Source organism: Vespula vulgaris, chromosome 13 (assembly GCF_905475345.1).
Source record: "Vespula vulgaris chromosome 13, iyVesVulg1.1, whole genome shotgun sequence".
Classification (NCBI taxonomy): domain Eukaryota; kingdom Metazoa; phylum Arthropoda; class Insecta; order Hymenoptera; family Vespidae; genus Vespula; species Vespula vulgaris.
The window spans coordinates 2,970,659-3,114,837 of record NC_066598.1 but is presented as its reverse complement, the minus strand read 5'-3'; the positions used below and the strand labels follow the sequence as shown (position 1 = coordinate 3,114,837).

Here is a 144,179-nt window from a genome sequence, read left to right as displayed (position 1 = left end):
AATTAAACTAATTCATAATTTACCGTCATAACTCTCGGCGTTGGCGGTTTCACATCACGTTTTGAATTAGTTCCACTGTTACGTCTCTCTTTTCGTTCTTCTTCTTCTTCTTCTTCCTGTTCTTCTTCTTACCTTACGTCGTTCCTTATTTTAATCGCGATAATGGCGGCTCCTTCCGTTCTGAATATCTTACGGAAAATCTCATCGTTATACTCACCGAGAAAACTTATTCCCCCCATCCCCTATCTTTCCTACACTCCCATGACTAGCTCCGAAACGCTTTTCCACAAATTGCGAATCGTCACAGCATGAAGGAATCAAATAATAGAATAAAGAAGAGAAAGAGAAAAAAAAAGGAAAGAGGAAGGCGAGTCGAGGATCTAACTCGATCTAGTTTAACTTTGTAGACTCAACGTCGAACTATCCTCTCATCATCGAAATCGTTTCTACACGCGTATAGACACGTACCCCACACGCGAAACGCACTATTACCGTTCATATAAGCTTCGAGTGTCATTAAACCAAGTATAAACTAGAAATATATACTACCTCCAAAGCATCAGCTGCACCGCTAATAATTCCGACGCATATGGACGATGCACTTAATCGCTAACCGATCGTCATTAGTCATAGAGGAAGCCGTGCCAATGATCGTTTGGAATTTACGTATAAAGTAGCTCATTCTACGCTTCGATAATCCATTTCAATGATTACCCGTCCTTTTCTATTTGATTTGCGCGATTAAAAAATTCTCCAATAACGGACCGACCAATATTAATCGTGAAAACCGAATATGTAAACGATTACTAATAACTCTGATCGAAAGAAAAATATTAATTAATTTAACTTTATCGGAGGAATGGAGGAAACGAACGTCGTACTTTCTGTCACGAATAGTTAAAAAAATATACGAGAAATCTCATCGAACGGTAAATCGTATTCGTATCGCATTGTCGGACTCGAAATTGATTCAGAGAGGCAGCACAGCAGGAACATTGCTTACTACCCACTTACACTAGCTATAAATCATCTTCCAGCGCGTAACAGACGCGTGCGATCATACGTGACAGACTTGTACAATGCGCTTGCCAGATTGCTTTGCTTCTATAACTGTAACAGAATGTGTCAGTGTGAACGCGGTTATTATACTATGTCTCTTCCTTTGTTGCATAGTCCTCCGAACATGTACCTATCACTCGAACTGAGATAGATAGAGAGAGAAAGGATTTCGTTAGAGTGTGCAGTCATTCAATCCCAGATAGACGATTAGTATCGATTTGCAATAAAGTGCAACAAAGCGCATAAATACAAAGCGCGTATCGGCTTTATTATGCGGGATATTCTCTGCTGGATGATTTTGCATTAAATGTTAAATAACGCTAGGATGTTGATAGTACAGTGTTTTCGTTATTATTGTTGTTGGTTATTGTTATCATCATCATCATCATCATTATTATTGCTACTATTATTATTATTATTATTATTATTATTATTATTATTATTATTATAATTATTACCATTATTATTTTAAGTTTGGATAAATTCGATATTGGTAAAAGATTCGTGGAATATTTCCTTTTGGTGAGATCCCTTTCGTCACGGTGGGCAAGCCCACCCTACTTATCCGACTCTTCGAAATTAGTTTCGTACTTTTTAATTAAACTTCATGACGTGAGAGAAGGAATTACAGGCAGAGAGATCGTCGCTCCATTCTCGGTTCCATGTTTATGTATACGTCTACGGTTCGTTACTCGTGTTTAAATAAACGTTGCCTGTTACTCGTGGAATTCCTCTCTCTCTCTCTCTCTCTCTCTCTCTCTCTCTCTCTTTCTCGATCTCTTTGTATTTAAAAAAAGAGAAAAAAATAGAAATAAAAAATGGTGCAATCATCTAGAGAGCACAGTAGAAAGAGAAAGAGAGAGAAAGGGAAACAGAGACGCTTTCCGAACGAATTCGATCAGACGTAGATCTCAAATACACTCGAGATCGACTTGCTTTGTGAGCATTTACAAAGGTGCCACTCCATAACACATTGAAATATTCGAGTCAACAAGAAAATGAAATACTAATCGTCTAAGTGCTCTACTTCTGAAGTATACTTAGTGCTAATATTATTATTTTTCCTGCTACTATGCGATAGTGGTGCTACTATAAAGTTGCTCCGCAATACTATGATTTATTGTTATAATGAGTGACTGAGTGTGTGTCTGTGTATATACATACATAGATATACTATATATATATATATATATATTATATAGATGTGTACACAAACACACATAATATAATATACATATATATATATATAGTAATATATATAATCATAGTATTTTATTATAGCAATATTAGTTAAGTGTACACATACCTGTGTTTACATCTCTCGTTAAATCCTCACTCTCTTTTCTCGAGATTTTCTGTTATTCTTTGCTTCCTTCCAAATGTTGACCACCTCTCTCTCTCTCTCTCTCTCTCTCTCTCTCTCTCTCTCTCTCTCTCTCTCTCTCTTGTTCTCGTTCCCTCTCTCTCTATTTTTCTCCTTTTGAAGCTTTTAACTTGTGAAGCGTGCGAACAACGTTGCACATCGTTACGTTCTATACTGCACGCGTGCTCATAAGCACGTTTTCATAAGCAGAACGATCACGTGATTCTGGATCGAGAGCTTACTTCGTAACGTGCCTATAACGAAATACGCGCACGTCACCGACGGCGTACGTGTGTAAACAAAAATATTTGCTCGTACGACGTAAAGCTCGGTCCAGAAAATGTCCTCCATCTCTTTCTCCTTCCCTCTCTATTTCTCTCTCTCTCTCTCTCTCTCTCTCTCTCCCTGTCTGCCTCTTTCTTTCTCTCTCTTTCTCTCTCTTGATAAACTTTGATATTTGCTCGTTGACAAGCAATGTTCGTCTCGCCGGAATTAATTTTCTACAAACAACCAGGGAAAAAAAGAAGAGAGAGAAAGAGAGAGAGGAGGGGGGAGAAAGAGAGAGATGAGAAAGGAAAAACCTGTCTTAAGATAAACATAGGTTTTAATTTATCCTCGAATTCCGTACATCACGTAATTCCAAAGTCACTAACACGTGCAAATATATAATATACACGTTACAAGCATTGGTGTAATCTTTCCAACGAAATGTGTCGTTAAATAATGAAAGAATCGTTATATTCCCGCAATATTCCCACGGCACCGTTCTCTACTACCGTCCGAAACAATTTTTTCCATCTCCATTATTCAGAGAAATATCCCCTTGATATTTTTCCATTAACTCATCCGTGTTTTAAACTTTTCACGATGAAGCTGTCGGTATTCGTTCATTCGTTCGCTCGTTCGTTCGTTCATTCGCAAGAAATCGTTCTATTTTCAATCGAAATTGCATATATATATATATATATACACACACACACACACACACACACACACACACACACACACACACACTACTTCTATATAACGTAACAATTCGATTATAATAATTTTTAATCGTACCAGTTCCGTTTTATTACCAAAAGGAGGATTACTGAAAAATCCGATTTCATGTCGATTAATAAAATCGACATACATATAAGAAAAACTCAGCGACGATCTTGTGATACTCGGTTGTGAATCGTTTTCGAGGAAAACTATAATAAAAGAAAAGCTGAGGCTATCCAGTGCAGAACCACTAGGAGATCGTTGGGACTTTGGAGGAAAGGGTTGTAAAGAGTGTACGGGGGAGGAGAGCAGGGGTTGAAAACGTATGACTCGTCTAACCAACCACCTCTCTCTCTCTCTCTCTCTCTCTCTCTCTCATTCTTTCTCGTTTTTGTTTCACGAGAAATGGGAAGCGATTTCGGTCGAACGAGGAGCACCGCGATGTCACTCTGTAATGGAGTTAATATTTTAACTCGGAGAATGGTGTGAGACAGTGTACGCTAACGGGCTCGATTCCTACCCCACATCCTTCCCCCACCCTATCTTTTTCTCTTTCTTTCTCTCGTTCAAACGAAGTGACGAAGGAACTCTCTCTCTCTCTCTCTCTCTCTCTCTCTCTCTCTCTTTGGAAAGATCACCCTCTCTCGGTAAGAGGGGTGAACGGAGAAGGCGCATACATTTCACGCCTGTTTTCGTGACAAACATTACGCGGCGTTCCACGACACGTCGAGAGAACGAGCTCCTGGAAGAACAAAGTACTCTCTTTCCGGCTTTCTTCTTCTCATTCGCTGACGCCAACGACGCCGACGACGACGACGACGACGACGACGACGACGACAACGACGACGTTCGCAGATGTCCGCCCACCTCTTCACTCCGTTTAGGAGGACGCTTCTCCTGACATGGAACCGCCCAAGTGACCCTTTCCTAGTACATATCAACGTGTATCAGTGTGTACGTGTCTCGCAGTGTGTATGGACGGGAACACGGACTTTGATCAAAGAGAATTCAACAACCTAAAGCTTGGTGAAACTGTTAACTCGTAAGGGCAACGTGTTAATTTACCAACAAATTTTCCTCATTAGTTTTAAAATTTAAATGACCGTGGCAAATATCATCGAAGGAATCTTCTCCTTTAGATTTTATTGATTTCTCTTCTTTATATTCTCCTTCATTTTCTTTTCTTTTCTTTTTTTTCTTTCTTTCTTTTTTGTTTAGTTAACAGATCGAAATAATCTCAATCGATAAGTAACGTCGTTCTCGTTGTTGAGATCAAGGTTTTCGAAAGTCGAGTCAGGTCGATCCGTTCTCGTCCGTGCATCGAAGCGGGATAAATCAGCGTCGGATTAAGGTCAACCGATAGACACGGATATCGTTTCGTCTTCTTACTCGGTGTGTGCACACGGGACAATCCGACTTCTTTCCGTTTCTTTCTGTCGTGCGAGAACCGACCTAAGCTAAGAATAATCCCGAGGTATTCTCGTTTCTTTCCGATAGCTCGTTAACGGTTCTTTGCTCTTACGGAATCGACAGAGCGTAAGATTTCCAGTTGTACTCATGTTTAATTAAATACATTACTCCGTTCGTTACCTTTTAATACGATATTTTTTTTTTATCAAATTCGTATACGTTCTTTTTCTTCTTCTTCTTTTCCTTTTTTTTTTTTTTTTGTTACCCACTGATTACCCTTTTCAACTAATTACGCTTAATGAAAATTCATTGAAAAATTATAGGATAACGATTATTAGCTCTCGTACGAGAAGTATCATTAAGTGTAATCAAATGTTCGATCGAGTAATTGAGATTAAATTATAGTTTCGCCGTGCGAAACGGTGCGAGAGAAGAGGGAAGATTGAGAGACAGAGACAGAGACATAGAGAGAGAGAGAGAGAGAGAGAGAGAGAGAGAGAGAGAAAACGACAGCATGTTGTAACAGCACAAGAGTGACTCGTATCTGCAACCTCACGTTGCTACTCTAAAGTTTAACAATTCCCTTTACTCACGAGACTTCCCGGCATCCATCTTCAAACTGAATTGGTTCCACAAGCTAAGCAAAAGTGCAATGAATCAGCGACACGAGAACGATTATCACTAAACGCGTAGGCCATTACACTTTTGTATAGCTTAACTTTCCTCCGACATGGCGCATATTTTTATCTTCTTCCCGGTTCAATAAATCGCTCTCCTTCTCTCTCTCTCTCTCTCTTTACATCCGATCCTCTAGCACACAAATGAATCCTCGGCTTTGCAAATACGTGACGTTCCCGGGCGCACCATAGTTACGTTTGATTTACTGAACTTTCATCGGTGCTCGTTTGTTCGGAAAGGTTTACCTATCTATCTCTGATAACGACGATAAAAGTAACGAAAAGAATCGAGGATAATAGCCTGTGACTATGTAAATACGATCGAACAGGAAACTAAGGATCATCGATACAACGAAATAAAAAGAAACGAACAAGATGAAGCATATTCGTATATTATGAAAAGGAAAATAAATTCAAGAGAGATTCACTCGTAAGAAAATAAGATTTATGATGGTAGTGTGTGACGGTTATGACGTCGTTACACAAATTCACTCTAATTTTGTATGCCAACGAAATCTCTTTCCTTCCATCCTCTCTCTCTCTCTCTCTGTAAGTTTTGAATAGAATATGTTAAAGTTCTTAAAGAGAGAGAGAGAGAGAGAAAGAGAGAGAGAAAGAGAGAGAGAGAGAGCCTGTCAACGAATTCCACGGTATCACTAAAGCTACGTCGAGCGAGCTAAATACAGGAAGGAAGAAGGATTACGTCTAGCACATTCAACTGTGCTTCGTGGAATCTAACTGGCTTGAGAATGAAGAAGAAGCTTCCTAGGCTAGTCGACTTGCTTTCGTGACGACTGATTTCCGAGCGTTAGCTCGGACTATTCTGAGGAGTGTGGGAGGGGGAGGAGGACATCGTTGAAGACAGCTCTTGCTCTCTTCTCCTCGTTCCCCATCTTCTTCCTTGTCCACAACGCTGTCACTCGGTCAGCTCGAACTTCCAACCGATCTACATTGTGCAAATAGTTGTCCGGCACTCTTGGTATTCGATCACTGTTTATTGCATACCGATAGGAACCATCCTTAAATAAGCGACATGTTTGGAGATAGACGATCTATGGCGTTCACAGAGGAAAAAAAATAATCTCCGATCGTATAACGTCATTTGAGGAATGTCAAAAGTTATATGGGGCTAGAGTGAATAGAGGGTGTTGAGAAAAAGGAGATTTTCATGTTTTAGCAGGAGATTCTCGACGGTGGAATTTTCGAAAGGATCCAGTCAAAACATAGATGACCCGAGGGAGAACTCGTTCCTCTCTTCTTCTTTGTCCTCGCAGATATCTCACTTTCGTAATTCAAATACGCGAGTCGCCGTTGCTGCTGTTGGTGCTGCTGTTACTGTCCGGGGGCGTGCAAAAAAGAAGGCAACATCGCTGCATTTTAATTTACTTAATTGAAGAGCGACCTTTCCTTCTCCTTCTCGCTCTCTCTCTCTCTCTCTCTCTCTCTCTCTCTCTCTCTCTATATATATATATATATATATATATATTTCTCTCTCTTTTTCTCTCTTTCTTTCTTTCTCTCTATTTCACATTCCTTCTCACTCCCTCACTTGTTTCTTCGCTCTGCCGCCTCTACCGAAGCAACCCCTGTATAGTTTTATACCCCCTAAGCCGCAGGGTATAAAAGCTAAGCGGATCGTTCTGTTATTTCACGAATTTCTCTTTTGTTACGTACTGTCTCGTATCAGCAAGTGGGGGTGGCATGCAAATCCGAATCTACAACGAATCATTTTTTTCTCCTTCTTTCTTCTTTTTTCTTTTCCGTCTCTTTCTCTCTTTTTTTTTTTTTCTTTCTTTTTCTTTTTTGTCACAAAGATTATGAGACAAGGTACCGGGAATAAATCTTTTACAGGTTGTAAAAAGATGAACTTTCGTCAAACAAAATTGTTTTTTCTTTTTTTTTTCTTCTCCTTCTTTTGATAGAATTAAAAAAGAAAAGAAAATAAAAGAAAAAAAAAGGAAGAAGAGAGAAAGAAAAGAGAAAGGAAGGAAAAAAGAAATTGTTATTATTTCTTCTCTTTATTCCCTTGGCTCGTATTTTTTTTCATCAACGAGATTCATTACTCTTAAATGCAAACGGCAAGTTGTGTATGCGTTTAAGAGGTAGAGAGATTTAAAAGGAAGAACACGTGGTCCATCCTTAAAAGGATCCTTCCCCTTCTTTTCCTTTTTCTTCTTCTTCTTTTCTCATTTCTTTTGCTTTCTTTTCGTGGCTTACGAGCATAGCAACTCGCCTAGCGCCTATATAAACTCGTATGTATATCGCGAATTCGCACGCCAGCAGAAAAGAAGGACAGAGTGAGAAAGAAAGATAGATAAAGAGAGAGAGAGAGAGAGAGAGAATTTTTGCGAGGATTTTTTAGAAATTCCGCTTACGCTCATACCTGCTTACATTTTTAAAGAATTTAATATTAAAGAAGGAAACACTACGTTTTTGTTATTAAGTCGCCGGAGAAAGTCGACGTCTCGTTTCAAAGAGCTTTATTTGGCCTCAAGTTCTTTATGAATAAGTAACTAAAATAAGATTCTTCGACTTTCGTTCTTTCGAGTTTTCATCTTCAAAAACAAAAAAAAAAAAAAGAAAAGAAAAGAAAATGAAAATAAATGCCCCGTTCGATTATTAAATGTAAAGGAGAAAATATTTTTAAGCTCATTCTCGACGTTCGATCGCTTATCGATAATTCTATGAAAAAAAAAAAAAAGAAAAAGAAAAAAGAAAGAAAATAATAAAAATAAAAGAGAGAGAGAGAGAGAGAGAGAGAGAGAGAGAAGAGAGAAGAGAGAAAAAGTTGGACAAAAAAATTTTTTAATCTAGATGAAAATTCGTAAAAGAGGGGAAATGGAAAGAACGGGGAGGAAATTTTTAAATGTAAAAACGATTAGCTAGGAAAATTGCGATATAAATTAAGTAAAGTAACTATAGTATAATAGTCACCGTTAACGAGTTGCATCGCTCAGGCGAAGCTTAAACGATCGTTAGAAGGCTAACAACCAGCCATGTGTCTTATAAATCGCCGATACAAGAGGAACGGAATAACGTACCTGCCGGCCAGGCAAATCTACGGATTTATTCGAGAGCTGCCGCTGCCGTTGAATCCAATGGCAACGATCACTCGAGAAAACCCCCGACGAGATTCGTCGAGGCCCCAGATCGAAAGTTCCGACACAACTCGCTCGCGATTTCGTCCTCACATAGAAATGTCCTTTCGCTATGTGGTCTAACATATATATCGTCCTGACGATTTCTACTTCTCTCTAACCCTTCCTCTTTCTCCTTTCTCTTTTTACTCTCTCTCTCTCTCTCTCTCTCTCTTTCTCGCTATCGTACGTTACGTTGCCCCTGTCAAACTTTATCCTTCGGTTACACGAAACGCTTTGCTCCTCTTCGTCGTCCCAGACGAATTTTATCTTTCCGTTTCCGCTGACGATTTTCACTTTTCGAGTATTTTACGATTATATATATATATATATGTGTGTATATATATATGTATGTACGTATGTATGTATATATATATTTGAAATAGTTAGTGCAATTTGGACTATCTGGTTCTTTCTCTCTTTCTTTTTTTTTTTTTGTTTTATGGAAATTTCTTTTCTTCTTTATATATATATTTTCTTTTTATCTTTTTGAAGACTTCAACAATTTCTCAGTTTCTTTTACATCCTTTTAAAGAAGATCCACATTTTTATCATCAGGTTGTAAAGGTAAAACGATACGTCGATTCATAGGACGAAAGATTCGCCTTTCTCGTTACCTTTCTAGTCGTACATCGACAAGAGTAACGTTTGTCAAGCGTTCGATAACGCTGGTAAAACGACAAGTCGTAATCTCATTTATCGTAGACCTTTTCGTTGATATCGGACATAGCTGTGAACGTGCAAGTAAAAGTTTTACTCTACCTCGGGATCGTCGGTATAAGCTTGTCATAAAAAAGAAAGAAAGAAGAAAACGGAAAAAGAGAAAATCAAAAAGAAAATAGAAGAAAGAGAAAGGGAAAAAAATGAGAAAGAAAAGGGTAAGAGAAATCATACTCGTACGAGATCGGTCTTTCACGGCATATCCAAACTCTCCAAGAAAACGTCGTTTCTATGCACCTTGCGTGGAAGATGCTACGTCAACTAATTCGTGACTGAAATTCGAAGTAACGTGGACCTTCAAAAATTTGTCCGATCCTTTTCCGATCATATCCTTCGTTCAAAAATTACGTTCATCTCGTGCTCACTTCGTATCAAGTTTTTGCTCGAGTAAGAGCGAGAAAGAGAGAAAGACATAAAGATACACACACATAGAGAAGAAGAGAAAAAGAGAGAGAGAGAGAGAGAGAAACTTTATAATCCCTATCGAATTTTTTTTTTTTTTAAATTGGAAAGGAAGGTTTTCGAGACGTGAAAATAGATGAAATAGGAAAGGGAATCTCGATAAAATCCAGTTAAATTTAACGAAGGGATCGTCTAACAATCTTCGTTGTAACGTCGTCCATGTCACGATGGTTACGCTGCGTTTATTTCAATCGCGTTGAAATATGTTGTGTTGATTGATTTGCTACAAAATTCCGATACTTTCCATCGTTCGGCTTTTCATTCCCATACGTTTCAAATCCCAGGATTTATTTCCGCGGTTAGCTCCGTCGGCAGTTCGATGCGACGTGTTCGTTAAAATTTGCTAATAATTTCAAATATTTCTGTTTTTATTATTAAATTCATCTTCTCGTTCGACGTTCCATTTCCTTTAAAAATTATTTGATATAAATCACACACACACACACATATATATATATATATATATGTGTGTGTGTGTGTGTGTGTGTGTGTGTGTGTACACATTACACACACAAACACATACACACACACACATATATATATAGGATATATCGATTATCGATTACTCGATTTAATTCAACCGAGTGAATGTACAAAAAAAAAGCATTGACATTTACAACAAAATATTTCCCATCGTGTGCCCCAAGATTATTTTTCATCTAATAAGTTCCATTTCAGAAAATACAATGGGATATATATATATACCCACACACCCATAAATATATAAACTCGAATGAAAAACGTAAAACGTTTCTGGTACATAAAAGAAGAGTTTAGAAAGACAGTTATCAAAGAAGTTAGACGAGTATTAACGAAAAGAAAGCTCGTGGTTGATCCTGCAAATAAGATCAGTTCGGTTCCTATGTAGCCGGTTTCTTTAAAGAGGAAATGGATAAAAACGTTTCGATATAGATGTAACTAGGCTCGAATTAGTTTGTAAATACGTTCTATCGGTTAAAACAGCCGGCACGCTTCCACACTTATGCACTTCCTTATCGTGGAAAAGCTCGAACAGCTTTGGCAACGGCAGAGAGAAGCTGGGTAGCAAGCTTTGCGGGAACGACATTTCTTTCAACGTACTTCTCCCAGAGAATTCAGAGTCCGTGTAAAGCCTGTAGCACATTACGCGTTGGAGTAAGCGGCTTGTAGGAAAGGCGGTACGCCCGCAGCATCTACGTTCAGAGACTATTCCTATGTGTTTCTCTATGTCCGTGTATGTGTTACCCTTGTGTATCCGCAGTGCACCTTCCACCATAGACAAATTCCACGAGCCCTTTATACGTCCTCGCCACGGCCTTGCGCGCCTTTAGTCGAGTACCTGCTCCGATATCGATCGAAAACTCTGGGACCTCTAACGTCGACGTCATCGACATGAGAGATGAACGAAATCGCGGTTAAAAGGGTGTGCGCAAGCCCAGAGAAAAGGATTTCCCAGTGAAAGACCAGGTTTCACGTTAAATTGCTCATTCTTCGAAACGAATCAACGAACGAGCTAGCGAGTCATACATTCACCTTCCTATAGAATGTAGATAAATTTCGACTCTTTTATATCGTATGTTACGAGCTAGGTTCCTCAATCGATATCGATCTACGGTGATTTTCAATCTCTTCGTATTGAACAAAACAAAAAATTAAATTGAAACGACGCGAGTTTTTATTCGAACGGTATTGAAATAAATAAATAAATAAATAAATAAATAAATAAACGAAGGTCGGGTTCTTTGTTCCGTGGAAAAGAAAAGAAATGCGAGATTAAACCACGAGAGGAAGGAAATTAATTTCGACAAGTGATAAACTCGAAATAACTATCTGATCGCGCGTCTAACCGACACTGTCAATAGTGAAAAATACGAGATAGACAGACGCACGGTTAAAAGTCGTTATTGTAAGATATCGAGGATACAGACTGGACAGTTGACCAAAGAGTCGACCCTCGTCCCTGTTTCTACTCTTTCTCTCTCTCTCTCTCTCTCTCTCTCTCTCTCTCTCTCTCTCTCTCTCTCTTGCCACTTTCTTCTTTGGTTTCTCTTTTGGAACAATAGGTTGATGCGGAAGTCTTGTCGTTTACTCTGAAACGAGGGTAAGAACATTTCTATCGGTTCCGAAGTCTTATCCAACCACCTAGTCAATAAATTTGTTGGATACTTCGCAAGTGGAATCGATCCTTGTCCTTTCGTTTTCCTTTATTTTTCATCCGCCATTAAAGTCTAAGGCTCCCTTAATAAAATCTCTTTCTTTTAAATCATACATCGCAATATATTTCGTATCGATGTTTCAACAAATTTTCTATATCGCGCGATACAGCGAATTTTCCCGAGGGGTTAAAAGCTCGTCGTTGATTTCAAACGATACAAAAAAAAAAAAAAAAAAATAGAAAAAAGTAGAAAAAAAAAAGAACCGAGGTTTTGAATCGCGTCAACATGTTTCGTAATGCATAGCCTCCACGATCCTACAACCTTCGCATATATATATATATATGTGTGTGTGTGTGTGTGTGTGTATGTACTTAAATACAAGTGAACCAAACGCAAAACGCGAAAGCGTGTTTTTCACGAAACTTTCATAGGGCTCGCTTATTTGATCTCCGTTTGTCGGTTACGTGACTACTCAGTGAGATCGACGGTTTGCGTGATAGTCTGCAAGGAGTAATTAAAAGACCTTTGGAAACCGCGTTGCGATTATTTCCTTGGGTCCTTCGACACGCGATCTTTTTCTTCGTGCTCGCGTACATTTTTTATTAATTCAAGAATTTTTAATTCATATACCGACGACGTCAATTATGACTATACTAACAATATCCCGTGGAACGTATGCCGCTTTTGTTAAAACATGTAGCAACGTGATCAATGCGAGCCCTTTCTTCTTTTTTTGTTGTTATTGTTAAATAAAATATAAAACGAAACGAAAAGAAATAAAAAAAATAACGTATCACGTAAATATGATCGGCAAAGAATTTCGTCGAGCTTGAAAATTTATTCTCGTAATAGATGAGTGGCGAATTCGTCGCATAATTAATTCAATGATAAATTGCACAATTAGTATGCAAATACGAGGTATAAATATAAGCGAACGCGTTTGAATGTTTCATACATTTATACATATATATATATACATACGTATATATATATATAAATATAGGCATATATATATATTATATATAGATATATACATATATGAACGTACTACGTCGTTCATCGTCGACGTTACGAGAGAAAATAAATTGTTATAACGTTTTATTGGAATATTTTTCGTGAAAATAAAAAAAGAAAAAGAAGAGAGAGAGAGGGGGGGAGGGAGGGAAAGAGATGGAGATGAAACCGGAATGCACAGTTTTCGTGCACGTTTTATCGAGAATCGAGCACGAAGGGTACATAACAATCGTTATGCTTGCTCTCGCTTTGATCAGAAAGGCTCGGTTATGTGCGACCGATGTTTTTCAATATCGATACATTATAATATACCTAAGTCAAACAATTTATAATCGAGCCGTTATTATATATATTGGAATATGGGTGGACGTATAATATCGAAAATTCCCATTTATATAATCTGTTTGCTGTGTACAGTCTTCTCCATGAAAATCAGAATACGATATCTCCTGGCAACTTTCCTAGTAGAAACAGGAAAAAAGAAAGAAAGATATATATATATATATATAGAGAGAGAGGGGGGGGGGGGTTAAAAAACGTATTTTAAAAACGATAGAATAGTATATCCGATTTAGGCAATCGAGACAAGTATTACGAGAGCGTATTTATCCGATTTCGAATGAAAGAGCTAGACGATAAATTTTTTTTGAAATATGCCACCACGGGACAATTCTTGTTTGCTCGCCAAAAAATAGTTTTAAGCGAACGAACGAACGAACATACGATCGAACGAACGAACGCACGAACGAACGAACGAACGAACGAACGAACGAACGAACGAACGAACGAACGAACGAACGAACGAACGAACGAACGAGCGAGCGAATGGACGAACGAACGAAGTTTCTCAAATGACCGATTGAAATAAATCTGCGGTTTGCCCTGTTGCTGGTTGGAAACTGGCCGGCACGCGGCCTTACGCGCGATCACCACGAACATAACTAACGAGAAATTTCCATGTTTTAGTATCCACGGTAACTCGATTAGCGGCACGTTCCACGCGGGATTCAACAAGTATCGAAATCCCGAAATTCTATTCGTCGCTCGTTCGTCGCCAGAAACTTCGCTTGGACCGATCTATGACGGGTATGTACCTGCCTGTCTAGCTACCTACCTAGCTACCTAGCTACCTACCTACCTACCTACTCTCTATCGGAAACGTGCGACGAGAAAAATGGAAAAATGGTCGACAGCTGAAAAAAGAAAAAAAAAAGAGAAAAAAAGAAAAAGGAAAAGAGAGATGAAAAAGGTAAAAGAATAGATTTCTCGTTCGTGTTAAAAGTTCGATTAGATTCGTGTCACATTTGAAATTTTAATAGCCTTGCCTATTAACTTCGAAGACTTATTTCTTTTGAAAATATAATTTAAATTTCTTTCTATTCTCTTTTTAGTTTACTATTTGTATATTTCCCTCTTATCACTTCTTTATATTCTTTTTCTTTTGTAATTGTCGACTGTATCGTGACGGTGGCTATAAGAAGAAGACTTTGTATTTGCATTCACCGTCGTAGTTAATATCGTGCCGGAGTACGGAGAAAAGAGAATAAGACAAGAAGAAGAAGAAGAAGAAGAAGAAGAAGAAGAAGGAGAAGAAGAAGAAGGAGAAAGAAAAAGAGGAAGACGAAGTAAAAGAAGAGGAAGAGAATAAGAAGTAGAAAAATAGATCGAGCCTCGTTCCTTTCAGCAAAAGATCTACTCGAGACTCGTTGCAGTAGTAGGATCGACGTAATACCTGAACTTTTTGTCGCTTTAAATGTTCCAAGGATCTTCTTCTTTTCTCATCCATTTTCTTCGTTCTCGCTGTCCCTCGCTAAAATAGTATCTCAGCGTAAAGGATAAATGAAATTCACTAAGTACTCGCTTCCTTATCGATTTTGCCAATCGTGCTTGCTAAATTCGAACGTTCCTTCGCAGGGTTAATGTTTGCTTCTTCGATATCCGGTAGCTTGAAATCCGCTTGAATTCGTAAAGCGAATAAAAGCAAGCAAGCAAGCACGAACGAACGAACGAACGAACGAACGAATGAACGAAAGAAAAAACGAAGTGGGGGAAACGAAGGGCTGGCAAGAGATTCCCTTCGACTTTGCACTCGTTCTTTGCGTTTCAATCGATTTCTAGATAGGTCCGGACGCGTTTTAGAATCCGCGGAGATCTTTCTCATAGCCTGCGGTTAAAACTCGCTTCTTTTCATTTTTTTGTTCCTTTTTTCTCTCTTTTTTTTTTTCTATTCTTTTTTTTTGCGGGCATAGGTGAGACTCGTTCGAACGTTCCTGTTCGTGGGAGTTTCACACGCCATGTTATCGGTCACTATTTTCTTTTTTAGGAAAGAAATTTTTTTATAGCTCTTCCAACGTGCGTCAGAATTCATAGATGTATTAACCTATTTTTCGTTATTTTTATTTTTGTTTTCCTTTTTTACCGGCTATATAAGGCACAGTAATTTCTTTAGTAAATATCGGACGAAATCGATTTTTATTCGAACGGAAACTGTCGAGATTCGATAATAATCGCTTTCCGAGCTTCGTTAAATATGCTCCTAGAGTTTCACGCCTCTTAAATGGATAACCATCAAACGAAATTAGTAGACCCTCACTGTACCATAATCCTGGCTCGTTTATCAGAATTAGCTCGATAGCGTGACGAGAAAAGTAAGCGACTCCGAATTGGTATTTCCTCTTTTCTCCCTTCTCTCTCGTCCGAGAGAAAATCGTGGAATTTATCCTGGCGTTCCAGTTTATTAGCGGTCAATCCTTTCCCTTCCAGATACTCATTCGATTTGAAAAGAACCGATTGCTTCGATATTTTACTTCGTTGAAACTGGAAGCTGAATTTTTTTTCGAATCTCCCAGCAAATTGATGGACAATAAACTCGGTTAAAGCGCACTTATCCTATTAAAGTCTCGACCGGGGGAAAAAAACTTTTAACTAGGTACGTTCCGAAAGGCAGATTGAGAATGCTTTTTTAGAAAGATCGTTCATTCAAATTCTTAGAAAAAATTTTCGATCGCGATCAGACGCAATATAAATATTATATCAAGGAAAAAGGATAATTGGCTGGAAGATAAAAAAAGAAAGAGAGAGACAGAAAACTATAGGAGACACCCGATCGAGTCGTTAAACGATTAAAACGTATCACGGGAACATTAGATGGTGTTATTTAAGAAACGATTAGCCTTTATTATTATTTCATGATGAAAAAGGAGGGAAAAAAGGGGGAAATAAAAGCTTGGAACTTGATAGTGAAACCAAGCAGCCAGACGTTTTAAGTTTACGTTCTCCGGTACGATAATTAACAACTGTACGTTAAGCATCAGACTCGTGTCTTTGTACTCTATGCTCGTATAAGACGGTACGTATAATACCCTTAGCGTAAGGAGGTTCTTGCGAAGTGTCACGAGCCCGGGCGAGTTTTGAATGGCTTTTTCACACTCTGCCACCCGGCGTGACGCGCTTGCACACTACCAACACTACTGCCACTTCTACCACTACGCTCTCTCTCTCTCTCTCTCTCTCTGTCTCTTTCTCTCTCTCTCTCTCTCTCTCTCTCTCTCTATATCACGTTAGTTACTAACGAGGGACCAAGCGTTCAGTAATTGCCTTAAGCTGCGGTATGAGGTCGGGCTAGCTCGCACGCTCGCTCTGGATAATACTCCGTGATCCACTTCTACGTTTAGAGTCACGTCACACTTTGTATTTCTTATTTACGACCAGTTACCATTTGGATTTCTTCGTTGTATAACGTTTATCAATTTCGATTTAGGAATATTAAATTACGCGTTAGCTCTATTCTCTTCTCACCCTCTCTCTCTCTCTCTCTCTCTCTCTCTTTCTCTCTTTCTTTGTCTACACTTGAAAAATAGACATACCTTTTACAAAGAAATTTCATTCTTTCGTATTCAATGGAATGTTTGAAAAATATTTCACCGACGAATCATTTTTCGCAATATTCGTTAAATTAAAAAATGTTCAAAAGGTGTCCTAGATAGCACGAAAATAAACAGATCATCCACGAGACTCTAGAATGGCGATTCTTTTACAATCTCCCTTTCTCTCTCTCTCTCTCTCTCTCTCTCTCTCTTTCTTTCTTCCTATCAACCCTCCTTCGTCGCAAGGGTAAGAAACTAGAATTAATCGCGATATGCACGCACTCTGTTTCGTTCTACGGGCGCTCGCAAACGGCCGATCTATTCTTATACCTGACACAGAGTGTAAACAATTTAGATGCGACGTCTCTCCTATTAAATTATTGCCAACGTTTATACTTGGATTCTCCGATCGATTCAGAAGTAATTCAGAACTGGGTGAATCAAAGTGCTGCCTCGAAATGTATATATATATATATATATATATATATATACACATATATATATATATTCAATGTATATGTACATAAATAGATTGATAAATAGATAGACAGATAGATAAATTTTTTTCTATTCCTAAATGCTATACGCTACAAGAGGAAAAAAAATAAGAATCGATATTTATATCATTATTACAAATTTATAGATTGGTATTACTTCCCGACGGATTTTAACGATTATATTCCATAAAAAACATTATCGAAAGAACAGTTACATTTATGGATATATTATTAAGATGTCTGGAAACCGGATATTTCGAATCACTTGATTTCCAATTAATCTTATCCTTGTTCTTTATATAGAAAATTATATTATTATAATATGATAAGATTTAGTTATTCTTGCGATTAGATTCATTAAGATACAATTAAATCGTATCACGAGCTATTTTACATCGTCCGTGGCGTAATCTATATCAGAGGAATAAATTAACGTTTGTCTTCGGATGTTTCGACCTCGGGCGTGGTCCGTTAAGTGAAACGATCGATATTTAGCTTCCACCCGTCGTGATACTGACGGTTCATTGAACATCTTGACAATTGCCGTATGGATTTCAGAATTCGATTAGTCACATGTGACTAATTACAAAATTCAAAGACAAATTATAGGAATCCACGACTTTATTAACCATACTGATTCAATATTCTCGATTAACCAACTTATTATTATTTCTACGTAGGATTATCGAAGAGAGAAAAGAAAAAATTTGGCAAAGCGTTTTTAAAAAAATGAATGATGATAAAAACATTAATATTCTTATCCCTTTTTTTATTTTGTTTTGATCAATCATAATACAAACTAGTTGGTGTTGATAATTCCTACTCCTATTATAAGGAATAATAGCAAATAATAGTTAAGCTAATTGATATACGAGTTTGAGGAAAAGCATTGATTCTGCATTAACGCGGATACTTGGCAAAGTCCTCGAACGCTAATGTCCATAGTTTCCTTCATCCTTTCATCAATGCGCTGCAACCAAATTCGAGGTTTAGAAGCGAACTGTAAACAGTAATGCAGAAAGGAATCGTGGCTACTTGGTATATAGGTATATTATAGTTTCTCGTAACTCGAGCGCTTGTGGCACGTCGAATGGTAGAACCGAAGTAAATACTTGTCATAGTTGTGGCTCAAACTAATCGTCCAACTAAATCTCTATTTTTATCGTTTGAGAAACAGTAAGCGTCCTCCGTTTGACAATTAATAAAAATTACTTAATAAAAAAGGAAAAATGATTACTCTGGTAATGTGCATGCTTAATATAAGAAAAAAAAAAAAGAAGAAGAAGAAGAAATTATACGTTATTACAATTATACGTGTCTATCTGCTCGGCCTGATGAAACTTTTAAATTGCAACAGAAATTATGCAAAAACTTAGTACGTTAGCACTTCAAGTACGTGAACTTCTGGTAGGTATATTGAAACTAAGTATTTAATTGAATGAAAAGAGCATCCAATTAAAAGGGAGGGCAAAAGGAAAGAAAGAAAGAAAAAAAAAAGAGAAAAAGAAAAAAATGTTCTTTTAAAATTACTTTATAACTATAATCGTAAGTGAACACGCGGGTGCCCTCGAACGTCGTCCTCTTAAAATAAGGGAAAGATACGCGCATTTGGTATAGCACGCAATTAACATAAATCCATCCGCCCGGAGTAATTACTGTCGCGCGCAATTAGTATTTTTCACGTCTCTCCACAGTTTCTTATAACGTCCGTCGCGTGTTACGCAGCTAAGAAGAGAAAGTTTCGTCGGCGAGGCGAGCTTAAAAATGTTCTTAACGATAATTACTACATTTTTCGGTCGACGTACTTACACGCAATACTAACTTACAACATTTCCATGCCAGAAAGGAGAGAGACTGAGATCAAACGTAGGACATAGCGATGAATTTTATGCAACGAGACGTGCACTGGCACAATAACCATTACTCCTTGCTTTCTATCTCTCTCATTCTCACTCTCTCTCTCTCTCTCTCTCTCTCTCTCTTTCTCTTTGTTTGTCTCTCTCTCTCTCTCTTTCTCTCTCTTGTTCTCACGCCCTTTAACTGTCTCCTTATAGTCCTTTGCAATTTATTTCAACTGCCTGAATGAAACAGTATAAATTAACGAGGAATCTACTAACAATTAACTGCTAAAATATATTACTTTCAAACGCAATATCACTTATAAAACGGCTCGAAAAGCTATCTGTAAACATTTCTATTAGAGAGAAACAATTAAATACATTTTAATCGATATCATTTAAATTATTATAATTAAATACACTCAAAGAGGAGATGAAAGAAGAAGAAACAGAAGAAGAAGCAGAAGAACAAGAAGAAGGAGTGAAAGAAGAATCGTATAAAGGAAGATATCTTAATTTCACTTTTCACGTCCGGACAGACACGTAAAAGAAAGAAGAAAACTTGAAAGAGAGAAGAGAGAGAGAGAAAGAAATTGACTTAAAAAAATAAGACGGGCACTCTACTTAAGAAGATAAGAAGGACGCCGGTATTATTGCACTTTCAAGCGTGTTTGCAGATCGCTCTGCTGCCGCAGCTCTGGTAATTCGCGGTTAGGAGAGAAATTTGTGAGATGCTGTTATCTCCGTTGAATGAGAATGAGAGAGAGAGAGAGAGAGAGAGAGAGAAGGAGAGAGACACGCTCATTACAGGCGTACTGCGGTGAAGCGTTTAAAGGCTTTCATGATTACCTCCTCGGTAGTCGTAAATGAATAATTTAGGAGCAATTTTTCCAGTTTCCTCTCTAAGCCGGAGTCGCTTGACGAATATAAGAAGGGGATGGTAGAAAGATTCGATTAAGCTAACTCAGGAAAATACTCATTATCTCAACACGGCTGATCAGTCTCTTCCTTCATATTCAACGCCGAAGCAAAATATATACACACACATGCTCACACAGATACATGTATCCACTATACATACCTTACTCGACTATGATTATTAATTACCGTGGCACTTGGCGGCCGAATTTAGAGCAAACCGCGCGAATAATACGCACGTTCGTACATTTACATATTCATGTGTCGAGAGTTTGGTACATGACGTGGCGATTATGCGACGAATCGTACCCCATACGTTGCACGAACAAGCTGCTTCGATACACGTGTGCACGTTGCTAATTTCTTCAGGCAATTTCTTTAATGAATGAGATATAAGGGTATCTTTTAGATAGATTACAATTCAATATCAATTTAATATTTTATTCATTATTCAAGATTTAAAGGTACAGATAATAGATTTTGATCTTTCCTTTTTTTTTGCGAACGTCTATATAAAAAAAAAGAAAGAAAGAAAGAAAAGAAAAAGCAGAAAATCTATGTAATCTGATGATCCGATTCGAGAAATCTCCGAATCGATAGGTAATCGTAGATAGGCTATCTAGATCGTGACTTATATTCCGTATACGTCTCATTTTAAATCCGTTCCATTCACGAACGAAAATCGGGAGTAAATCGAGCGGCAGGTATTGTGCCTCCGAGGAAAATTAAACGTCAGTGTGGACTCGAGCGTACCGGAAGCTTTCACGCGACAGGATAGCTTTTATGTCAAGCACCGTGGTACGCATGTACGTTGATACGTCGATGACCGGTACGGTATGGCTTGACAGATGAAAAGAGCTGGGCACAGCTCGGTTTCTCTGTAACTCGTGAATGAGAAACGGCGTTGTCGAGTTCAAAATAATGCTTTCGTTGTTATTATTGTTACCTAGAAAATTCTGACCATTGTTGAAATATCAGAGAAAGAAAATGTACGTTCGTATGGAAGAACAGATGGCTTTAAGTACGATTCTCGAAATGCTAGTAACTAAGAGATTACCTTTCTATGTATAATTACGAACGTTAGATAAAAAGTTCATCATCGAATAATATTTAATCTTGTTAAAGAGATTCGTATGACTTGGACACGAAGTAGATCGAGATTAAGAATGATTAATAAAAATTCTCTTAAATCGACTCTCTTTTATTTCTTCAATCAAATCGCTTTCGATCGATTGAAGAAACTGATTAGATGGTCGACGGGAAAAAAAATCAAGCTCCACCATCGTAACCGACTAGTCTAAGTAAGATGTCAAGGAAAATGGAGTTACGTCCTAATTTCCGTTCCAGGGGGAACGAATTTTTGCAGTGTGTATGACGCAGTGCGATGATAGATACTAAATGTCAACGTTGCGGTACCATCGAGATGCGGGTCGCTCTCTCTCTCTCTCTCTCTCTCTCTCTCTCTATGTGCACATCGTGTATCAAACTTGCTCTCGGATATATGCCAACAGAGGCGTCACGCTCTCGCCAGGCTATATTTATAATTTATGACTATTTCTTTTCATAAATCTTTTGCCGAAAGTTCTCGGTTCGTGTACTTCGTGGATAATGTTCGACAACGTCCTATACTTTTTCAGCTTACGTTTGAAATGCGAGAGAAAATGTGCTATTGATTATTTTTCACTCATATTAATATATATAATATATAGATAAAACCTTTGCGAGATTATTACCATTCGATAATCGTTGTTACTCGTGTAACTCGTTATCAATCAGTTGGCCGATTTATTTTTCATATTTAAATGTAAAACGCGAAAGTGAGTATCTATATATAATATATATACATATATATAATTTTTTTTTTTTTGTTAATTACCTTGACTCCAACTTTAAATTATATTTATTCTCGTAATTGAATTATTCGGAAAATGGATAGCACGTATCAATAAAGATATATTGGACAATACACGCAATGCAATATGCTCTCGGCAAGCTCTCAATGTCCAACACTCGACAATGCGTATTGTCTTGGCCAAACTTGAATTGTACCATAGCTAATGCAGATTAAACGGCTGCCTTTGTGCATCTAAGGCGAAACGTGTAAGGCACACCGTTGATACGGGTAGCATTATATGGATAATCTTCTTTGGCTTCATTAAATTTGATAACATCTATTTTAATCGGCCATTAAACTTTCCCTTTGTATCTTCGACGTAAACCATCTCTCCTCCTCCTCTTTCTAGTCTTATTCTTCTTATACTTAGATAATATCTACCTTACCGTACATTAAATGTCTAAAAAAAAAAAACCATATTAATATATTATTATATTAATATTATCTCCGAGTTTACTTTAGATATTTTCATTTAAATAATAAACGATAAATTATTTATGAAATCGAAACTTGACGTATCGACGTTTATATCGAAAATAAATATTCATTTCGTTAACACTCGTATATGTCATTTCATATTAGTACAAGAAGAAATAAAAAACAAAAATAGCTATCGATTTAATTATATTTCGTTCGTTATATTCCTATGTTCTCTTCTGTTTTTTATCTTTCTTGTTTTTTCTTTTTCCTTCTTTTTTTTCTGAGTTTACACGAATATTATTTATAAAATCGAAAGATTACAGATGGAATTTTATATTCAAAGAAAATACGCATTTAATTGGCACTCTTATTAATTTCTATGATATTCTAAAAAAAAAAGACAAGGAATAAAAAAAAAACGTATCGTAAAAAGCGATATAGATGATTCGTTCTCGTATTTGTTTTTTATACGATTTCCTGACTTTACACGGATCTCGACATGGCCGTTTCGCTCGATGGAAGCTCTGCTTAAAACCACGTTAATCCGATTAATGTCTACCAGGAGTCATACTATTAAAGCCGATCTCTGCACGATAAGATAAAGCCAGTATATACGTGGTATGTATATATACATATATATGTATATATATATGATACATTATATATATATATATATATATATATATATATTATATATATATACATACATACATACATACATACATACATATATATATATATATATATATATATATATATGGGCTTAATGCCATGGAAATGTTTACAAGGGACCAACTCGTCGATCCGTCTAGAGTTTTGAAGAGTTAATAAATTAAACGAGAAAACTAATCTCCAACGATATTACAAGCTCAGTAATATTTTTTTAATTTTGCAACACGCGATCTCTGGCACATTGTCTTTATTAAGAAATATCTCGTATATTAAGATTCATGGGCAGGAAACTCACAACGGGAGGCCTTTCCTATTGCCTCGAGCATTTTGTATTCTAACTTCACACCCACGACGTATTAAGCTTTGCAGGATGCAACGAGCGAACGCCGTTTAATATTCGTATGCGGTTTCGAATAAGTGCGGTAGTGTTCTCGCCATCCCGCATATAGATAGATAGATACATACCTATGAAATTTGGAGTTTCAATTCGAAACATTAGCATCATTACTTACATTCTGGCAATCGATAAATCTATCATTCATATATCAGACAGCCTGAATATTACAACCGTGAAATAATGATTATTATTGAAACTTAATCTACTCGATAATTAAAATTAATTGCTCCATGCATATTCCGTGGTTTCGTTCGTTCGTGATCACTCTGAAGACCATTCGAATATTTAGGAATGATCGAGAAGTTATTAAGCAACTTTCATCCCGAATAATAGTATTATTGATTCAAAGCTTAATATATAGAGAACTTTGGGAAAACATTTAAATGCTATGCGTGTGTGTACACATTGCCAATAGATAAAATGGTATAACTAAAGGTAATGGATCATTATCGCAATAGGGAAAGTTAAGATTCGTGATTATTGAATGTTTTTACATTTTTATTAAATGTCAAATGTAAATTACATTTGCAAATCTAACGAGGGTAATAGCTTTTATTTCAGTCTCTTATTAAAAAAAAGTTTCGTTACGTTATATCGTGGTAAAATGTATAATCATTTTTCTTTCTTTCTATACAAATCTTTGTTAAGTTTCTCTGGAGGTGGAAAAAAAAACATTGTGAAAGAGAAACGTGTATGTGCGAATTAACAAAGAAAATACCTGTACCTAATGGTGTACCAACGTTCTATTCTTACAACCTTACGAATCGCTTTGAATAGCACAATGAGAATTCGTTACAAAAGGTACGAATGCAATGAACGAAATTGTCATATATTATTTTTATCTTCGTTATGACACAAAAAAACGCGTACGCACGGTCGTTAAATCATCCGATGACGAACAAATAAACATTTCTTTGTGCAAATGAATATTTCATCGAATCATTCGGGAATTAAACATTCCACGGCGTTCTTTCAAATCAATTTATTTCAATGATAATATTGAAGCTATAGAAAAGTTATAATAGGCAGGCTAATAGAAAATTACCAACCAACGTTGATAACATTAAGCTCTTATTTTACAGTTCCTTCAGAATTATGATTTCATTTAAATTAAATTGATTTTCTTTTTCTTCCTTTTTATTTATTTAAATTAAATTGACTTTTTGTTTATTTTCAATGTAGACACACATTCGAGTTTACTAGAGGGAAATGAAACGATATTCGAATTTCTAATTTTAAATCAATTATCAAAATTCATTTCAACGATGGAAGAATTGCTCTGCATTTACATAGTTTTGCTCTATCATTTAAAACATGATTCTCGTGATTCGAACGCAAACTTGTAATATTCCTAGCTACCCTAAAGTGGAAACTAGAGAGAAAAATAGTTTTCCCGTGGAGTCCTACGTATCGCTAGCTATCGTATTATCGACATCTTCGATTCGATTTCACGAAGCGATCTCGAAAATGCGGCGTGACCGTAAAAGCGATGGGTGGCAGAGCCCGTTTCTGAAAATATCCAAGTACGGTGGTGACCTCGACTATCGTAGGGGTTGGACTATCTCCCTCTCTCTCTCTCTCCCTCTCTCCCTCTCTCTTTCTCTCTTTCTCAGGGTTAGGATGAGGTTGGCAACCTGCTGTTGCTCCTCGTTGAAGAGGGTAAGAGACCGAGCTACGATGAAATTGCAGATTTATGCGCGGAAGTTCTTCGATCCGCGAGAAATGCGGACTAACAAGAGACGAAAAGCAAAAATATTCGAGTAAGAGGAAGAGAGAAAGAGGATGAGACGGCTCACCGCGAGGCGGTTAGACGAATTTCGCTTATATTTTGATTTCCATTGGCGAGCGAATGAATCAGAGAAACGGAGAAAGAAGAGGGAATGATAAAGGGAAAGAGAAAGAAAGGCAACGTCCACAGGGAATATACGGACGCATTATGAAATGCGGCCGCGAGAATACGGCGGCACTGCTCTCCGGGGCAAATAAGTTTTCGAGGTCCTAGAATACATCAGGCAACACGTGTCTCGCAAAAAGCCAGGAGTTTCGCGACCAGGCAATAAGTTCATGGAAATATATAGTGTGCCACGGGGGAGGTCGGGGGTAGTATTAAAACTTTTTTATCCCTTAACATATGAGAAAGAGAGAGAGAGAAAGACTCCCATCGGCAACCCTAGAAAGCCTTTCTTCTCTCCATTCCAGTACTTTCCTTAATTGCACATAACGTAGTTCTCTCTGGCCGACCATAGCTGATGGTCGATGCCTGTTCCATTGATATTTATAACGTGCCGCGTGTACAAAGGGAACAACGTTGAAAGTCACGCTGAATCGATGCGTTCCCTGTTACTCAAAGACACTGGAAGATGAAATATTCTAAATGTATCCACGTTGCAAATGAATTACTCTTCAAAAAGTTTCGTTGAAAGCTTCCTTTACGATTTCTTTTCTTAAATTTTAATGCACACGTATGTGTGTATATATATATATATATATATATATATATATATATTTAAATTAATTAAATTCTTACGTACGGTATGCTATTATTTCTCGCATTTCTCATTTTACCGAGAAATTAACTGAGAAACTAGAAAAGAGTTATTATGGCAAATAGCTATGAAGAAAAATAAATAAAATGAAAAGAAGGAAAGAAAGAATGAAAGAATGAGAGAAAGAAAGAAAAATGAAAGGAGAAAAAAGAGAGAGAAAATAGAACTACCGATCGAGATGCGATCGTAAGGGCAATGTTGCTAGTAACACCGAATGAAGAATTACGATATCGCGTGATGGAGGTACTCGCTCGAGCTGTCATTCGACTTAACAACGGAACTACCAACTAACTCCCTCTTGCCTGAGAATATTTTGTCATGCCAGACGCACCTGGCAAAAACGAAGGAATAATTCGCCAACCGACGGCGGGTTGAGCCAACCGTCTACCGTTTACATCGACGATTGCGTTAGAACGATCTTTCTTTTCCTTTTCTTTCTACCCTTTCATAAAGTATAAATATCTCCCACGTTCTCGATCGTAACATACATATATAAAAAGAAAATCGAGAGTTTCGAAAGAAAAACGAGTGAAAGGCGAGAACGTTTTGGATAAGGAGGGAGAGAGAGAAAAAAGAAGAAGAAAAAAAAACTTAAAAAAAGAAAAAGAAGGAAAGAGAGGGGAAAAAAGTAATAGCAGGTAAAAAAGTAATATTTGCGGAAACGAACTTATTCCTTAACCCTGCGTGACCCCTCTGACTCCACCCCGTAAGTTCAGGGTCCTTCATCGTAGCCTTCGAGCTACTCTACCTTCGTTCTTTCTACGCTCGCGTCAGCTTCAGAATTATATCAAGACGACGATTTATCGTCGCTCGCTTAATCGTCCTCGCTTATCCGCGACGCTATTACGAGCATCCGCCTTCGTCACCCACCCCTCCACCCACACCCATCTTACCCCCTCCAACCATCTTTCCTGTCAAGACTCTAGGTAGCTCGTGTCAGCCGTATTTATATCGGCTGCTTAGTTCTCCATGTTCGTAATGAATAGCGATATTGTAGGAGAAAATGACAAGGATGAAGGGATGAAGGGGGTGTGGTGTGACGAGGCGAGGCAAGAGTTGGGAGGGGGTGAGAAAAGAAGGATGAAAGATTTAAGAAGGAGAACCGTAGACGAATTTTCGTTGTATACGAAGGGGGATATCCGTCTCTTTTACTCTCCTTCTATTTCTTCTTCTTCTTCTTCTACTTCTTCTTCTTCTTCTTCTTCTTCTTCTACTTCTTCTTCTTCTTCGTCTTCGTCTTCTTCTACTACTACTTCTCCTCCTACTTCTTCGTCTTCCAAGCGTCACGTCGACGGAAGGAGCCGAGAAAAGTGAACCACTTAACCTCAAGAGGGTATAGGCAATCGACAGAAGTAGAATGACGAGCGAGCTCTTTGAAATATTCATTGCTTTGCATCTTTAAAGACGATTAAGCGAACAAGCCGAGAGATTCCTGAATACGTATTGTCTGTTTACTTTTCCTCTCATTCTCTCTCTCTTTCTCTATCTATCTATCTTTCTGTCTATCTATCTTTTCGTCTATCTATCTGTCTGTTTGTCTATCTCTCTCGAGCTTTTTTGTATGCTTTATATATATATATATACATATATACATATATTTCTTTTTTCTATGTAAATCTAGACGTGCAATATATTATCCAAAAAGAGTATGATAATTCTTTTTCCATTGAAAGGATACGGATATGCGTAGAAGAGAGAAAGAGAGAAATACTTTTGAACGTTCAACGCCTGTTGCACGTTACAAATGTTCTTTCATTTTTCGATGCATTACTTGTTAAGAGAGTATTACCAAAGGAGAATCGTTGCTGTTGAACAACGAAGATCGTGGTGCAAACAGGTCGATTAGATTCGACGAATTTGCATAATCCACGGTGACCTGTGAAGAAGAGAGGATAGAATGTAGTTACAGGAAAGAGCACGCGTTCGAGCGATTAACTTTTGTAGCACTTAGCATACCCGATAATCTCTCGTCTATCTTTCTTCCCTTCTAACAGAGAGAGAGAGAGAGAGAGAAACAGAGAGAGAAACAGAGAAAGAGACAGAGTAAGAGAAAAGAGAGAGCGGGGGTAAATCTTTAGGAAGATTCGTTAAGAACACGAAAGAAGAAACTCTCCCACTTCTTTCCTAAAGACTTCGAAAAGGGTAAAAACTTTCCCAACTGCATTTCGTTAAATTCGTTTGTGCTATACCTAGATAGATACAAATTGAATAGAATCGACGAATGGTATTAAAAAACGGCGGGTAATGAAAGTCAGGTAATTAGTCGACGATGTCTCTTTCGAAGCGAGTGTGCTTGAAAGATTAAATGGAAGATTAATTTCAGAGACGAGTAATTAATGAACGACGAATGGGAGATCGATCGACAACGACGATGCATCAGTTCGTAGTCTAGGAAAATTCATATTTTCTGCCGAGTTAGTTTCTCGTCTCGATGGTTACATTCTATATATATATATACAGTTAAATAAATCGCACCAGGTAGGTAGGTAGATAGGTAGGTAGGTAGGTAGGTAGGTGCCTATTAGTTGGTTACACTAATACTAATGGAAAGTTGAGGTAGAAACACGCAAACGCAAGAGGGAAAACGAAGTAAAGACGCTAACGCAAGTATCGTACATCGTACCTAATCCCCGGTAGAGCCTACGATCTACCGAGTAGCAATACGACCTCCTATGCATCATTAATAACGAGCCTCTTGCTCCGGCATCGTGGTAGCTAAGGGTATATAAGAAAAAGTAATTATCGATATACAAACGACGGGCTGACTGCTTGCCGGTGCTCGAGAGAGAAAGAGCCCCCACCGTCTAGGGTGCTTTCGTTCTCGTAAAAAAACATTTTATCCTCTGCGTTACCTCTTACCAACCGGCAAAGCTTCTCTTCCACATCTCGATGGCTAATTAAGCAGAAGCCAACGTAAGAAGTTGAAAAAGTGGAAAAACAAAAAAGAAAGGAGGAAAAAAATACAAAAAATAAGAGTAAGAGAGACTAACCGATGTCCTTTCACGGTATCGTCGGTCTTCTTTTTCGACTACCACGTTTCGTTCTACCATCGACTTTAAGTCGTAAGACATTGACTTTACCGGTTTCACCGCGAACCAGTCGGCGATCTTAAGTGCCTGCCGGAGCTCCTACCGAGTTCAACCTCTATATACGGTCCTCGAGAGAGCCTCTCGAACGTCCTCCGAGCAGGAAATTAATTTCTTGGAAACGAGCGTTGGTATATACGTTCGTGGTACTGCTGCTAGTGCTGCTGCTAGTGCTGCTGTTGCTGCTGGTGCTGATGCTGGTGGTGGTCCTAATGCTGATGGTGGTAGTGATGGTGGTGGTGGTCGAATCTCTCTACCTAGTACATGTCCGTGTACCTCCGACGATTCTGTCTTACCAATAGAAAGCAGTCGTGTACCTTCGCCCTAGGCGATCCCTTCGCTGGAACCAACTAACCAACGTAGTAGGGAAAAAGCTCCAAAACTTTTGGATTCTAAACGTTTCTTACATTTCTCTTTCTCTTTCTTCCTCTCGTAGAAACCTGTATTACACTTGCAATGTGCAAAGAGTACGTGACGTTGAATCCTCGGACGTCTCTACCTTACAATCTTAAGTTTCGATAAGTTCCTTTCGATAAGACAACTTCCGCACGCTCTAAATCGTATGTATATATATATATATATATGTATGTACGTATGTATGTGTGCGCGCGCGTGTGTGTGTATGTCTATGGTTGTTCTAACTAAGAGGTAACTTTGTAAGATGAATTACGAGGACGTGGTACACAGATCGTGCAATGGATTCCATTCCTATCTGAAGTTAGATACTCTTTTCATCATGTACCTACATCGATTTACTATTATTCTCCAAAATTTTCGTTTAAATCAAAAAAGAAAAGAGAAATCACTTTTCAAGTAGTAACGAAGTGTACTTTGTCGGGACAAAGACGCATCGAAGAGTCCGTACTTCCAATAAATTCACTTGGGAGACGAAGCTTTTGTTTCGAGTAAGACGACGATAGTGGAGAGTGCTCGTTCTCGAGAGTAGAGTTGCATGGACCTAGCATAGAAAGGACAGAGACACAGGGAAAACCACAGAAAACGTCGCGATCGTTGCTAAAGATAAACGACACGTTCTAGGCGACAGCGTGAAAGAATTTGTCAGTTCCAGCCGCTTCCACGACTGGAAAGAGAGAAAGAGAACAATATATCCACGGTTAATTCACCCTGGCAATAATGCCTGGAATCATAAGCCCCAGGTGTTACGCCGCGAATCTTCGACCCTCATAAACACACTGAGCTGCGAGGCCACGCGACAGAGATGGTAGAAATACGAGGGAAGTAGATGTAGAAGAAGAAAAAGGAGATGAAGAAGAAGAAGAAGAAGAAGAAGAAGAAGAAGAAGATAGAAGGTAGAAGGTAGAAGATAGAAGAAGAGGGGTAGAAAATGTTGGATAAATATAGAGAGCGAAAGAGGAAAACAGTGAAACGAAGAGAGTAGGATGAAGTGTTGCATTGAGTGAGATAGAGAGAGAGAGAGAAGGATGGAGGTGAAAGAGGGTGGAAAGCTCGAGATACCCACGACTCTACTACGCGTTACAATATCAGTAGGTAGTTGGATGGGAAGCTGGACGAACAAGCTTTGTGAGTGTGCGTTTGCGCGCGCGCGCCTGTGTTTGTGTGCGAGAGAAAGAGAGAGACAGAAAGAGAGCGAGAGAGAGCGAGAGAGAGAGAGGGAGATAAAATGAGAGCTAGAAGACGAAGCAAGCACGAAGCAGAGGATGGTTGAACCGGAAGAGGGATGCGGAGGTAAAACCGTTAGCTGTATGGCAATTTCCCTGCGCGCCTCCCTCAATTCCCAAGACTAGTTTCCATCCAACTCCATGCAACGCGCCAGTAATTTGTACCTGACCGTCGCGCCCATTTTCCCTTATCATTTTTTATAACCGGCCGACGCGCTAAAGCAATTCAAAGTGAATAAGAAGATACGAGGGAGCAACGAGCTTGGACAACTTCCTATATGTAGGTGGATAGGTAGGGAAGAAAGTAGACAAAAAAAAACAATGAAAAAAGAAAGGGGGGAAAAAAGAGAAAACTCGGAGTGACGATGTGAGCAACGAAAGGTTAAACTTGGGGACGATCTTGAAAGTGGTTTTGAAAATTGTTGGATTTTCTTTTTCTTTTTTATTTTCTTTTTTTCTTTTTTGGTTTTTTTTTTTTTTTTTTGTTTCCTTTTCATCTTCTTCTACTTCTTCTTCTTCTTCTTCTTCTTCTTCTTTCTGTGTTTGCACTTTCTCATTTTTTTTTCTTCTTTTTCTATATCTGCTTTTGTAATTTCTTTTGATCTAAATATTGAGCACGATGTTTACTGAATCTAAGTGTTTCACGAGACTACACTGCAAAATCATTTTACGGTTACCTGCTTTACCCGTCATCTTCCTACCGTTGAATTTTTCAAAAGCGTGCAAATGGTATACCTTTTCCGAGGGCACGCAGATACGAGCTTTTTTCTCTGTAACTCGGATACTATGTGCATATATATATATATATATATATATATATATATATATATATATATATACACTCGACGATTGCCAATCGAGAAACGATTCCGATATTTGGAAATATGATCAAGGCAAAAGGTATTACGATCTGCAATAATAATCTAGGTAAAAAGTCGTTGGACCGTACTGATGCTGAACGTGCATCTGGATGTCTGAAACGCGTACTCTTTTTGGCTTAACGAAAAGAGAATACTCATGGGATAATAGAGAGAGAGAGAGAAGGAGAGAGAAAAAAGAAACGATAATATTTGCGTTATCGTATTTTTGTTTCATGTCTGAAACGTAGAAAACGCTGACGCTAGGAATTTTCTCTGGCCTATGTTTGTGAAATAAATTAAAATACGTTTTGGTTAGATATTCGTTAAAAAAAAGAAAAAAAGAAAAATAGAGAGAGAGAGAAAGAAAAAGAAAGATTATCGTAATCATTATTTAATCCACATTAGGATAACGTTACCTGATAGAGAAACGTTAAAGCTCTTAAAAAAAAAAAAAAAGAAAAAAGAAAAAATAAAAAAAAAGAACCGAGAGAAAAAAGCGAGGAAAATAAAAAAATAAAAAGTGAAAATGAAAAAATGATGCAATTGTTATTGTTACCACGACACGTTTTATACATACACTGTACTTTTTCTATCTTTCTTTCTTTCTTTCTTTCTTTCTTTCTTTCTCAAATTGGTCCTTCCATTTCTCCCACTTTGTTTCTACTTTATCATGATGAGAACAACGAAATGAGAGATATAAAAGAAAGTAGAAGTTCGCTCGATATGTCTGCCCCTTCTTCGTTCGGTCTACCGAACAGACCATTTCTCTCTCTCTCTCTCTCTCTCTCTCTCTCTCTTTCTCTCTGTCTCTCTCTTTCTTTCTTTCTTTCTTTCTCTCACTCTCTCTTTTTCTCTCTCCCTATCTCGTCGAAAGGTTAATTGATCTGTTATGTGCGTATATCGTATACCGTAGCTCCTTTCATGGAGTATCTTTATCGAAGCGTACGGAACACGGTGGTCGATAAATTTACAGCTGCGTGCGCCCGAGCAAGTATGCAGTGCGACCTCAATGAAAGGATTCTTCAAAACGACGGTGAAAAAAAAAAATAAAGGAAAAAAGGAAAAGAAAAAAGAAAGGAAAAACCTCACGTGAAAAGCCGGCCAAACCAAACCAAACGTGAAGCCAGAATTGCTCGATTAAATTTCACGTGTCTTTATTGAACTTTCATCGATTTTTCCCCCATACGCGAGTGAGAGAGAGAGAGAGAGAGAGAGAGAGAGAGAGAGAGAGAGAGAGAGAGAGCATTTGTACTTGCTACAATTTTTCTCGATCATCGGAAAACTGAAAAAGGAAAAAGTATCCTATTAGATAATCTATTGAAAAACATAAGTACATTTTATATTTAATCGGATTAAAGAAAAAAAAAGAAAGAAGAAAAAAGAGATAATGAAACAAAAAAAGAACAAAAAAAAAAAGGAAAAGATTGATACAATTTTATGCGCTATTATACGAGAATACTCGATGTAATGAATGATACGTATATATATCTACTTATGTCTATGTATATACATATATATATATAAAACACACACATATAAATATATATATATACGAATTAACAATCCGTCGGAGGTTATTACAAATGGATCGAACTTTAAAGCTCTTTGGCGTAGGTACCCACATAATACTTCCCACGAATATCACATGGGCCAGATTTCGAAACGGAAACGTTAACGTTCTCGCATGCGGATTTTCCAAGCGTTATAGGGACATTACCGTGTGAACCTCGTTTCGTTACGTTTATGAATGTTACACGCAATACGACTCGACCGAGCTTAACGCAATTTTACTTAACGCCATATAGGTAGCTATGTGGCTTAGGTATATCGATAACGAATTTCACTGGACGTTTCCATGACTTTTGCTACTTCGTGTTCTTCCCTTCTGCCTCTTCTCCTCCTACATATCTCTCTCTCTCTCTCTCTCTCTCTCTCTCTCTCTCTATCTCTATTTCGAATTCTACACGTAGAGCTAGTAATGGAAAGTGTAATTATCAGATATCGAACATGGCTGCCGAGTGCGCGAGTGCGTTCGACTCGAAGCATTCCGATAAAATTATTTATGTCCTTTCCCGTCCCCTCCTCCACCTCTTTCTCCTTTCTTTTCTTTGTTTTTTTCTCTCTTTCTTTCTTTCTTTCTTTCGTTCGTTTTCTTTTCTTCCTTTACATTTTATTTTCTAACGAAGAGAACGATTTAACGTTCGAAGGAATAACGGGTAGGGTAGATAGGTCGATAGGAATGCAAACGGAAAAAGTGCTAGGGTATTTTAAGAGACATTTTACATTGTCTGAAATGGGAACAATGTGGTTTCCTATATCGCAACCTTCCCAAGTCTAGGTACACCGTAGACTACGATAGGAAAAATTTTCATGAAGACTTAGACCCTGACAGGGTAACCGTACACCGACACTTTACAGAGGACGAGTAATGTGAGGTATATTCGCGGGATATCGCGATTCCCGCGGGAAGAAATTCTACCGTAGAATTCAAACGGGAAGTCTCGGTGCTACTGATAGACTGACAGCTGCTAGCAGGAAAGAAAGAAAGAAAGAAAGAAAGAAAGAAAGAAAAAGAGGGTGAAGGTTCGTATAAAAGAACGGAAGCCGAATAGAAATGCGTTCGACTATGTGTAGGCCAATAACATTAGGAACTTTAACAACCATAAAAATATAGAAATTCTTTTCTCTAAAACATCAATTTATCGAAATTATGGAATAGAACATTTTGATGAGAACGTAACGTTACCTCGATCGGTCTATATCCTTTGATTATTCATGATAAAGTCTGTCTCTATTCCATTATAATCCCAGCCTCACTTAAAACATATTCAAAGAGTATGGATTTAACGAGCTTCTGCAAAAGACCAAATACACGTCTTTGTTACTCCCTTTGTTTCCTAATGATACGAGTAAACTAGCCCTTTGTTTGTACAAGCAGATTTTCTTCTCTCTAGGCAGGCGGGGATGGGAGTGAGGGGTGGTAGGTTGGGTGGAGAAGGGTATGGGAAGAGTATGGTTGGGTAAATCGATAAAACTACATTAAATATCGAATACATGAAATTTTAAAAAGACTATGACTCCCGTTAAAACGTAAGATGAAGCTTTAAAAATGTATACTCTATAAAAAATATATATATAAAGTATATATATATATATATAAAATAATATAAATGTATGTATATTATATAGAAAGCGTATTTTATTTTTGGGAGAAAATTCAAAGCGTTTCCACACATAGCGACGTTCTATATCCAAAGCAGAGGCGGTCAACCAACCCTTGTTGCACTGAAGAATCGAGAAATACGGTGTTCTATAGTATCTACCTATCTACGAACGAATGACACGAACGCGTTCTCCTTCGTAACCATCGTACAAAGGGACACCACAACGGAATAGGAAGTACGACGAAGGAACGAAAGGACACCAACGTTCATTCTCTTCCTTCTAGTTCAACCTTCTATATATCCAAGGGGCAGTAAGCAGTGACCCGTTACCATCTTGGATGTACCTACTTCGTATCACTCTGCATAGCAACTCCCACGTCATGTTCTACCTACTTCCTTGCACAGACTTTGTTCTCTCGATGTTCAACGGCATAAAGATTCAGTCACCAAGACTCTTTTCTCCTTTCCTCTTCTGTCCTTTATATTTCCCATCTCTTCTCCTTTCTTCGCTGACAACAGGAAGAGACCGAAGGAATCCAATAGCCGTACGCCAACGCCTTGGGATACGTTCAGGTTGACGGTGAACGCTCTGAAAGTAACTAAAATTCGAGTCGGCTCTTCCTCATGCTAAAAAGAACCACAGGTTTGCTTTTTCTTCTACCTGTCTGTCTTGTGCAGAAAAAAAAGAGAAAAGATAAAAATAAAGAGAGAGAGAGAGAGAGATGGAAAGAAAGAAAAGAGATTGCATTTAAAGTTTATTATTGAAATATTTTGATATCTAAAGTTTATTACTTAAATATTCGATATATCTAATTAATAATAAAAGAGAGATAGAGAGAGAGAGAGAGAGAAATTGATAACATTTACTATTTAAACACGTTTTGTTATTCATCCAGTTTAATTTCGATCGTCAACACATCACACATCTTGTCTGGTTTCTATATTATTATACCAACCGCCGCAACAATTTCGTCGTCGATGGAGTTAACATGCATCAAACGCAATTAGATTTCCTACACGCTAATGAATATGATTACCTCGGGGAAGAACTTCTAATAAATGTATCAAGCGTAGGCGAGAGTATAACATGATAATTTGGCGAGCTGTTACGTGCTAGGTAATACGCACGTCGAATAGAAACCGGGATAGTCACTTCCTTCTCGTATTCAGACATACCTTCCTATAAGATATGCGATTCTCTTCCCTCATATCCGCGATATATCACATTCTAATTTCCAAAAGCTGTCGCTCCGTCATCTATCTTCTTCGTTTAAGACAAGTCTTTCGATCTAAGCGTAACGGGTGAAGGGATCGGGCTTATTAGATACATGTAAAATCTACACCTAATTAATTAGATATATGAAATACATTTATTTCATCAAGATATGTCAAATTTATCAAACCTCAAAATATATATTATTTGTATGTATATATGTATATTGTTATAAAATATATATATGTATATATTATTTGAAATTTAAAGGATAAAAAATAATATCGAATGAGGAAAACAGATTGAAGTGAGAATCTAAACCGAGTTTGAACCGAAGAGGAAGAACAAAGAGAAGAAAATGGTGTGAGAGTTGCCGTATAGAATGGTAGTCTGAAATCCGTTTAAAACAGAAGATAATCTTGCGTAGGTATACGCTCGACAAATATTTGACGACACGAATATTCGCAGAAGAACCATTGAGAAACGTAGAATTTCTTTGTGTACACTGTGCTCAAGTTATTTTGAACCCAGGGATACGTTAATCATGTTCAGGATTGAGTTCCCGCTAAGAGTTGTTATCAGTTTTGAGTATATCTCTCTTACACAGACAGACAGACAGACACACAGAGGATTGTAAATCACTGAGAGGAACCATTTCCTTTAACAAGGAGTTCGTTGGTAATAGTAAATCGAATTTATTTTGTATTAATTACACAAAAACATTAGCTCCAACTACGAATAAGATCGGATAAGATCGAAGATAGTCTCTATGATCGATAAATCCTATTTCCAAGTTAATCAATAGTTCCTCTCTCCATATAATTTAATGCGATCGACGTGTTCTAATTCGTAACGTTTCGAGCTTTGAAGTTCTCTCAAATAAATATAAATCCTAGACGAAGGCAACTCCCCGAGCTATTAAATCTCTCAAATTGCATAACTTCCGTCTGGAGTTCTCAGGGAATCGCATACTTCGTGCTTTAGTTAGACACGTATCTCGCTTGTCTTCCATTGCTATAAATTGTAGCGCGTGCATTACGAAACGCGAAACAGTGAATCTCTTCTACTCGTCGCGTCGGGGGAGACGAGAAACAAAGTCGGGGATGTTGGAAATGCTTAACGGTAGTGAGATTCAAGGGGACCCAAGCTGAAGTATATCTGACTATGTTCGACAAGCGAAGAAAACAAGGAAGGAAGGAAGGAAGGAAGGAAGGAAGGAAGGGTGAAAGGTTAAGGAAGATTCCGAAACTCGTAGGGATCGAACGCTAAGTATACTCAGGATGTGGTCTACCGAGCCTAGCCAACTTCAAAATCGTCCTAGCTTACCGTGACCAATGATGAGAATTTCGAATTACTTTTCTCTCCGGAACCTTCATGCATATGCACCATGCTTCCAAGGATAAATGATTATTCCGAACGTTCCTGCTGTGACATTTAACGAGAGAAAATTCACATAACCTTCGTGTTTTTTGGGAAGGAGGGTAGGGTTGAAGTAGAGACATGGAGAACGAGAGACAATCACCTTTTGCTCCATTTATTTCTCCTCTGCTCTGTTCACCTTCCTTTCTCTCTCTCTCTCTCTCTCTCTCTCTCTCTCTCTCTCTCTTTCTCAACCATACACAACTTTCTATCTCTAGCAGCACATACCATTTAACTCGTACTGCATCTTGCCGCGATCGATTGCGTCGACGTGTCATACAAAGTCGTCAAATCGGATTTCTGAGGAGTCACCTGAAATTCTAATTTAAGATACGGAGACCACACATCCTCCTATTCCCCACCACTATTTCCTAGAGAGAAAGAGAGAGAGAGAGAGAGAGAATTCTACTCGTTTGCTCCTACAAATATCATCTATACGTGCTCCGTTGAGCTCGACGAATCGTTCGGTTTAATTGAGGGCTCACCGACTAACGTCGAGCTTCTATCAGAAATTCCTTCGAACTATCTGCCTAGAATATCGTCTCTCTCTCTCTCTCTCTCTCTCCCTCTCTCTCTCTCTGTTTCTTCTTTTCTTTCTTTTGGTTCCACTTCTTCTTAACCACGATCTTTATCCTGACCGAAAATAACTACTGTGCCATTCTTGATTACTGATCCTATTTTTTGCGAAAGTTATATGAGAACGCTGGAGGAACGAAACGTGAGAGTATTTTAGTACAGTATCCTTTCTTGATCAATACACGATATCGTATAATGACCGAGATAACGAATCGATCTTTTTCTTTTATTTCTCTCGTCGAACGATCGATCTCTATCGTTAATGCGTAAACCATTCCGTTTCGGGATTTCAACCATAAATCACGTTGGAATTAATAAGACAACGATTTATCCACGCCTCGTTTATTCCGGCAAAATCAGATAAAGGGTTCGCGAAAACGATAGAGAGATAACCATGCAATTAGAATCATATTAACGAGTTCCTGGAAAATTACGTGTTATATATACAAGTATATTCTCATCCCTTCTCTCTCTCTCTCTCTCTCTCTCTCTCTCTCTCTTTCTCCGTATAGAACGATCCCACTTGAAACATGAAGATAATTATGCGAATTCAATGAATCGTATCTGCTTGAAATTTCTCTACTTCGGAAGTAACTTTGAAGTGAACAGGAGCACAAACCCAACGAAGGTTTCGATCTTATCCAGAATTAAGATGATACCTTGACCGTTTCGTCTCCTAATCAAAGTAGAAATGGGAGGTATTAGAATGAGAGTTACTCGAAGGCTAAAGGTGCTAAAGGCTCTCTCTCTCTCTCTCTCTCTCTCTCTCTCTCTCTCTCTCTCTTTCTCTCTCTCTCTCTCTCTGTCTCTGTCTCTGTCTGTCTGTCTGTCTGTCTATCTGTCTCACTTACAAACTTCACGAAATCGGTTTGCTTCGAATAGCAAGGTACAAACTCTTAGGATGGGTGGACTTGTATAGCGACTAGGTGGATGAAGTAGTAGGGAAGAAAGAGGACTGGGACGAGTACAAAGAGGAAAAGGAGGAGGAGAAGAAGGAGGAGGAGGAGAAGTAGGAGGGGAGGACGGTTGCCCGAGGTTACGGAACTCCAAACGAGTGCAAGAGACCGAAAGGAGTACTTCTGCTAAAGAACACGTGGCTCGAGCGTGACTCCGGGCCATCTGGAATCGGGCTAATTTGACGATTGACCCGATGCCAGAATAACGCTGGCTCGCTTACCACAGGAAGATAAAAAACGTATACACACGTGGTTTTCACCTATTCCCTATTCTTTATTTACCTGAACAATTTTCAAATCAACGATAACCTTGTTGGATAACTAAATTTGACATAAAACTGACCGACTCGATATTCTTCCTTTCTATTTTCCTTTTCTATTTTCTTCTTCTTTTTTTTTCGTTTCTCTTTTGATTCCATTAGGATGTCATCCTTCTTTCCTCGACTTTTTAAAAATATTTTTATTATCCTTGGGCATCCAGTAATACCGATTCGTTTAACTTACGTTCACTTGTCGGAATATACCTCATTTACTATAAAATATATATATATATATATATATATATATATATATATATATATGTATATTCTCTCAAACGTATAGTCTCGTCTCTCTGACAGTTTTAGGTAACAATATAGAATACAAAGGTATGTTGGTTTACCTATCGTGTTCCACTAGCAAACATTTTGACAGGTTTAAAGGGAGACTTGGAATGGAACGCATTACGTCGGCAACAACGTTTTATCGGTTTCGAGCCAAAAGGGCTTACGCGCGTAAAGGGACGAGACGGTTGGTGCTGCCAATTCAGGTGACCCGTTTTGTTTCAAGGAAATGCCTCCAAGCATGCTACCTCTACCGTCCCTTTCTCTTCGTTTACTCTCTGTCTCTCTTTATCCTTTTCCCTCGCTCTCTCTCTCTCTCTCTCTCTCTCTCTCTCTCTCTCTCTCTCTCTCTCTCTATCTATCTATCTCTCTCTCTTTCTCTCTCTCTCACTCACACACAAAACCAGCAGATTATACAAGGCGCATACGTGATGCACGGGTACTCGAGAAAGCAACTGTGCGGTTCTCGTAATTTTCCGCAGTCACCGCATTCGCCGACGTTCTCGATTATAATACCGGTGGTCTGTAAGATGTAGGTATCATGGTTACCGAAGCACTGACCTTCTCTTACGGCACGGAATTTCCTCGTAAAGCCGCTTAAAATCATTAAACGTTGAACAGTGAAAACGAATTTCGATGGGAACGCTGCTCGAATAAAAACGATCTCCAACCTACCATTTATAACATTTTTCGTGAAAAATAGGAAACACTTTCGATGTTCGAAACGTCGATAATTTTATAAAATATTATCCTCTCTATTGGAGGCTCCATAAAAGAAAACTTGTGCGATATGAGTTCGAATGAATTTCAATATAATCGAATGCTTGAAATATTTTTTTGGTGGATGGTTATTAAAAAAAAAAAAAAAAAATAGAAAAGAGAAAAGAGAAAAATATGAACAAGAAAGGAAGAACAGAGAACATAATAACAATGACAAATCTGAAACGTGTCTGAATAGACACTAATACGTGATACGGAGTATTGAACAAAACGATCGATCGAAATTTCTTTATTCTTTTTCTTTCGATTTCATTTTATCGTGAAAATTCTGTGCCAACAATGCACAGGATCCATAACTTATCACCTTCGTAACCTTTCATGAAGGATCTTAACGCATCGTTTGACCGGAAATTATGAATATACGATTCGAATACTCGATAGAAGTTGGACATAGTACAATTCATCGTAACGATCCTTCTCTACGAGCTTATCGAGCCAGATTTATGTTCGTTGGAGCAACGACTTACGGAAATTCGAGTGCATGACGCACATGCAAACGTAACTTTCGAAATACATACGTATGATTAGGATCAGTATACTCCTTTGTCTTGCTCGATTTCCATAACATTCTTTCAAACTGATCAATCGTGTTAGCGTCATTCTCGATAAAATTAAATCATTTCAATTCGAAAATCGAACCTTGTATTTTACACTTTGTCAGAAAACTTGTCAACAACGGGTTGTTGGGCATCTCGAAAGAATAATCAAAAGAAAGAAATAAAATAAAAAGAAAAGAAAAAATATATATATACATATACAATTTAGAAACGGAGACAAGCGTATTCGTGCACGTAAAATAAGATTATACTTTACAAGGAACGTCTTTTTCATTTTACTTTTCTTTTATATACATTATCGTTTCCATAATCAAGCATCCGTCCATAAAACGTTTTTCCATTTCTCGTCGTAGGAGGAATGGGTGATGGGAATGGATGGAGTGGGAGTGGGGAGGAGGGGAAGAGAGGTGGGTGGCCATAGTTGGCGAGGGGAAGAAGGCATCAAGCATGGCATGGAAAACGACGATAAATTTAGATGAAGCGCATCGAGCGATTGTATTATCTTTCGAGATCCCCTTTACCCTCTCTTCCCCTTCCCATCCTTCGATTCCTCCCACTCTACCCCTGTATAACAGCAACCCAACCTCTCAACCTCCCAACCTCCCAACCTCCCAATCACCCAATCTCCCAACCTCCCATTTTTCCTTTACCTTCGGGACTGGTCTCTCTTTCAACGGAGCACATCTTAACATAGCCTCTCGTGTTCATCGGACGACGAGGAGAGCAGCGGCCAAGGAGAGAAAATTTATTTCTATTACTCTCGTATTTTGTGGCAAACGAAAAAGTTCGGTATAAGATTTATGGCGGTGCTTTGTCCGCCATTTGAAAAACGTCGTTTTGCGACGTTTGGCCTTTCTTAGTTAAAACGTGGCGGAGAAGTATAAAGAAGAAGAAGAAGAAGAAGGAAAAGAAGAAAGAAAGAAAGAAAGGAAGGAAGGAAGGAAGAAAGATAAAAGGGGAAAAAGAAAAAAAGGAAAAAAAATGAAACGGAGAAATCTGTGAAAGAAAAGATGAAAAAGAGGGGAAGGGAGAGGGTGGAGGAAGTACAGAGAGACAGAGAGAGAAAGAGATATATATATATATATATATATATATATATATATATATATATATAGATACAAGGAGAGAGAAATAATAATAAAAAAAGAAGAAAAAAGAGAAAGAAAAAGAAAGAAATAGGTCAGAAGAAGGAGAAAGAAGCGGCACGAAGACATTGTCCCGTCATTCTTTCGGTATCGCACAAAGTAATTATTCCGACGAATGCGCGCGGACCCTTTACCACGACTCGCGCGGTCTGACTTTTAGATTGTTCGAGGGTGGTGTCGAGGGTGGTGAGGGAGAAGGGAGAAACGAGGCGACAGAAAGGGATGGAGGGAGAAAGAAGGAAAGGAAGCCGGCTCGCGCTCCGTTGAATTCTCTTTTCTTCTCTACGTCGGCATTCACGTATCGCGAGTCTCGAGCTTCTAAGCTTTAACACTTTGATCCCTCTCTTTCTCGTTACGACATCTTACCACCACCTTAGATCTCTCTTTCTCGGTCTGGATCGCCAGAGTTTTCTTCACGAATGTGTCGAGTGGAAGGATCCGTTGTCGTCTTTGTTAAACTTTGAAATATCTTTTATATAATGATATCTTGGAAAAAGAGGATGGTTAGAGGGAGGGTGATGGATTGGTGGGGGTAAGGAGTTGCTTTAAATAAATTTTGCTTAACAACGGGAAGATAAACTTTTGTTAGGAGTTCGCTATCGTTTTTCACCTAAGTAGAAACCAAGTGGATATAAGTCGACGACGTTTCGTCGTCGTCATCTTCGTCGTCGTTTTCCTCCTTCTCGTGAAGTAGAAAAGAAGATAGGTGGAAAGGAAGGAAGCGAGGAAAGAAAGAAAGAAAGAAAAGATGGGCTGAGAGGAGAGGGAAAAACTCGATTGCGAAACTTGGAGAATATACGAGAGAAAGACGTGCCTACTTGGCGAACCACGAAACGTTTGTGCCACGTTCGTTTGTATCTTCGGTTGTCGAGGCTTCGAGATCGGCAGAAAATCAGTCTTCCGGAAGATAGATGTGCTCGATCGGACGCGAAACGACGACGGAAACGTCGTCGACTTTCTTCTCGTAGGTCGGCCTCGTCGTTTTCGTCGTTGTCGTCTTCGTCGACGTTGTCGTCGTCGTCGACGTCATCGTCGTCGTCGTCGTCGTCGTTGTCGTCGTCGTCAGAATATGAGACGCATACGTATGCGAACACGCATCCTCTTCTTACGGCTTTTCTCTTTTCGCAAAGATACACGTTGGATTCTGTGCGAAGAGCCCCCGGGAGTTTCCTACCAACGAACGAGTCATTTTTATCGGCCTCTACACGCCTCTTCCTACTTCCAACTCTGCGTTTCGCACCGTTGAAAACGAGACGTTCCGGAAAATCGCATCTTTTCTTTTCCCCGGTTCCGTCGAGAATCGTAAAAGTAAAATTGCTGAAAGATCCTATCGAAAGTGATCTTCGTATCGTATCGTATTGTATCGTATCGTATGGTATCGTATCGTATAGTATCGTATCGCGCATTGAAAATATGTTTGGTTAGCTATATAACTTCGTTAGAATCCTTTCGTCGTTTCTACTCGATCGTTAATTTAACTTGCTCGGCTTACACGCAACGAGAGTGTTACATAAGCAAAGTCCTTTCAATTGAAATTTCTGCAGATGACAGCTCTGTGGATCGTATCTAATTGACTTGTATAACGTAACATATCTGATTTCGAAAAGAAATTAATTGCAATTGGATATGCATATGTTCCTAGAGAGTAGAAATGAATGGAAACAGAAACTAGTTCGAAACAAAATCTGTTGATTTTATACAGTTTCCCTCTCTCTCTCTCTCTCTCTCTCTCTCTTTTTTCTGTCTCTGTTGTTTTTTTTCTTTCTTTATTTTTTTGTTCTTTTTTTAATACCGACAAGAATATCGCAGTAATTACTCTTTCGATTAATTAAGCTTCCATTGGACTTTGAAGAAAGATTCAATTTCTTGTCGATAATTTTTCGTTTATGATTCCTATCGACATCCATTTCGTCCAGACTCACACAAAACAACAATGCAAGTTTTATCGATGCATTCTCCCAACGATCGCGCACGAAACCTTCCGTAAGATTGCACCGTGATATCGCTCCAACTGTCGAAGCTATAAAGCCCGTTCTATTAGCAAAGCATAAAGTTATCGAGCAATACTAAACGAGAACGGATGTGGCGTACGACAAAGTCCAAAAGCGATCTTCCATATTCCCTTATATTCGAGACGAATTTCTGTCAGAAACTATAGTAACCACGTTACTTCCGGCTCGTACCATTCTACAACCGATTTGTTCCCCTCTCCTATTTTCCATATGCATATCTAAATTCGAACAATCTGTCTACTCTATATAGTTGCCAGAAAATTTAATTTAAATATAATACTTACGAATATCCTAATTATTATATTTAAATTAAATTTAATATGATACAATCAAATTTATATATATATATATATATATATATATATATAATACAAATGATTGAAATAAATTTATATAACGTATCCATTAAACATACATCAAACTTAAAAACAAAAAAGAAACAAGGAAAGAAAAATAAAAACTCTTAATCGTCATGGACGACGATTAAAGAGCACTATCCACGATCTTTATCCATATCGTTTAAGAAAGTAAATTATTTTTTTACACCCTCTTCGCTTTATTATATCTGATAGATAATAAATCAATCTTCTTTATCTATTCCCTTTTTTTTTTTTTTTAACAAAAGAAAGATATGCTCTTTATCGTAAAAGAGAGACGATCCTATGAAAATGCCGTGTAAAAGCACCAAACTTCCGGTCGATATACGCCTCGTGGCAATCCTCGAATGCATATACGCCGAGAGTACGCCAAGCACACGATCGCCATCGCTGTAACATTTAGCTGGAATTACGTGCACAAGATTACGCCGGTGATTTTCTGGCAAAGGGACAATCGTGGGATCCTTGTATTACCGCAAATCGCGTTACTTTTTATAGTCGAGCCAAGAAAATTCTGAAAACGTTTCCCGGTTATACTAATTTATTCTCTAATAACCCGAGAGCTGACTGTTTATGAATCCTAAGTATCGCGATAAAGGAATACAAATATTTATTATTACGATCGTAAATTCATACGTAATTTGGAATTAATCTAAATTTCAATAACCGTTCGTATTATCAACAAAGCCCAAGCGAGGATGGTTTCTTTAATGAACGAAATTAAAAAAAGAAAAAAGAAAGAAGAAAAAAAAGAAAAAAGGACAATTCGCTACTTAATACGTTCAGTTACCGACTAATTTCTTTCGTGAGCACAGATAGAAGAAGAGAAAGATATATATATGTGTGTGTGTGTGTGTACACATACACACACATATATATATATATATATATGTTCTAACAAAAGAAAGTAGAAAGAAAGCACAAAACTATCATGCTAAGGAGAGAAAATGTAAGCTGTTAACTCGAAAAAGATAACGTGCCTCGAGGTAAAGCTCTATGTAGATGTTATTAACCGATAACGTCTTAGTCGTTCAAATAATGCCTACGAGGACTTCCTTCTAACTAGTTTTAGATAACGCTCTAAGAAATACTGACGTATTCCCACACTTGCTATCGTTCCCTCAATTTTTCTTTTTTCTTTCTTTTTTTTTCTTCTCATTTCAACTTTTTTTATTTTTGTTTTCTTTTCTTTTCTTTTTTGAAACGTATCAACCTCTATACTCTTTCTCTCTCTCTCTCTCTCTCTTTCTAGTCATTCAAAAGACTACTCCAACAATAATTTTTGTTGAACTTCAGGTAGGATTACAGTAAACGATTAGAGAACGAGTATAAAGCGTTCTCCGGTCTAAAAATAAAAATAAAAGGAGTCTGATATTAAAAGTGAGGGAAAGAGAAAGAAAAAGAGAGGAAGAAAGAAAGAGAAGAAAGAGAAAGAGAGAAAAAGAGAGAGAGGAGTGTGTATGCTCGTGCCCGTAAGGGCGTCCAGGGACGGGAAAGCACGTCGTTATACGACTCGCAGTGATTACGGGCGGAAGGTCTGTGCAGCCTTGTATAACGAGCAATGACGATTCTCGGCTCCCGAAAGTTCAAGCTGCGTCGCGTTTCTAGTCTGGCTTTACTCGCTGGAAAAAATTGCAGCACGTACGATTAAATAATTAACGAGTTTCCAAGTGGGACCAAGTCTCTCTCTCTCTCTCTCTCTCTCTCTCTTTCTCTTTTTTTTTCCCTCTTTCCAAGCTGGCGGGTTCACCTCACTCACTTCAACACTCATCGTCGGATCTTTGCACGACCGACGGCGAGAGTTTCTAGAGCGGGTACCGCGCAAGAGTTTCCCATAAAAATTTCATTCCCTTCCGTTGACCGAGCCGCGTAAGCGGTGTGTCGTTTCTGATGGCGATCCTGATGCTCTCTATTACTACTACACTATACTACTACTACTACTACTACTACTACTACTACTACTACACTGCTGCTGCTGTTATTACTGCTGCTACTACTGCTGCTGCTGCTGGCAATGTCGATGATACCACATGTTGATGTTGTCACTTCATTCTCCCTTCCTCCCCCCCAACCCTCTCCCCCACGTCACCTCTACTTTTATCTACTGTCCCTTTAACACCGGCCAACTCGAACCGCTTGATTAAAAATGCTATATGGCCAATTCATAAAAATGTAAGCGTAATATCGTTTTAAAAGAATTCCGTTGCTCCCTTTTTATCTAACTCTCTAACGACGGTAGCTAACTAAACAGCCTTTCTAGATACTCCACGGTCACCTTCGTCAGACTTTTTCTCTCTTTAATTAACGAAGTGTAATTATACGCTCGTAATTGTACGACTTTCTTTCGTTTTTAACGAAATTAAATCCACGTCGGAACAATAGCTCGAGAAATTCTCCCGAACGACGACGGCGTACATGTAAAACCTATTCCACGGACTAACTTTCCTTGTATTTAAAATGCTACAAGCCGACGCACTGTAACCGCAATGATGAAATAAAAGTCTTACGAGGAGTCTACTACGGAATATAATTCGTTATCTCAAATGCATCAACACGAAAAAGTAAGAGAGAAAGAGAAAGAGACGAGAGAGAATTTAAAGAACTTTTTGATGCCTTCAATTAAATAATGATTAACTTATCTCTCAATAATTCTTGATAAAATTTTTAAGCTATTACAATATTATCTATCTGTTAATTCAATATGTTTCCTATTAGTATCAATGTTCGACGCAATCGTATAAATTGTATTCACTTATCGAAGAATATTTAATTAGTAGTTTAATTTAAATTGAATCCGTTCAAGTTATCGAACGTCGAACGATTTTCAAAGAACGTTCAATACGCGTTAGCAAATTTTAAACGTATTATTCATTCTATCGACAGGAATCGTGATAAAATCTGAAATAATCTAATGGTTCCCCCTCCCCCTATCCCTTCTCCCCTTCTCCCACCAACCTGTTTTCGTTCTCTTTTTTTTCTCTTTTTTTTTGTCTTTTCTTTTTTTTTTTTTTGCTTTTTTTATTACTTTTCTTTCCCGTTTCTTTCTTCTATCCTTGTTTGTTACCAAGGACTAAAGGAAATCAAATTTCGAGAATCAAGATAATATTCAAATGAAAAATAATTGTTTATGCGGGGAGTTAAGTTCACAAGAAGATTATAAGACGATTATCTCGAATTTTCAACTTTCCTCGCTTTGTTCGATAACAATCTCATTGAATTATATACTTCTCCGATTCTTCTTTCGCTTTATTATTGATCGAAGATAAGAAATTAAAGACTTTAATACCCGATCAAAAGTCTTACTATTTCTCTTAAGGAAAGAATTCCCAATAATTTCTTTCTTTCTTTCTTTCTTTCTTTTTTTTTTTTTTTTTTTTATAGATAAGGATTAAAATATATAAAATTTATATCACACGAGCTTTCATTCCTACTTAAAATTCGAGCTTCTAAAAGGGCAAGCTAATTTAAGAATTCCACGTCTTAACAGAAGCTTGGTGGGAGCCGTTTCCAGATGAATAGCAAATCGGTGTAAGAAAGAGCTATTTTCAAGGAACGTATTTTCATTGGATTGCTAACGAGTGAACGATCGAGGGTACTCGTGCGAGCTAAGGATCGCGACGAATTACTTCGCTTTTTACCAAGCCGCCAACTTAACTCGGTGCTTACGTAATTCAGTGAGATGAGCGTGTACCTACTTACGAGAAGAATTTAAAAAGGGTCCTTGCCGTTTTGTTACTCGATTAAATTCGATAACACGTGCTTAAGATAAAAATGATGGGAAAAGATTAAAAAAATAAAAGAAAAATATATACACACGTATTTCACGATGAAACGATAATAAGTCGAGTACGATTTAGTTCGATTAAAAAAAAGAAAAAGAAAAATGATCGTCATCGTCGATCCAATATTTCGATAAGAGTTAGGATAAGCTGTATTAGTTAGATCCTTAACTTCGCTAATACCCTTCTGTAAATATTCAAAGGTTCATTCGATCGGTATATTCCAGTTTTAACCGCGAGCAACTAGCATCATATTACTTGCACCTGATGCGAATCCAAACAAAAGTGCGACATGCCTTTGCCTTGAATATTCATGAAAAGACCGTAAAATGGCGACTGTCAAGAGGGGAAGAGATACGTTCCTGTCGAGTACTGCGTGATTTACAAAGGCGTTCTCACTCGAATATTCGCGTTTGTTTGTTTGTTGGAAATTTCGAATGAACAATGAAGAAAAGCAATAAGTTTTAAAAATTGCAAATTCAAAAGTCACTGTGATACGAGGCTTCTCTGATACTCTTGACAATCTTAGAAAAAGGAATTTCACAAAGTTCCAAAGAAAAAGTGTGATATTCGGAAATGCTGACGACTTGTTTTTGCGTTTATCAAACTCCTTTTCTGAAAGTTAGATAACAGGAATTCCTCTGGGGAGATGAATCCTTAAGGAACTCAAAGGAAGATTAACAAGAACTGTTATTATAAGAACGCTTCGAACGATTATTTGCGATGCAACGGAATTCAAGGAAAAATAAACGCCTCGATAAAGAAGTTGAACGCTTTGGTGTTAATATAGAAATCTATGGGGGTAACTCTGTAGAGTGTTGATACCGCAACACAGCGGAAGAGATTCTCTGTTAGAATTCTCTTTTTTTTTCCTTTTTCCTTTCTATTTCCTTTTTTTTTGCCAGTAAATATTTACAGTTCCAGCGCAGTAAATATTATTTCGCTGGGCGTCGCGAAACGCTCACTTCCCTCCCCAACCTGTACTCCTCTTTCATTGTCCGCGGTTAAGTGATACTGCTAAATATGTATAAGCCGCATACACATAGGACATTATATGCGTGTGTTTCTATCTAATATATATGTGTGCACGCTTATGCCGGAGAAGGATATCCTAAACTTAGTCGACGGTTCCCATAGGAGTTTAGTATTCCGGATAAATAAAGACTCCTACGGTTCTTTTTTCGTTTTAAACTCGAGTCGAGTGTACTCTCTCTGAGCTTTAAAAGAAAATTATTACCATGCGTAAATAGATATTGTTGGTATTATATGACGGAAAATATATGATTAATTTAATTGGAAGCCGTTGTATGTATTTGGATAATTCCAAGTTTAATTATTTCAATTATATTAAGAAATGAATATTTATTCCGATGGGCGATTGATAAATTTATCAAATAATCTACTAGTCGACACGTACGTGTGTGTGTGTCACCGTAGTAAAGTTCCTTGAAACTGCAGAGTGTCTCGTGTAAATGGTATCGTCGATGCTAAGGGTCGATACTTGTCAGGCAGTCTGACCGTAAGACCCCCAGACTACTTAATATTCATGACGAGTATCGCTATATATAATGTGTCAATTCTGAGATACCCTCTACATAAACTATCAATATACATTTGCACGAACATAGGTATTCACGCTTGGGGATTGCATTGGCATAGTCCTCTCTCTCTGTAAACTGATCCTTTGTTGTATTTCTAGAACAAAGAGAAAATCACAGACAGACAGAGAGAGAACAAATAGAGAGAGAGAGAGAGAGAGAGAGAGAGAGAGAGATGAAATACGAAGGAAAGTTATTCGGTATTGTAGATAGATAGATGATTATGCGGTGGAAAAGTTATTTTTTCTACTTATTACGGAATAAAGTATCCATGATATTTTCAACAAAATTCAAGACAAAAATACATTTGAATTCCTTCTTGAACTTCCTCAGATATTTTCTCGAATGATACAACTCTCTCTTCTTTTTCTATTTTCACCCCAGCTTTTATTCTCCATTTCTTTATTTTCCTTTCTTCCTTTCTCCCTCATTTTCCTTAGGGACTTGTCTTTCTCTCTCTCTCTCTCTCTCCCTCTCTCTTTTTCTTTCTATACAATCGTCTTGCTCAAAAAAAGGAAAAAAAGAAAAATAAAAGGCCGCGTACCTTCATGTCAGTATATTCTCTATTGCCCTTGTTTCTCCTATTCGTATCTCGATAAAAGGTAGGCTAAGCGAAGCCACACTAAAGGGAACGTTTACAACGCTCGTATAAGCCGTCCTAGGAACGTGCACTCCTACCAGATGATTGCCGTTTAAAACGAAAGTGACCTGAAATACAGAGGGTCTAGGAAATCTTCCTATACCTATGTGGCGTTAGGTTAAAAGCCGTAATCATAGCTTCCTCGACTAGTTCGTGAAAGTCGTAACGTGGTAATGAAATATTCGATAGGATATACATATACATATACATACATATATATATATATAAAGAGAGAGAGAGAAGAGAAGTATGTATCAGGAAGAAAATCGTTCAAAGAGAAAGCAAAAAAAAAAAGAAGAAAAAATAAATTAAAAAACAGTAATAAACGTTCGATAAAACTCGGTTTGCGAATAAAAAGGTAGACGAATTTTGCTAATATTTTTCTTAGACATTTTTTGCTTCCTTTTTTGTCTTCATTGAACGCCTTTACTTTCTCCGATACCAGTATACTTTCAAAAGGAAAAGAGAGAGAGAGAGAGAGCAAAGTATCTACGAAAATAAAATGCACTTTATATGTGTGTAGGTTATGTATTTATGTATGTACCGGGAAAGTCTTCTATAAAGTTGCATCGCTCTTCGGACATGCTCTCACTCACATAGGTCTCCTCTATACACGCGTATCCAAGCCGCGTGACCACCTTTCGAAAGCACGTCGAATTCGATTATAGAACGGAGTTTGCTCTACGCCACCGACACTCTTTCCCTCGTGTCTCGAGGAATCGATAGTGAACGATAGCCTTTTTTTCTCTTCTCCATCGATTCCCTTCTTTTTATTCTAACGCCACAGCCTGAAATTCTGCCCTCCGTAAAGTTACTAGACTTGACAGACATTCCGTGATCTTTTATTTTTCAAGAGGAAGGAAAATGGAGAAAAAGAAATAAAATAAAAAGGAAGAAAATCTTAACAATTGCTAGGTCGAAGATCACTGCTATAAAAATACACTGATATTCCTATATTTTTGCAGAATATATTTTTCTCTCTTCGGAATAGGGAGAAGCCTTATTCCGTGTAAAAAAAAGGGTCACGTCGATAATACAGTCTAACTTATCTCATTTAAAACACCGCGTATATAATCTCGATCAATAAGCATATATATATATATATATATATATATATATATATATATATATATATATTATTTATACAATCTTTAGAAATTAATACAACGTCTAATAATATCATATAACATGAATGCTAAAAAATGAGAAAGAAAGAGAAGGAGAGAAAATACGTGAGATAACCTTCAATAGTAAAATTATTTATCTTTTATCCAATTACCATCGAGCTTCTTTCACTTAAATTAAAATATTAAAATTCTTTCGTGTATTCCAAGAGCAAAGGAAACAAACGAAATAATTAATTTGTTCGATAATATTTCACTATAATCGTTCCATCCTAAATTATTTCATTTCCATTATTATATTATCTCGTAAGACATTACATAAGAGATTCAACATCGAACGAAATTTTCTTCCCGAGTAAATCGCACGGGTAAAGCGAATTGTAGATGTAAAAAGAAGAAAAAAAAAGAAAAAGAAAGGAAAAGAGAGAAAGAGAAAGAGAAAGAAAAAGAGAGAACAAATTTTTATCATGAATTCTTCGTAATATCGAACTTTCAACGAAAAGTTGACCTGATTAAGGAAGGATCGACGAACAATTTTATTTCTTCGTCGTACTGAGAGAAAAGAATTAAAAATAAAACAAAAAAAAAAAAATAACATCCAAGGAAACGAAACGTTTATGAATTTATAACGATAGCTAACAGTTACGAGCGTGTTCGCATCGCATCAAAGAAAAATCGTATTTACGTAGCTAAAGAGGAGAAGGGGAGGGTGGTACGGATGAACTTCTTCTGCTCGTGAACCACCATGAAATAGAACAATAGATGCTTCGTCATCGCCCAATGGAAATTGTGCTTTGGAAGAAGGGGACTCGAACATTTTATAATCCGACGAGAGCGAGAACTTCCACGGCAAGCGTTCTGGTATCCGTTTTACGTCCGGCTAGTGTTAGATAGAAAAAGGCTCTTTTTCTCTTTAAAAAGAGAGAGAGAGAGAGAGAGAATGAGGGAGAGGAAAGGAGAAAATGGGAGCGACTCTTCTGTTGGCCGGCAGGCAGGCAGGCAGGCAGGCAGGAAACAAATGGAAAAAGGTAGAATAATATAATATTTTACTTTTTACTCAGCTCCCGTTCGTGAAAGTTGCGCAACTACAGAACAATCTGACGAATTTTTCTTCCACTTTTTTCTTTTTTTTTTTTTTATATTTCCCTTTTATTATTCTTTTTTCTCTACTCCGATCGGACCAAGTTTGACGTAGTGTAAAAGGTGAAAGAGAGAGAAAGAGAGAGAGAAGGAGAGAACGAGAAAAGAAGTGGGAATGAATCGAGAGAGAGAGAGAGAGAGAGAGAGAGAAGGAAAAAATAAAAAGAAAGAAAGAGCTTCGTCAATGGCAAATGTTCGTCAAAACGAACGAGGAAAATGAAAAGTTACGCGAGGATAAGACCAGCTTCTAACGCAAAAAAAAAAGGAAGAAAAAAAGGAAAAAAAAAAAAGCTTCTCTATGAATATGGAATCGCGGACTATACGATGTGTTCGAAAAACGTACGCCCGCGCGCATACCTACTCTAGCTCGCGATTTTTTACCCTTAAAGTTCAAAAAAGCGAACGCGTGCATACGTTGCTATCGTCGACTCGAGTGCAATGCCTTTGATGGAGTGGAGTTTGGAACTTTCACAATGATCGGAAACTAGGCGCTCGAGTTGCTTTTTTTTCTTTTTTTTTCTTTTCTTTTTTTGTTTTTCTTTTTTGTTTTTTACCCTCGAAATTGACGTATTTGTCATTTCGAACGCTGTGAAACTGAGAAACATTTTCTAATATATATTTCAGTTTCCGCTCCGATTCGCAAAGCTTCAAGTCTGTGTTGCCAGTTGGGGTGGGCGATACAGAAAAAGAAAATAAAAATAAAAGTGTTATGAAAAATCACGTACAAAAAATATGTATATATAAATATAGATATATATATATAAAAAAAAAAAAAAACAGAAAAAACAACGAAGTAAAAATATTTAATTATTCATTAACGTTGGAAGATAAGGTAAACGCGATTTCTCCAAATTATAATAATTGAAGAAGCGCTTAATTGTATAGCGTTATATCTGACAGACGGTTTTTCATTAAAAAGATAGGAAAAAAGGAAGAAAAAGAAAAAGAAAAAAAATAATAACAGGCATACCGTCGACGTATTCAACGACTGTGGCATTTAACTCCGATATTTCGTTACGTTGGATCGTACATTTTCTCTTTCCTTCTTGTTGTTTTTCTTTTTTCCTTTTTTTACGTCTTTCTGTTTGCTTTTATCTTCCTTTTAATTTTTTTAATCTCATCGAGATTTTACGATACCACTATAGACGTTTAAATCGCATTTCGTTAATGAGGTCTCCGAGTATTAATTCAACTTTATGTAAAAATAAAAAATAAAAAAAGAGAGAAAAAAACGGAATATTAAACATCGCGGTAGGATAATTATTGAAGATAACATTAAAGCTCAGCTGGTTGTATCGAGTTTCATATATACCGTTTTAACGATCTTGTATCTTAACGACTACATCAAGTTGAATTATATCGCATATAGTTGACCATTCAAGATACGAAATAAACAAGATCGTTAAGTTGACCCATAACCAAGATAAATTCGATCTTTTCCACTGGCCATAAACTTACGTCTCGGCGAACGTGTTTCTAAACTATTCCGACTCTGTGAAAATGACATTTCCATGATCCACGTAAAGTGCATTTAACGTTCTAGTAACACGAGAGAGACGAAAAAAGAGCTTCGTACGAGTGTATTATTCGGTGGTCGTTGAGTACAAGTCATTCGTGACCATAAATTAGAACGGAAGTGCCTGACAATCGAGTACACCAAAGCCGAGAATAAGGAAGAAGGATGGCATATGAAAAGAGAGAGAGAAAGAGAGACAGACAGACAGAGAAAAAGAGAGAGAGAGACAGAGAAAGAGAGATATATAGAAATAGAGACAGAGAGACAGAGACAGAGAGAAGGAGACTTTCGACTGGCGTGCCTTAACGGTGTCGTGATTTATAATTCAGATCGGCTTCGTCATCGTTCGCCTTAATTAATCAAAAGCACCCGACTTGCCGGCGTTATGCAATTATCCTCGGTGGAGAGCGCGAATAATTAATCGAATAATTCGATGTAAACTCCAAATAGGACCGACTCGGGATCGGCCTGAGAAGATGTAGAAATAGGAGAAGCACATTTTTTTTTTTTTTTTTTTTTTTTTACGAAAAATTAAAGAAAAGAGAAAAGAAAAAGAAAGAAAATAAAAGGATTAATCGTTTCAAACGAGATTTAGTTCAAACGAGATCGTTCCAAACGAGATCGACAAAATTTTGATCGCGATTTTTTTTTCTCTACGTTTTATTTATTTTTGTTGTCCTTTTTTTGATTTCTTTTTTTGTTACGTTTCGTTTTGTTTTTTTTGTTTTTTTTGTTTTTTTATACCTCGTATCGAATTGACAAAGTTTCTCTCTTTGATTGTATCGAAAACACGTTGCTGATTCGCCTACACGAATCGAGCTTGGGGAAGCGCTTGAACGTTCGCTTGTAACCGGTTAACATAACGTTTAACGCGGCCTGAATTAAATAACAGACGCGACCTTATCGAATTTGCATCGATCTACAACGAAACAACGTTCTCTCTTTCTACTCGTCCCGTATTCATAGCTGCCTCTACAAGCCGACGTCCGCGAAATATTCACACGGTGGAACTTTTCTGGCATTACCCTTACTCGATATCGCATTTTTACTGTTTCTCTTCTCGCGAAACGAGCTGAAATATACAAAGAACCATTTAATTCTCCCGCATATATTAAGAGAAGCGAGAAATATTTTATTCAAAACCATGAATAAATGAACATGGAGAGGGAGAGAGAGAGAGAGAGAGAGAGAGAAAGAAAGAGAAGGTGCGAACAACTTTTTACGACTTTTCTATTGTTACGCTTATGCTTCATGGCCGCACTCTCGTGGACGTATAAAATTGCACGAAAAGAGAAGTACAACGTCGGTGGTGAACGGTGAACGCGGAGAAAATAGGGCGGTCAAACGAAAAAAGAAAACAGAAAAGAAATAAATAAATAAAAAAATAAAGTATAAAAAGAATAAGCGTGAAAAAAAGGAACGTACGAAACGATCTAGCTTTCATACGATTTCGGTATAAAAATAAGTCGGATAAATTCTCGTTTGACGAAGCGACATTCGAGTTCCTCTTGAAAAGTATCAACGTCAGTGTCGATAAATTTGAAAAATAAACGAGGCCCAACAAAAGATGATCCAACTTTCGACGGTAGAAAATTTAAATCATTTAACGAGAATACCTTTCTTCCGAGATGAAGAATGACTATGATGTCGCATACCGCATAAACGTACGTACATAAGTGAGAACATATTCATAATTCCGCGTTGAGACCCGCAACAGTTTCTCTTGAGTAGCTGAAAACGAAAAGAGAAAAAGTGGAAGACGAAAGAAAACGAAAAGAGAGAGAGAGAGAGAGAGAGAGAGAGAGAGAGAGAAATAGCAGAAAAATAAAGGACAGAAATGAGTAGGGAAACGTAAAAAGTGAAACAAGGGAGAAGTATAAGGAAGAGAAAGTGATGGTAACAAACTGGTAAAGAAAAATACAGAGAATATAAGGGTAGAAAAGGATGCTAGAAAAGGGAGGGTAAAAGAAAAGAATACGTGTATATTTGCTTCACTATGTAGCTACCCTGAGAAAGAAAAGAGAGAGAAAGAGAAAGAGAAAGAGAGAGAGAGAGAGAGACATAAAGAAAGAAAAGAGGGAGTAGGAAAGCAATAGGTGGTGAGATAGGAACCGTGGGAGGGACACCCTCGTGATTTCATTTCTCGTACGTCGCGCGGGAAGCTACCATTAATTAAAATATGGAAAGAAAAAGGGTAACGGAAATGCGGTACACGGAATGTATAAAAGATTCTCATTTAACCGAAGCCCACGGCAACGGCACAACTGCGGGAGGTGGATTCTGACAATGCCGTTGGATCCGGCGAATAGATTTGCTCGACCGCCGTGCGCGGCATTTATATACGCGCGCGCGCATCTATAACGGAGGGTGGGAGGGAAAGGGGGAGAGAGAGAGAGAGAGAGAGAGAGAGAAAGAGAGATAGACGACAAACCCCGATTTTACCGAGCACCCCCTCGACGATCCACCGAACTCGCCTTTTCCTCTACTCTCTCTCTCTCTCTCTCTTTCTCTCTTCCCCTCTCTCTCTTTACCTCTCTGCCTAGAAACGAGTGAGCTCGCATTCATAATTTTCTCCACGTGTGGGAACGCTCGGATGGGTATCTAACCATCGTAGTCCCTGGAGCAGTTGACTGCCGCTTGGAATTCGAGATCGGAATTGCTCGTTGTACGTTGTGTCAATATACCAGGAGCAACGCACTCATCTATCTATCTATCTATCTCTCCCCCCCCCCCCCCTACTCTCTCTCTCTCTCTCTATCTATCTATCTATCTATCTCTAGCTTTCGGTTCTACCCATTGGTGCGATTCGAGAAGATAGAAAAATCGAAGGTACGAATGAAACACGATAGAGAGAGAAAGAGAGAGAAAAATAGAATATATACACGTAGACACCTCTTGGTGGCAGGAAATACGAATCGACCGTTTGTCGTCGGTCACTGGCCATCAGGAAAATACGAAGAACGTCCCAGGAAAATAGCTAAAGTCCAACACACATGGTCTACACATCCACCAACACGTGGATAGCTCGTTGACAAGCCTCCGAGTAAATCCCCATTTGCATAATTAGTGCGTGTCTCTTGCACCACAGTGGGTATGTCGACCATCCACTATCAAGCCTGACGCCACACGATATTCTCCTGTCGTAGAGAAAGCCGATTTTCGGTGGTTTCCCTGAACGAAAGTGCTTAACTGCACTCGCACCAAGTTGGACAGGCCTCTAGGAACTTAGCGAAGCAGAACAATTTCTACGTTCCAACGTCGGCGATGTGACCGTCGGCCCTTGACCAATTTTCCAGGAGTAGCCAGCTATGAGCTGTTTCTACCACCTCGACTCTCTCTCTCTCCTAAACCAAAACTACCAAAATTTCTACGTCCAATTAAATTAATCCTCTTGTACAATCGTGAAATAGACTAATAAATATCTTATCTTCGAAGAAATATACCGGGGAAAGAGAGAACCAGAGACGGAAAGAGAAAGAGAGAAAAAAGAAGGGGAAAAAGAGAGAGGGAGAGAGAGAGCACTCACCTTTTTATTATTTATTTCCACCCGATATGAATTTCTCACCTAGGTCGTATGAATTTTTCCCATTTTACCTATACACGAACAGCTTTGGTCCGTAGTACTGCTTTTCACACTAGACGCTGTTTACAAGCTACGGTTTCGTTGCTCAAACGAATCAGGTGATCGTTCACACGATCGCCTTTCTCTCTTCCCCCCCTCTCTCTCTCTCTCTCACTCTGTCTCTTTTTCTCTCTCCCTTTCGTTATCACTCTCCGAAGTTATGACTATTTTCGAGCTATGTTTACTTTTTCTCTCTTCCTCTCGAACTGAAATACAAACTGTTCGCACGAAATTTATTGAATCGTTTTCCAAAATATCACGCACGATCGAAGGAACGGTAGTAACTCACTCACTCTCTGCGACAAATCGCATTTGATCGACTTTGATGAAGAAAAAATTGACCGCGAAGATTTGTCACCTAAATCATAGAGTCATTGTTTTATGACTTTTAGAAAAAAAAAAGAAAGAAAGAGAGAAAGAAAGAAAAAAGGAAACAAAATATATCGATTTTATATGGGATTAAAGGAGATTGAAAAAAAATGTAGTTACTTTTACTTTACTTTTGCCACTCACGTTTCTCTTTTCCTCCTTTTTTTTTTTCCTTTTTGCCTTCTTTTTTTTTTTCTTTTTTATCTTTTTTTTCCAACAATATTTCGAGTTACGTATCGCACTAGTCCTCCGTCGTCTCTCTATAGTTTTTATTTCCCTCTCGTTCGTTTCTTCGTCCCCCCTTCATCGTTTGCACATAGTGTACAGTGTATACACCGATATGGCTCTGGCAAGCATTATTCACTTATTGATTTACTGCGTGCATTACAGGGACGAGCGAGAAATCCCGTCCACGCCATATTTCTATACCGGATTTAATAACCGAATTAAAAACGTTTTATCGTTACCATCGATTTTTCGTTAAAGCTAAGCTCCGCGTCGTTATTAATACAAAATATTTGATGGAAAAATATGACACCGGAATTGCTAAAAATATAATCAATTTATTTCCTTCTTTTTTTTTTCTTCCTTTTTTCTGTTCTCTTTCCTTTTCGTTTCCAATAGAAAAAGAAAAACAGAAATTATTTCCTTCCCCCGTTATTTTCATTCAAAAAGTAAAAGTTTGAAATTTTTCATAGAAACGATTAAGTGTCATGAAAGGCTAACAACAGGTGTTACCTTACTAAAGAGCAAAGATTATATATCACGTTCGATAAGTACCCGATGTGAAGTATGTTCGACGTTTTATCGTCCTTTCTGGTCTGCTATTAACTTCCGTTTTAGACTGACCACACAAGAAGAAGAATGTTCGGCAATAAGTTTAACTTATCGGCGATTCGAATCGCGTACCATCGTTTCCACCATTTTCGACGTACATCGAGCTCAATCATTATCGATACATTTATCAAATACCTAGAGCTTGTAACTTAGCTCTCTCTCTCTCTCTCTCTCTCTCTCTCCCTCTCTCTCTCTCTCTGTCTCTCTCTCTTTCTCTCTTCTGCGGGACTCTCAAGGGAGGAAAATGGTGAAATGAAAGAAATGCGAAACTCATTGAAACTCTGTGGTGTTCCTTTGGAACGGCTAAGAAGAGATGGATTCTAAAGTAAGGATCGAATTTTCAAATTCCCGTGTGTGAGTGAACGAATACTTGCTTTTAAATTCAAATCTCTTATTATACGCTTTTATATCTCATTCGTGGTAAGAAACGAAGTTGAACGTAGGAGAAGGAGGTAGATGTAAGCCGGTGAAAGAAAGAGAAGAGAAGAGAAACGGCGAAAGGGCAAAGATACGGTAACGAGAGAGTGCAGACTGCATAATAAATCGAAACAATAAATCGTAAGTCGCCTTTTGAAGAGGTAACACGGAATCCCATAGAAATTGCGGCAAACTGTAACTGCGAAACGGTTAATGGAAGAGTGGCTTGGAACAACGAGCTAAGGTGCAATTAGAAGAGGATTCGGATATGGCGACGAAAAGGGGAAAACGTGATTCTGTCTGTGAACGATCCATTCTCCCACCCTATTTCAGTCCCACCCCCACCTCATCTCACCTCAACCATACCCATACCACTTTGTAGAATCGTCGAAGGAAACGACTGGTCCAGCTGCTGCAACTCTTTTTTTCTCTTTCTTTCTTTCCTTCCTTCTTTCTTTCCTTCTTTCTTTTTTAATTTTTGTTCTTTTTTTCTCTCCTGCAACTGCAAAAAAGAGATCAAGGAAGAAGAGAAAAGAAAAAAGAAAATATTAGAAACAGTTGGCTTTAATTTTCCCAACGTTTCCAACGCGCGTGTCTCTGTCAGCTAACATATAAATATCGTTATGAATTTCTTCACAGCTTTGTAACAAAGTAATTAAATTTAACTATTATATTTCGCGCCTGCAAAAAAAATGTATATATATATATATATATGTATGTATATATTAGGAGCCTAATTTTTATCCCAGAGATCTGTCATTGAAATCAGATAGATGGAAATTTCGTTTGTGATCAAAGTCGAGAAAAATCGTTCGTTTAATCGAGACAAGTCGGGATTGATAATGAAAGAGCCAATAAATTGTTAATTAAATAAATTCTTAATAAAATTCATTTGAATGAAAAATGCGACAGAAATGATCTTCAACAGCGACCAAATATTTCTGTAAATTGCGTATCGTTATAATTTTCCCTGTGCGTAGAAACGTAATTAATTAGCGCGATATTGTGTGTTTCGGTTAAAATGATACTTTAAGCTTAACGTTGACGAGCAAGCGGAGGAGAAAAGGAAAGAGAGACAGACAAAGAGAGAGTGAGAGAGAGAGAAAGAGAGAGAGAAAAAAAATAATAAAAGAATTTTCGTACGGTCGATACGCTGCACCTGCGCCAAATCGTTCTTTTTATTTAGCTTGCATTATAATATTTTACGCTCTCCGAGGATGCGACGTGGATACGGTAACCACCGTGCGATGATTTACATAGGCACGCAATTGTAAACTGCGTGGAGTTATTCGAAAAATATAAACCATCGTTACGTTTCCGCGCTCGGAGCTATTATAATTTTACAGGGAAATTCTGACAAATTGCATTACCGCTCGAGTCTACCTCGAAAATGCATAACCACCCATGTTGCTATCGCTTTGTGTCTATATACATATATACATATATTTATATATATATATCTATACATATATATACATATATATATATATATATAAATATATACATTTGAAAGTAAAAACAAAACAGAAATAATAATAATAACAACAATAATAAAAAAAAAGTTACGAGATATATATATATGTATATGTATATGTATATGAAACAAAACTTGGAAGGACATAAAAAGCAAAGGCGTAAAAACGTGTAAGTCTTACGAACAATAGGAGTGCAATAAAAATCTGCATTCGGTGGAATAACCGAACTCCTTTCAGAACTTACGAAGAGTTAATAAAAAGCTTGCGTTGGCGAGCACCCCTGCCAGTTCGGTCGACTAATAGTTCCATCTCTCTTCCTCTACCTCTACCACTCTCTCTCTCTCTCTCTCTTTCTTAGACTTCTTTCTACTTAAGAATTATAAGTTCGCTAAGAATCTTACTTACCTAACGGACTCTGAATTTCCACCCTTTCTGTTTCATAAATCCTTCGACTGTCTCTCTTTTTCAAAGAATCAAAAAGATGAATTGGGAGGATCGGCTTGATTCGATGAAACTCGAAAACAATGGCAACTTGATTTAGCGTTGAAAGATTTGTTACGTTTTCTATTTCGGTCTGTCTTTTTTTTTTTTTTCTTTTTTGTTTTCGTTATTTTCTTTCTTCGCAAACGGTCAGAGGCTTGCCTCGCCTAAACGCCAATGCAGCAACGTTGAGGGCGATGCTCCTTCATTCGCAAGCACCTTCTATCCAATTAACGATTGACCGCAACAGCCGAGAGCACGGACAGTGCCAAGAGTACGAAGAATGGCCTCGAGCGTTCGAGAAAAGTAATGAGAATTAAAGACTAATTGCGAGAGCTGACCTCGGGATCTACCGACGACTAAATGACTCCTTTTCTAATGATTTTTATTTTCGACTCGGTGCGCCCATTCTTTGGCATTCTTTTCTTTTTACTTTCTTTTTTATCCTTTCCCTGTTTTTGCTTTTCTTTTGCTTTACTTACCTTTTTTTCTCGATATCCTAACTTTCCATTTATGAGAAAAATGAGATATTACTGTTCTAAATTATTCGTTATAACGAATCAAACATGTATAACACCTGAAATTAATTACACGTTATAGACAGATAAACCAATGTAATCCAACGACACGGGCAATCGATACTAACGTAAACCTCGGCAGGATCAAGCAATTAATCGACACTTATACCTACTTAATCCGCTTTTATGCGAGCGATCTATAAGATAGATCGACGTAAATATCCGTCTTACGATAGGACAATTAATCGAAGATAAATCCGCATTAGTAGTTGCGATTGCATTGTTTGCAAGAAAGTTTAACTGAGGAATCGTTAGGAATAACAATCTAATACAGAAACTTATAAGTTTCGATCTAAAGTAAAATGAAGGCGTGTATCTGCGCCGAGGTAAGTTCTTAACCGCACTCAACGGAGTTTGCACAAGAAGAACCATCCGTTTCCGTGATTATCGAATAAAAAGATCGGACTTATAGCAACGCGAGCACCATGCGGAATTAATTAACGACTTTTACGCTTGTAAACGTGTAACTCTGTTATTCCAGCAACACCAACAAACCGTGACCTTCCTGCTGTTACATATATATATACATACATATATGTGTGTGTGTGTGTGTACCTATATACCTGCCTACACACATACGCACACAAATATATAGATACACGTTGGCAATACGCGCAGCGCCCTTCTTAGGCGCGTAATATAAGCGGCTCGAGTTATCGAAGTTGTTACCTAATTTCAGCGAGACTACAGCGTTACAGCTGCGTCGGATCAGTTACCGGCCTTTGCTATAGCTCGCCTAGTTACATAGCTCGCGATCCCATGGAGTACTGCGATATAAATTTCGCTTTAGACCGTTATAAAGTAGACTCCGTGGTTACTTCGTTATCACGCCAAGATTGCACACCCTATGCGTCCTGCTTGCCCGTTTTTTTTTCTTTTTTTATCTTCTCTCTATTCCTTTTTTCTTTTCTTTTTTCTTTCTCTCTTTACTTTTTTTTCCTTTTTTTTTCCCTTTCTTTTTCATCATCATCGCTCTCGCATTACCTCCCACCTCACCCTATCAACCTACCCCAACCTTCCTCCCCACCTCTCCTCCTCCTCCTCCTTCTCCTCCTCCTCTATCTCTGTCTCTTTCTATCTACTTGCTTTTGATCTTTTCTGTTTCTTCGCTTTCTATTTTATTATCCTCCGTGCAAAGGTCGTTTTATAATACACCTTGCTAACACACCACCGTTAGAACGATGTAATTCTCTATCTCTCCCTCCCTCCCTCTCTCTCTCTCTCTCTCTCTTTTTCTCTATCTCTTTCTCTAGCTTCACACTCATGCGGGAAAACTTATAAAAATGCATGTAGCAGATAATTCAGAGTTGAGAGGCAATTTTGCGTGGCGAGCCATTTCGCAGAATCTTTTTTATCGATCGAACGTACCAGAGAGTCGGGTCTACGATTCTCATTACCGTCGAGCTAAACTCCTCCACTGCTGATCATCGTCTTTCTCCTCTTCCTACTTTTCTCTCTCACTCATTCGCTCACTCTCTCTCTCTCTCTCTCTCTCTCTCTCTCTCTCTCTCTCTCTCTCTCTCTCTCTTTCTTCCTCTCTCTTGTACGATATTACAACGCGCAAGGAACGTAGAACATAGCAAGCTGTAGGAGAACGACGGCTTCCCCCACATTAATTAGGGGAAAACACGAGACCAAACCGCGCGACATTCTCGGCTTTTCCGGCTTTGTTGAGCGATGATCACGGCGAACATCCTCGCGGCCCGAGGCGTCAACCGCAAGAAACGTCTTGCCACTTCGCTTCACCTCAGCTTTCCTTCTTCTGTGACCGACAGCGAAGAGACGAGTATGAAGGTGAAAGAGAGAAAGAGAGAGAGAGAGAGAGAGAGAAATAAAGAACGAGCAAGTACAACGATTGATTTCAGTCTCTCCATTCATTTGAAAATATAACAAAGGTACAAATTCATCATTGATGATTATTATTAAATTTCGTCAAATCGAAAATCGACCAATCCGATAACAAGTTTATCATCGAGTATGCAATGGTAACAATAACAACAACAATAACAACAACTACAACGTTGACGACGACGACGACAACGATGACTATAGAACGGAATTGCATGGTGAATTGGTCGAGTGTATAATGTAATAAAAGTACCACGCGACCCTTTGCATCTCGTTAAAACGGTCGATACGGCATGACAAATATAGCGTTTCTCTTGTCAGCACTCTCTAGTGCACTCGCTTAATATTTCACCACATTTATTGAGATCTGACCGTTTAACGTGATTATTCGTTAACGTTAATGTTTCAGCTTTCAAACCTAATTTCAAACGGAAATCGTACTTTACAAATGGGATGGAGAAAATGCTGCTGCTGCTGCTGCTGCTATTGCGTCATAGAATTTTTTTTATCGAGACTCTTTTTTTTTCTCTCTTTTCTTCTTCCCTTTTTTCTTTTTCCTTTTTTGTTATTATTCGATATTGTTATGATCGGTGAGAACACTTATAAAATTAATGAACATAATCATGCATATCTATATGTTTACGATATTACAAAAGATACAAATTATTTACAACGTAATCGTAACAGTGTAAATATCTATTTTCGGAGTTTGAGACATCGTCGAGCTCTTTTCGTTTATTTCAAGATTACGTTAATCGTTTAAAGAACGATATACAAAAAAAAAAGACAAAAAAAAGAAAATACAAACAAAGGAAACTATAGTCCTGTTCTGCTTTGCCAAAGCATAACTTCCATTTCGGCAGATCAAGAAGTTCGAGTTAAAGTTCTGCTGCAGCAGATTATACTTGTCGTCCTCCCACCGGTCCTGAGACACATGCAGCTTGACAAGACGCAACGCACGAAACAGTATAATTAAGTATAGTTAGCGTAATATCTATTCCTACGAGATGCCGTTCGTATATATTTATATACATTGTATATATATACCCACACAAATATATATATATATATGAATATATTATATATATGGATATATATAGGTATGTATATGTATACAATATATCATCGCATATGTAATATAATATAACGGCTTATTTTAGTAGGGCTAATTACACCACCGGGAACGTTCCCTACCGGAATATAACATAGAACGAGAAGTAATGAAATAAGATTTACTATGCCGAGAGCTCTGCTAGGCAGATTTTCTTCATCTTAATAACGAACGTTGTACCGTTGTTCCGCGCTCTTAATTCTAATATTTGAGAATTACAAGATAACAACGTTTAATATAAAATTAGTTGATCCATTCGTGCAATTAACCGTTATGTATTTGTCCAGATTTGACGACCTCTGTTACGATACTATTGGTATCCAAATTGTCCCTTTTGATGGCTGGACCCCAGGATTCAGTCGGCCAGAATAAATCGCTGTCCCTCTGCGTATAATTAAAAGGTTAAGATAACTCGTTAGAAGGCACTCTTTCTCTCTTTACATAACTATTTCTATGGTAAAGGGGCAAATGTTTGAGGGAAACTCGTAATTATACCTTTTCTCTCACTCTCTCTCTCTCTCTCTCTCTCTCTCTCTCTCTCTCTCTCTCTCTCTCTCTCTCTCTCTCTCTCTCTCTCTCTCTCTCTCTCTTCCTCTTTCTTTCTTTTTTTTTCCCGAGTACTCTAGACAAACGTTAAAACACGATCGATGATAAGAGAGGAGAATTCATCGTGGTTGTTTGGATGACACTAATTAACGATCTAATTTAAAGTTATTTTTTCTGTTTTTTTTTTCTACTCTTTTTTTTTTTGTTCTTTCTTTCCCTCTTTTTCTTTTTTTGGTCGATTTTCAACGTTCGAAAGTAAAATAAGGTTGAGTGTTAACCAATTTCTATGGCTACAATTATACCGAGGGCGGAAACTCGAACAAACTCGGCTGAAAAAGTTTCGAGTAAAATTTACTGACGTCAGAGAATGATTATCGATTCTTTCGATTAAAACAAGGATGAAATTCGTACGATGAACGGCGAATCAAAATATGGACAATGAAATCAAGCTCGATGTTAATTTCAGATAGAATTGGCTCGATTCTGATTCGTTTATGATCAGCGTTCCGTACCGTGGCTATATCAGCGGCGTCGATGCAAACAAGAAAGACAAACGTTTTTCTCATTCGGACTATCAAATTGTCACGCTTCCGTAAATCGATTTAACCGATAGAATGCGATAAATGTGTTCTATTTGTTCTTGCTCGATCGGATGTATTTACGGTGTAATTACAACTAGGTATATCGCGTCAAACGAAAGGAACAATCCAAACAACTTGTATAGATTGAAAAGTTTTCTCATAATGTGCGAGCGGTACAACTTATAATATCTATGAAAATGATCGAAGCAAGCTTGAATGGTTGGTATAGAAAATCCTAAGGTCCTTTGTTCTTCCACGAGTTGTAACCCTGCGAACCTCACGAGTAGTTTCCTCAAGTTCTCGTTGAAAGAGGGAGCGAGAGAGAAAAAGAGCGAGAGAGAGAGAGAGAGAGAAAGAGAGAAAGTCGGAAACAGAAGGAAAGGAGATAAGAGTAATGGTAAATTTATCGGTTAACACAAAACGGAAGTAGTCGAGAGAAGTAAGGTCTCGAACTTTCCTAGAAATAGGTGCGATGAAACGCGGACGAAACTTTTCCTTCGAAACTGCGATTACCTGCTACGTATCGTCGAAAAACTTGTATTAAGACGTTTCTGCTTTCTTGAAGATCTTATCGCGAAGACAGGCAACTTTTAAAACGTTTTGCGATTCGCCAAAGGCGAATGTTTGCCGAGTGCTTAGCAAAGATCCATCGCGATTGATCGATCGTGAAAATGATGTTGTTGTCGGAAATATCTTGCACTAATTCGAAAAGAAAAAAAAAAGAGAGAGAAAAAATATGAAGGAAAGAAGGAAAGTGAGAAAAAGTGAGAGAAAAAAGAAAGAAAAAAGAAATGGTAGAAATAAGAAAAGAAAAAGTATAAAGCGAGCAAAAACAAAACAAAAATATAAAACAAACAAACAAACAAATAAAAACACGATTTAAACGTTCTTTATATATAATGATAATGTGTCAGGAGTTATAGACATACCGATTGGAGTGAATAATGGCGATAACACAAAACTCGGAAGCTGTTGAAGGTCCTCGACAAAATATCGTTCGCCGCGTTACCGAAAATTAATGGGAGAACGTGATTTCTTTGTAGAATCCCGTGAAGCTCGTGAAATAGTTACACGACGAAGAATACTTTGCGAATTGAAACGATAACAACATATTTTGAAATCAAGAGATACAGTTATAGCGAGATACGCGTTTCGTTGTGTGTCGTTAATTGGGTCAGCCATCTCCGAAGGAGGAATGGCTAGTAATGTTTATCAAGACACTCTCGGAGGTCTTGATGATTTGATTCTGAAAGTTGTAGATTGACTCGTTACGATTTAGATTGTTCTGGTTATCTCCGATTGACGCATAGCCAGTGACATTGATAAAACTCGATTGTTGAAATTACTAATGAGTGCGAATGCTTCGACGCGACTAACTTTTCATTTCTCTCGAATTATCCGTCAAGAGTGGATAATTAATCAGAAAAAGAAAATTGAAAAGATAGGAGTTTAAATAAAAAAGTGTCTGATAATGGAAAACAATATTCTTGAGCGTATCTTGAGTTCGTTCGAAATTATCCTGATGATCGTTTGAACTAATTAACGTTATATCTATATTAGAAAGATAAGTGTCAGACAAACTCGTGGCTCGTTTATTAAAAGTTAAAAATTACGTGCTTAACTGAAGATATTTTTTTTATCTATTCTTATCATTTCCTTAGCGAGTATTCGATCAGTTTGCAAGGATAGATATTCTCGATAATGATATACGAAGAATATCCTTTAGGAGAAAGTGCTGTGAATTGCTAAAGGTAGGTTAACAATCTAAACAACTCTTACCAATAACTTCCAAAGATGTATGGAGAGAAAGATCGGGAATGGTGCTATGGTAGATACTCCGATCAGTATTCCAATCGTGTTCGCCCAACCAGGAAAGACGTACTCACCATATCTCGCCGACTCGTAGGTATACATTTGATACGCGAAGACCCCCTGTGGATGAAAAGCAGAACGTGTTATTCGTGCTCGAAATCCCGCAGACAGACACAAGCGCGTAAACGCTCGTAAACGGTGCATCGTGCTGTAACAGAAGGTCGGGAGGAAGGGAGGAAGGGATGGAGGGATGAAACGAACGAACGAGCGAGCGAGCTGGCGAGTTGCGTGCGTGCGTGTGTCTGTACACGTGTGTGGGTGTCTATACACGTTTGTCGGTAAAGAAAATATGAAAGAGACCAAGCAATGTCGCGTTTAGAATACGCATTATTTACGTTTCAAATATTTTTTTATGACGTTCGATAAGAAGAGACAATCGTATAAAAAGAAACTTCGTTAGATCGATCTTGTTTCCTTTTTTCTTTGAGCTTTTTCTTTTCTTTTTTTTTTTTTTTGTTTTTGGTTTTCGACCTAAACTCTTCTCTGTTCATCATCGAAGATCAAACGCTGCTTATACTGAGATTAGGTGAATTTTGTAGAGATAGATAGAGGGAGAGAGAGAGAGAGAGAGAGAGAGAGAGAGGAGAGATAGGAGTAGGGGGATCGACGATCGGTATCGCCTGTTCGCTCTTCTGTGGCTATGCTCTGCAAATTTAATCTGATGTAGCTAGGGGAAGCGGACTAGAGTTCGCTTATCAACTTCCAATCCGTGCGCGGCTGCACGGGAAGGTTTCACGCCTGATTGGAGGAATCGATACGCATCGATCGTTGTAAAGGCCTTACGTATATTTCTCGTCTAGTAGAAATCCGTGATTGCGACGATGGGCGACGGTTTACGAATTGCGAAATAATACTCGAAGCACGATCCTGCTCGATTACACGACTCGTAGCCGAGAGCATGGAAGGGAAAAAGAGATGATGGGAGGGTGAAAGAACGAGATCAGGGTTGAAATAAAGAGAACGAAAAAGAGAGAAAAAGAGAGAGAGAGAGAGAGAGAAAGGGAGAAAGTTAAAGGAATGAAGAAAGGAAGAAGAAGAGAAGGAAATCCTTGTGACGTTTCTGCCATTTCCTTCCTCTCGCAAACGATATCTCGAAGCTAGCACACGCCCTTTACGGCCAGAACCCTTCTTGCCGCAATCAATTTGACTCGTGCGTGTGACAGGAGAGTTATCGATCTAACGGCTGCTTTAAATCCGAGAGGCCAAGAGAACGTAACTGGACATCACCGTTGGTCGTCGCCGTTGTTGGTCGTCGTCGTCGTCATCGTCGTCGTCGTCGTCGTTGTTGTTGTCGTCGTCGTCGTCGTCGTCGGTTTACCAAGGAAAAACTTACTCTGTGCGATCATTTGTTTCGAAACGGGGCTTCTGTTTCTGGACTCTTGGTAAATAAGGGATGACGAAGACCCTACAACGAGATCCACTTGGACGTTACCCGGTTGTTGGCAAAATACCTACCTATTGTATGCAGTATTAGTTACGTAGGCGTGTCCAAGCCGAGGACGACAAGAAACTTTGAAAAATGGTGTAGTAGAACAAAACGCGTATACGTACGTATTGGTCCGTGTACGTGTATTCTCTCTCTCTCTCTCTCTCTCTCTCTCTCTCTCTCTCTCTCTCTCTCTCTCTCTCTCTCTCTCTCTCGATACTCGTGACCACCAATACACTCTTGTTCACATATCGCTCGCTCCTGCGGTCGAGCAATTAGGCGGTTAGCCCGTTTACCCATTTTTGATGGTTACCACTTTTTGTTGGTCACCCGATTCTCCTACAAATTACTTGCCACGTTACGAATTTTCACCTCTATCCATACCACCGATTGTTCCAATGGAAATTGTTAATTCACCTTGATTACTTGTCGGCGTAATTTGAAGAATAAAAAAAGTCGACAACAACGAACTAACCGTAAAGGATACAAGTAGCTACTGAAATGTATGTATAGAACATAGAGAAAACACCGTAACACAACCAATGGAAAGAAAGAAAATAAAAGAAAGTCAAGCGCTAGGAGCAAGTCGTAGAAAATTAAACCGACAAGTTGTTCTTTCTCTTTCTCCGCGTCCCCGGTTCGGTTTAACACGAATGAGAACAGAACGAATACTCGTTTCGTTCGAATAACACGTAGATAGAAGTTCTCAGCTTCGCGATAATTATACTTTCGAGGGAAATATTCTATGACCGTGCAGCGCCATTTTTATTTATTTTTTTTTTTCTTTTCTTTTCATTTTTCTACCTTTTTTCTTCCTTTTTTTTTCCTCTATAAATCACCACCTGCCCCATCGAAAAACATTTTCCTTTCTTTTTTTTTCTTTTCTTTTTTTTTTCTACAAACCTTCCCCGATATCGAATGATCCATTAATTAATTCGACTCACGTCCAAGAGTGTAAAAAGAAACTGAACGGAATAATTCAGTAGTCAGTAAGAAGAGAAAGATAAGTACGTGCCTCTGAAAATGGATTGTCTACAATGGAAAGTAAGTCTGAGAGAAAGCAGAAAGTTCTCCGCGGATGGGAATGCATTAGACAAAAGTACTTCCGTGCTCCTGTCTAAAACTCAATAATGATCGCGTTCTAGGGTGAAAGCTTAGACGATTATTTAACGGGCGACTTCCTTGAATATAGACAAAGAGGAATCACACACATACATGAACACCGAGCCGTTCGAGTGCGAAGTAGACGTAATAACTTTCGATTTGATGTTTCACAGGCGAACAATTTCAATCAAAGGAGCATCAGGAAGAAGGTGGACGGCCTGATCGATCGATAACCGAAGGGAGAACGTAAAGCTTTCCCTTCGTTTACAATTCCGACTTATTCCCTGTGGACTAAGAGGCAAGACCTTAGACCCTCTTAAAAAACAGATATGCCACGCAAGTCCCGATAACGTAAGCTATGTTGCGAATGAGGGGTGGGGGAAAGAGAAAAAGAAAAAGAAGAAGAAGAAAAAGAAAAATGAAAGAAAAAAAAAAGAAAAGGGGAAAAAAGACGAGGAAGGGAGGGAGGGGAAACGGAAAAAAGGAACGAAAGAAAAAATCATTTCCAAAGAGTATTTTGAAAAGAATAAAAAGAAACTACGACACAAAGGGTGATCCTTTCCAAGTGCAGGCAATGTACGTAGGTACATAACCTTCACTTTCCTATCGTTCTCCTCGCACTCGCTCGTTTCCCAAAGAGACTCTGTTATCGGGTGGAAAGCGAAGAAGAAAAGATATCCCTCGGCTTTCTCGGCTCGAGATGGTTAATAGAATCGAAGAGTTTAACCGAGTTCTCCTTGGTTCGAATGGTGTCTTCCTCCTCTTCCTCCTCCTCCTCCTCCTCCTTCTCCTCTTTATTCTCATCCTCCTTTACCTCCATCTCCTTAGAAGAAGGGCACAGATGTACGCGATGTGTAGTAGGTAATGCACTTACCAAGCAGGTGATAGGCGCGAGGACGACCCAGCTGAGCCACCAATAGCTGTATAGAAAGCGACCGAACTTCATTTGCATTTCGCCAATGTTACGTAGGAATTTGTTACATCCATAACACCAAGATGCTAGAACGACCTCGGCGAAACCGATCAATAGTATAGCCCAAGAAGCTGTGTTCCAATCCATCAAGGTGAACAGGTAAATTCCACCATCAAAAATCATTGGTATACCAAGGAACCAGCAAAAGAAACATATTCCCAATATGACGTAGCTTTCGTACTTTCGTAAATCCGGACGTACGTCCAGTATGGCCGCATTTATCGCTTGCACGCCTGCGAACTGTATCGTAAAAAGTAACGACTGCTCGTTTATCCTGCTCCTCGATGTCTACTGTCCTTCTTTCTTTCTCTCTGTCTTTCTTTATTCTTGTCTCTCTAGTTACTTTCCGTTTACCTCTCTCTCTCTCTCTCTCTCTCTCTTTCTCTCTCTTGCTCGATCTATCTATCTCTCTTTCTTCCCCTTTTTAGTTTTTGCCCCGGTCTGCCTTAATTACCTCTCTTGGCGCGAGACGCTCGGAGGACAGAAAATGTTCAAGACAAAGACTTTCTCCCGTTCGATCTCTCACTCTTCCACAGTTTCACCCTTCTATGCTACCAGAGAAAAAAAGATAAAAGAGAGAGAGAGAGAGAGGGAGAGAGAGAATGAGAAAATGAGAGAAAGAGAAAATGAAAGAGAGTAAGAGAGAGACGGCTAAAAAGGGAGGTGTGGATTTCACTCAGACAGCAAACCATAACTCTTTCCATGATATACGAGCGAGAAGGGCTCGAGCGAGACGATGCAAAAGTAACGCTCGTGCGACTATCGTCTGCCCACTCGCAAGTACTTACATTCTCACTTTTGCAGCTTCTTTTGATAAATACGCGAAGCAGCATCCTCTCGTTTATTCAACGTACCTCGTATAGTGCCTTCTTAGCCGTCTGCGAATCGCTCGTCAAAATCTCTTCCTCCATCGTGAATATACTTAAAGTAATAACCCGGTTTCTCCTTTTTTTTCTTTTTCTTTTTTTTTTTACTTATCTTCCTTTTTTTCCCTTTTTTTCCCTCTTCGAGGAAAAGAAAATCGATATTATTATTTCGATACTCTTTTCGAGTAATCGTTTAAAAGTGTAACTTTTGCGTAAGTAGCTTTAGAATTTCTGAAAGGGGAATGATTACAAAGAGAGAAAGAGAGAGAGAGAGAGAAAAAAAGAAAAAGAAAAGAAAGAAAAAAAGAAAAAACAGCTAATTATAAACATTTTATAATATTTTCTGAAAGAGAGCTCGAGCGAAAAGGTAGAAAAAAAAAAGAAAAAGAAAAGGAAACGCTTCCTTTAAAATCCTTAGAAATTCTCTTTCAGGACAAGCTTTTTGTGTGTCTGAGTGAAATTGATCCAAAAGACAAAGTAAGGAAACGATGTTGTAATTATCAAAAAAAAAAAAAACAACAAAAAAAAAGAAAATTGTCTCCACCTCCCAACCACCTCTCTCCGATAATAAAAATAAAATGTGATTACTTACTTGACTACCAAGACCTAGGATAAAAAGCATGACAAAAAATAAAATCGCCCAGAGATTTGGTAGAGGCATTCTCACGACTGCTTCCGGATAAGCGATAAAAGCCAATCCAGTGCCGCTTTGGACGACCTCCTCTATTGGCATTTGCATCTGTTTGGCTAAGAATCCCAATATGGAGAAGATCACGAAGCCCGCAAAAATGGATGTAAAGAGATTCGTGATACTGACGAATATGGCGTCTCTAAAAAAGGGAGTCAAATCATTTCGAAAAAAAAAAATACAACAAAAAAGGAACAAAAAAGAGAGTTTCACAGAACATAAAAAGATGAATAAATACGATTGAAAATTCGAAATTTTGTCTCTTTTTTTTTTTCTTGTTTTAATTGTAACTCTCGTATAAATCGATAGATCGATAAATCGATAGCTGACAACGTAATGATACTGTAAAATAAATATCACGTAATTATATTGGAAACGATAATGACACGTTAAAACGTAGAATTTCACTTAAAACGGTGAAAACGTAAATGCAGGGATATAGAAAGGAAATGGTAGGTTCGTATTATCCTTAAGGATCTGTGCCAAACAAACTCGGCAAGTGAATCGTTTCCTCGCAAATACCGTTTTATCAAAATTACTACCTGCCGCCTTTCCATAGACGAGCTAACGTCACGCAAATGTTCGTTTGATCGTAGAAACATATTTGTCGTCGTAAAATCGAAACGTTAAACCTTCTCGCGATCCCTGCCTATATACGAATGGACGTTTAAGCCTGACACCTGGGGGATTATGCATCATTGCGAGCTATCGAACGTTCTGTCAATCTGTAACCCGAGTACAAATCAGAACTAGAAACGCGAATGATACAGTTTCCTATGATTGGCTAACTCATATGTATCTTCTGATATGTTGCAAATCGTCCTGATTAATCCGATTACGTTCTGTTATCTTAGTGCAAACGATCAAATTTACGACTCCATTGAATATATGAAGAAAAAAATAAATAACTGCAATAAATATATGTATATATACATACGTATATATGTATGTATGTATACGTATATAAATACCTACCTCCTTTCATTTGCTTCAAATTCAACAAATCGCAAAGGACTATTTCTATGAATAAAAAATGCGATATATTTCTTGCACACCTGTGACAGTTGTTGGTGAAAGAGTTATAGCTCGAAAGAGTGACCAGAGATCCGCAACCGATGCCAAGTGAATAGAAGATTTGCGATGCTGCATCTCCCCATACGTTGGCGTCTTTCAATGTCGACCAGGTGGGCGTGATGTACCAGAGAGAGCCTTCACCGGCTCCTTCCAGCGTGACACCTGCGCGAAGGTGTCTCCTTGAATCGATAACGCCATCGTCTCTCTACTTCTCTGTCTCTCTCTATCTCTCTCTCTCTGTCTCTCTCTCTCTCTCGCTCACTCACTCACTCACTCACTCACTCACTCCTATAGAAAGACCACCCTGTTTCTTATGTCCGATTCGGGTCTCGTGCAATCGTATGAACGGATCGGATTCCGTTAGAATGGGGAACAAAAGAGGGAAACGTTTCAGCATATTTTTCCAACGGACGATCGAATTGTCCCCAGCGTTTCACGAAATGTATCTCGAAGATACGGGTATGGTTTTGAAAAATTCATAACTCCAAAAGTTTTCTCTATCTCTGTCTCTTTCACTAGAACGATAAATTTTTTATATCGATGATTATATCGAAATATAATAAAAAGAAATATATATATATATTAAGCAGGTATTCATCATCGAGAAGAGAAGAAAATTTGACGATAGATTCTACCTAGATTTATATCGGTCGGCATCATAAATACTCGCGAAAAAACACATCTAACGATTTTCTTCTACCACTTTACTATCACTACACATACTCTACTTTTATGTATATATATATATATGAACATACATATATCCGGGTGGCAAAAATACGTGCCGGCGTATTTCACAGTCAAGTGGAGCGCAAATTAATTGCAGGATCGTCGTCGTCCGTATCCTAGAGTTCTTCTCTTCTCTCGTGATAAATCGTCATCGTTGTTTTAAGAAACCCGAGCAATGACTCGTTTAATAAGAAGAACTTAAGACAAACGAAGTGATCTTATATATAAGAGACGAGCAACATTCATAAAAATTCATTTATTCGTGTGATCGATAATTATTGATAGAGTAATATTTAAATCGACAAGAGAAAAAAAGCTAAAAAAAGAAAAAAAATAGAAACAAAGAGAGGGAGAGAGAGAAAGAGAGAGAGAGACAGCAAAAACAATATTCAAAAGACGTTTTTCGACTTACCTCGTATCAATAATGCCAATAGAACAAAATAAGGAAAGAGTGCGGTGAAGTAGACGATTTTCCCGATGGATTGGACACCTCGTATCAAACAGAAATAGCAGATTGCCCAGGCGAGCGTGAGACACCCAAGTAATTCCCATCTTATTCCACCAAAGTTTTCCCACTTGGCTCCTCGTATACCAAGAACGTAGTCGCTAGACGCGATCAACGATCATGTCCGTTCAGGATTAGACGGTTTCTTCGATTCTTAACGATTTTCTTGATTTCTCACATATTACCTGCGCATAGTTTATTACCCTACCGTCCGATCTACACTAAGTAGTCACAATGCTAACTCGGTCGCAAATATACTTTGCAAAATAATAATACGAAACAGTGCGAAGTAATCAACAACGAGTGAAAATTTTTTTTGTATGCTTTTCTATCTTATTTTTTTATTATTATTTTATCATTTTTCTTTTTTTTAATATATATATATATATGTATAAAATAATAAGCCTACCTGAAATATTCTTCAGACGATAGTACTCTTTTGTAAAGATGACGATGAGCAATGACGTTATCATCTTTTATACAATGAGTGATATTTCCAAATTTATAGTCGAACTTTTGACAAACTTCGTTAATAGCCATGCAAGTTCTGTTGTAAAATATCGTCATGTTATTCTGATTTTGACACTCGAGATTTTGAATGCCACTGTAACAGTCTATAAAGTGAATCGACTTTAAAACTAAACTTAGACTTTTCTCTCGAACTTTCTTATCTCAAGGAAGTATACACTTTCTGATATACTTACTGTCGGTATTAAAGTAGTTATCACAATGAGCCCAAGCAAGATTTGGAGAGAACGATGCAAAGATGTAGAAGAGGGACCAAGCTACGATAACCATGTAGTAGACTATAACAAATCCAATAACGACTAAAGTGCAGTAACCGAGGCCTTGAAAAGCTGGCGCCATACGCGCAAATGCCTCGTTAGGACCGAGACCGGAGTATTGTCCTATGGCAAGTTCCAGAAAGAATATTGGTAAACCCATTGTGATCAACATTAGAACGAACGGTATGAGGAAGGCACCTAAAAAAGAAGAAAAAAAAAAGAAGAAAGGATTAGGGAAAAAAAGGGAGAACGAAAATAAAAAGGAAACGAATGTTTCATTAGCGATGCAATCTCTTGAAATTTTTTCTAAATATACGTACGTAAATCTACGTGAACTGTATTAGTTTATAAATATATATTTTTTCATTTAACTATTGTAGTATTCTATGAAGATACTTCGCGAAGAATGTAATGCGATACACGTACTTTTCTACGTCACTGCTTTCTTACCCAGACGTCTTTACATTTCCTCTAGTTTCGGTGATTTATCCCAAATAAGAAAGAGGGAGAAGAGAGATAAAAAAGAGGAAGAGAGAGAGAGAGAGAGAGAAAGAGAGAAAAACTACCGAAGGGAGAAGAAAATGGGGAGAAAAAGAATTCGATGAGATAGATAGAGACTCGGACTCCTAGAATGTACTCTAATGATGCGAAGAGAACGAGATAACTATCGGTATTTCGTAATCCTATACGGATTCATGAAATATTGGAAATTCTCTTCCAGCTGGTTGTATTTTTGAATAATTCATAAAAGAGAGCTTACGCGTAGCAACGTATCGTAGTAGAATATATATATATATATATATATAAACATTGCCAACTATATATACATAGATACCTACATACATATATTTTAAAGCGACAATCCGAAGCACGTGTGCGAGACACAAACGGCTCAATTTTCAACGCATACCAGATAACATAATGCGTTAGGTGTGTACTGTGACGCTTCACCGAATGTACCTACGTAGTAGCTACTCTGCTGATCGAGCAACAGGAAGCTCGATAAAATCTCATCCTCTCTCTCTCTCTCTATCTCTCTCTCTCTCTCTCTCTGTCTCTGTCTGTCTTTCTATCTATCTATCTCTTTTATGAAAGTGAAATGAACTAAGAGGAATTAATCACATTTCGAATCGTCACATTCGAGTTTAATCGTTGATAATGTGATAACAAGATTAATCTTTTCTGACTAATTCCTTTATCGCACTTAGCTTCGTGCCATTGTCTGTAAAATAAAAGGAAAACAAAAAAAAAGAAGAAAAAAAGAAAGAAAGAAAATCAAAAAAAAAGAGCGGAGAGGAAAAAAATTGTCGGAAAAAAAAAATGATCGTAATGTATTAATATCAGAAAATATCAAAGTACGTCAATGTTATATCGCATAACATTATGTTAGTACCATGCTACGCTATGACTACACTGCGACTAGAGTGATCTTCGTGGTTGCAATCACGACAATGAACACGCACCCTTCTGATGCGGCAAATGTAGCTGCAGCAACATACATATACCTACGTACGTACGTATATACGTACATACATATATAGATAGATAGATAAATACATACATACGTACATACATACATACATACATATATAACGTAGACATATAACGAAGGATGAACGTGTATACGCACAATTCTACCTAGGTAGGAGTAAGTGTACGTGAGGGAAAGCGAGCTAATACTCACGTACGCACGCACATAATGTATATACATGCATTAATACATGTACGTACCACCGCCATTGCGATATACGAGGTAAGGGAAACGCCAAACATTGCCGATGCCAACGGCATACCCGATGCAGGATAGAACAAACTCGATGGGGTTGGACCATCCACCTCGTTCAGTCGCTGGTAGTTCCACCAAAGCTCCACCAACCCCAAGAGAAACCCTCTTTGCCTGCCAATAACATGGACTAGGTTATATTTGCATCATATAAATTATCACAAACTCGACAAAGGTATAGAGGACCGATCGAAAGGGAAAGCATAAAGACTGACTCATGTCAAGAACTAAAAGAGAGGAAGGAAGATAAAGGTCCACATACTTACTATCTAAGACCTAATTCTCAAAGTGTTTAACGTATGGACAAGAAATTTGTGTTGGTTACGATGAAGGGCTAGCTAACTAAGGTATTTACCTAACTAGATTAATCGACCCAACCGAGAATTTATCTTCAAAGTCCAACACCGATTCGAACGGAGACGCTAATTTAATCTGGTTCATAAGCTCGAACTTATAAGATCTAATGAAATGCATAACATTCGTTTTTCTTCTAACGGATAAGATTTATTTTCCTTATCTCCCATGCGATCTGATTATAACGTTCGAACTGATTTATCCAAAAATATATTCAAATCGTTACTACTTATTATATCGGTGGACTGTTTTAACGAAAAAGAAAAGAAGAAGACAAAGATAATTAAGAAACAAGATAATAAAATAACAAATCACATACTACGTAATATCGTTATTCGAACTGGAATGTTATTATTAATAAAATCTATCGAACATGCCCGTTCGTTATTTGAGTCTCGAGATAACGGTCGTTGTTTGCTTCGGGCAAACAATTGCAACGTGTCATTTTTATTCGTCCGTTTAAAAACAGAATACACACACATATATACATATATATATATATATATATATGTATATATATATATGCACATACATATATATTATCCAATTAGAAATTAATCAATGAATCTTCAAAATACATACCCTGCTAATCCTACTTGTTTGCGGACTTATACTTTCAGGATCCATTAAGGATAAGGAAAAAAAAGAAAAAGACAGCAAATAAAAATATATGTTAACTCTGTTAAAAGTTGTATTGTCAGCCTCGCACTCGGTTTGAATCTGCGACATTGACCACAATCGCTTCGTTGCTTACCCATTGCGAGGTTGTAATATGACGATAGATATCGCGATGATCGTTGGTATTATCTAAAGAAGGGTTCGAATACCACTTGACTTTTCTCTCATCGTCAAAACAAATTTCGAGCGATTAAATAAAAATATCAGAAGAAAAAGAAATGCATGTGTATATCTATATGCATACGTATATTTCCATCTAACATATCGAATAAGATGATAGAATAAATAATGAAACGAATGAAACGATAAGATCTATTTGCCGAATGAAAAAGACTTTGAAAATGAATGAAAACGTTCTCTCGCAAGTACATTTTTTTTTTTTTATTAGATTATATTACGTCGAGTAAAATCGATAAATCATTGTCACGATAACTCGTGAATCTTTAAAACGAATGTGGAACACCCGAGTTCTTGGTAAAATTCTGATTATCTCTTATCGCGACTTTAATATCGAGAATTCAAGTGTACTCCCGTTGTATTCTTAAAAATTAAATTCCCTGCATACACCTACTTTCTTTCACGTTTACATCGCATTTTACATGATTTCACGTTATCGCTTTTATCATCTGAATTTCAAATGCAAACCCAAAAGATCATGAGATTTCGTGAATCGAAAAGTAGGTGTACGTACACTGTGCATACGAAGAAAAGTTTTCTCTACGGTTAAATGGGAATTGTTCGTGTACCCTCGATATCTCGATTTCTTATGAGCGTCTAACATCGATTACTTCGATAAAGATAACGATACAATGCTAAAGAAATGAAAAATTTTTCCACTTGAAAGATCTTCAAACAAAAAGAAAAAAAAGGAAAAGAGAGAAAGAAAGGGAAAGGAAAAAAGAATAAACGAGTTGGAAAAGCGTAATGCATTGTATACTTATCGTTTCTCGATTCAGACAATAAAATTTTTCTATTTAATTCAAATTAACACGTGTCACATAGTAATCAGTAAAGATAGTTTATCAACTCTTTCTCTTTCTCTCTTTCTTTCTTTTTTATTTTTTATTTTTTTTTTACTTTTTTTTTTTTTTTACTTCGGCAAGTTTTCTTTTTATCTCTCTTTTCGTCCTTCAATCCGTTCTTTGAAATTTTCAACATCGGAATTTACGTGGACGAAAATTCGATGCGAAAGAAAAACCAAGCAAAATGGGAATGTACTATTTCACAGGCGAAAACGTTGAGTGGAAAAAACGTTTATGCTTGGAATAGAAAGGGAAAGGGAGGAAGAAGGGATGTGTGTGTGCGCGCATGCGTGCGTGGGTGTATGTGTGTTTGCATACGTTTGTGTGAAAGAAAGAAAGAAAGAAAGAAAGAAAGAAAGAAAGAAAAAGAGAATGAAAGAAAAAGAAAAAGAGAGATAGAGAAAGACAGAGAGAAACAGAGAGAGAAAGATAGAGAGAAACAGAGAGAGAAAGAGAGAAAGAGAAGGAGATACAGAGGCCGGAAAAGAGATGATCTCGCTATCTCTCGATCGCGTATGTGCGACTGTTGGGATAGAAGGGACCAGTTTGAATAGGAAAGGCGAACAAATCTGCTCGACGAGTTCAGGGATAAAAGGGACGTTTTGCAAACTTGGTTTCACTCGCACGAGAACCTCTATATATGTGTATATACGTGTGTATATGTGTATGTAAAGCGAGCATTCGTACTCATGCACGAACACGCCACGAATCATTCACGATTGCGCAACAAACAAACAAAAGCGCGTTGGCTTACAGATTATAAAGATCACCTGGCAGCCCACAAATTCGCGAATTTGTGGCATGCAAAATGCGATATTCGTGTCTAAACGATTCTATGAGTTTTCTATTGAAAAACGAGCGCAAGCTCGTTTTGTTTCGCCTGAATTTGATATGAGGAAAAGAAAAAGAAAGAAAGAAAAAAGAAAAAAAAAAACAGAAAAAGAAATAAAAATGAAACAAGAGAAAAAAAAAAGAAAAATGAAGAAAAGAAAAGATAAGATAAGAATGTTCGGTTCAAAGTGCATGTGTATACCTTATCGTTGATTATCTATTATAAAAGAATTTAATAAATTCAATTGTGTATTGTGTTAAATACTGAAACGATTCGTAATCTCAATGAAAATGTATGATGTATCGTATTTAGGGAATATCATGTGTGTAAGTACTTATGTATATACATATGGACAAACATTTAATTAAGTCGAATTAAACATTGAATTAAACATTAAACGAAACAGTTAATTAAATTAAACATTAAATCAAAACAATTAATTCAGTCAAACGTTAGTAATCAAGCATTTAATTTTTATTCGAATAAAAAGTTGAAATTAACGTTAAAGTTATTGGAAATATTTTAAAAATGATCTTTAACGATACTTATTTAACGATACCTTTTCTTTTTTTTTTTCTTTTTTTTTTTTTTTCTTTTTCAAAATTATCCCAATAATATTCCTTTATTTCTTCAATACAAATCTATCGAATTGCCTATCCGTCTCTATATTTGTCTCTAAATTGATTTGATATGCGTATAGATGGATAGATAGATAGATAGATGGATAGATGGATCACTAAAACATATGAATTTGATATGATCTATTATCAAACCTAACGACTATGTGAACTATAATAGAATATTTTAAAAATAAATATTAAAGTACATATCCGATGTAACACGAACGATTTCGATGATTTCAAATTAGGAGACTAACAAATGTAATACTATCTGTCCTAAGTTTACATAGATCCCATTATCAGTATTAACGTTTGTTCGTTTGCTAATGCATACATACATGCATACGTTTTTCCCTCCGGAAAACATAGCTAGCAGATGCGATCAACGTTACCGATGCATTAACCACTAAATCGCAAAATCTATCGGGTTTCCCGAAGTCAACTACAAACCTAGTCGATGATATTAACAGTAGTGACCATAACCGGAAAGGATATCTGGTATTAGCAAACTTGCTATTGGCTAACTTCTATCTATTTCTAAGCAACATAATATACACTATCTATGAATCTCATCACGTGTGTTCATTTCAAATTTGTAACACGTAATTCGAGATTATAGGATGTTTGTAGAGAAGAAGAAAAAAAAAGAAAAAAGAAAAAAAAGGAAGAAAAAATAGAAAAAGGAAAAAAGAGGAAGAAGAAGAAGAAAAGAAAAAAAAACTAAGCTTACGATTTCTTTATCGATATTCGTTTATACGTCGAACAAAATTTCGAGCAAATCGCAAAATTGCACGCTATCGATAGTACACCCTCTGTTTTTATTCACACCCCTTCTTTCCGAAAAAAAGAAAGATAGAATAAGAAAAGGAAAAATAAAATCAAGCCTTATAGATTTGTTTACAAGTATAAAATGTTTCAATATGTACGTACGATATGAGGATTACTTTCTTCTGTCTTTTTTCTCTATCTCTCTGTCTGTCTGTTTCTCTCTCTCTCTCTCTCTTTCTCTCTTTCTCTATCTCTCTTTCTGACCTACATAAATTTTTAAAATTACATTCAAGTATTCCATACCAAACAGATGTGCTTTTAACAGGTGCTATGTAAGGGTATTTCTGACCTACATAAATCCTCAGAATTTGGGTTGGACGATCAATAATAGACAGGTGTGTTTTCGATACCTACCATGCAAGGGTATCTCTGACCTACATAAATTCTCCAAATTACACTCGAGGAATCTATATTGAACACAGATGTGTTTTTATTAACAAGAATCCATGTCTATTTATATGTGTATATATATATATATATAAATTTGTCTGTATGTGTCTGTGTGTGCGTGTAAAAGGGTATACCTGACCTAAAAAAAAAATAGTATCCTTCTTGGACTAACAATAACTTTCGTTGAATATTACATTTTCCTAAAAATATATTTCAGAAAAAAAAATATATTTTCCCATTTCCAATTCCAAGTCATAAAATTAATAGAAACGTTACGTTTCGAGATAATACTAATCGTAAATCTGAAGAATAATATTTGTAAATCGTGTTAATCTTTTACAATCCTGTTTTACAAGAAAGAACAAGAAGTATAAATGACCAGAGGAATGCTTACGATCGATATGCAAATCTTAAGTCACGCGTTAGTTCTTCCGTCTACTGACCTATGGGAAATACTTGAAACACCGAAACGAGATAAACGAGGAACCAACGAACGTACATAGATACTAATGATTTCGTCTCTCTTAGATCGTCAAAATACTCTTGCCAATTGAGACAACTGCATGCACTTCTAACGTAACAGGTAGTTGCTCTAAAGAAATAGGAACTCTCGTCCATGCGGAACAATGTAGTATATAACTTTGTTAAACAACAATAATGATCTTCTTGTTAAGAATGTTCTTTATTTTTAGAGAAGAAAAGAATTAAGAGAAAACAAGAAACAGAAAAGAAAAGAGAGAGAGAGAGAGAGAGAGAAATAAATATCATTCTTTTTTATCGTTTATGCATGTGTAATTAATGTACAACAGAACAAGCATTAAAGATTCAGTAACTTTGTGAATTTATAGGTTTTCTTTTTTTTTTTTTTTTTTTCTTTTTTGTTCCCTTTAGATTTCAAAGAGACACACACGACACAGTAAATTTAGTAGAACCGTGAAAGGTTGAAACCCTTGCTCTACGATAATAAAAGCGCCTGAAAACGATAATCGCCACAGTGAACGCTGTACTTGGAAATGGAACGCTACCGTTTTACCGTCGTTCTTACGGTTACTTTTGACGATTCGTTTCCTCTTAACGGATACGACTTTAGGACGATCAATGATTAAAAAATGTGATACAAAAAGCTAGCTTCGTCGTCTATAATCGTTTTTTTGCTTCGTAAATATGAATTGTTTATTAATTGTATCTTGAAATTTTTACTATACCACGGGACGTCGAACTTTGCGATATAAATCGACATATTATATATCTCACAAAACCAATAATTGTACATGTGTCTTAGTAATAGATCTCTAAATTACGTATTTCTTTTCTATTATCCATACCTATATTCGATTTATAAAAATATTCCTTGTATTTTACTTTAATGTATGTTCAATGAAATTAAGTGAAATGCCAAAAGCACCGAAACGTAAGTGCTGCCATCTCGCGTACGGATACATCGTTTTTCTGGTGAAGAAAGGGTTGCATCTAAAAGGGTTAGGAACTATCGGTAACGATATGTTAACAAATAATAGTTTTAAATCTTTCGAATACTTGAAGATTATGTTTGAAAGTACATTTATATGCATTTGACATGAGAAATTGTTTAGTTAATCGTACTATTAATAAAGTAATATAACAATTGTTTTAAGTATTTTTCATGTGGTGCCATCTTGTCGACGATAAAAGCATTTTTTAATCCATGATATTCACTACCGTAGATAACACGTACTCCTACGTATATTCGCTCTTTGACAATTTCAGATACGATAGAAGAATGAATGCATCGGAACACGAGATGGAAGCACTGAATTTCTAAGGAGAAAGAAAGACAGCAGACAAAAAGAGAAGACTGCACTTAGGTGCAGCTTGATACGTACGATTATGACAATTCACAATTTGTATATATTTTCAAGAAATGGCTTGTTATTGTATTATGCTGAATGGAATAGACTGAATAAATCGGGAATTACAAAAGAAGAGGTATGCTTTAAAATGTAATGTGTCTATTTGGTTAATTGGACAGTATTATAAGGTTAAACCCTATATATCACACGCACGCACGCACGCACACACACACACACATACATATGTATATATCATTAAGTTTTCTTTCAAAATTAATGAATAATTTTTAATGAATGGATTTTCTATATTTATTTTGAATTCAATTTTTATTTTAGGAAGCAAAGCTGATGTATGGAATGTTATTCTCTATAAAGTCTTTTGTAAGTAAAATATCACCGTTGGATCCAAAGGAAGGATTTTTGTATTATAAAACAAGTAAATATACTCTACATTATTTTGAAACACCATCTGGCTTAAAGTTTGTTTTAAATACGGACAATGCAACACAAAATGCGAGAGAATTGTTGCAACAATTGTATCGCGAGGTAAGTGAAGATATAATTAATATACGTATCAAGAATGGAATTTTGATCTCTTATGTGTTAATTACATATGTATTATTTTTTTCAGGTATATTTGGAGTATGTAGTGAAGAATCCTCTTTGTCAACTGAATGAACCTATTCAGAGTGAATTGTTCAAGTTAAAAGTAGATGAGTTATTAAAAAAATCACCATTATTTTTAAGCAGATCATTATAGTCAATGAAATTAAAAAATATACTTGTATAATTAGAGTTATAAGATGTTATTATCATAAAAAAATTATTTTTTTATAGTACCTTATTCATTTTATATATTTATGTTATAATATATAAATTACTTGCATAAGAAAACTTATTGAAAGTAAACTGCGATTACTCATTGTATTTTAAAATTATCCTTTAATTACATTGCACAGTATACCTCTAATTTTACACATATTTTGCTATCTATTATCTTATATTAGAGCTTGCACTATGTAAAACTTCCAGGTCTTGTAACTTTTGTCCATACATTATATCTTTCAATATTTTTAACAAATATGAATGTCAAATATCGAATTATACATGCTATGAATGATAATTTTATATATGACACTAAAAGACAAGTGCCCTGCTATATGTTAATGACGAAATACAGATATTAGGGTATGCAAATTCTTAATCTTTTAAATGGCCATTGTGAAAAGTGTATTATTAGTACAATTAAATGTTATATTTTAGTGGTACTTAATCGATATTTCAGTCATACTGCATAGTAACTCAAATTTTCTTTAACGAAAAAAACTGATAGTTTCATTCGTTTCAATGTTCTAAATGTTTTTTCTTTCTTCTTTTTTTTTTTTTTTTTTTTAAACATTTGTGAAAAATCAAGTTTCATATAAAAGAAAAAAGTAAATACGTGCGAACGAGACAAAACTTTGAAGTTATGGCACAGCACTTCCAAATCTGTAAATGGTATAGAAATAATATTAGTAAATCCAATATTAAATATTGTAAATACATTCGGAAATGTATGTTTTTATACGGAGAATAATTATCAAATGATATTATACAAAGCATATTTTTCATTTTTATAATATAATACTTATCATTCCAGTATTAATAGACACTACCCTTATACACGATATCTCCTTTCTTTTATCTAAAATCACTTTCTGTTGTTATATATCAATAAAGTATAAATTTATAGGCAAGAAATATTTATCCACGTAAATATTGATCCTATTTAAAGCAAAACGAGATTATACTGCGCACTGATGGTATAATATAAGAAAGAGATAAAGCTATGATAAAAGAAAATGCAAAATAGTAATAAGAGAATTTATAATTCTATGTATATATAAATATACCTTTAGAGAATAGCACGTAACATGATATATATATATATATATATATATATATATATATATATATAAAGGCATATCTACAATACCTCCTTATGCTTAAAAATGATGGAGCTATTTTCATCATTACCAGATCACAAAAGGTTCTGTAAAGTGGGAATGATCAAACTAAAATCCAAATGATATCATAGTCAAGAAAGAAAAGAAAAAAAGAAAAAAAGAGAGAAGAAAATAAACAGATCGTTATCGAAAAGATCTTCTAGTATATAAAAAAAGAGAAGAAAAAAAAAAGAAAGAAAAAGGAAAGTTTAGCTCAAAATGCAAAAGTTTATCCTACTTTAATATGAAACTCTTTTAGAAGATCATATATACATACATAATCTTGCTTATTTTCTTAATGAGAAAGAGAAACGATTCTTCGTGAATTGAGAATAAAAAGCTACCAAAATTGGAGAATAATCCTTAATCATTTTCGTCGAATACGAAATACGTAATTTTTTTTGTCAGATATAAAACTTATACTCGATCCGGAATATATAGGCATACAATAAAAAATACCACATGAGATTATGACTTTCATAGTTTCTAAACTCCGGGTTGCAATTATAAGTATATACACACACGTATATAAATACATAACACGTGCAGGTACAGTGTACGACTGCACACGGGGTGTACTGTTTATTGCAAAAAATCGATTTTTGGTTTTTTTTTTCTTCTTTTTTTTCCTCCTTTCTTTCATCTCCTGCTTCCTGCATTACGCGTATAGTATTATAGTGATACGTTTCGTGTACATGACTGTACAATTTACGTGATTAAATTTGCGTATATCATACATTATGCACCAAATACGTGCATACGTAATGCATATGTAAATACGCATCCTATATATCCAGATACTTCGAGAGACGTATGTATATTGCTACATTCGTACTCAGTCTTCATTTTTTCTCATTTTTTTTTCTCTTTTATTATTTCTTTTTTTTTCCTTATTTATTTATTCTTTTTTTTTTAATTTTTTATTTCTTTATTTTTATTCTCTTTAGCAGTGTGAGCTTTCGTTCCTAATACGTTCCTCGTCGCAAGAAGCAAATGCATGACTACTTCCAGAATTTTGTAACACAGCGGATATCGGCTCTTCAATCACTGATAATCTTTTTTCACGATCCGTAGATACCGTCGAACTATGAAAGAAAACATTTCTCAATGTAGCAACGTTAATGCGTTCTACGGATGGATGATCCTCGATCGAAGTATCAGTATTCAATTCTTTATTTGAATTCCTACGAAGATTAAGAATTATATCTAATTAGTATTAAAGTAATAATAGAATCGAACATTAAGCCGAAGATAAAACGTACTTTGAAAGCTTTTGAGTTTCTAAATCCTGTTCTACCTCTTTATTTCGTTTCCGTCTACCACCAGTCCTATTATTGGCATTGCACTGTGTTCCAGTACTGGTTTGGTCTCTATCTGCTTCAATAAAACTAACGTGATCGTCGAACCGTACACGTTCGGATCCACCATCTTCTCCACATACGGTCCAATTGCTCGAATCGCTATGCTGCCGATCCAATGGTGGTTTGCGACGTGTACGTTTAGCTAAACCCGGTACTACCTCCTCTAAAGAACTCAAAGAAGTTGCTTGCCCAGCTGAGTCCATATGACCTCCGGTAGTAGAATTTGCAGTATGATCTCCCTCCGTACTTCTACCACCGCTAATCGAGTTACTGTCCATCTATAAACATGTTCGATAAAATTATTCAAAACAATACATATACAAACAATAGATAATAAATTAAATTTATTTTTAAGTATAATTATTATTAATATATTATTAATTTAAAAGTATAATTAATTATATACCTTGAAGTTAAGAACAGAACCTGACAAAGCTCTCGTAGATGCTGCCCCATCGTCTAATGCTATCGAAGCATTTACAGATTTTTCGGATAGGCTCGTAGCAGCCGAAGCTGTTTCGCTGCATAAACTACATCTTTGTGTTGAAGTTACATCAGCCTGGACTTCCAATCTAAAAGAGAAGAAAAACAGAGGAAAAAAAAGAGAACAAAAATAAAACAATTATTAGAACAAGATTAGAAAGACTTTGAAGAATTATAATTACAAAGAATACAAAAGTATTCCAAGTAATACTTGAAAAGAATATTTGCATTTAATTATAGGATACCTCTGACCACCGGGAAGAACACTAGAAGCTATACTTCCTGCTAGACTGGTACCAGCGAGAGCAACATTACTCGCGCTCTCACGATCATTTTCTCGGCCCAATTTTTCCAATTGGCTGCCGCTACCCAATGATAACGATGCTTCTCCTATAGAAGGATTACCACCACGATGACTGGCAACATCTATCGAAGCTGCATCTAAACGTAACGTGTTACATTTTTTTCATTGATTGGTTTTTTATTTTTTTATTTTTATTTTTTTTTAATTTTTTTATTTTCCTTTTTTTTTAATCATTTTCAATTAACGCATTAATTAATAAATATTTACTACCAGCATTGCGAACACCCAAAGCACCCATCAGCTCGTTTTCATCATCGAAATCGAATCGGACGCCGGTACCATTAGTGGACACTCCACAACCACCACTGCGACATAAAGAAACCGGAACCACGCCATAGACGTAGAACAAAAGAATGGGTACACCAATTCCAACTGCTAAGCCTGCCAATACAGGCGATACTAAAACCTAAACAAAAAAGAGACCAATTATGATATCAAAAAAAAAAAAATAAATAAATAAATAGAAACGATTATATTTATGAAAGTAGATATATATATATATATATATATATGAGAGAGAGAGAGAGAAAAAAATCATTTAGATCATCCAAAGATCCTGAAAAAATCTTACTACGATTTATACTTCCAATTGTTATTATAGTGAAATTAACATTAAAGCTTTTTTCAGCAGTTTCATTCTATGGAATTTGGTATACGATACTTCGGACAATTTATCGAAGTTTTTGAATTGTTGCAAATGTTTTTTTCTTTATTTTTTTTCTTTCTTTTTTTTTCGTAACGATTGGAAAAAGAAGAAGAAACGAAGAGAATCGTATAAGACCTTGTTCGCACGACATCGAATCAATTTTTTTTTTTCCCTAATCGGTCGTACTGTAAAATAATTCAGAGAACACGCGTTTTGTTCGATTGTAAAATGTCGAAACAGGGTTCGGTTCTTAACCGTGCAATTACTTATTTACATCCATTCTTCCTTCGAAAAATTTCTTATTTTTTATTTCCTTTTGTTTGTTTGGACAATCGAACATCCACTGGCCATGATTAAAATGCTTTCAAGCGAAATAATAGCTTGGAATTGTCATCATTGCAATATGGCGATCGATTTTCCATCTTTTTCTTTTTTCTCCTTCTTTTTTACCCGAATTATCGTATGCGGTTTCTTCTATAGGTAAAATCTAATGTAAAAAATTCGTCGAATGAGTGATTTGAATCGTATATACGTATTGACGACAGTATCGGGTCAACGTATGACTAAGTACATACATATATATATAAAAAACATATGGGGTATTGTAAAAAATGATGGAATAAAAACGATTAGAAAAAAGCTACGATAATCCCTGATATTGTTTGGACGAATGAGAGCTCTTACAGACACATACATACATACATACATACATACATACATACATACATAATACATATATATTGTATGTATGTGTGTCTATATATATATATATATATATATATTGACTTGGTATCAGTTGTCCTGTAAAAATCGACGATCATACATTGTCAGCTGGGTAGCTCGGTTCATCAATTAAACCGTGCCGACAGCATGAGGGGGTAAAACGCGTACCTATACGAGACGAACAAAAAGCATGCATACTCCCTACGATATAACACAACCAACAACGACGACAACAAAAACAACAACAACAACAACAACGAATACGATACGCTGAATCTCGTGAGAATGAAGAGGGTTCTCCTGACGCGCTTTTAGTATATTTTTTTCCGCGTCCATCGTGCTTTGGTCACACATATACAAAAAACAAACGTAGGACGCGCGCGCGCGCGCGCACATCTCCAGTGAAGAGAGAGTATGATGATGGGGGGGAAGGAGTACGGAATGGAAGGATATTGATCGTACGAAGAGAACAAGTACGCGCATGGCAGATCCTTTCTGTCCCCAGCCTGCGCAGGCAGCGGAACTCTTTTCCATCTGAAGTCTGATAAGGTTGATAGGCGAGAGAAGGAATAAGAGGTTAGAGATCGTGTCACTTGGTACTTATCGAGTTCCGCGTTTTGTACCGTGATCCAAGAAGCAAGACTGCTCTTGATAATAGGAACAGAGAAAGAGAGAAAGAGGGAGAGAGAGAGAGAGAGAGAGAGAACTAATGAAAAAGAGAAATAGATAGAGGGAGAAAGAAAGGGAGAGAGAGAAAGAGAGAGAAGAGGGGTCTGATAGAGAAGAGAGGGAGAAAGAGACAGAGAGAGAGAGAGAGAGAGAGAGAGAGAGAGAGAAAGACAGAAAGAGAGAGAAATAGATAGAGAAGGGAATGATAGCGCTTCGCGCCAAGGGTGTGCCGTGTTACGTCTGAGTCTGTCAGAAGTGTGCAAGATGATAGGATATCTCAAAGAAAATATTACAAAGTTTCATCTTCGTTAAGTCTAACGATAAGTGAAAACAGAAAGGGAAAGGGGAAAAGAAAAAGAGAAAAAAAAAAGAAAGAAAGAAAGAAAAAAATATTAAAATAAGTGTCAACGTGTTTGTTGCTCGCCATTTTGTATTAGAGAGCTTTTCTCTCTATCTTTCTTTCTCTTAAAACTTTTCTATCTGTCTTTCTTTCCGTCTGTCTGCCTGTCTGTCTGTTTGCCTGTCTGCCTGTCTGTCTGTCTGTCCGTTCGTCTATCTGTCTGTCAATCTATCTACTTCTCTCTCTCTCTCTTTCTCTACTATCTGACAAGTTGACAAGTATACCTTGATCTTTGGGTTGATTTAGCCAAAAGGATTATATCGTATAGAATTTAGGGATCATTGCCCTTTGAGAGAACAATAAATAATGTCAGACTGCGAGGACAGCGAGGATTCCTGCGGTGAGGAGGAGGTGGTTCCCAAGTGGGAAGTACGAAAGGAGTGGCTTGAAAGCATTTTTGAAAAGCATTTCGAGGAACCAGTTAGTCGTCTTATGTTAACAACCATTCGATAATCTTCGGTGATCTAACATTATCGAAATTTGACAGGTTTTTCTACCTGAATTCGAAATCATTCCGAGATGCACGTCGAACGACAGTGTTCTAAGCGATATAACGTACGCCAAAGTGATAGTCTACACTAAAGCTGTTCGGCGCAGAATAGAGATCGTCATCAAACGATTACCGGACGATCCCTTCAGTCGTTTCTTCGTGACCGAGGGTCAATACGATCTACGTGAAATTAAATTTTACACGCAGGTGAGCGAAATCCGTTGTTACATCGTTATTACGAGCGGGTTAATTATATTTAAAAAAGAAAAAGAAAAGAAAAAATTATTTCCAGCGTCAATCGTCATTATAATTTCATTTCAGATAATACCGGACTTGAAGAAATTCGAAGATAAACATACCAAGATAGAACGAATAAATCTGGATGAAATTTATGATAACCCATTGAAGGTACCAATATGTTATTACGCTCATTATAGTCCGCCTGGTGGAACCGACGATAGTCCTGTACCACCGGAATCGATTTTGGTTTTATCCGATGTTAACGCCATGAGTGTTAAATTCTCCGAAGGATTGACATTCGCCCAAGCAAAGGCCGCCTTGGATTCGATAGCCGGAATACATGCCCTATCGCTCTGCATGAAAATAATAGACGGGAAACCTTTGCCGGAACGTTATCCGTTCCTATTTCAAAAGGCTAAAGCGACAGATTCTTATCAACAGATGGTCGAACGAGGATTCTCTCAATTGGCACACTTTTTAGAACGTGTACCAGGCCTCGAAACGGTCCTTGAAGCTCTTATGGCACTTCGACCAAAAACCAAAGATATCATCATGACTCTTCTTGCTCCAGAAGGTCCATTAGCTTTGATCACGCATACGGACTTCTGGTGTAAGAACTTACAATTCGATTATCACCAGGTATTGGGTACTAAGTGTTACATTCTCGATTGGCAAATGGTCGCTTATAGCAGACCAACCAACGACGTTGCATTATTACTGGTGAGTTCATTGCCAAGCAAATTACGTCGGAAACACACGGAATCTCTTTTGGATGCATATTGGAACGCTTTGAACGAATCCTGCTTCATTTACGGTGTTGACATACCGAAAGATCTGGGATATACGAGGAAAGATCTCGCTAAGGATTATAGAAAATCTCAATTATTGGCACTATTACTTTGTATCGGCTCTATTGACATAGCTTTGGGACATCCTCAAACGGAACAACGTTTGATCGATGTCCTTCAAGATCTTCATAACGACGGCATATTAACCGAAGAGATTGCAATAACGACGACAGAAGCAGAAGCTTAAATAGCCTTCCTACCAACGAGCTAAATTCCTTCTTATTACAGTGAAATGAAAAGAAAAGGAAAGGAAAGGAAAAGAAAAGAGAAAAAAACATATAATACACGAGCAAGCTCTTCCAAATGGACCGTTGGAAGGTTTGTGGCTTCCAAGCTCTCGCTTCGAAGATATGGTAGCAGAATTTTTATGTCGATGTGTAGACTTTAATGCCAGCAATGATTATTAAAGCAGTATAAAGATCGAGCAAAAGAGTGATAACCGATTACACGAATATAACAAGTTAGAGGCCAATACCGTATCTCTTCTTTTTTTTACCACAACGAAAAGAAAATGAAAGAAAGAAAAGAAAAGAAAAGAAACACTGAAACGAGAAAAGCGAGAGAGAAAAAGAAGACAACCGAAAAAAGAAAAAGAAAAAAAAAAGAAGAGAAAAAACAACTTTCAATTAAAAACTATAAAGTGCGTAAAATACGAATTTGATGAGATATCATTGAACCGACAGTAGATTTAACATGCACTTTCATATTCTATCATGTGCTACACGATCTTCTATTCACAGCACGATTTTACGAAGTTGGGTATAACCGTAAAATTCATTGATATTTCGAAAACGAAGGAGAAAATATACATTTAGTCAAGACTGCTTTTTTCTCGAGCATGACGTGTATATTAGGTATTAATGAACTTTTTATCGACAACCTTATATATATCGTTTCGCCGATACTTCTGCTACTGTAAACCTTTTTAATAATGTACCATGTATGTGTATATGGATTGAGTTTTATGACATCTATATTTACAGCGTGCTATTTTTCTGTGCATCAAATTAAAATGTGTTTCTTAATATAGTATTTTATATTCGTTATAAGAGCGAAACATTTGTTAGTCATCCTAAGAGAGAATGATAATAATACTATTTATGGGTGCTCCTCACTATTTATGGGTCAAGTACACCTCACCGATCATATTATTCTAACGAATTAAAAAAATAAATTAATCTGTTTTGTAAGCTAATTTCTTATGTTAATTAAAAAAAGAAGAGAGAAAAAAAGAAAAAAAAACACACTTTGTTTCAATATAAATAAAGTATACTTCGATGTTGTCATGAAATATCAAGCCTCTTTAATGCATGTGCGTATGTATACCATATATATATATATATATATATATATATATATATATATATATATATGCGTGTGTATGTATATTATATATATACACACTACGTATATCCGATCATGGAAATGTGTCAAATTAAAATAAAATTGAGATGTCAAAGTAGAGAATAAGAAAATATTGATAAAAAAAGATATAAGACATTTTTCGGACTTACCGATGCGGTAACACCACCTGCAATAAAAGCATTTCTCTTGTGCTTGTTGGCTTTCTTATACCTTGTGTATAATTTTCTTCCTACCCATACCGGAATGCCTGTAACAAAGTATGTATAATGTAAAAATATCTTAAATTAAAAACATATCTTTATATATATATATATATATATATATATATATATAATGCATACGTGTATTATAATATAAATTAATAGAAATTAATATTTACCGATTATCATTGCAGGTACCGCTATACCAGCAACGAGAGCAATTCCAACAGGAGCACCAACAAGAGTTCCCAACTGCCAAAGAATTTTCTTCTTTCTGGACCATGGCTTTTTGCCCCAAAAAGTACAGCCAGAAGGACTGTGAAAATAATCGGAACGTGTTCAGACGTATCGAATCCATTATCGAATAAAATATCATTAAGACAGATAATATCAATACCTTAGATAATGGAGATCGCTGATTTCTTTCATACAAAGCCAACAAAATTCAGCTCCACAAACGGCACATGTCATATGATTACAACTTCCATCGTCCATTTTAACGATAAGAGCTTGACATCGTGGACACGGTTTAATATCGTCTCCTAGATATAACAAATATATATATATATATATATATATATATATATATATATATATATAGAAAAAAAAGGAAAACTTTATTAAAGGAATACATACTGTGTTGTGAATCACTTTGACTGAAACTAAGCGAAGAGCTACGTTCGTAATATTGCGAACGTTGTGCTCTAGCTGCATCACACGTTTGATTAGGATGCCATCGAGCTTTACAGTGATAACAAAAGTATGAATCGCAGCCAGGTCGTTCACATCGTAATTTCGGACATGAAGCACAACCGCTGGCAATTACTGCAAAACTGCAATCTGGTGCAGGACACCATCTTGCGTCAGGTTCGACCGCGAGGACTCTTCGTACCATAAAGTCCTCGTATTTTTCTAATTGAGCTGAATCGTTTAGGATCATTCGAATATCTGTTGAGAAAAGAAAAAAAGAAAAAAAGATATTTGTCAGAATACAAGCATACGATATAATACAACGTTAATATAAAAATCTATTCCAATGTAATCATTTTTACCATTTGGATGAAGTGGTTCTGAACATACAGGACAGGCTATATTGACTCTGGACTCTGAAATCTCGATTTTAAGGTATTGTTGGAAGCAATCATAGCAGGTACGATGATGACAAGATTGTATAACAGGAAATAATTCGATCGGTAAATCGGCTAAGCATAGGGGGCATTCCATTAATCCGCTTTCGTTGCTCTGTAATACAAATGAAGAAGAGTATTGTAGGAATATCGAAAGAATTTTAATGATTTTTTCGTTTGTTTGTTTGTAATATTTGCCAAGAAAATTCTACAATATGGTATCCTCCAAAATTCCTTCTCAGTTGCACTTGTACAGTTCTATAAATACCTTTCCGGCAGAAGAAAGTACAGAGCCTTTGCTGGAAGCACGTTGTAGGTCTATGTTGTAAAATTGATAATGGCTTGAACCATTACTTACTCTGGCTTCAATAAATACTCTACTGCTCGCTGGATCTTTAGCTGTAAAATCGAAAAGAAGAAAAAGAAAAAACAAAAAGAAAATAAGAGAGTATATTTTGTGATGGATAAATAACGAGTTAAAAAAAAGAAAAAAAAAAAAATTATCGACACGTAATTATTAAATACCTTTAGTATTGTTTCTGTTGCCTGAACTAGGCGCACGTACTATTCTCCGACCAATCAGAGGGCTCGAATATAATAATCTTCTTAAAGAAAATCGTGGAAAGCGCCGAGCACGTGGTGGTGCACCATTACAACCCCCAGAAGCATTATCGTTTTCTTTGAACATCTTGGAAGTATATAGAGTAATACTGCTACAGTATCATTCTTGAATTCAGTCAACTAGATTAAAGAGGACCTGTGATAACAACAACAACAACAATAGCAACAAATGATACGTCTTAATTATCATTCATCAAATTGATTATTAAACGTATATACACGTATTTCCTAACATGTTCGTTCTTAAATATTACAGATGACAATTTCTCGTACGTTTTAACAAAAGATAAATTCTACGATATTTGATTACACGGCAAAAATTGTTTTTTGTTTTCGAATGCGAAACAGAGATAATTACATATATGTATGTGTGTATCACGTATGACAATTCACGGAAAGAATAAAGAGGTAATTTATAAATTCATGATTCATTCTACGTGAAATTCTTCTGACGCGTTTTTTAAATCAAGAAGTTTATACGTTTAATCATTTCTTTATACGTTTCTAATCAGCGATTTATATACAATTTAAATATAGAAAATTCGATCGAAATTCCAAGAATTTCGAACTTGAGTTTCAAATATTAGCGGACATACTGCGTACATCATTTGACTAATTTATTTTTGAACTTTGCTTATCGATTATTACAATTATGAATTATTGAATGAAATAATATTTTTCTCGGAATGAAAACATGTTTTATATATATATATTCGAGTTTTTCTTTTCTTTTTTTTTTTCTTTTTGTTTTCTTTTTTCGATAGTCTATATGCATTTATTCTTTCTCCAAGAAGATATAAAAGAACTATTATCATCGTATCTCTCTCTTTTTCTCTTTCTGTCTTTTTCTCTACGATTTCACCGCGCGTTCACGGCACGCATGAATAATCAGTATGTCGAAATGTTTAAAAAATCACGTAATGAGAAATGATTTCGACACGCTAGGATTCATGAGATTCATTGTTCTTAAGGTTTTTTATAATTTAGCAACATCTTAAAAATGCATTCGTTTCTTTATAAAAACCAATGCGTCTTATACAATTTTTTTGTTTGTTTGTTTCGTTCTATTCAAAGATTATAGTATAAAAAATAATGACATAATTGCATTGTTTATGTTCTAAGAAAACTTAACTGCTTCATCTATATCTACAATTTGCATTTATCAGGAAACTTGAAACTTTGCAAGAAACTTGGAAAAAAAAAAGAGAGAGATATTTATGTATTATCTCGATGATTATTTATTTATACGATTTTATTAGAATAAATTAATTATCGAACCAGTTATCGAATTCATTTATTATTAAGATGAAGAAATATTTTTCCTTAACAAGCTCCTTAAGTGCAAAAAAGAAAAAAAAAGACTATTAAATTTTCGACGTAAATAACAAATAAAAAAATTACATATGTGTGTGTATACATATGTGTATATGCATATATATATATGTGTGTGTGTGTGTATATGTATATATATATATATATAATGTATATCATATATTATATGTATAACATAAAAATGTTATCGAACATTATTTGAAAATCAATCAATCATGAAAATAAATGTGTATTTGACAAGAATATCATAAAACAAACGCCATTTGCATAATGATCGAGCGGACAGGTAAATTACGCTATACTTGTATGTGGACATAATGTATGTGTAATATTTTTGGAGCAACATTGAACTCCTCGCTTAGAGATTTTACAACTATGTTAATCAATGAAATCGATTAATAAACGAAAACATGAATGAATAAGTCAGGAACAAACTGAAGAAAAAAAAAATGAAAAGAAAAAAAAACGAAAGAAAAACAAAAAAAGATTAAAAAAAAATAAAAAGAGAAAGAAAAGAGGAAAGAAAGAAAAACAAAACAAAAGGGAAAACAAAATAATACTCGAACGCAGATGACTAGCATTAATGAAGAAGAAGAAGAAGAAGAAGAAGAAGTAGTAGTAAGAATCTAAAAGCGAGGAATTCGAAAGCATGAAATATAACCATAGTTAATCGAAATCAGCTCACCTCTTTTCTCTGTACGTCCGGGAGATGATGTGAATACACTGGAAGATCACAATGTTATCAAGAAAATCGCTATTAAGGCCAATTAATTAACTTATTTTTACTTATTTTGTTGGTTAAGGATATTCACTTGACATAACAGCTGACTGGATTCCGATTATGGTATTATCATCGGTTGTGTCATCCATTAGAACTGAAACAGAATATATGTTTTATGAAACTCCTGGCGCTACCATACGAGAACGCGTGGTACTATAAATTATTACTGTTCAAATTGTATATTAAATCATTGATATTTCAATAAAAAAAATTCTCGATCAAAATCATTTATACATATATACTTGGAATTTTAATGTCTGACTATTTCATTTTCCTACTTTTGCAATATTAATTTATATCGTGAAACATTTATGAATGAAACTGTGCCTTTCAATGGAAACTACGTCAAATCGAAACGTCCAATAGCAACGTAGAATTTCTACAAGTTACACGCTGATTGGACGAATGATTAAGCGCCTCTTTGCAAATGAAAAAAAAAAAAAAAAAAGAAAAGAGAGTAATCGAATCGACCAGACAGAAGAAACGACAGTGAATAAAAAGATTATAAAAAATAATTATACATAGATATAAATAGATTACAGATATTCGAAAGAATAAATAATGATCAAAATATCGTACATAGTATAAAAAGTATTCATCAAAGAGACACTCTTTTTCCCGCGCATTTTGTTTAAATTCAAACGAGATATGCATACTGTTATTTGTTTTAAGAATGAAATCAACGTGATAAATTATTTACATAAGTTATTATTATAAAATTGATGTTTTTCAAATATTTTACACATCGAACCTTCCAAATGATATTTTTTACTTCGAATCTAATACGCATACATGTAAGAAATGTTGATAGATAAAAGGATTTGCATTCGTTGGATACATCATTGTTTTTTTTTCTTTCTTTTTCCTTTTTTCTTTTTTTTTATTTATTTTTTTTTTTTTTTTAATTAAGGAGAGGTCACCAAGATTTCGTTTTTGTTGTTTGTTTTTTCTTTTTTTTTTTTTTTTGTTCAATGTACTAATGAGCAGTCTATGTACAGAAATGTTTTATTCTTAAATTATGCACAAATTGCAATCAATACAAATGTATCTGAAACAAGCAAGTTGGGGGATATCTCAGTTTTTGGCTGCCATAAAAATATTCAGATTATATGGCAGCTGTTTTGTTAGGTGTCAATGTGTTGCATCAATCGCCATGCGTTTTTGCAAAATCCATGAGACACGTCCGATTAGTTGTTGTCATATCCGGAAGAAGAGATAGCTGTTTTAAATTGATAACTGAATCTTGAATATCACTGATAATCAATTTAAAACAGTTAATCATATCTATTTTATAGCTTAGTATAGTAAAGCTAGTTTATTTTTTCAGACATCCACATTTCGACTAAGTAGTATTATAGTAATAAAGGTATGCGCTAAGTCTGCACTTCAGCTAGATATCATAAAACATGTATCATTCCTTCTCTGGCACATCATACATTGGTATTACTAAGTATACGTTTACTTTCTTTTTAAATCATGCGAAACAATGCAGAAATGAACTTCGTATCAAATTCTAATACTTGATATAGTATGCTTATACTGTAGTAAAAAAAAAGCTAAATCACGTAAGAAGTGTACTCAGAAATAAAGTCTAATTCCTTGTGCACACCTGTTTGTGTTTTCCCATAATCAAAGAAGTCATTTTAGCATTCATTGTGATATTATTAATCAACACTCAGTATTGAAACATAAAAATCTAGTGTCGTTAACAACTCTACTAATAACCGTAAACCAAAAAAAAAAAAAAACTCAAATCTTGTGAAGTAAATAGAAGGAACATCATTGGGAACACCTTTGAACCAGGATTTCTTACAGCTGCCGCCCACCATCGTAAATTTAACAATGGAATTCACTTTCCTAGTATCTCATTAAATTTCATCCCAGTTATGACGCTAAGCAATGCGATTATACAAATTCATCGTGAAATGTCATTACAGGTTCTACCCATTAAAATCAATAAGTCATTTTTTACCTACTCAAATAGGTAAAGGACAAAAAAGATTTTTTTTCATGGCAGTTTTACAGTTCAGAAGAATATTCTCAGCAGACTGTATATAATATGAAAATATTTCCTAATTACTATGATTAACAATTCTTACACTTTTACTATTCATTAGTTTCCGTTGAATTGGTATACTTCCTTTTTTATACTTCTTTGACAGTAAGAAAATAACATGTAATATTTAAATTATTCACACGAATTTAATTCTGCTAATATAAAATAATATAAACTCGTTACAATCAACTACCATGAAGACGCGTAACTTTAAAATGAACACTATAACGAATAGTTTAAATATTACGTTGTCAGGAATCATTCCATTCATTTTGATCGTATCTGTATTAGTCTTTACGTATAAAAATATAACATATTCAAACGACACAACAAAATCATCAATATTCATTTCGTATTATTTATTTTATTTGTCCTCTTAAACTGTAAAACATTATCCAGCAAAAAGAATTTTTCTCTCCTTGTTTAATCGATATCATTTAAGAATGCAACCAAATAATTAATAATCCAAATGTATTTTTAATCGTTTATCTTATCAATTTAAATGCTTTACAATTAACGATTTATGACGACGATGATGATATAATAGAAATATAAACTATAATCAAAGATAAGAAAACAACTTTAATTATTTGTGATGCATTCGTAAAAGCTTAACGGCATATCCAGATGAAATTCAATCGAATTGGTAATTGACGTACGAGCCGCGAATATCCAGCCTATTATTGGATCGTTAAACATTAACGAGTGACTAAGGGGGTACTTTACAAAGTACATCCAAAGCACTGTCACGTAAGTTAGGAGCTCGGTATAAAAATGAGGCACAGTTTCACAATCAGGGAACCCTTTTGACCAAATTGTGCTGCTACTACCTCCCAATGAATGTATCCGTATATCAAACATGATAGCATAATTACTATCATTAAACTAAACCATGCATGGATATTAATATGTGTCCTTAAATGTGTTTAAGGAGAATGACGTTTTCTTAAACAACTGTCATATTCTTATCGGTAGCAAACAGTCTTAACAACGAGCATAGACTAATCATGTCGCGATCCATAATCGTGAAGTCCTTGCGTAGGTATACGTCATGTTACGTGCTGGGTGTTAATAGCTCATCATCAGGTGTAGTGTTATACGTAAGTAGCAGCTGTTATGGTGAACCATTACGGTTTTTTAGCCACTGGTACCATTCACCAGAGCTTCCTTAGGCTTGTTGCTCTGCTGCATTCGAGGAGGACGATTTCGTGGTTCTCGCTGACCCTTTGAACCTTGAGAACTGTTGTTCGATACAGATACGTCATTTGCAGGCGTTCCTTCTTTATTAGTTATTGTTGATTGATCGCCCGGTCCGGCATTACTGCCTGAACAAATGTATATATTAGCATTGGATGTACAATTATTAAGAGAAAAAAATGGATATTAATTTTATTCTCTCCCTCTCTCTCTCTCTCTCACACACACACACACACACATTTTCTTGGAAAAAAAAAGACAAAACAAAACAAAACCGATCATTCGTCCTAAAGACATGAAACTAATCTAACGATTATTGAAATTGAAGTTACCTTTCTCGCTATTAGTCGGCGTGTAACTTCTCTGTCGAGATCGTCGAGCCCGTCTTCGTCTGATCACTTTAGCACCTCCCTCCACGCTCGACACCGACTCTACATATACAAACCATTGTGACCATCTTTTGCAAAAATAGAACATTATTCTAATACTTTCAGACAAAAAAGAAGAAAAGACATTACAAAAAAGAAAGCTGCACTCTGCACAAGTTATTAATTGCGTATATTAGTAATTATTATCCCACAAGAAAATTAGTGTTAGATGGTCACAAATGTTTGCACCCTGTTTCATGCTACGTTCCCAAAGTATTACGTGATCAAATATGTATGCGCATATTCTTTAGGACGGAGCGATTTCTTTCTTTCTCTCTCTCTCTCTCCCTCTCTCTCTCTCTCTCTCTCTCTCTCTCTCTTTCTTTCATACACAATTCAAAGGATAATTTTACCTCTATCAATGCTCGAAACGTCTTGACTATCAAGAACAGTGTCTTCGTCGTCCGTCGTTCGACGACGTTCGTCTCTACGATCTCTACGTTGAACCGGTGGACGACCTTGTCTAGCCCCCATATACCCTGAATTTCCTGCACCACCTTGATGGCCACCTCTTGGTGGAAGGTCTCGAACACGATCTTCATTACCATCTAAAGTATCACGACGTAATCCTACAAAACAAACAAAATTAAAAGTATGAATCAATATAAATATAAAAAAGAATTATAAAAATGTATATAATGAAAAGATAATTTATTTTAATCTTATTTAAATAATAATAAATAAATAAATAAAAAGATTCAGCACTAATCTTTTAATTAAATTATAATGATCTATATAAGAAAATAAAACTTATTACTGAACACGAAGCATACACCAGTTTGGCATCAATGACAGAATCGTTTTTAATTTTTTTTTTTTTTTTTTTTTCTGAACTACCAAACTAACACGAATTAACAATCACGACAAAAATGATTTCATTTCAATCCTTTTATTCGCTGGATTGTAATAATTAATTTCATGCACAGTATGTTATGTCCAAGATAAGTTTTATTTAGAGATAAATATGATCATAATACAAAATTAACAAAATTAGTCATACTGTGGTTTTATGCTACATTCACATTCTTATCAAATTTTTTTTTTCTTTTTTATTCATTTTGATGCCTATGATAGTAATAAGATAATGTTATCTACGTTTGCATTACATTACCTCAGTAATTTATAAATTTATTAATTTTCTTTTTCTTTACAAATCTTAAACATTTAGTACAATTCAATTCAACTCAACTCAATATATAAAGATCGATTAAACAATTATATGTTTGAATAAGGCAATGTAATGCCAGCATGATTAGTACATAAATACATATTATTGTCAAATATTATGATAATACTTCCATGTTATTTTCAAAAATATTTTTGTATCATGTGTATATATATGCAATTAATTTTAACTGTAAAATAAACTAACACGCTATCGTATGTGTGCTAAAGTCAGTTTATAATAATGGATTTTTTGAAAACGTATTATAACAAATATGCTCTTAGAGAATACAGTCTTATTTGGTATGGATTTTGTAAAAATTGTAAAAATGCTTACTATTATTATATAGATACAGACTTTAAATATTTCTAATTACAACTGCATAAAATGTGCAGAGAGAGAGAGAGAGAGAGAGAGAGAGAGAGAAAGAGACAAAGAGAGAGAGAGAGAGAGAGAGAGAGAGAGAGAGAGAGAGAGAGAGAGAGAGAGAGAGAGAGAGAATGTGAGTTTGCTATCTAAAAACATAAACACGTAAAAACTTTAAATCATAATTTACTCATCTATTTTGTTTATAACAAGTGTGAAAGAAAACAACAGAATCAAGTAACAAAAAAAAAGAGAAAAAAAAAGAAAAAAAATAAACAATGAAAGTAAAGTGTAATACTTTAGATTCGTATTCATGTATGATGTTATTTATACCAATTACTATGTAAAAGTACTAATTAAATTATTCTTACTACATTATTTTACTAATGTTTACAATAAGTAATTACTAAAGAATAAGAGCATAAGCTAAGTACTACAATAGTAAAGATTTCGTTAGAACTTTATCTAGTGATCCAAAACAACTCTACTCTCTAGGATACTAATGCTGTACAATGTATAATTGTAAAGTTATTCAAAGATTTGTAATTAAACCGCAACAATCTCGTGATATCTAAAACCAGTCTCTCACAGTGTGTTTATCAACAATGTATGGTACTTTTAATCACATTTTTTAATTTATACTTAGAGGCCAAATATTAACACATACATTGACGAATGTACCCAAGCTTATAATGAAATAGTGTAATGCAATAAAGTTCAGCATATTATCACAAAGCAATCAAGATCGAATTATTTGTTACTTTGTAGTGAGATGATTTCTGTTGTTAATGTCTCTGGTATCAGATCCACCACGAACTCTGCCATCACGTTTATGCGTGTTTTCTATATTGTTGATGTAATCAGTAATAGTATTACCGGCATTATGTCTGGCAGGGGCCCTACCCCTTCCCCGTCCTCTAGACTGACCGCCTCGTCCACCACGACCACCACCACCCTCTTCGGGCCCGGTGACCATTCCTCGCCTTGTCGGTGGAAAGCTAGGCATTGGTCCTGTCGTTGATCCATGCATGCTTCTTAATTGTTGATCAATTTCTAATTTCTCTTGCCTGAGCTGTTCAACCTCCTAGAAAATCAAGATATCCAGCATTTTACATCAAAGTTAATATATGTGTGTTAAATATTTCGTATATATCTTTCACATTTGCTGTATATATCTTTCATAAGCTTATCATAAAGGATTATGATAATTCTACGAATATACCTTTAAATGTGCCAAATGATACTCCAACAAAAGTTTGGCATTTGCAATACTTTCAACAGTACCGACAAAGACAAAGGGTACTTGGCCTTCTTCTCGCGGGATCGTCGGTTGCGGTTCGTTGTCTCCTTCTATTTTCACTCGTACCTGAAATGTATATTGTCTTAGCATAATTTCATAATACCATGAAAAATTAGCTTTACCGATACAGATTGTAATTCTATTTCGTATCCATACCATCCGTTTTCAGTCATCGTTGTTTATTATTTCCATCAATTGAAATGTTGATCAGTCTGTAAAATTTATCTAAATATGCAGCATAATGTAGGCTGTTATTTATTATAAAAAGTATAATAACAGCTCTACATTTTTAAACCACATTGTAGTAAACTTTGCTGATTGACATTGAAAAAATTCAAACCTTTTAGCATATTTCTTTTCTTTAGAGAAAATTCTATAATATACAAAAGATTTTATATACTAAGACTGGAATGATAATATATTTGAAAAATATTTTACTAATTAATTAAATGTCACAGCAATATTTCATATAATGTTGTTATGTTTCCTATAAGTTATAATAGATATACTTTGGCATATAGAGAAATGTGTACATACATGTATTGATATTAATATTTGGCATTATCGAATATCCTATATACTATGAGATTTTTTTTCATAGTTATGCATACATTAAGTTATATAAAATAAGAAAACAGATGATGTATAATAATAATAATAATAATAATAATGTAAAGAGAGACATATTCATTAAATTAAACAGTTTACTTAATGCAATATGATTTACGATATTTTTCCGACATGTGATTATTTAATATTGATAAATCACAAAGATGTGTTTATTGAAAAAGTAAAACTGGCCCGAGTGGTTCATGTAAGATGTGTAAGTGCTTTCAAACATATTCAATTGATACAATGAACCAGATGAAATAATTCCACAAACAATATAATGTAATATACTTACTCTATCAGTGTGAGTATTCCCACTCGAGCCAGTTGTTATCTACCGAGAACAAACAATGCACGTATATCACATCAACGTAACTCTATATTAATTTATAACTTCCATTTTCAATTGAAACATATATCGATTTTGCCAATTTTCTGAAACTGATAATGTATAGAGATTCCATATTTTATGAAATTAAATGGTCTCGTTTGCAGGGCAAACATTTACAAGTAGATAAATTATGTTCGTGTATACCCTGCAGAATAAAAATGTAGATACACCAATAGATGAGGAGGGTCTATGATATACTGTCCCTATACTACATAAACAGAACTGACCACAATACGATTAGAATATCAACTGAAAATGAAAATTAATGCAACCAAGCATATTTAATATTACTTTCAGTTTTTAATTTCAAGCAATTAATTAGTAAAAACTTACCAATAAATTTAAAAAGTAATATAAAAAATACTTACTACACCGCTCTTGTCCACAATTTCTTGAATAATGCGACCATTTTTCCCAATTACTTTTCCTACCAAAACGCGTGGTACTTGAATGGACTCTTCACTATATTCCAACATTGAGCGAGCTTTTTTGACAGCTTCATGTGTCTAGAATTAAAAAAGAACAACCTTTATATTCATTTCTGCTTATGTATAGATATAATTACGATACGAATAAAATAAATTTAGATAATAGTTTAGATAAACATTAAATCGAATGTGATAATAACAGTTATCAGCTAATAACAACAGTTGCTTCGATTTGATATCAGAGCAAAAATTTGAGAAAATTAATTGTCTATTTTTCGTATAATTAAGTAGACTTTACCTCTCCATATATTTTAAATGTGCAAGAATTTTCTTCCAGTTCTATATTTGTTATTCCATCTACTTTTCTTGCTTGTTGTATATTCGCTCCATGAGCACCAATAGCTAGTCCCATGAGGTCTTCTCGAACATTAAATTCATCTGTGTATCTACAAACATCAAAATATTTATCATAACATAATTGGATTTAAATGCCACTTTGTTGATATCAGATATCACTATATCTATAAAAATTAGGATATGATAAGGAAAGATAACACGTGGTTTTCCATATAACAAATTTAAGGTCTCCTAAATTAATAATTACAATAAACTGATTCATCCTATATGGAATATATAATGGAATCATGATTATGTGCCAATATCATGTATCATTGATAATTAATTAATATTATAAGATATGATCTAACCGATGTTTTAAATTCTTCAATGTTATAATATGATAATAATAATTGTATCACATAAAAAATAACATGCCTTAACTATATACATATATATATCAGTAAATATATAAAATAAGATATATATACATATATGTGTATATATAATATATATATATATATATATGTATATATATATATTATATATACATATCGTAACATGCCAAATGCGACATGTCTGTTTTATAAAATATATATTTTTAACTGTGGCTTGCATTTTGGCAGATTCAAGTGAATAACTTCTGATAATAAGTATCATGTACAAGTAATATATTCTTATTATACTGAGAGTTTATCCGACTTGTATAGTAATGCAGAAAATAATCATGCAAGATGAACACACATAAATTAACATTTACTGTAGATAAAAAATTGAAGTGCATAAATATTTATGTTTAAATTATTGACAAAAATTGATATTGACACTAAGTTATGCATTTCAAGATTATTAAATTGGCATGCAGTCAATTAAAACTGAAATATTAAAAATGATGATATTATAATATATATATATATATATATGGTATACATAATAAAATGTTGAATGTGTATGAATTGAAGGACGAGATGATGAAGCTATGTTAAAATTTTGTTATGAAAAATTTTGATAAAAGTAGTCACCACATATTGATTTATATTAATTTACATTGTTTCATTGGATTCATCATTGGAGGAAATGCCCTTTATTTATAAGATGATATACAGTATGTGGTATCATGTGTATATTCGCGTACATGTATCAGCATAGGATAGAGCCACCATTTATTTAGATATATGTGCAAAACATGGAATATATCAGTGTTTCTCAAACATCGGCAGGCCAAGGTTTAACGTTTCCTTTTAAAAGATAAATCCATAAACTTAAAACTCTACTTGACTGTAAGAGTGATAAAGATTGTAACTAAAAATTGATCACAGCTACACGCTTATGTATCAGTTTACTATTTTACACAATCACTCAAAATCGACTACGGAGCACATAATAAAAAGAAAAAAATATAAACAATATATATCTTGTATCAGTGTATTTAAAGCATATGATTCTCTGTGAAAGAACTACACAACGCCGAAGCATGCATATTTATAGTGTAATTTTATCTTTCATTGGGAAAATACAGCTGTGTAGCTTGTCATACAGTAAGCTAACTTATATCTAAACCACGCTGCTGTGATCTCACCTTGAATTTGTTCTCACTCCTGCCTCAAAGTCTGAGACACGCTGATATATAAAGTTCGAAGATCTAAACTTGCTGAAATGAGAAAGAAACTCTGGTGTAACTCAGTGAAACCTCTATATTAGATGGCCCTACCCTATGTCCCTTCCATTCTGTCTGTTTGTTCCTTGCTAAAGAATATTAATTAATGTGTAATTTCTTGTTCCAACTCATCTACAGAATTATCTATATTAATTACATTAGTCAAAAATCAACTCACATACCTGCATCAAATTATAAAATGTTTTGGCATTTTTTGTATACTTACTCAACTATGATCAATGGGAGGAAACAGCTTACTGCTTGAATTATGGCTGCAGCAAAAATCTTAGAAAATGAACTAAATATTTTAATCTCTATGTAACATTTAAATTACATTAATTATATACTTAAATATATGTTGCCAAACAGTATGGAGAAAAACTTGTAAATTTAATGCCATATAAATGAAGTAGAAAACAATATGAGAAGTACTTTAAAAATTTGATCATTTTTATGATAATTATTCCTATTCTGTGATCTACCACAAATCAAAACTTTTCAAAACGTAGAAAATAACTCCTTACAGTCATTTTATCCTACAGTTAAATGGACAGGGATGCATCAAGCCATCGGAATAAATTAACTTCGTTTATAATCGAAATTCACAACTAATGATACTGTACTAAGAAACATGTTTCTTCAAGAATTTTTTCTTGCAGTAATTTTTTTTTATTATTATTATTATTTTTTTTTTTTTATTACACATTATCAAAGAAACGTGCTTATGTGTAAAATTATTAATGCAATAAATTACACTCCACATAAATTTCCTTTTTGTACTTTGCTTATATGTTTTATGCGTGCTATTTACAATTATGGTACTAATGAAAGATGAATGAGATTGCATTAGTACATGAAAAATGAGTAATATTGTGCTTTTATATATTTATAAAGTTATATATCAATCTTGTAAACAGTGTTGTGAGCAATAATTAATTCAATTGACAATTAACAATTACATTAACCAATTCCTTTACAGAAACATAAATCACTGATGAATTACACCTCACAATCACTTGTTCATCTTATCATTTTAATTAATTATTAAATGATAATACGATAAAAAGATACAGAAATTAATTTAAAGACGAGATTTGTGATCGTTAACGATTAAATCAACAAATGATTAAATTAATAATTTAATCGTTAATAGTTAATCGAATTAAATATTGTTTACACTGCTTGTAAAGATAGCCATTTGTTAAAAATCTTGTGAACATATTTCTGCCAGTAAATGCAAACCACAGACAGGATGGTTATGAGGACAGTACGTGGATAAGGGCAGGTGATGAATGTCACAAGATTCATACTCGTAATTCATATACGAAATTAATCAAATTATTGACTTACCCCCCGATCGTCTGAAGTTTAGTAGATTCAAGTTGGCGTGCTGCTTCTTCTGTTCTTTTTAACAGCAAAACCTACAATATTTATACATAAAAATATAAAACGAAAGCTTATGAAGAAACAAACGCTTCATTAAGATTACTTATGGAATTAATTATGGTTGATCGAAAAATTAGAAAATACGAACCTTCTGTGATAAATTACGAAAATGCATTTCTTGGAGCATAGTACTGTGACGATGTATATTTTCATGACGGGAGATGGCCAGCAGTACTCCTCGTTCAGGCACATATCGGCACACTGCTGCCCCGATTGCTTTTTGAAATTCCTTATGTGCATTATCCATCTTAGCACTAAAGTAAAATAAATTAATTCATATATTTGTTCCGACAAGAGAACAAATTTACATAGATGCACGTAGAAATGTTAGAATATAGATTTAAAAGATAATTAAATTATAATTCCATATAAAAATTTTGAAACTATTACTTACTACTCTCTCAGATCTTCAGGTACTTCAATTTCGATCTTGTGAAACGTATTTTTGTCAATAGGGGGATTGACATTTTTTACTCTAAGCCGCTCGTTACTTATTATTTCTGTATAAGTATAATCCCACCCCAAATATTCTACTACTAGAAAACCTCCTTTGATCATCTGAAGTATAAAAATGGTAAATTACATAACATTGCACAAGGCCATAATATCTAGATATTTTATATACTCAGAATTCAACCGATTTGTACTGATATATATATATAACAAACCTTAATGATCGCTTTCCACCATCCCCAAGCTTCTTGCTCATTAGATCGAGAAAATACCTCAATCTCTTGGTTCTCTTGAAATTCTGCTTTGACACCATCCTTTGGTGGTAGTCGTACTTGAGCAAATGGAAATTTTGACTCAGGTTGCCAGCTAAAATATGACAGCGAATCGTACTAAAGATATGGATAAGTTTCTTATATTATAAAACAACACGAATTTTTTTTAAATGTTAAAGCCTTCCACAGTATGCACTTGAATTAATATAAATCAAAAGCTCTACACAATATCAGCTAGTAGAACAAGCAAACGAAGGGATAAAAAGCTGGTGTTATCTCTCAACGCGATAGTAATAACGTAGTTGTTAAAATCAAGAGAAAATGCGTTAAAAAAAAATTATAATTATTTAACAAAGCATCTTGCGATGTAGCATGTAATAGGTATCAAATAAGAAAATAAAGGCATTAGAAAATAATACAATTGCAAATAAAACTACAACATCACTTTGTTTTAGCAAGCGCATCAAGTACAAGACTAACGACAAGAGAAATGACCAAACATGGACATGGACATGTTAAAAAATACAAACTGATAGTATTCAATTTGTCAGCTTATTTATGAGCGATAAAGTACTTCATTAAGAAGCATCTTCCTTGTATTAAAAAGCACGAGATAACAGAGAAGGTTTTTCAAGCGTATGCGTTTTCTAGATAGCAACTAAACCCTTTCATATCGTGGATCTAAAAGAGGTCTGAAGCAGTGCTTAAGTAACTTACTCATTTTCGAAAGTTACCAGAACCTCGTCGTCAAAGACATCAGTGACAAAGGCCTGAAAAAGAATAGAAAGAAAGATATAAATTGATAGCAAGTAAAAAATGATGAAAACGCATCGAGTGGCATGGATCGGACTCGACGTGACAGCGGCACGCGTCAGGCGATGCCATCGGGAAGGCATAGATAGCATCCGTTTCCACGCGCAACGGTTAAACGTTCGAGGCTAACCAGGATATATCCTGGCGCAGGATATCTCGATAGATGTAAAAGTGAACCCTTAGGAAAAATCACGCCCTGTCAAACGAGACATGGCGTCGGAGGAAGCCGCGTTACCTCGCGAACATTTGAGGTGCGCGCTTTCGCGAAGTACGAGCGAGTGTAACGTTATATTAGAAGCCCTCCACGGCTCGTGGCACGTACTATCCACGGCCTTGCTCTTCCTCTCAACATTTTCTATACTTTCCACAGAACGAACCTTATAATATGCTCCGTTTTCGCCGCATACTTCGACTGTGAGATCCTCCATCTTGCTTTTGTGTGACGGTTCGCCTCCTTTGCGGCAGGCATGCCGACGAGCGGGCAACGGCACGAGTTTCGAGATCAAGAAACTCGCAGAGTTCGACCAATCGCAATATCGCTTAGCGCGACTTGGCGCTCTCGTTGGATTTACCCTTACAGGTGTGCCACCTCGGCTACCTTCGGATCGTTCATTACCTTCTCTAGGGAATCTAGAGATTTCCTTTTCGTCGTGCATTAGCATTGTTTTTACTCTTCTCTCTTTCTCTTTTATCACCCCTTCTCGCTCCCGTAGCTGCTTCAACCAGCTCCGCCGACTTAGCCCCGTACGAACGACGCGACGTGCGTATAACGTACCTATGTATTTGCTATGTATTCACATACCAATACCTATGTACTACGCGTGTGCGTGGTAGTACGTTCCCCGCTCGTTGCTTTACCCTTGTATTCGTCTCTCGCATACACTTCCTAATCATCGGCATCGCCTCGTCCTCGCTCTTTCTTCTTCTCCTCGAAGAGAGCGAACCGAATGATGTCTCCTTCTTTCTTCCTGCGCCTTGAAACTTTTTACCTTCCTTCTACGTTGACGGTGACTGTCTTCGCGATCGCGTGACGCGCGTTGCGACTTTACCACCGATGCTGACGAGAGTGTCATCGGCGATCGTTCAGCGAGGACGACGATGTCTGGAAGCAGCGATTCCGAGGAGTTCTTCGACGCGGAGGACGATTCCTTCCATCGTGTCTCGCGGTAATTCTTTATCGATGTTCTTCGTTGCTTTTACATCTTTTTATCGTTTATTTCAAAGCTAGATAGTTTATACAATCTTGTTATTATCAATTTACCAAGATTCTTTATATTAATAAGAATTCCACAGGTATCTCTTTAATTAACTACTTAATTACGTAATGAGCCTCTCCAGATTATCACCAGTTTATCTCTTCGATCTTTTAAATAATACGAAAAGAATTTGAGTAGACAGAGAGATACGAGTCAATGATTCGCATGGCAACATGAGTACCTTCTAGATGGATCTATTCCTATTTCTAATGCGAGGATAATCTTGTTGTAGGAAAGTCAGACAGCGTGATTCCACAAACGCGGAGATACAAATTCAGGGTATACCAGATTCTACTAAAGAAATAGTGGATGATGTTTTTGTCAAGCCGGCAGACCCTAAACCAACTTCTGATATTAAGGATAATGTAGCTTTGGAAAGAGTACAGAGCAAGGATAGACTGGTAGTAAGTATAACAAATCTATCGACTAATAACATTTCGTATAACCGACGTTAATGATCTATCAACTTTTTTAGGAAGATGACGGAAAGGTGACGAATACGGACAAGATCGTGGGTAGAAGGAGATTTCGTGAATTGAGACAGCGTATGCAGACGGAAGACGATGATATTCCTGTCAACAGTTCTCCTCCGGATAGTCAAACTTCCTCCATCGAAGGAGTTTATCCGATGCCTTCTAAAACGACCCACCCGTTCCGAATTATAGAACATGATACTCTCAGTTTGCAAAGTATGACTTCTTTAGGCCGAGTAGGTCGAATTTTAGCGGGTGTAACGGATAATGTTTCTGGGATGATTGCACCAGGTGTAGCTCAGTGTTCCGCCTCGACTGTTCTTACTCGCGAAAACCAGATGTCCTCCATTGCTAGTATTCCGAGCAAAGACGAGGATACTGCATCTGGTAAGCTGTCTCAGTCATCAAGCGTCCTTACCTTATCAGGGGATATCCTTCAGGAATCCTCTGTTAACGGTAGATGCGATTATGTCTCACGTCCGCAAAGTGACAAGACTATGATGCTTCAAGAACCCGACGTCATCGCGAGTACAAAAAATAATGGAAAGGCCCTCGAGGATGGTACGAAAGTAGACGTGCCCGTAGCACCGCCTAGACGTAAGAAGAAATCGAAAGTGCAAACGCCTACCGATCTTGCTGTAAGATATTCCGTTATCATCTTTCTACGTGAGAACAAGAGACCTACACCTAATTCCTTCTAGTCCTTTTACGCAGTCTATCGCTCTTCTTTCGTAAGAACATAATATGGTTTGACATATATCTCTCAATTGCCGTTACATAATTTTTTAACGATCGAACGATCAAATCCGTTTCTTCACGTGAACATCAAAATTTCAGCCACCAACTACGGAAGTCTTAGTACCAGCTTCCCCTTTACCAAGTCCGGCAAGTACCATCGAATCTATTACGAGAGAATTCGAACATTCTCTTGATATTAGATCTGCGACCAAAGGACAATACGTTGTGAAGCCACAAGTAAGTAACAAGGTAATGAACGCAATCGAAATAAGTAATTTCTTGAAAATACTGTCCGTTACTTTTAGGACGAAGATAAGTCGAAAGCCGAAGGACCGTCGACCGAAGAATTGGAAAGAATAGAACGAATGAAAGCGGAATTACTTAGCGTACGATCAAGCGATAAGTCTAGTAGTCCCATGGGATCGATATCTAGCAACAGTATCGGTCGATATTCTCTGGGTCCTCACAAGCTTCCTGGCTTGAGTCCTCAAGGTTCTAGAGAAAGACGAAAATCTGCTGGCGATCAGGATATGGTTAAACAATTAAATATGTTCGTAAGAACACGAACTGATTCTGGAAAACGTCTTACGGACATGGTAATCCTAATACCGATTCAATAACAAATAACATCGATTCTAAAAAGCGATGATCATTGAAACCTAACGTCCTTCCTAATTGCGATTTCAGGAAATATTAGAACAAGTTACCGTACTCAATTTGGATACGGGAGAAAGAGTGCCATTAAGCATAGCCGAAGATAAATTACCGCAATGCATCAATCCCTTGTCCTTGCACATTATGAGATTAACGTCGGAGTACATAAGTAATTCCAGTTTGGAAAAAGAGAAGGAAAGCGACGAGGAAAGCGTTGATAGTAAAATGTCGAGTATACCACCGGACGAAGATGTAACGGTGGGTAGAGTACGTAAGCGAACGCAGAAGTTGAAACGATTCCTAGGGTCGACCGTTAAGAAAACTATGGACAAAGCAAAATCAATCGCTCAAGAAGTATCACACGCGAGACACAAAGAGGACGTGATGGATATCGTCGACGATGTCTACCCTGGCGAGCAACAATACATTAAATTAAAGGCATCCAACAGTCACAAAGGTCCATACGAATTCAGTTGTTTGCAACACGTTCAAGATCTTAGCGGAGAACACGTTGGCCCTGTCTGGTGTATGAAATTTTCAGCATGCGGTAGATTATTAGCAACTGCTGGACAAGATCGGGTTTTAAGAATTTGGGTTTTACGAGATGCTTTCTCGTATTTCCAGGATATGAGAACTAAATATAACGCGGAAAAGGTCAGTCCAACGCCTTCCCAAGAATCTTTAGTTTCTCAGCAATCTATGGAGGATCCTAACGTCGTAGCGAGTGCCTTCAGTGAGATAGAAGGAACGAAGAGTCCGTTTATGCCAAAGCCATTCTGTACGTACACAGGACATACGTCGGACTTACTCGACGTTTCATGGTCGAAGAACTATTTCGTTTTATCGTCGTCGATGGATAAAACCGTACGATTATGGCATATATCACGAAAGGAATGCTTATGTTGCTTTCAGCATATAGACTTTGTAACCGCAATAGTTTTTCATCCACGGGATGATCGATATTTCCTTTCCGGCTCGCTGGACGGTAAACTACGCCTTTGGAACATACCCGATAAGAAGGTAGCTGTTTGGAACGAGGTAGACGGCCAAACGAAACTAATAACAGCTGCGAACTTTTGTCAAAATGGCAAGTTCGCTGTCGTCGGCTCGTACGACGGTCGATGTATATTTTATAACACCGATCAATTAAAGTATCATACTCAAATAGACGTACGTTCGACAAGAGGAAAGAATTCGACCGGTCGTAAGATCAGTGGTATCGAACCGATGCCAGGAGAGGACAAGATCCTAGTTACCTCGAACGATAGCCGAATACGTCTCTACGATTTAAGAGATTTAAATCTATCCTGCAAGTACAAGGGATACGTTAACGTTAGCAGTCAAATCAAAGCGAGCTTCAGTCCAGATGGTCAATACATAGTGAGCGGATCGGAAAATCAATGCATTTACATATGGAAGACGCATCACGACTACTCCAAATTTTCTAGCGTTCGTAGAGACCGTAATGACTTTTGGGAAGGGATAAAAGCTCACAATGCTGTTGTAACGTGTGCCGTATTCGCACCAAATCCAGATAGTATCATTAAACAGATAGAGGAGAGAGAGCAGTGGGAGGGAAAGGATGATCCAAAGAGTATAGGAAATTCGAACGTGAACAATGCACCCGTTGATCCTGTCGTAGAACAACGTACTAAAGGATGCGGCGGTCACGTTCTCGTAAGCGCGGATTTCAATGGGTTCATCAAGGTTTTCTTAAACAAAACGAAACCGAAACATAGCTCGTTACCTGCTTCTGCTCTCGCGTAACGTAACGTCGTTGACGATTCACACATTTGGGGAATAGTCGAATAGAAATAATAAAATATCAAAGCATTCTTTGTCTTTATCAAATATCACGAATCTCGATGCGCTGTATGCGGTAAACGGTATTAAATAACTAAACAAGCTGTTTATTGGAAATTTATCAAAAATTCTATATGTTATATGCCGCGAGTATTACCTAATCGTTAATAGAGAACTATTTATCGCGCGATATACATATATTTTTCAAAGCTCTTACGTGATAACGCCTATTTAAAAGGAAAACTTATTTTAAACGTAGCCACGAGACGCGGGCGCGCGCGTTTACACGTGTGATGATGATAATTCTTAATATATACGTATACACATATATACATATATATTTACTCTTTCGTCGAAGAGAAAAAAAGTATTATTGGTAAAACATTATGCGATGATGACTATGTAATCCTCTTTAATCGACATTTTTTGCAACACATACACAGACACATGCACACAAAGTACAGACACGCCACACATTCGACAATTTCCTAAGTAATATCTCTTTCGGTGCTGGTTCACTGTAGTCGCGTAGTCGTTATTTTCTAAGTAAAACACCAAAGTTACGTTACAAAAGATATAATACGACCGTTCTTTTACAGAAGTATGGTTTTTTTCTTTCTTTCTTTTTTTTTTATTTTTATTTTTTTTCTCTCTTTTTCTTTCTTTCTTTCTTTTTTTCTTTTTATCGAAACGTGAAAAGATACGCAAAGAGCATTTTCATAAAAAAGCAAAAAACGAAAAAAAAGAAAAAGTAAGCGTAACTATTTACGCCTGTATTGCAATGCAATAATCGACTAATTGTTAGAGGAACGATTCGAATAAATAAAGTTTTGCGGATAGATAAACTCGATAATTTACTGTTAAGCTAAGATTTTTTAATCCGAATAATGATTTCTAAAATATTTTTTTTAATCTTTAAATAAATATATGGCGCAATATACGAAAGACAATATCGAAATGTGTTTTAACGTCAAAATGCATTATTAATGTAATTTTCTTAAAAGTGTTCTTCGTAAATACGTTTAGAAAAGAGACCTTAGGGTAATATTGCTGCACTCGCGATACGAGATTTTAGATCAACGTTCGAGATGGCTCACACACAAAATTTTATGGTCACATTATGTGTTAAGCACGTAATTAACATCACAAACAGTGTGAAAAAAAAAATGTATGATTATTCCTGTGCATTAACGTTTTAGTATAGAAATTGTCACGTGCTCACGACACTCGCTAATTAGTATTGATCATGGTGTAAGATAATGTATGTCATTCTTATCTGGTGTAGCATCGTTGTGTGCGAAATATTGTACATTTCGTGACCTGTCAATTATAGAAGCAGATAATAAAATTTTTAAGAAGCGCAAAATGATAACGATCTGCGAAACGACAGTGTGATAATACTGCAGAAGACTCATAGAAAATTTGTACTTTCTTTCATTTTCTACAAGAGATAAATTCAAAGAGAACAATATTGGCTGTTATAATTGTTATCAATGATGACGTGAGAAGAACACGACTTGGATATCTATTATTTGCAGAAACGACAGCAATTGGAACAGCTCGCGGATTGGCTATAACGTACAACATATTTTAATTATATTGTAATTTAAATGTAAATACGCAGGAAGAAGGAATGTGTAGGTATTTTGTGTAAATGCGATTGTAAATATTAGATAAAATAAAGATCAAATTATCGTAACAGAAAACAACCTGTGGAATCATTAATATATTTCTCAATCTATCAAATTAACAATCTTAACATACTAATTAGACATATTTTATTATATACTCACATATATTATTCTTCATATGTCGTAACATCCTGTTATCCGCATTGCCCTGAAAATAACTAACAATTGCGTTAGATCGATGATCCATACTCTGCAGCTCACAGCTAGACGTAGAGAATAGAAATTAAATAGGTAAAAAAAGAATAAACGTGAATCGAATTCCAAAATTGCAAATTTTTTAAAGCAGATTTTTTTTTTTTTGATAATATTTGACAATTAAAAAAAGTAAGTCAAATGGATATAAATCAATTTTATTCTAGAACATGCAAAATTTGAACTGAAATTTAGTGCAGCCATTAGCTCGATAGTACTTGCGTTACGTTAGAGATTATTGTATCGCAATTAATATCGATTGCCCAGGTCTCACCACTTGGAGGTTGCTGCTTACGGAGACCCACGGGCTAAGACTCTACTTTAAATTATTATTAATTATTATAAATCACAATCGCGAAACGAATCACAGCTTTTTTTTCAACCAATTAAGGATGAACGAAAAACCATGAATATCGTTTGATATCGACCTACCTACCCGATAATAAGAATAGGGACCTTTTTCGGTACTCTATTCTTAAATTGTTGTCTATCATCCTGTTGTATCTGAAACAGATAATACAAATCATACATATACATACAAATATCAAATATCAAAAATAAAAAAAAAAAGACTATGTATAAGAAGATGTATATATTATATTAAATGTATTGCAGCAAGGATCACTATGTTGAATCTGAAACAGAAAATACAAATCCTGGGTACATCTAAAAAAATAATAATTGTTATCGGATTATTATAAAATGCATATATATTATATTTAGCGTATTATAACGATAATCACTATGTTGAATCCGAAAGAAAAATCCTGGATACCTATACAGAAATAATAATCGTTATTAAATTAGAATCTGAAATATAAAGTACAAGTCATAAATACACAGAGATGTAATAATTATTATCAAATTATTACAATACATAAAATACATAATACTCGTACATACAGTTTCACAACATGGCCATCTGTGAACATAAAACATTTAAATTAGACAATTATTATTAAAACAGACGATTATTATGTAATAAAAATAATATTGAAATTTTGTGTATTCCCACAAGAAGGGAAGTAGCATATCTGCGAACAAAAAATATCAATGAAATTATTAATATCTGAAAATAAATTCTAATTAAATATTCGTTTCGATTAAACACATGTATGTAGCAAAAAAAAAAAAAAAAAAAAAAACAGGAAAAAACAGATTATAAGAAGAGAAGTTTAAGCTTGGCTATCTGAACAATACGTCCTGAAACATAAATCATTATTTTGATTAAATCACAAAATTATAAAATACTCAAAATAGTTAAAATAAAAAAAAAAGGGAAAGAAGAAACTTGCGTAAACTCAGTCTTCAAATTGATCCATATTATTTATATACCTTGATCCGATTGAGACATCTGTAACATCTAAACAAATAAATTTTATAATATATTAATTATCTTAATCAATTAATTTTACATCGTATATATTATTATTACAAACCTTATATTATTATTATATGTTTCTTCGTATTTTCACACTCATTGTTGCGTTTCAAGGGATAGTTATTAATGAAGATCACTATCATGAGCTATGATTGGATTTATAAATTAAAATACAATCGTCTAGTTGATAATTATTTTTTAATTTATATTCCAACATATCTATCCTTAAATATTGTACGTATATGTATAAATCTCTGTAACAAAAAACTATATAAAAGGGCATGTGTGGTAAGATGAAATCATATGCACAATCCGTGGCTGATAACTTTCATTTACAATATCTAAATAACTTGATAATTTACAACTATTGTAAGTTATACAAAATTATATATGAATCATTAAAAAAAGAAAGAAAAAAAGAATTTGTTTTTTGCCAAGGATTGTGATGCTGAAAAATAGAAAAAAGAGAAAAGCATTAAAATGGCCATCAAATGCCATTCATTTTTAAACATCCCGAATTCTCGATGCATTAGAAGATCAGCTCTAATAAGAATAGGAATTTTTCTTATGTTATCATTTAATAGAATTGAAATAAGTCATAAATGGGTAAAGAATATTTTTATATTATTTAATACAATTGATATATAACCCACAAATATATAAATATTTATACATGTAAAAAAAATATTCAAGATATATTATAAAAAAAGAAAGAAAAAAAAGGAAAAAAAAATGTATTTTGAATACTTAAGAATGTTTAAGAAATGGATAAAACCGCGTTGAAAAAGACAAAAAAAAACCTGTATCTTGCGTCGTATTATATAATGCATACGCAAGTTCGTATACCGCCATAACCATAACCATATTGAGATCAGATCTATATTTACCCAATAGATACAATATCTTATTTTTTGAAACGTTTAACATTAACGCGTATAGTATGCAGTTACATCGAGTGTCTTATATATAGATTACATCATTTTCAAGACACTTTTTTAATTTATTACTGTAATAAAAAATATAGTAATAAGTACACTTTCACAATATCAGAGTCATGTGTATTCGACGTACCTATGAAATTGCAAAATCAATACAAATTAGAAACGATATATCATATGTTAAATATATACACTTCTTTTTCTCTATGTTTACATAGATTTATTTAAAGAAATACATATTTTATTAATTTATTTATATAAAATTGACGACTGCCATTGGCTTTAACAAACATTTTTATTCGCATCTGCATTCCTGAATGCAGGCATGTGCTTATTGCTATCCTAATTCTTCATCAAGTCTTATAGATTTTTAATCAAAATAATTAGAATAATATATTGATGAAATATGTATATATTTCGTATACATACATATATAATTATGACGATTCATATAAAAAAAAATTGAAGGAAGAATTTTTTACTTTTTAACAATTATAAAAAAAAAGTATAATTATTCTGAAATAAAAATCTACATGCTTGAGTATCCAGGTGCATTCCTGAATGCAAACCTGTCCCTGAACTATTTTCGCCCACACTCCTGAGTGTGGGACAGCCTTTTCATTCGTTTGGTTTATATATCAAGACTTATGCACTTTTATTCCAAAAAATAATCATATTTCTTTAATTTATGCACAAACATTTATTAAAAAACTTATCGTATCATTCACTATTTCCTCTTCATATTTCTTATAACACTTTCACATATTTGTTTATATACAATAAAAATATACTTTCTTATATATCTATCAACTCTTTCATTCGATGATCATGTTTAAATTAAATAATTTGGAATAAAGATGTATACCCTTGACATATTTTATGCACTCCTGAGTGCAAGGCTGTTATTATTATATCATATCGCTCGCTTAGCAAGATTTATACATTTCTAATTAGAATGATTCAAATTTTCTTTTCACTCAGTTGCACTCTATTTAAATATAAGTACACTTTTATATTTGGAGGAGTATGAAATAATCTTCATTCATTATTGAATAATTATTATTTCTTTAAAAAAATAAGATAAGACTGAAATATTTATTATTTCATAAGTGCATTTTCATTTTGATCATTCGAAACGAGAAATGCATATCCTTACTGTAATATGTTCATCTGCATTCCTGAATGCAGGCATGTACTTACTGTGACCTATCATATGCACTCCTGAGTGCAGATAAGCCATTTTAATCGCTTCATTCATATACCAAGACTTATACATTTTTATTCCAAAAAATAATCATATTTCTCCCACAAATTCCAAACATTTCTTAATAACCTTTATATCATTCATTATATCTCCTCAACATTTCTTATGAGACTTTCATATATCTATACATATAATAAAAATACTCTCTCTTTCTCTCATTTAATATTCATTTGTTAATAACTTTGGAATAAAAATGTATACCCTTGATATATTTTAATATGCACTCCTGAGTGCTGACTGCCATTTTGTCGCTTCATTCATCTAGCAAAGCTTATACATTTTTTATCAGAATGATTCAAATTTCCTTTTGATTGATTTGCACCATTTAATTATCATTCGATTATTATATATAGAATAAGACGAAATTTCATTTATTTATTGTTAGACAAGTTTAATATATTGAAAAAAAATTTCACCAGAGATTGACGTATTTATATATTTCTTTATTAAGTATCTTTATTAGTGCATTCATTCATTCATATTTGATCATTCCGAATATGAAATGTATATCCTTACTATAATATGTTTATTTGCATTCCTGAATGCAATCATGTACTTACTGTGAACCTTTCATATGCACTCCTGAGTGCAGGCAAGCCTTTTTAATCGTTTCAGTTATATACCAAGACTTATGCATTTTTATTCCAAAAAAATAATTATATTTCTTTTACATACATGTTAACATTTCTTAATAATCTTTATATCATCTTTCAGATATATATATATATATAATAAAAAATTCTGTCTGTCTCTCTCTTTCTTTCCCTCTCATTCATATATATTTATTAAGTCTTTCATATCATATTTATTTGTTGATAATTTTGGAATAAAAACGTATATTCTTGATATATTTTAATATGCACTCCTGAGTGCTGGCTGCCATTTCATATATTCATCTGCATTCCTGAATGCAGGCATATCATTCTCGATGTAAACATCAAGTCTTGTAGATTTTTAATCAGAATAACCAAAATAAAAGGAATAATCAGAATGATCAGATTAATCAGATTAATCAGAATAATCAGAATCATATTGCAAAAAGATAATGACGGTGAAGATGCGGATGATAACGATAATGATTACCACATAAGAGTCATTTTGCAACCCGTGGTAAGCTGTGTTGACATTGAAATATGCATATATCTCGTATATATACATACGCATTATGAAATTATGAACATGAAAAAATATGATTAAAATATGATTATTCTGAATTAAAAATCAACATGCTTGGGTATCCAAGTGCACTCCTGAGTGCAATGCTGCTGCAGACCACAGACGTCCACATAATATTTAACGAGCGTGACTCTATTTTTGTAATTAAAAATCTACTTCAAAAAAAGACTCTACTTTAAAACTTTAAAATGCAAAGACTCGACTTTAATTTTAAGAGAAAAAATGCAAGGACTCGACTTTAATTTCAAACAGAAAATGCAATGACTCGACTTTAATTTAAAATGAAAAGAGGGAGGGCTTGACTTTAATTAGAGAAAAAATAAATAAATAAAAATAAAAATAAAAAAATGCAAAGGGCTCGATTATACTCTAAAATGAAAAATTGACTTTACTTTTAAAAAAACCGCATGACTCAACTTTACTTTAAGAAAAAAAATTGTAAAGACTATTGAATAAACTAACTTCAAAAACTTGACTCTAATCGCAAAGATATTAATTTTTCACGAACGCGAATGCGGAACGCTGTAGCAAGGAGATGGAATGGTCCATCATCTCCAGTCAGGAACAAACTACTACGAGCATAAGTGTCAACGTGGTAAAAGGGTAAATGGGATTTTGATAAGACCACAAGCCATTAACGAAGGGTTCGACATACCGACCACCTTTGAAAAATGACTTGTAGTCGATAGTTGCCCTCTTGAGCCACAATATGTGGGGGCCTCTTCAGCACATAGCCTCTTCTCGCTTCGTGCCCTAACCACTGCATTGGAGCATTCCTTACGTACGACGCAAGATAAGTTTACGCATCAAAAAACGCCCTACCGTTCGAAGCAACGCACCCACAAAGATTGACATACTGCAGTGGTTGCTACTACAAGAATGAAATCGTCCCTAAGCTAAACCGACCTAATCCCGACCTGATCTCACTTTACGCAACAAGACTCAAACCACTCGTGTAAACGCACGAATTGAACGAGACGCAATAGTCGCAAGCTAAGGGGTTGGGAAGTAAAAAACACATTTCCGCACGCAGGTTTGTTCTGTTCTTTTTTTTTTTTTTTTCTTAATCTAACGAGCGGTAAGCGCTTGCGACGTAAAGTATCGATTTCTTCTAAATAGTATAACCACTGAAGTATGGCAAAGTTCGCGAATGAATCACCCCAAACGGCACTGACGAGTCTCAACACGTATTCTCAACTGCGTTTTCTATTCTGCCTAGGTGCGTCTCGATTTTCTAATGATCTTTATTTATTTATTTATCTATTTATTTAATTAAAAAAAGAAAATAAAAATAAAGATAAAAGATTCATATAGAAATATTTCAACTAACCCGTAAAGCTATCCTAGCCTGTGGACAATCAATGGACTCAAAGAATCCACCAACCGTACACAATAACACAGGCACATTTAATCGAATGCTCCAGCAGATATTATATTCATTCTAGTCGATGAGCCTATTACAAACTAAGATTAACTCGTTGCACTTAAAAGATGGAAATAGTTTCGGTAAAATGTCAAGATCACAAGAATTGTAATACTTCCATTCTACTTAGTATATTCTATTTCTTAATAAGAAATATATAGATAATAAATATCTTAAGAATCGCGAAGTGCAAGAATTAATTTAAAACTAAGTATCGAACAAATTCAAAATCCTTTGCTAAGTTCAAAAGATATGGGATTTATCTGATGTTCTCATTGGGTGCAAAGTTTTTCGAACTGTTTGATACTGATATATCGCGCAATGCAAAGTGTCAGCAAAAAATGTAAGAAAAAAAAAATTAAAAAAAGATAAAAAATTCAGCCATGCTGAAAGATCGTAAAATTTGCTGAAACTTCACAAATCCCCGGAGAAAGGACTTCCCACTCCTGAGTGGGAATCGCATCCTTACCCGGTCCCTACCTACTTAAAATTAATTGAAACATTCGCTCAGAAAAGTATGCTACCTGCCTGCCTATGACCTATATTTAAAAAGTGCAAACATTCACACCAACACATACACTCCACGGTTCTCTCACACTCCACCAGGGTGCAAAAGCCTACACTAGAGAGTATGCCCCGGGGCACCTCCGACACCCTAGTTCAACCGCGTATTTTTTCTAATATATGAGGAGTACGTACCAATTGCTGAAATCGACTGCCAAGGCTAATGATTATTGCATATATGACTAAAGCAAAAATACTAGTACATACTAGTATATATATAGATACTAGTAATATATACGAGTATTTAAAATTTTCCACAAGAATGTGGTAACTACTATGCAAACCGATATTAATATAATTATATATTAGATATATAATATATTTATTTAAAAGTTATCGCGAAACGATGTACAATGCACTTCCTAAAACGCACATACAAGTGCAAGGTACACCGTGCAATCACCGGCACAATGACAGTCGCTGAAAAGGAAACTTAAAACTAAATCCACACTGACTGTTTCTCACCCGTACGAGTAACACCTGGGTTAAACGCATGGATGAAAACGCAGAAAGCATGGTGGGAGAAAGGGGTATTAGTATATTAGTGCTGAAAATCCTGAGCTAAAAAATGATTAATTTATAATATATATATATAAAAATATAAAAAAAATATATATATAAAAAATATATATATAAAAAAATTCTAAGCGGACTGTGACTCTAGAGTCTCTTTGCACGTCTTATTAGCAAGAGCTCAAGCAAGGATGGATGATGGTAGGCGGTCACCACATATGAGTGTTACCACCACATATGGGTTTTACCACTAAAAGTGGTAAAAAAATAATAAGTTGCAAAAATAGTTTTGCAACCCCACCTGTATTACCGCTTAAGGGCCTTTGAGCGACCCGCGGTAGGCAGTCGTTGACATGGAGGGATGAAATATGCACATAGCTAATATATATGCATACGCATTATGCAGTTATGAAATTTCATTATTAAAAAATATATAATTTTAATAAAAAACCTCGGACGACTCCTTTCATTAAATGGCTGTTCTAATGAAAGAACGGGATTATAATCCACCATTTAACTGACAGAATCTATCCGTCGCGGAAGGGGTTTGTCTTCTTGTTCATTTTTTGCTAAATCGATATTTTGAAATATCGAAGTAAATCGCGATTAAATGGACTAAGTACGAAGCAATGCATGTAACGTAGACCACGTTATATGCTTTATACGAAATCGGGTAAATTAATGCCCGATTTCATTACTAATATCGCGAGCAAAAACGAAGAGAAAAAAAGTGCTAATAAACAGCACTGCAAATTAAACGACTTTGAAACAAGAAGACCCTGGCCTGAGCTATATATATGCACATAATAATAATAAGAAAATATTCACAAGAAAATATCTAACTAAACATAGGGACCACTCGTGAATAAAATCAAAGATTTTAATCACGGACACTTTTGCTCGTTTCGGACATGGGACATCTGCGAATACAACCAGTAACCCGTGCCGATAAGGACCTTTCATCCTCGGCATGATGGGTACCAGAGGAACTTTAAATTTTTCACTTACTACTTAAGAAGTTCTGCGATGGCTCCAAAACACTCGTCCCCCTCGTAGGAGGTCGAATGATGTCGTGAAGTTGGTTGAAATTATTGTTGAATCGTTGACTCGTTGAATCGATGAATCGTTGAATCGTTGAATCGTTGATCGATCTGTAATTAATAAGGCACAAAAAATGATTAATTATATGTTTCATCAAAAGGAATATCTTCGATGAATGAAAATGATAAAAAAAATATGATTTAGACAATGAATGAGAAATAATGATTAGAATAAAGAAAGATACTTACGAGTAATGTTATCCAGACGAGGCTTCATAATCGTCGGTAAAGATGAAGAGGATGAATTTTTTATTTCACACTTTCGACCATTACAATATTTATCGCAACGCAATCCTCTTCTCCCGAATTGGCCGAAAGTGTGTTAATGATTCTAACAACGCGGCGAACATATGGTTTTAACAAGAATATGACTTAAATTCTTGTTTTTTTCATTTACTAACGCGACCGACAAATTTTTATCGGCGAACAACACTGACTCTACTTCGCGATTTTATATTTAATTTTTTAAAAAAGCAACCCATTCGGTTGCATAAACTTATAACTATTTCGCACAAGCACTGACTCTAAGATCGCATTGCGCGCGATCACAACTGAAGCCTTATCAACTAAAAAAAAAAAGAAAGAAAGAAAAAGAAAAAATGTTCATTAAAGCAAACAGCAGTATAACTCTATAATGATTTAATATTAATATTTAATAAATTTATTATATATATTATTTAAATCTCTTGACCCATAAAATTGTGAACTTGTATCTTATTACCTTTTCGTAGATTCTAACAATTTCAAAAAAAAAGAAAAGAAGGAAATAAAAGAAATATTCGCAAAAGATGTAACTGCAAACTTATCAACTATGTATATGAAAATAAATTGCAATGGATAAGAAAAAAAAAAAAGAAACGAACGATCAAATATCGCGTTGTATCTATAAGTTAAAGATAGGATTTGATCGCAATAGAGTTATGTTCACAGAAGTATATTAATTGCATAGATACCTATATAAAAGAATAGATATAGCATTATAGTAAAACTAAACAAGATATCAGTAATATTTAAATATGATAATCCATAAAATTAATTAAGATAATACGGTCGAACGTATCTTGAATTGTATATTACTATATGAATTTAGATATAATAATTGCAATGCGTTAATTTATTATCTTTCAATCTTGTTCTACTATTAATTAAAATGATGTTACAAAGTTATAATTCTCTAATACATCGAACGTCAGCCATTGGCTCGGTAGTGCCTACGTTGAACCATAGAAAATTTATGGACACCGTAGACAATACCGATTTCCGGATCTCACCACTTGGAGGTAGCTGCGTATGGAGATCCATATTAAGATATTTCGATAATATTTAATAAAATTATAAATGAAATGGAATTGAAAAATTGAAACGTGTACGAACCTGTTCTGCGATGTTTACGCTAACGAGATCAACGGAGATGTAACTACGAAGAAGACTGAACGAAAACTGAATGAAATCATTACCTTCAATATCCTTCAGGAGGCTGTTCGTGTTTACAAAAACGTTTCACGAGAATTCCATGATAGACTTCTAACAGACGATTGTTGTCTTTTGTCCTTGCGTATGGATTGTTTTTATTCTGTATGTTATATGTATGGATGTTTTTATTCTATATTTTTATTCTATATATTTGCACGTGGCTTTATATAATAACATTGAAACAACCTTACTATTACGATGTATTAAAATGTATTAAATATTTTATATATACATTTAATTGTGAATGTTATATGTTATATTAAATATGTGTGTATATATATATATATATATATATATATATATATATATATATATATTAATATATTGAAATGATAATATTATAATAATGAAATATTTAATGTGTTATATGTTAATAAAAGCTGTTTCTCTCTCTCTCTCTCTATCTATATTTCAAGTAAATGTATATATAAAATAAACAATTAAGACGATTAAATAGTATTCTGAGAACTAAATCTATTGACTCATCGAAGGTTTAACAAAGAATGACGATACTCTCATATTGTTTATTTCGATGTTAGTTATACTATACATCTTACAAGCTAGAAATGTCTTACTCTAGAAATAAAAACAAAAATAATATAAATATATCTCCATCTTTCTTTCTTTCTTTCTTTCTCTCTTTCTCTCTCCCTCTCTGTGTTCCCTTTCTCTGTCTCTCTCTCTCTCTCTCTCTCTCACTCTCTCTCTATTTCTATCTATCTCTATCTATCTTTCAAATAAGATCGTATATATAGAAATTTACAATTAATACGACGGAATAGTATTCAGATAACTTGTTGAAAATCTAGCGAAGAATAGCGTCATTTACATATTAGGATATAATATTATATATATTTAACTGTTTATTAATATTTCGATAGATTCAATGATAATTATAAATAGTAATAACCATTATACATTTCGGAATTGCTTATATCGGTAGTAAAACCGTGTGAACATATAGAAAAAATTTACGCTTATTTAAGTACGTATATTTAACGAAACAGTTTAATTATAATATCTAAGGTTACTTACATATTTCTGAATCATATTTAAATATAAATCTTATTAATTAAACAGTTAAATATTAGAAAATTTCAGGAGCTTACCTTACTTTTTCCGAGTCGAAGTGTAATGGCTGCCAGATACCGCTCAAGTGAGGAGTGTGTAATCTAATTGGTCGATTTAGTCGATGACAGCGCCTCTTAGCGGCAGTTGTGGAAACTTCGCCGATCAGTAGTGTACGTAGTTATATAAATACCTTAGCGCGAAAATGTATATTTTTAAAATTGTGAGGTACTTATCCATGCACACACACACACATATATATATATATATAAAGAGAGAGAGAGAGAGAGAGAGAGAGAGAGAGAGAGAGAGAGAGAGAGATGAATATAAATACAACGTTTTGTATTATTGTTTCTACATCCAAATATCTATTTAATATGACGAGCAATTGTAAGAAAATATAATTGTAAAACAATTTTCCATATATAAGTTCCTATGTATATTTACGCTTATATGTTTAAACGATTTTATAAAACGTTATTGAGTTTTATTAATTATACTTATATTTTATTTATGAATTTGTTAAAATTTAATAATTTAAAATATGCAGGTTCTTGAAAACATTATGTCTTTACTGTTCCGCAACATCAGCGCCAGTGACAATCGATGGAAGCTTCCGACGCGCATTTCTATTCTGAGGCGGGCTTTTCATGGCCTAGAAATTAAATCTTCACATTGTAAAAATATAATACTAATGAGCTGTTAAATAAAAGATTTAATTATATTGTCTCCAAATAGGACAGAATTTTTCGAACCGTTACTAATTAGAAATAAAATAAAGATTTCTCTCTCTTTTTCTTTAGTAATGCTGTGAATCTTCTTAAACGAGTTCAGTGTTTATTTATATAATAATGTTTCTACAAAATCATTAACGATGAAATCTTTCTGTTTAATAACCCGTCATTATCTTATTCTATAAATTAATTAAAGAATTTATGACCCAATAACATATCCGAACAGAAGTAAATAATTGATAAAAAAAATATCTACGATCTTATCAGAATGATTTTTATCAATTCACAAAATTCATGAGATTCTATTAACTCTTTTCCCCCTCCCCAAAAAAAGAAAAAGATGTTCCTCGCTGTCATCGGACTTCGAACGTGAACAACGCGTACGAGTGGTGGTGGACCACTCGATAAGTAAAGAGGTGGGAAAGAAGAGAAAGAAGAGAAAGAAGAGAAGGAGAAGGAGAATAAGGAGGAGGAGGAGGAGGAGGAGGAGGAGGAGGAGGTGCACGCGTGGTGGTCGTCAGGATCGCAAGAGCTCGAACGAGGAGATATATCCTCTGCTCTCCTCGTGTGGGACCTATATAACTGTACTGTGTGTCTGGGTCAGGGGGCGGGCCGGCAAGTTTGTAGTATACTCTGTATATCGGACAGGTGTATCCCATTCCGAGTCGACGAGTTCTCGCGTGCACCTTCGCGATCGCGGACAGGCCGCAGTTGCCGCAATCGCAACCGTAATCGCCGCAACCGCGTGTCGTCGCGCGAAACTGCGGCTACTACTCTTCTGATCTAATCAATATTAATACGCGTTGAGACCGCGCTCGAGATAATTATTAGGTGACACTTGGGTGATCTCTAAACTTGCTCATCTTAAAAAAAAAAAAAAGGAGAAAAAGAAAAAAAAAGGATAGTAAACATTTTTGAACAAATTTAATTCACGTCGTGTCACAAGTGTCGTGTATAATTATATATATTATATATTTTTTTTTTTAACTTTTTCTTCCTTGGATCCTCTCTCGTATTTTTTTCCCCTCATATATTTCTCTATTTCTTTCGTTATCTCTTTCCCTTTCCCACCCACCACCCATCCCCCCACCGCCTCCGTCAAGTCTGGAATATTTGAAAAGGAAGAAGCAAGGCATCGATTAGATAGAATTCTATCCGCAGAGAAAAACGTAAGGTACCAATATCTATATTCAACAATTGCAAATTAGAAATTGTTTTGAGTGTACAATTAAAAATGGCGTTATTTGTTATTCGAGAAGAGAATAATTCAATGATAGGCCACGTTACATTAGATTCGCTATCAATATACCTTAACGAGGGAATATCGTGCGATGGAATTTAATCCAATTTTCGTTACGTCAGCGATTGAGTTATTATGTCTACGACGAGCAAAGCAATTTAGTTCCGCTGATGCGTTAATGACACTGCTAGTGATATTAATCTCTCTCTCTCTCTCTCTCTCTCTATCTATCTATCTATCTATCTATCTCTTTCTCTCTCAGTGAGAGCAAAATTACCTGTCTCGTGTATGGTAAAGGTAGTGTTACAACGAACCACGTGGTATCCACTTTCTTGTCATCGTATGGGAAAAGACTCTTTGTACTCTCGTTAGACATGGGAAATTTATAAAAATGAAATTTATACAACTTGCATTTTCTATGATTTACATTTCTCATATAATCTTCTCGTATAATATATTTTTATCCGTCAAATATTAAAACCATTAGAAAGTACATTACCAGTGATGAAGTATAGATCAATGACCGATGATCCAGTTTAAGTACGTTCCAGACCACATTGAGAAAGTGCAACGTGCACGGTTTCACTATCGAGTTGTCTGGTTGCTTCCTAGCAATCAATTACCATGCGATCGATATCGGGCAAAAGATAGATTAATATAGATCGCACGTGCACAGACTACTTCGTTTACTCTATGATACATGAACATACTCGTGAATCTAGATTTATGTTACTTTATCTCTTCTATTTCTTCGTAAGTATGTATAACGAGTTTAACGAACGTGTCGATTTAATCTATTCTTTTTCTTTCCGATGAAATGATAAACGAAACTCATTCTCCCATTACGTTTCTATTTATCTTTCTAATACAGAGAGTGGATTTTTAATCGAGGAAAAGAAAACGGAAAGAAAAAAAGAAGAAAGAAAAAAACAAACAAACAAACAAACTAACAAAGTAATTGAATATTTTCAAAGAATATTAAAACTATTGTCGTTTGTAAAGATCATAACGTTAGTTTCTATTTTTTATAGGCGAACTTTTTTATTTTTACAGATTTGAGAAAACTATTTGGACGAACCTTTTTCGTGTTGTTTTAGTATGCCAGTAACGTATTTCGAAGTGGGTTCGTTAAATCACGGCCATGCGGGAGAACGATATTTTTTTTCTTTTTTTTTTCTTTGTTTGGTAGAGAGACTACGTAGAGAATTAGAGGGAGTGAAATGATGTTAAGGGGGAAATGAGAGGAAGCGGGGTAAACGAACGAAAGAAGAGAGGAGGTCTCGAGGTCTCTCCTTTCTCTATATGGGTCACTATTAGGTATGTACGTACTCATTATACGAATGCCTGACTTTGGAATTACCAAACCGTTATATGTATTTGGCACTACGCCACATCTTACTCGTGCTCGATTCAGCAGGTTAGTATGGAGAAGACGGACGGTGTAAATAGCCGCCGGTGATTTTTATTATTCGAATGTGGTATAAGGAACAAGTGTCACGCGATTAGTCTGAGACGAATTGTAAATCGTATACAATGTATCGTTACGTTATTAAAATGATCTATGTTCTTCTACCGTATCGATCGATCGATCGACAAATTCATTCGACAAATTTATTCGAATTTTATAAGAACTAATAAGAAGAAAAAAAAAAGTATTAGAAGTAAAACTAAGACAGAAGGATGAGAGGAAGGGAAGGAGAGAGGGAGGGGATAAGGGTCATCGAACTTTTTTCTGTAATTTCCATTTTGCTCGTAGAAATCGTCCTTGGATCGTCTACGCGCGTTAGTTTAGAGATCGAGAATGGATCATCATAAGATCCCGTAATCGTTTAGCCATTGCCGTCATTCAAAGACCTCGAGGGCATTTATATATCGAATCGAACGATGATCTTCTATCGTACGTTTAGGGAATCGATCGAGTATGAAGGAATACTTATAAATAATGAATCGTTCTAACGTAGACATTCGGCCGATTATAGTTATCTCGAGGAGGCCTCTTAAGTAATTACTCGTAAGATCGTTCCGCGTTACTGGCACAGTGAACGCTATCGCGATGTAACAGTACGTGCAGTATAAGTATATACATACATATCTCGACCGCAAATTCAATGCCGAAGAGTCAACGTCCAACGCGACGGACCGTGTCAGCTGGTCAAGGTCTTGTGTATTACAAGACGTTGACGTGATCTTACGAACGAAGGCAAGTGTATGCAAGAGTAACGAAACCCACTTGCCTACATTCATAGACAGATATACGGGGTAATACAAAAGAACAACAAGAATATCACTTATCTTTTATTACGTTGCATTGAAATTGTTATTCCAACTTACTCGTAGATCAAACGATCGATATAACATTTTTTTTTGTTAATATAATATATAACAACAACGTTAAGTTCGTTCGAACGATCAGGTTATTACGATTAAGCGGATTCGTCGAGTTCGTAGATCAATCCGAGATCAATTCGCTATTTTGTCCGATCGAATCGATTGGTTTGGATAGGGTGAGTGAGAAGAGAGAGAGAGAGAGAAAGAGAGAGAGAGAGGGTGTGGGGAGGGAGAAGGAGGGAAGGATTTGCAAAGAGATAACGGAGCGAAAAGCCGGACATTCGGTAGGAATTTGGGACGGGTGACCTAGTGGTTGGTTGAACGAGGCGTGCTCGTCTGATAATTGCCGATCAAACATGAGCGAAACGTCGAACGACAGTGCGATGTCGGCTTTTAAAAGTATTTTCTCCCGTAGCTCTTCGGTAGCTACGGTTAACGGTTAACGCCTCTATTCTCGTCTCCTTTTTCGTTGACTCCCGTTGACGACGTCTATTGCACTTTTCTCATTACGGTTACCGTCTGCCTTTGCGATTACAGATCCAGTTGGCCATTGTGAGCTCGCGGGAAAAACGTCCCGGTATCCCGGTGGCAACGTACCTCGATTAAATACAGGTAGATCGATGATGTTATTCGAACGATGTTTTTCTTCGTGTCGTAGAAGAAAAAAAGACAGAAACAAAAACAAAAAAAAGAATAATGAAAAAAAGAATCCTTCGATCAGATCTTTTACATTTTTTTTCTCTTTTTTTCTTCTTTTTTTTTAGGGGTTGCACTCTCGAGTGCCTCACCGTGGACGCCAACGCGGCATGCGGTTACGTGTTTTCGTCCTAGCCTGTCTCCTAATCAAGGGGGTGAGTTGAACGAATATCTGTTAGAAAGGAAGAGAGAAAGGAAAAAAAAGAAAAAAAGTGTACGTGTGTGTGAGATGGAGAAAGAAAGAGAGAGAGAGAGAGAGAGAGAGAGAGAGAGAGAGAGAGAGAGAGAGAGAGAGAGAGAGAGAGAGAGAGAGAGAGAAAGGCAAAAAGAGAAAAGGTCTTGAATCTTAAGTTTAAAAGGACAAATAAATACGAGGAGCTAAGAAAAATAAGAGAATATGAATGGAAAGAAGGTAGGTAAAAGATTTTGAAAATGGGTCGAGACCGCCCAGAAGCGAGATCGGGTACGAGTTTGCTCTCAGATAATTACAACATTATAACCCACATATCTCTCATTGAATACTCGCAGGAGTAGTCGCAATGCCGTTACCCACCAGTGTTCTGACCCAGAGCTAAGGGCGACTTCGATGTCTCGAAATGGTTGTACGATCCGGCTCATCCGCCATGTCTCCGTGGACTGCTCGGCAAGCACTGTATAACGTTTTATCCTCTCTCGAACCTCTTTCTTCAATCTCCTCTTCCTCCTCCTCTTTTCCCTTTATCTTACCTCTCGTCTTACCTTGTTGCAAGGTGCCGGCAAAAATCTCGCACGGAACGACCGGTTCCTCGGCAACTACGATATACACGCATACACCTATATTTTCGCCCTCCATTCCTCGTGGCCCGACACGATTTCGATCGCAGGTTCGCAGGCGCAGAGCCTTTTATCTTTCAACAAACCCGCAACAACCGTGCAGACCCGCATTCGGAATGCAATCTTAGCGATGGCTAACGCTTTCTTGCGGTTTCTTTTTTCTTTTCTTTTTTTCTTTTCTTTTCTTTTCTTTTCTCCTCTTTTCTCTTTTTTTTTCTTCTCTTTTTTTCTTTTTTCTTTTTTCTTTTTTTTCTTCTTTAATCAGGACAACGCGGGCTACCTCGAAATGTACGAAAACCTCATTCCTTTTTATCGATCTCTTTTAAACTCTTCTCTTTTAATTTTGACGGACATCGAATTTTTCTTTCGTATTATCTTTTTATATCTTAAGGATTATTATTACATCCTTAGATACGCGTGACAGTGCGTGAAAAGTAAATAGAAGGAAAGAGCAATTAGAAAGAGAGTCATTTCACAGTGATAATCTTCACAGCTCTCGTTACTCGTTCTTTTTCTTTTATCTTAATCTCGTGTTATCTTATAAATGAAGGTATTATTGAAATCGTTGGTTGTGGATTTTATCTTAATGTTTCTTATGTCGAGATGATAAATATATACGATTTCTTAATAAAGTATTATTAAACTTTAGAAATGGCAGATAAATAGGAATTTTCTTTTTGACAAAACAGTTGTGTATATAATAAATCTCGTTTAGAGTTAGATAACGCTTCGGTAAGATCGTATAGACGATCAATGGAAGTACCATGAGTATGGTGAATGGAGCGTTTTACAACTTATCAGTGTCCACTTCTTCGAAGTAACGTTTAACCAGTGATCTTCCTCTCAAGAGACCCCTTTACGAGGTAGTACCTACTCAAGAATGTTGCACAGTCGACGACCGGTTTCTCGATGGTTTATCGCATTATTGCATTCTTCACGAAGGGGAATGATTATTTCGACCCATTTACGCCTTACTTTTTCATCCTCTCTCATTGTCTTCAATCTTCAATCTCTCTTCTCGGTAAATTTTCAAAATAATTTTCCCGAACAATTCCGTTCGTCGAAAGAAGTGTGTCCGTTTTATTTGATGTCGGTCAGGTTTAATCAGGAAGTTAAAAGATCGCTCCAAATTCATTCGGGTTGAAGGAGAGGAGCAAGAAAAAAAAAAGAGCAAAGAAAAGAAAAAGGAAAAAAGCTGTCGTTACTTTTTACACCAGACGAGAATCCATCGGTGGTAGAGAAGCAAAAGCAACGGTCGTAGCACGAGTGACCTAGTAGGCCTTCGTCGAATTATGGGACATGCGGGTTGGAAAGCCATGACGAGACGGGCTGACATTGTCGATCGGTCGTTGGAAGGCCAAGGAGAGTTGTTCGGCGCATTCGAAGAGCGCATCAGAAGTGGTGTCTTGGTGCTGGCCGATTGACCCGCAGCTAAAGACACGGCTGGCCCGTTATGCCCCAGGGTTACGCGTGACGCAATCAGCCACTATGCCCGACTCACTTATATACAACCACACAACATCTCGTTGCTCCTATTCTGTCTTTTACTTTACCTCTACAAAGCGACCTATAGTCATCATTCGTCGAACAGTCCGGACGAGTTTCGTCGGTCTCCCTTGGTTGTCTTTAGTATCTTCTGACAGTTAAAAAAAAAGTCTCGAGCAACGATAAATGAGTCTAGCTATCCCCGAGAAATTATCATTGATGTTCTTTAAGATAGATCGAACAGATTACTTTTTGTTTCGTTTTTTTCTTCTCTCTCTCTCTCTCTCTTTTTTTTCTATCATTTTTAATACCAAGATTAAGGTGATAAGAACGTGAGAACGTTCTTTTTCTTTTCTTTTTTTTTTCTTTCACCGACGATGACGCGTGTGGTCTTCCGAGACGAAAGAAAAAAGGAAGAAAAAAAAGGAGAAAAAAAAGGGAGAAGAAGAAGACGAGGAGGAGGAAGAAGAATAAAAAAAAAAGTAAAGAAAAAGACCTTTCGTGAGTCGCTAATTATGCAGGAGGCCGACGTTAATCTACTTTCGCGTTCCTCACCGTCATTAATCTTCTCCATAGGCACTTGATTCAGGCGGACTCTCGCAAAAAACCGTTTTCAATATCACCTCTCATTCTCTTTCTCTTTCTCTTAACACACAGCTGGCTCGAACAGAGGAGGTGGAAGTAGTCGAGGCGATTCCAGGCGAGGAGAAGAGGAACGAGAATTCTGCGTTAAATCGGCAGGACAACGACATCAATAGTTCCGACCAGCTAGCACTTGAGTCATTGGGGGAAAAGGATGGGACTGGAAGTCACTACAAATCTGGTGGTCTCCGAGGTAATCCACTTGCGTTGCCACCAGGTCGAGGTGGGATTGGGATTGGTCATTCACGACCACATCACAATGTCGCTTATCATGGCCCACCACCGCCTTTGCCAGCGCACAAGACGCAAGCCGAGGCTATGGATAAGATTTATACGACCGGTGGTGGTGGTGTTAGCACAGCGGTAGGTGCTGAACCATGGCCCGCACCTACGCCAGACATGCCAAAGATCGTATCGCTCGACGTAAAGTGCGAGAAAAGTTTAATGAAGGTCTATCTTGGCTTTGACAAGCCTTTCTATGGTATAGTTTTCAGTAAGGGACACTATAGCAACGTCAACTGTGTTCATTTACCTGCTGGACTCGGTCGTACATCGGTTAATTTTGAAATAAGCGTGCACGCTTGCGGTACCGCTGGCAATACCGAGAATGGCCTTTATGGGTACGGAGCTGGATCGGGGACCTATTTCGAAAACATCATTGTCATACAATACGATCCGCAGGTACAAGAAGTCTGGGACCAAGCTCGGAAATTACGATGCACTTGGCACGATCTATACGAGAAATCAGTTACCTTCCGACCTTTTCCGGTCGACATGTTGGACGTCGTTCGTGCGGATTTTGCTGGCGACAATGTCGGTTGTTGGATGCAGATACAGGTTGGTAAAGGTCCTTGGGCATCGGAAGTATCTGGGTTGGTTAAGATCGGACAAACTATGACGATGGTATTGGCGATCAAGGACGACGATTCCAAGTTCGACATGCTTGTAAGAAACTGCATGGCACACGATGGCAAACGAGCACCGATACAGCTCGTTGATCAAAGGGGCTGCATCACCAGACCTAAATTAATGTCGAGATTCACGAAGATCAAGAACTTCGGTGCTTCCGCTTCTGTATTGTCCTACGCACACTTCCAAGCGTTCAAGTTTCCAGATTCCATGGAGGTACACTTTCAGTGTACCATTCAAATATGTAGATATCACTGTCCAGAACAATGTTCTGAATCTTCACCGTTGCTCGAACCACAAGGACCTGGATTATTCGAGAATCATCATCATCATCAATCGAATGGACCACCTGATGCTGGATACGGTTTGCCACCTCCTTTACCTATACCTTTGGAAGCGTACTTGCAAGCAGCTGCTGGTAGACCCAGAGACGAAAGACGTAGAAAATCTCGGGAGATTGTAGCGACTCCTGAAAAATCTGTTGGTGTCAACAGAATCATAAGAGTCGTTTCAACCGGTGACCTTACATTCTCCATCGACGAGAACAACGCGGACTTGAATGGTCCGACAATGGTTTTCCCTCAAAAGAGCGAGACCTCCGCGGGCTCGACGATGATCTGTATGACTACACCTGGATTTGCAGTGACCCTCGTCGTACTACTTGCGGTATTACTTTGCTCCTGTATTCTTTCGACCTATCTCTGCATACGTCTAAGACCTTTCTCCGGTAAATCTAGAAAATCGGTTACCTATTGCAGCAGAGAACAAAACGGTGCGTCTAAAAAATCGTCGAGGATGTGCTTCTATTCCTAGTGTATCTTCTCCTTGAACGTTCTTAGAAGAAACTATCTTCTTAACATTTGGCGAACTATTGGGACTGAGAAGATAATGAATTTTTTTTTTAACATTTGTGCCTTAATCAATTTAGTACAATTGTTGCAAATGCGAATTGAGTTACCGAAACGTTATATAACGAATGACGAAACTATCGATTAAATAATAAAAATTATCGGACATCTGGCACGTTATAATTAAAATCATTGCCACAAGTACGATCATTTTTATTAGAGATAATGATCCTTTAGGAAGATCTTTATATTTGGTAACTTTATTGTATTTCTCAAGATTATTCTTCCTTTCCCATATTAATTTGCCAATTTTCCCAGAGGCTATCGCTTTTCGTAAGCACGGTTTCATATAACACGCTTAGTCATTATAAATTAAAAACATTTCTTTACTCTATATTTTGCAATCATTAACGAAGAATATATATGAAGCTGTGCTTCGTTAACAAGAAGAAAAATCGAAGGGCGACAACGTGAAAGTGCCGAAATACTTAGTCAAAGATAATCAAACTTAATCTTGCGTTGTTTATTCGTTTCACACGTTTCGTTTTTAATCCTTTATAATAATCTCGTATGCGATTTATCTGGTATTTGGGTTGCGTCTTCTTTTTAATCGTTTAATTTAAGTGACATTCTCATTAACGATATGGATAAAAAAAAAGAAAAAAAAGACAAAAAAAAAAGACAAAATAATAAATAAGGAAACTAATTCTACTCGCAATCTCGTTGTGTTGTGAAAGAAAGCTTGAAATATTTTCAAGCTTAGACGGTGCCAATAAATTATTTTTGTTTATAGATATATATACATATGTATATATTTATATATATATATATTTATATATATCATATAAATTATATACATATACATAATTTACGACGTAATGTAAGCAGAGTAATCGAAATTGACCTATTCATGTATGACGAAAAAATAAAATGTAAAAGTAAGATGAAGTGGAACGATTTTTTCTCGCGTTTAAAATATCGTCGTTCTTGCGTCGTTAAATTATTTTATTATTTATTTATTTATTGCTACATATTTTCTGTTTGCGTTGTTTTATTGCGTAATTAAGAACTATCATACGGTATCATCGCGATTACTTTTAAATCGACTGTTGTACTAATTTTCAATTGCAATTTTTAACGATATACAAATTTTGAATATTTTTTATATTGACCTAGAAAATATTGGTAGATTATACAGACAATTTAGTTTATAATAATTACATCAGACGCGAACGAGTTATTATTAAAAGAACGTAGAAATAAGTTTATTTGAACGTACCTTTGCTCATTGGATGAGCATATCCAATTTGAAAGGCAATGTGTCTATATTTTTATACGTGTATGTTTATAATAAATTTATTTTTATTTACAAAAATGTATATTTTATTTCTTTTTTATAATCATATCTTATCCATGTGGAAACGTAAAAAAGAAAGGATTTTCTCTCCTCTTTTTATTCTTTTTTTTTTTTTGTTCTTTTCTTTTCTTTTCTTTTTATTATTATTATTATTATTTGTGGGACGAAAATCATCGGAGCTTGCAGTAATCATCCAAGATCCTGTAAATATATTTATTGTCTTAATCGTTTAATGCATATTATTAAATAGAAACACAACCTCTGAATTAATATCGAATCATTATCGCATTATCGGTTATTTTTATCCGAATACTTTTTACTTTAATGCTATACAAAAAATAACACGCTTTATAAAAAAATATTATTTAATGTCATCAACGACGAAATGATTAGAATTGGTCGTTTTTAAATTAATATTTCCTTAACATCTAAGCGTACGGAGAAAATAATTTTTTACACGTGTACACGTATACTTATTATTAACGCAAAGTTTTTATTCTTAACAATTAATACGTGTTGGGAGCAGGAGGGAGGATGAGGGGGAGGGGAGGGCATTCGCGCCTTCTTTTTTATTCTTTTTCTTGTTGTTTTCGCTTTTCCTTATCTTCTTTTCTTTTTCTCCTTCTTTTGGATAAATAAGATTCGACGAAACAACGAGACGCGAACGCCATCGTAATGCTAATCAACTTTTACAACGAGTATACAATTATTATTATCTAAAAAGAAGAAAATATATGACGTCTTTCGTGATAGCAATGAAAGAAGACGATGCTTTAACGGTATAGAAAGATATTCCAAAAAAAAAGTCAGACGAATACATTAGAAAGAATTTTCTTCTGTTAGAAAAAAAAAAAGAAAAAAATACAGAAATAAAACAAGTATTTCTTTCTTCTTTCTGAATTATTTGCGATCGATGGCGTCTGGCTAAATAACAACGAACTCATTTCTAATTTCTAAACACCTAACTACATGTCACTCAATCCTACAATGTAGATTATACATACATATACGAACTTGTTGATCATTATTATCATCATCATCATTATTACCATCATCACCATTATCATCATTATCATCATCATCATCATCATTATTATCATCATCATCATAATTATCATCATCATCGTCATTATCATCATCATCATCATCATCATCATCATCATCATCATCATTATCATCATCATCGTCGTCGTCGTCGTCATAATTACCGTCATCGTCAACATTAACATGACACCTCGAAACGATCAATTCCATTTACCTTTCCTTTGTAAAAGATCTCTCAACTTCATCGTTGATATACATAACATTTTTATATTAACTTAAATAATAAGAAAATTAAACAGCACGTACAATTCGATGACTTTAGATAGACAAGAAACGATCTTTTCTTGAATGTATCGGCAATGAAGAAGTTGCATATTTCCAGACACGTCTCGCTATTATCGCTTAAACGTTTCACGATATCCTGACTTCGAGAGAGAGAGGCGGGGGCGGTGGGAGGGAGGGAGGGGGAGAGAGAGAGAGAGAGAGAGAGAGAGAGACAATACAACTTGGCATTAATGGCTGAGGAAGTATAGTTGAAACGATCGAAGATCATCGTCCCGTGAATACGAACGACTAAATCTTTCGACAATGTAGTTCGGAATAAAACGAAGAAGAGAATAACGAAGAAAGATAAACAGAAAAAAGAAATGACGGTGGAAAGAAAAATAAGAAAGAAAGAAAAAAAGAAAAGAGACTACTACTCTCGACTAAATACGACTCGGGAGATTATTCGGGCGCGATCCTACGCACTTACGTTTTATTTTGTACAGCGTATTATTGCACATAGTCTCTCGGAGAGCATTTTATCACTGTCCGATAATGCTGTTCGATTGTTCGTCGAGTCGCTGGAGTCGTTACGTTCGGATCAGCCTCTCTCGATCGAAGGTGTCTCTCTCGAGACGATCTCGTTCGATTGTTTTTGCAATTGCGTTGATGATGACGAGGACGATGACGATGACGATGATGACGAGGATGACGACGATGACGATGAGGATGAGGACGATGATGGTGGTGGTGGTGGTGGAGGTGGAGGTCTCGTCGTACAACGTACACGAAGGAGACCATAAAGTAACCAACCGTTGGCCGTAGCGACTGGTCGATTTTTTCTGCTATTACCTACGACTGCTTCACGCTGTGCTTGCAATCGATGCAACATAGCACCGGCAACTAATGCCGAGACTACCGCTGAAAGAGCTACGACGACGAACAAAGCACTGAAGCCTGGCATCGGCAAACAAATACCATATACAACCTCCTCCCGTATTCTACCTTGAAAGACTGTCACGGCCTCGGCGTGGGTATCCGGACTGAAGGCCAGGTCAGCCTCAGATATTACCTCGTAGATTCCACTTACACCGACGTCCGCGCTTCGAACCTTTCTGTCCGACACCACTACCGATCTCTTTCGCCTCACGTTCGCCGAAGACAAAGGTGTCACCGGCCTCGAACCTCCGTCCTCTTCTAAGTTACGTGGCCCGTGAGGGAATTGTTCACGGTCGCTCTCGTATCTCGTAACTCTTGGTGGTTCCTGAGAAAAGGGACGCAAGTTCAAAGGATACATTATTTCTTTTAATAATATACTCGATAATGTAAGAATCTTAATCGCAACCGTGTCGATTATATTTAATTTGTCGAAGTGAAGTTTGTTTGTTTCTTTTTCTTTTTTCTTTTTTTTTAACTATAAAGCCTCTTCAAAAGAGATCATTGTGTCAATGGGAAAAGAAGTAGGAAGTATAGTGAACGTGACCGAATCTAAATATAGTCACTACTTGAGAACTCGAAACATAGAGGGAATAGATATAACGAGCCTGATAATTGAAAGGCAATTGGCAATTGGAGCGATTTAATTATTAGGTATCGCGAATAAAGAGAAATAGTAGTTACGATGCCGTTGGGAGAGGTTATAGGAGGCGTTTTAGAGGAAGAAGCTATAAATCAAAATAAATCATAATTACCAAGAACGGCCGCGAAAGATCGTCCGGATGTACGTCGTCCTCGTTTTGCGGCTCTACCACGGGAGCTGGAAGTCGATTGCTTGTTTGCGGCTGAGCCTTTACAACGGACTTCTCGACGCCCAGAAATTGTCCGCCTATCGAAGTCATCTCGTCACCGTTCTGAATGATGTCGTCGTAAAGAGAACCGTCGTTTTGTTCATCGTTTACGCCCCCTTCGTTTTTCTCCGCACTGTTATTATCGTCGTTGTGAATGATGGGCGTTCCTGTGGTCTGGTGATATTGCTGAAGGATCTGATCCTTACGTTCTTGAATGTAATGTCCCACCGAGCCGCTAAGTTGACAGTGATCGAGACAACCGTGCCGACAGATCTCCACCTTAACGTAGAAATTAAAATCTTTGTGTAAAAATCTATTCGAGAGGGAAAAAGAGGAAAAAGCGAAATGAACAAAAAAAAAAAAAAGATATTCTTAACCCTAATGACGTTTCACCTTGCACTTGATATGGACGCTAAGGGCATCGGGAAACTTGAACGCATGGAAGAAAGCATATGTTATAACAGTAGCCCGATCGTCCGATCCTCTGGCCTTGAGAAAACGGCTGATCATCTTAGGCCTTAGAACGCACCCGAACTCGTCGCTGAGCTGTATCGTATGTCCCCCGCCGTCCGAAGCAACGCACGATTTGACTCGCATGTCGAACTCACCTGCGCCCAGTTTAATAACGAGAGTTTTGTTAGAGCAGGTTCGTGTGTCAGGTGTGCAAGGAGTCTCGTGTACCTTGGGAGTTCTGTCGCTCGTTACCTCGGTAATCGTTTATCGCGACGACCAGCGTGAGAGTCGAGCCAAGAGGAACGATGCCGGACACTGGTGGAGCCCATGGTCCTTTCCCATGTTGTATTTCCATCCAACAGTCCACGTTGTCCCCTTTCGAATATAAAATCGTTTCAATCTCGACACTTTTAAAGACTACACGTTCGTGACCATACGAGATTTCTCTAAGACGTGAGAATCTCCTTTCGTATTATTTTCATTTTCTCTTTCGAATGAAAAAAAAAAAAAAAAAAAAAAAAAAAAAAAGATTTTCTAACAAACAATTTCGATTCGAGCATCGAAACACGATTGTTCCTATGCGAGATGTATCCACGTTACGAAAGCTGAAATTAAGTAGCGATCCTGCGGTTCCACACCTGTGGTCAACCGCGGATACACGAGTCCTCGTGTATACGAGTATAGTGCGATCCCGCGCATTAAACTCTTTCTACCACGAAGATCACAGTAACCTTGTTGAATCTGCCCACTGCATTTAGCCACGTGATATCATTATCAAAATTTCTCTTTCTTTTTCTCTTTATCTCTCTCTTTTTCTCTTACTCTCTCACTCTCTCTCTCTCTCTCTTTCTTTCTTTCTTTCTTTCTCTCTCTCTCTCTCCCTCTCTCCATCTATAATCTTT

At 36.1% G+C, this 144,179-nt stretch overlaps 8 protein-coding genes across 38 annotated transcripts in view; 4 read left to right on the top strand and 4 right to left on the bottom strand.

Annotated features, from left to right (window-relative positions):
* Positions 1-30,652: 30,652 nt before the first annotated feature.
* On the top strand, positions 30,653-85,327 carry LOC127068338 (trafficking protein particle complex subunit 1). The gene is made up of 4 exons (XM_051004372.1): positions 30,653-30,805; positions 84,336-84,554; positions 84,755-84,964; positions 85,050-85,327. Exons 2-4 carry the CDS (start codon positions 84,456-84,458, stop codon positions 85,176-85,178), a joined length of 438 nt encoding a protein of 145 aa, XP_050860329.1. The 5' UTR covers positions 30,653-30,805; positions 84,336-84,455; the 3' UTR covers positions 85,179-85,327.
* On the bottom strand, positions 63,830-78,967 carry LOC127068316 (sodium- and chloride-dependent glycine transporter 1-like). 2 transcript variants are annotated; one of them, XM_051004321.1, is made up of 10 exons: positions 78,802-78,966; positions 77,814-77,979; positions 76,002-76,280; positions 75,707-75,911; positions 75,205-75,398; positions 74,045-74,225; positions 72,894-73,131; positions 71,337-71,675; positions 67,840-67,992; positions 63,830-65,317 (listed from the first exon to the last, which is right to left on the bottom strand). In XM_051004321.1, exons 1-10 carry the CDS (start codon positions 78,946-78,948, stop codon positions 65,198-65,200), a joined length of 2,022 nt encoding a protein of 673 aa, XP_050860278.1. In that variant the 5' UTR covers positions 78,949-78,966; the 3' UTR covers positions 63,830-65,197. The 2 variants fall into 2 exon arrangements, with proteins under 2 accessions (XP_050860278.1, XP_050860279.1); XM_051004322.1 differs by lacking the exon at positions 77,814-77,979 and having other exon boundaries at positions 78,802-78,967.
* A 13-nt stretch (positions 85,328-85,340) lies between the features above and the next one.
* Positions 85,341-98,136, bottom strand: LOC127068310 (E3 ubiquitin-protein ligase RNF19A-like). Of its 7 annotated transcripts, none has more exons than XM_051004280.1 (13): positions 97,958-98,135; positions 95,845-96,076; positions 95,588-95,718; positions 95,245-95,434; positions 94,829-95,140; positions 94,590-94,734; positions 94,372-94,508; positions 94,142-94,239; positions 88,819-89,017; positions 88,493-88,688; positions 88,171-88,336; positions 87,666-88,042; positions 85,341-87,587 (listed from the first exon to the last, which is right to left on the bottom strand). In XM_051004280.1, the coding sequence occupies exons 2-13, from the start codon at positions 96,005-96,007 to the stop codon at positions 87,347-87,349; spliced, it is 2,355 nt and encodes a 784-aa protein (XP_050860237.1). In that variant the 5' UTR covers positions 96,008-96,076; positions 97,958-98,135; the 3' UTR covers positions 85,341-87,346. The 7 variants fall into 7 exon arrangements, with proteins under 7 accessions (XP_050860237.1, XP_050860240.1, XP_050860238.1 ...); XM_051004283.1 differs by having other exon boundaries at positions 95,678-95,718; XM_051004281.1 differs by having other exon boundaries at positions 95,845-96,060.
* Positions 90,397-93,918, top strand: LOC127068328 (uncharacterized). The gene is made up of 4 exons (XM_051004362.1): positions 90,397-90,556; positions 91,296-91,469; positions 91,537-91,746; positions 91,861-93,918. The coding sequence occupies exons 2-4, from the start codon at positions 91,356-91,358 to the stop codon at positions 92,812-92,814; spliced, it is 1,278 nt and encodes a 425-aa protein (XP_050860319.1). The 5' UTR covers positions 90,397-90,556; positions 91,296-91,355; the 3' UTR covers positions 92,815-93,918.
* A 605-nt stretch (positions 98,137-98,741) lies between the features above and the next one.
* Positions 98,742-111,647, bottom strand: LOC127068312 (RNA-binding protein FXR1). Of its 7 annotated transcripts, none has more exons than XM_051004287.1 (15): positions 111,348-111,647; positions 110,875-110,927; positions 110,101-110,251; positions 109,827-109,990; positions 109,521-109,686; positions 109,337-109,407; positions 107,909-107,980; positions 106,292-106,439; positions 105,934-106,071; positions 105,470-105,508; positions 104,488-104,631; positions 104,142-104,349; positions 102,088-102,303; positions 101,639-101,737; positions 98,742-101,434 (listed from the first exon to the last, which is right to left on the bottom strand). In XM_051004287.1, the coding sequence occupies exons 1-15, from the start codon at positions 111,630-111,632 to the stop codon at positions 101,247-101,249; spliced, it is 2,142 nt and encodes a 713-aa protein (XP_050860244.1). In that variant the 5' UTR covers positions 111,633-111,647; the 3' UTR covers positions 98,742-101,246. The 7 variants fall into 7 exon arrangements, with proteins under 7 accessions (XP_050860244.1, XP_050860247.1, XP_050860245.1 ...); XM_051004292.1 differs by having other exon boundaries at positions 101,248-101,430; XM_051004290.1 differs by lacking the exon at positions 101,639-101,737.
* A 346-nt stretch (positions 111,648-111,993) lies between these two features.
* Positions 111,994-117,603, top strand: LOC127068306 (WD repeat-containing protein 44). Of its 5 annotated transcripts, XM_051004276.1 has the most exons (8): positions 111,994-112,136; positions 112,459-112,630; positions 112,702-112,915; positions 112,991-113,086; positions 113,210-113,337; positions 113,537-113,686; positions 113,743-114,033; positions 114,125-117,603. In XM_051004276.1, the coding sequence occupies exons 1-8, from the start codon at positions 112,069-112,071 to the stop codon at positions 115,856-115,858; spliced, it is 2,853 nt and encodes a 950-aa protein (XP_050860233.1). In that variant the 5' UTR covers positions 111,994-112,068; the 3' UTR covers positions 115,859-117,603. The 5 variants fall into 5 exon arrangements, with proteins under 5 accessions (XP_050860233.1, XP_050860231.1, XP_050860232.1 ...); XM_051004274.1 differs by having other exon boundaries at positions 112,991-113,337; XM_051004275.1 differs by having other exon boundaries at positions 112,702-113,086.
* A 16,150-nt stretch (positions 117,604-133,753) lies between these two features.
* On the top strand, positions 133,754-138,337 carry LOC127068322 (uncharacterized). Its single transcript, XM_051004349.1, has 2 exons — positions 133,754-133,830; positions 136,631-138,337. The coding sequence occupies exons 1-2, from the start codon at positions 133,786-133,788 to the stop codon at positions 138,335-138,337; spliced, it is 1,752 nt and encodes a 583-aa protein (XP_050860306.1). The 5' UTR covers positions 133,754-133,785.
* A 1,044-nt stretch (positions 138,338-139,381) lies between these two features.
* Positions 139,382-144,179, bottom strand: part of LOC127068318 (uncharacterized) — a 71,142-nt gene continuing 66,344 nt past the window's right edge. For 13 of the 14 annotated variants that reach the window (XM_051004329.1, XM_051004332.1, XM_051004331.1 and 10 more), the window contains 4 exons: positions 143,506-143,652; positions 143,218-143,432; positions 142,729-143,103; positions 139,382-142,301 (listed from right to left, as the gene is read on the bottom strand). In XM_051004329.1, the coding sequence (XP_050860286.1) occupies positions 141,639-142,301; positions 142,729-143,103; positions 143,218-143,432; positions 143,506-143,652 (1,400 nt within the window). In that variant the 3' untranslated portion in view covers positions 139,382-141,638. The remainder of the gene's footprint in view (positions 142,302-142,728; positions 143,104-143,217; positions 143,433-143,505; positions 143,653-144,179) is intronic. The other variant, XM_051004342.1, reaches the window with a different exon arrangement.

Coding starts and splice junctions, on each gene's coding strand:
- LOC127068312 (XM_051004287.1), bottom strand. CDS start 111,632: ATGCTAATGCACGACGAAAAGGAAATCTCTAGATTCCCTAGAGAAGGT. Junction 106,072..106,291: donor CATTTAAAATATATGGAGAG/GTAAAGTCTACT, acceptor TTTTAATTCTAG/ACACATGAAGCTGTCAAAAA. Junction 101,738..102,087: donor CGTTTCGAGCATTGATAGAG/GTAAAATTATCC, acceptor TTGTATATGTAG/AGTCGGTGTCGAGCGTGGAG.
- LOC127068310 (XM_051004280.1), bottom strand. CDS start 96,007: ATGTTCAAAGAAAACGATAATGCTTCTGGGGGTTGTAATGGTGCACCA. Junction 94,735..94,828: donor TCAAAGTGATTCACAACACA/GTATGTATTCCT, acceptor TGTTATATCTAG/GAGACGATATTAAACCGTGT. Junction 88,043..88,170: donor GTTCTGTTCTTAACTTCAAG/GTATATAATTAA, acceptor ACATGTTTATAG/ATGGACAGTAACTCGATTAG.
- LOC127068316 (XM_051004321.1), bottom strand. CDS start 78,948: ATGTCGCAGATTCAAACCGAGTGCGAGGCTGACAATACAACTTTTAAC. Junction 76,281..77,813: donor CGTATATCGCAATGGCGGTG/GTACGTACATGT, acceptor CTTCTTTTTTAG/GTGCCTTCCTCATACCGTTC. Junction 71,676..72,893: donor TCCTAGGTCTTGGTAGTCAA/GTAAGTAATCAC, acceptor TTTACGATACAG/TTCGCAGGCGTGCAAGCGAT.
- LOC127068306 (XM_051004271.1), top strand. CDS start 112,069: ATGTCTGGAAGCAGCGATTCCGAGGAGTTCTTCGACGCGGAGGACGAT. Junction 112,631..112,701: donor AGAGCAAGGATAGACTGGTA/GTAAGTATAACA, acceptor CAACTTTTTTAG/GAAGATGACGGAAAGGTGAC. Junction 113,687..113,742: donor AGCCACAAGTAAGTAACAAG/GTAATGAACGCA, acceptor CGTTACTTTTAG/GACGAAGATAAGTCGAAAGC.
- LOC127068338 (XM_051004372.1), top strand. CDS start 84,456: ATGACAATTCACAATTTGTATATATTTTCAAGAAATGGCTTGTTATTG. Junction 84,555..84,754: donor CGGGAATTACAAAAGAAGAG/GTATGCTTTAAA, acceptor TTTTTATTTTAG/GAAGCAAAGCTGATGTATGG. Junction 84,965..85,049: donor TGCAACAATTGTATCGCGAG/GTAAGTGAAGAT, acceptor TATTTTTTTCAG/GTATATTTGGAGTATGTAGT.
- LOC127068322 (XM_051004349.1), top strand. CDS start 133,786: ATGCGGTTACGTGTTTTCGTCCTAGCCTGTCTCCTAATCAAGGGG. Junction 133,831..136,630: donor CCTGTCTCCTAATCAAGGGG/GTGAGTTGAACG, acceptor CTTAACACACAG/CTGGCTCGAACAGAGGAGGT.
- LOC127068328 (XM_051004362.1), top strand. CDS start 91,356: ATGTCAGACTGCGAGGACAGCGAGGATTCCTGCGGTGAGGAGGAGGTG. Junction 91,470..91,536: donor AAAAGCATTTCGAGGAACCA/GTTAGTCGTCTT, acceptor GAAATTTGACAG/GTTTTTCTACCTGAATTCGA. Junction 91,747..91,860: donor AAATTAAATTTTACACGCAG/GTGAGCGAAATC, acceptor ATTTCATTTCAG/ATAATACCGGACTTGAAGAA.